Source organism: Eurosta solidaginis, chromosome 3, assembly GCF_040869045.1.
Source record: "Eurosta solidaginis isolate ZX-2024a chromosome 3, ASM4086904v1, whole genome shotgun sequence".
Lineage (NCBI taxonomy): Eukaryota > Metazoa > Arthropoda > Insecta > Diptera > Tephritidae > Eurosta > Eurosta solidaginis.
In genome coordinates, this window is record NC_090321.1 from 1,100,070 (window position 1) to 1,212,744 (window position 112,675).

The following is a 112,675-nucleotide window of genomic DNA, read 5'->3' on the forward strand; positions in this document are numbered from 1 at the left end:
ACGAGTAGGGAAGCAGAATGGCTTCAAGTATCTTGGCTACTGGCGATAGGAGTGATATCGGACGATAAGAATCTCCTATGTTAGTTGGTTTCCCAGGCTTTAGTAGCGGGACCACCTTGGCCATTTTCCATTTCTCGGAGATGACAAAGATGGAAAGGGACAAGTTGACATGTGCTAGATAATTAAATCACTCTTTGCCTAGGTTTTTAAGCATCGGCATGGCTATGCCGTATGGTTTACCATGAACGATGGCATCCTCAAACTTTTTGGCGGTGATGGTTAATGGGGACGCGGTGTATTTATGTTGTTGTGCGCGTCTTTCTGCGCGCCGTCTAACTTTGTCAACCGTAGAATGCATCACATATATCGGCAAAAAACGCTCGCGCATCTGCCAGCACTTTATCGCCAAAGGCGATAGAAATTTTGTCATTGTACTTGGACGGATTCGATAGGGACTTTACAGTGGACCAAAGCTTACCCGCACCGGCAGAGAGGTTACAATTCTTTAAATGTTCCTCCCATTTCGTCCGCTTGTGTTCATCCCCAAGCAATCTGATGCGTTGGTTTATATCCCTTATTTGGGGGTCGCTGGGGTCGTGCTTCTTATAAGGTCACGTTGTCTCGCTAAATTTGCGGCCTCCACCGGAAAATGAAGCCAGAATCCGGAATTTTTCCGGCGAGAAGAATTTTACGAGCTCGTAAACTTTGACATTTCGATACATCACTATGTTGCTAGTAAATAAATGCGCAACAACGTCAAAGTAAGCAGTCACACCTACATACAGGTAAACAGCAAAGCTAAGAGCAAAGAAGAAAGAGAAACAGCCAGACATCGTGTAATCATCAGTTAAGAGCGTATATGACCATGATATGATACATGGCAAACGTCGGATGGGTTGCGGCGGGAGTTAACTCGATCCGCACTCGATTCACTTTCTTGCTAAAATGATATCATTGAATCCGACGGATGCACTGCATTACAATCCGTAAACTGTATTATCAATATAATCAGCTGTGCAATAATTTTAAAACAAATAAATATTTGTTCAATGTGTAATATGGATTCAATAGGGTTTTATTTAGATTTCGATGAAAACACAAGTAAGGATGCAAGACGAAGAGATAAAGCTGTTGAGGTACTCCGGTTACCTGATGATGTGTAAGTTCACGGAGAATATATATTTAGAACAGTTGACGTTATCAATTTATGTGTACTCCTTAGATTTTTTAAACAGTTCCGGCTCAATAAGTTAGCCTTTCAATATGTTCTGGATATATTAAAGCGGGAAATGCCTCCCGCTCGCAACTCATGGTCAATATCACCAGAGCTTAAACTAGAATCCTGTCTAAGATTTTTTGCTGAAGGGGGCTATCAAAATGGTACTGGACAAGATTTTAATATTGGCATGGCGCAATCCACAATTTCCACAGCACTGTCCGACGTTCTTAATATTTTAGAAGCAACACTATGCCCTAGATGGATAAGCCTGACAATGACGGAGACTGAAAAGCTTGAAGCCAAAAGGTATTTTATGGAAAAACAAGAATTCCTGGTATAGTTATGTGTGTAGATGGCACCCATATAAAAATTTTAAAACCTGCTGGGGACAATGCACACCTTTATTATAATAGGAAAGGATATTACAGTATTAATGCCATGATTGTACGTTAATTTCCACAATATAATTTACTACGAAAATAATTTCCTTTCTTAAGATATGTGACCATAAGTTGCGAATAAGATATGTGAATAGCAGATATGCAGGTGCTAGTCACGATTCCTTTATTTGGGAAAATAGCGATGCTTCAACATATTTCCAAGCCTTGTACGAAAATGGAGACAGCACCACCAGATTGTTGGGTATGCTTTAAAAAAAAAAAAAAAATTAACCATACATTTGTAATTTTGTTTTACTTAATCTTGCCCTAGGTGACTCTGGATACCCACTTTTACCCTGTCTGATAACACCCTTTCGAAATGCTGGAGCTAATACACCCCAATGCCGATTCAATAAAAGTCATAGCTCGGGTCGCAATATTGTTGAACGCACTATAGGTGTCTGGAAGAATTGGTGTCGATGCCTGCTTTCCGCTCGCCAACTTCTTTATTCTCCAGAAAAAGTGGCTCAAATTGTAAACGTTGCGGCGGAACTTCATAACATTCGGATCCATTACAATATTTCAGAGGAATATTTAGACGGGGTTTATGAAAACGATGATTATGAAATAGGTGAACCTGTACAACACCAAAGATATACAAATGAAGCAAACCAAATTGGCAATGAAATGTTACAGAACTTTTTGTAAAAGAAAATATATTTATTTTCTCTAAACATATGTATATATTTGTTAAAATTAAATAAAAAAGCCTTCCTGGCAAATGTTGCACTTTAAAAACTAAAGCTAAAAAAAATCACTAATTCAGTCAGATTTAAATACTTATACTTATTTTTTAGGTGTCAGTTGTTTGTTGATCCCTCCTAGCTCAATACTTCAAAGTTCTTTTTTTACCCTCAATTTTTCAACAGCATTCGTCTCCATAGCGATATTGTGCCTTTTTGTCTCTTCAAGAAAAGCTTGGAGAATTTCATTATTTTTTTCTGGTAATCACCCAGCTTTTCTACCGATCTAGTCAGTCGTTTTATATGATCTTTAACATTTCTAAAATGCAGTTCTTGCGCACCAACACCTTCGCTAATTTTTTAATATAAGTTCTCTTCCACACCTATTTGCTTTTCTAATAAATCAAATTGCTCTGGTCTCTTTTTTTTTTTGCGTGCATTGCAAATATTTCGCTGATTTTCTACATTTTTCTTTCCTAAGAACTCATGGTCCATGGCATCTCGTGAAGTAGATAGATTGCTACCCTCACGAGTTCTCTTCGATGTAGATGGAGTAGTGTCATCAACCGTCAGCTCTAAATTTATTGGAGTGGTATTCTCAGTTATTTTCTTCTGAGGAACTCCAAACTGCTTTGCATTTCTAATGCCACCGACACAGTCATTTAGACCTACTAAATCAGCAACATCTTCTTCCAAACTAGTTAGGGGTTGTTGCCTATTTTCTCCTCCATCAGTTGCTTGCATTTCTCTATTGTTGTGTGCCAACTTTTTCTTAACTGCAGTCTTAAAGTCTGACCAAACCTAAAATTAATACGTAATTAAGGATATTTTCAATTAACTATTGAATCATCTACAAACCTTTTTCCATCCTGCAATGGTTTTCGATGGAGGTCCTAGAGAGTTGAGATCATCACGCGCGCCTTGTTCTACCTCGTTTGGAGCATTTCTTGTAAAATTTTTGGCTTTATCGGGATGCGTTTAGATACCAAACATTTAAACTGGTCTCTGCTGGTTGTGCGTTTCCTAAAAAAATGGAATTTTTAATATATTGTCACGGATATTAATATCACTAAGTTATACCATCACTAAGGCGATGCCAAGGCCACGATAAGCAGTATTTACGTCAATAATCAAATCATGTATACACATATATAAGGCAACCGAAAGATGTCACACACAGATGCATTTACTTATACGCCTATGAATGCGCGAGAGACTGTAAGCTACAAACATTCACATCAATAATTCAATCATTATGTATCTACATAAACGAATAAATAATTGCGTCTACACATAAGTACGTATACGAGCAGCGGAGCGGCAATGCACAAACACATGCATATATCTTATCTGAGTTGTCACAAGAGAGAGCAATGAGTTGTGCGCGTAGTTGTGGCTGGCGATTTTGTAGCCGAAACTAACTAGTAACTTCTGGAAATCGAAGAGCCTAGAAGTATGCAGCGTAAACTATAAAAGCGGGGCAGGCGAGTTAGAAGTAGTTCAGTTTGAGTTGAGCAATCAATCAGTTATTGATTAAGCACGCGATCTGGCGGCCAATAGTAGAGTTCAATTTGAATTATCAATCAGTTTGGTTACTAAGCCAGCGAGTAGCAAAGTATAAGTGTCATTGTGAAGTACTTTAATAAAGGCCATTTTTCCATTATTCAATATTAAAAAAAAAAAAACTTAGCAGAGGATTGAAATAAGAGGATTTGCAAGTAAATTCGTTACAATTGGTGTCAGAAGAGGAATTGTTGAATAAATTCCAAAGGACAACAAGGACATGGCAAAGTTCAGTGAATTGAAGTTCCAGCAACTAAAGAAGGAGTTGGAGACCCGTGGATTGAATACAAGCGGCGTTAAACTTGAACTTCAGGCACGGCTACGAGAGGCAATGGAAGCAGAAGGAATTGATGTGGAAGAGTATGTCTTTCATCTTGATGGCGAGGAGACAACAAAAAATGAAGAGAAAAACGAAACATCGCAAACGGTTACCAGCACAGACTTGAACGTGATATTGGCTGCAATATCTGCACAAACGTCGACAGTAACATCGAAAATTGAAGCACAAGAAACACGTATTTCAGAAATGTCGACACTAATTTCTTCACAACTGGAATCGCAGGAAGCACGTATAACATCCAAGATGGAAACTCAACTGGAAGAACAGAAAACATATATGGCATCCAAGATGGAATCACAGGAGACACATATTGCAGAAATGTCGTCAGAAATAACATCGAAGATAGAAGCACAAGAAACACGGATATCCGAAATGTCGGCGCAAATTTCAGCACAGATATCATCGCAGATCTCTGCTCAACTGGAAGAGCAAGAAGGACGAATTTCCTCGAAGTTGGAGGCGCAAGATACAAAAATTTTACAGTTTGAAGAAAAAATCGAGGCCGAGGTGGATGCTTTGAGAGGACGTATCGAGCAGTTGCAACTAAATCGCCCAGCAGTTTCAACGAGTAATCCAAAGGTAAAGACACCATCCTTTGACGGTTCTGTTCCTTTTCAGGTCTCCAAGCTACAGTTTGAGAAGACCGCAGCAGTGAACCAATGGAATGCTGAAAATAAAGTTGCAGCTCTGTTCGTGGCACTGAAAGGGCCTGCCGCGGAAATCTTACAGACTATTCCAGAGTTCGAACGGAACAGTTATGACGCATTGATGGCTGCTGTAGAACGGCGATACGGAAGCGAACACAGGAAACAGATATTTCAAATAGAATTGCAAAACCGCTACCAAAAAGCTAACGAGACTTTGCAGGAGTTTGCTTCGGACATTGAAAGATTGGCTCATCTTGCAAATGCGGATGCACGCGTGGAATACACGGAAAGAGTGAAGATTCAGAGCTTTATAAATGGCATACGGGACGTCGAAACGAAGCGAGCCACATACGAGAACCCAAAGCAAGCATTTTCTGAAACGGTATCCCATGCATTGACTCAGGAAACAGCGTCATTATTGATTAAACCAGCATACAAAGCTCATCGTGTGGAAGTAGAAAGGCCGGAGTGGGTAGATACAATTTTGGAAGCTCTGAAGGGATCACAACAGAAAAATACCGGAGTTATGAAATGTTTCAAGTGCGGTAACCCAGGTCACATTGCACGTCATTGCAGTAGCAATTCCAATAGTTCCAACAATGTGGGTGGCCGTAAACGCAGAGCTGAAGGAGACGAGCAAATCTCCAAATCCACTCAATCGTTAAACTAAAGCGAGTCAGCCGCAAGGGGCGACAGCTGGCTCCCTCAATTGAATGTCCCATAATCTCTATCTCGCAAATTGGAAGAAGGTCAAGCAATCTTACTGTCGGAGGACATGTGGATGGAAAGGAACGTTTACTGACTGTAGATACGGGTGCATCCCATTCCATCATTCGATCAGATTTAGTCAACAAGAAGATAAGGCCATTGCTTGGAGCAAGATTACGTACAGCCACGAGAAAGGACACCCAGGTAATTGGAGAAGTAGAATGTGAAGTAGCAATTGGAACGTCACGGTACTTCACAATTTTATAGTGGCAGGTATTGTTGATGAAATCATAATTGGAGTGGACTTCTTAATCAACCAAGGCATCAAGATCGATATGCAAAGCAAGACGATGCTACGAGGCTACGAGAGAGGCTACAGCAGTAAACGAGTGCTGGTGGAAGAGAGTCAGCAAATACCACCAAAATCAGAAGCAGTCATCTGGGCAAAGGTAGATGGAGATTGTGGGACAAACAAATTGTGGGTTGTCGGAGCAGCAAATAAATCAGCACTGAACATACTTGTAGGAAAAACCCTGGCTATGACAAAACAAGATGGACGTATTCCGGTAAGAGTACTCAATGAGTTCAAGTCACCATTCAATTTGACCAAAGGAGCTATTTTGGGAAGATGCCAAGAGGCCGAAGTAGTTATTAACTGTGAACAGCTCCAGGAATACGTTTCATCTAGTAATACTGATCTTTCAAATGATATCACGGCATGGACGCATGGGCTAGAGGAAGCCTATCAGAGTAAGGCAAAACAACTGCTCATAAAATACGCGAACATATTTGACCAGGATGGTTCCAAACCAGGCCGCACCAATGTTGTGAAACATCAAATTGACACTGGAGATGCGAGGCCGATCCGTCAAGCTCCACGTAGTGTTCCACTGGCGAAGCGGGAAGTTGTGAGTCAAATCATACAAGAAATGAGTGACAGTGGCGTCATCGAACCATCAGCTAGTCCATGGAGCTCACCGGTAGTACTTGTAAAGAAGAAGGATGGAAAAATGAGGTTTTGCGTGGACTACCGAAAGTTGAATGACGTTACGAAAAAGGATAGCTACCCGTTACCAAGAATTGACGACACTCTGGACTCGCTATCTGGTACGAAATGGTTTTCCACACTGGACTTGAAAAGTGGCTACTGGCAAGTTGAGGTGAAGGAGGAAGATAAAGAGAAAACAGCCTTCAGTGTCGGTGATGGTCTTTGGCAATTTACAGTGATGCCTTTTGGACTTTGCAATGCACCAGCTACTTTTGAGAGACTCATGGACCAGGTACTGAAAGGACTACATTGGAAAACATGCTTGGTGTACCTGGACGACATCATCGTATTGGGCAAGAGTTTTGATGAACATCTTAAAAACTTGGAGAAAGTTTTCCGGAGAATAGCTGGCGCTGGTCTGAAGTTAAGTCCCAAAAAGTGTACGCTGTTTAAAAAGGAAGTAAATTATTTGGGCCACAAGGTAACGACAGAAGGTGTCTGTACAGCGAATGAAAAGATAGAGGCAGTAAAGGATTGGCCAAGACCACAGAATCTGCATGAATTGAGAAGTTTCCTGGGGTTGTGCACATATGTGCACGCCGATTTGTACCAAATTTTGCCAGCGTAGCCCATAGTCTCCACGAGCTAACAAGGAAAAATAAAGCTTTTGAATGGAAGAAGGACCAAGAAGTAGCTTTCCAAACATTGAAAGAGCGGTTGTGCACTGCCCCAATGTTGGCATACCCGATTCCAGGAGCAACGTTTATTCTAGATACAGTTGCGAGCGGATATGCTATAGGAGGCGTTTTATCACAACTGGTCGATGGACAAGAGAAGGTAGTTGCATATTATAGCCGTTCAATTGGAAAACCAGAGAGGAACTATTGCGTTACACGGAGAGAGCTGTTGGCATTGGTAGAGTGCATTAAACATTTTCACAAATACCTCTACGGCCAGCGATTCCGTGCCAGGACAGATCACGCAGCGTTGAAATGGCTTCTGCAGTTCCGTAATCCGGAAGGACAATTGGCACGGTGGATCGAGCGACTACAAAGCTATGACTTTTCCATTGAGCATCGAAAAGGTAGTACCCATGGAAATGCTGATGCAATGTCACGAATACCATGTAGTCTGGAATGCAAGCACTGCTCAAAGGCCGAGGCTAAAGAAGACATTATAGATGTCCGGCTAATGACTATAACGTGTACGGATGAATGGGACAAGAAACAACTAAGAAAGTGTCAGCTAGAAGATACAGATCTGTCACATGTTATGCAAGGGGTCGAACGAAACGAAAGACCAAGCAGAGAGGAGATGTCAGCAGAGAGTCCCATTGCGAAGTCATATTGGGCACAGTGGAACAGTTTAGAATTGATATCCGGTTGCTTGCATCGAGTATGTGAGGATGGTCAATGCAAGAAGAAACTGATAGTTGTTCCCAGGAAGAGGATTCCTGACGTGCTCAGCGAGCTGCACAATGGTCCAAGTGGAGGTCATCTTGGAATCACGAAGACACTCGAAAAAATTAAGCAGAGATTCTATTGGGTTGGTTGCCGTCAGTCGGTCACCGAGTGGATTGCCAACTGCGAGGTATGCAACGGAGCGAAAGGGCCCAAAACCCGAAGTCATGGCCAGATGAAGCAGTATATTTCAGGTGCAGCATTTGAAAGGATCGCCATGGATGTCGCAGGTCCATTTCCTACTAGCAACCGCGGAAACAAATACGTACTGGTGGTTATGGATTATTTCAGTAAATGGCCAGAGGTATACCCAATCCCAAACCAAGAAGCAGATACAGTAGCAGAAGTGGTTAAAAACGAATGGGTTGCAAGGTATGGTGTACCAATGGAGTTACATTCTGACCAAGGCAGGAATTTTGAATCAGTTGTGTTCCAAGAAATGGGCAAGAAGTTGGGCATTCGAAAAACACGGACAACTGCATTGCATCCTCAGTCCGATGGTATGGTGGAACGCTTCAATAGAACATTGGAGGAGCATTTAAGGAAAGTTGTAGACAAGTACCATAAGGACTGGGATACACACATATCATTATTCTTGATGGCCTACCGATCGGCAGTACATGACACAACGGGCCAAACTCCCGCAAAGGTAATTTTTGGCAATGACCTTCGACTGCCAGCTGATTTGAAGTATGGGATAGATGCCGATGCGGAGAGGAATGTCAAGAAATCCACTGGTGTCTTGGAAGAAGAGCTGATAGAGATACACGATCTGGTAAGGCAACGAGCAAAGATTATGAGTGACAAGATGAAAGCGAGGTACGATAAAGCAATTAATTCGGAAGGGTTTCAGGAAGGAGATTTGGTGCTGCTATACAACCCACAACGGAAAAAAGGTTTGTCCCCGAAATTGCAGTGTAACTGGGAAGGCCCATACAAAGTTGTAAAACGGATCAACGATGTAGTGTACCGCACACAAACCACGAACCAAAATGAAAGTGGTTCATTTGGAGAGATTAGCAGCGTTTAGATCGAGAGATTTGTCTGACCGGGACGATCAGACTTAGGTGGAGGGCAGTGTCACGGATATTAATATCACTAAGTTATACCATCACTAAGGCGATGCCAAGGCCACGATAAGCAGTATTTACGTCAATAATCAAATCATGTATACACATATATAAGGCAACCGAAAGATGTCACACACAGATGCATTTACTTATACGCCTATGTATGCGCGAGAGACTGTAAACTACAAACATTCACATCAATAATTCAATCACTATGTATCTACATAAACGAATAAATAATTGCGTCTACACATATGTACGTATACGAGTAGCGGAGCGGCAATGCACAAACACATGCATATATCTTATCTGAGTTGTCACAAGAGAGAGCAATGAGTTGTGCACGTAGTTGTGGCTGGCGATTTTGTAGCCGAAACTAACTAGTAACTTCTGGAAATCGAAGAGCCTAGAAGTATGCAGCGTAAACTATAAAAGCGGGGCAGGCGAGTAAGAAGTAATTCAGTTTGAGTTGAGCAATCAATCAGTTATTGATTAAGCACGCGATCTGGCGGCCAATAGTAGAGTTCAATTTGAATTATCAATCAGTTTGGTTATTAAGCCAGCGAGTAGCAAAGTATAAGTGTCATTGTGAAGTACTTTAATAAAGGCCATTTTTCCATTATTCAATATTGGAGTTATTTATTCAACAGTTTAGTGATTCGAACTTAGCAGAGGATTGCAAATAGGAGGATTTGCAAGTAGATTCGTTACAATATGTTACTCAAAAAAGATATATAAAAATATTTTCCCCTACATTTTATTGCTCTCCATCTTTATTTTAATAAGATCCGCAACACAATGAACTACGGATGAAAAACGAGTAAATTTGTTTGAAACGCGGATCGAATGCGTTATCGGTGATGCGATTTACATATTTAATCGATGTTTGAAGAATAAAGATGTTGCATGCGCGAACTTCAGGGGACAGCAGCGGAGATTCACAAAATTCTAGTAGGTCACTTCCACCACACCACAATCTTTAACATAATTCAAGCATGCAAAATACACTGTTTGGAGGTGTAGAGAGAAAAATTAAAATTCTGAACAGATAAATAAAAAAATAAAAAATAAATGTAAGGCGCGATAACCTCCGAAGAGATCTAAGGCCGAGCTTCTCTTCCAATTTGCGTCGTGCTGCTCTTGATTTTCCCTACAAATTGGCCGGACGGGACCTACATGTTTTATGCCGACTCCGAACGGCATCTGCAAGGCAGATGATTTTTCACTGAGAGCTTTTCATGGCAGAAATACACTCGGAGCGCTTGCCAAACTCTGCCGAGGGGCGACCCCACTGTAACAGCAGCCTTATGATCTTACCCTGTTTCCCACTTGGTGCAACCCTGTTGTCTATTGTGAATGGACAACAGGTGTTAAAACAAGTTGAAAACGGGGAGGTCGGCTCGTAATGAAAAGGCGGCCATCATTATTATTAATTTTGGCAGAGACTTGGCGTGTACGACAAATTTACAAAAAGAAAACTAAATCTAAGTCTACGTTAAATTAACTAAGTGCTACTACTTAAATATTAAAAATACTCTTATTCTACAGTAAACAAAACTATATCTAACCTAATTAAACCAAACTAGAACTAAGCATAAAATTCATGTTTGATTGTTTTCTTGGTGTTTGAGTGGAGCGTGCGTGCATTAGCGTGCGCACAAAAACAATTTTTCTGAAGGAGTTCCATAAGGAACCCCACATGGCGACCGTGAGGCAGCTTGCCAAATTTAATGTAGGATGGAGCACTAGGCCACCTTCGTAAGGCAGCGCAATTGGTGAAAATATATAAAACATAAAATGTAAAAATCTACAAAAAAATATAAAATACAAAAATCTACAAAAAAAATATAAAATACAAAAACCTACAATAAAAAATTTAAAATACAAAAATCTTTACAAAAAAAATACAAAATCCAAAAACCTACAAAAAAATATAACACATACAGAGGCTTCGGCATACAAATTGAAGGGAAGCTGTACCCAACATAACGGGACAAGGCAATGTACGGCACCCCGAACCAAGCGAAGCCACTATAAATAACATCAAAATAGCAGCTGCACAAGGAAGCTGAACGAAAATTGTAAGCAGCGAAGTGATGACGGCAGCAGCAGAACAGCAGCAGCGGTGAAAGCGTATGGTGAGGCGTAGCTTGCAGTATGAATGTATGTTTGAGATGTAATATGTAGTTGCTTTTGAAATACATACGTATACATAATTTTTCGTATAAATATTTTTCGATATAATTTTTAAAATTCCTTTAAATTCGGTCAATCTCAAACCAATATTTTTCGCAAAAATACTTAAAATTCCTTTAAATTCGGTCAATTTCAAATCAATATTTTTCGCAAAAATACTTAAAATTTCTTTCAAATTCGATCAACCTCAAATCTATATTTTCCGGAAAAATTCTTAAAACCTAACCGCAATATCGGTTGTTTCTTCAACTTTGCCAATTTTTATAATATTTTCATACATTATAACTCTAAATTTTCATAAGTAAAGCAATTTAGATTTGCAACAATAATGTGTATAGCTTGAAATATAATCAGTCTAAATCAAACGTGAATACATACAATAAAAATACATACTTTTAACATCGTTCAAAATTAAAGTGAAATGGATATTCTCAAATTTATTAGTCAATTAAAGTAGTTTCCGATAATCCCATATATGTAATAGATATAATTCGAAACAAAATTGATACACATACATTTTGCATTTTTTTTTTTGCATCACTTTAAAGTATCTACGACTTTCAAAAAAATTTTTTTTTTGACACAAATCGAAAAAACGAAATTGGCCTTACACATATATACTTTCAATAAATTTTTATAGGGTGAGTATGTATATGCATATATTACATAAATTGTGTCTAAGAGCGAGGCATTTAAGAAAAAAAAAAAGGAAAGACATATGCATATACATAGTACATTGTGCGAAGATTTAAGTAATTTTGAACATATCAAATACTTTGAAATACTTTACCAAACCGTAAAAATTTAATACATCGAAAACTTTATTAACTCACAATACAAAAAAAAAAAAAAAAAAAAACAAACAAACAAAACATTTTGGTGAAACGGTGCGGCCGACACGTAAAATAATGATGAAAATTTAATAAATTTTTACAATTCATACTCCACATTTTGCTGTGTAGCGGTGCGGCCGACACGTTAAATATTAAAATTTAATACTTTTTGTGCAACGGTGCGGCCGTCACGTTAAACAATATTGTAATAAATACTAAATTGCAATAAACATATCACGTCTAAAATTAATACTGTCTTGGAAAATTGGAAAAATAGATCAGGATTCTCTCTTATATACCGTATATGGTAGCACACCCGGTATAAACAATTTTTTTTTTATTCATTGTTCACAGGGAATACAACCCAGCTGTCTCTCAAGTGACTCCAACTTCAAATAATGTCAAATTTATTCAATTCACTAATTCTACTTCAACATTCAATACAAAATTCAAATTAGATTATAAAATCATTCTAAATTTCTTTTCAATTAAAATTGACATTCATAACACAAACTTGCCACTTTTATTAATTCAACTTAGGTGATAAAACCATTTCATATTCACTTTCAACTCAAATTTGTTCACATTCATGTCTCAATCCGCAGCAACAATTCAATTTAGGTTAATACAATACAGGTTACAAAACCATTTCAAATATCTTCTCAATTCAAATGGAAAGAAGGCTTAAGCAGGAAAAAACACATATTAGCTGTGTTTTTGGATTTAAAGCGTGCATTCGAGACGATCGACCAAAACTTAATGCTGAAAAAGCTTTCTTGCATTGGCGTTTCTGGTATAGAACTAAAATGGTTTCAAGACTTCATAATTAACAGATACCAAAGAACAGTGATTGGAACGTCCGTATCGGATAAAAGGGAGGTACCTGTTGGTCTACCTCAAGGGTCTGTGCTGGCACCCATACTGTTCAATATATATATTAATGATATAACTAGCTCCATTAAGCACTGTGAAATAAAATTGTTTGCTGATGATACATTGCTGATGATAAGTGGGAACAATATTACTGAAATATATGCTAAGCTGCAAGAAGATCTAACCAGCGTATATGGTTGGTTATGCGTAAACAGACTAAAAGTGAATGTCAATAAAACGAAATTTATGGTTATATCTAGACGCAATTTTCAAAACAGTGAGCTACAAAACTTAAATATAAATAACGAACTAATTGAAAAAGTCAGCACCTTAAAATACTTGGGAATAAAAATAGATGATAAGCTGAATTTCAACGAGCACGTGGATTATACGGTAGGAAAAATAGCGAAAAAGTTATATTTTACACAACGAACCTGCAAATATTTAAATAGAAGGTATAAAATCATCGTCTACAGATCTATAATCGAACCTCATTTTATTTATTGCCCAACTATATTTTTCATCTTGCGAGATAGTCAGATATACAAGCTACAAAAGCAACAGAACCGCGCTATGAGATTCATTCTCAAAAAACGGTATGACACACCTATCAGAGACATGCTATGCTCTCTTAATTGGCTTAGCATTAGACAGCAACTTTTTTATTATACCATAAAATTTATTAAAAACATAATAGAAGGAACTTTGCCTGCGTATTTGAGGACGAATATAAAATATGTAAAAGATATACACTCTGTAAATACTCGTAATAAAAATGATTTTAATCTGCCGGCTTATAAAACTGAAGCAGACAAATGTAATCTGTATTATAAAGGTCTTAAATCCTATAATGAACTACCGAATGATATTAAATCATGTCATTCCAATAAATTTAAACAAAAATTGTACAATTATTGCAGAACACTACCAATTTAGTGCTGGACAGGCGGACTTCCATAGCATCGATAGAAGTGCAGCGAAACTATACTCTATATTGCTATGTAGCGCCAAGACTTCCAAGCTCTTGTACGCATACAAAAAAGGTTGCCGAAGCACATACTGGGGCGCATCACTCGATTAACTCAGTGCATCGCCGTGCAGATGTTGCCTTCGCGCTTTACTAACATGCGTAAAATGCCTACATACTACACAAGCACAACGCTTTGTTCGCATGATCTGGAAGTCTCCCATCCATAGTACTCCAAGGTAGGACATAGATGTAACTATTCTAGATTGCATAGTCCAGAAGACAATTATAACATGTAAAATAGATTTAAGTTAGGCTTAGGAAAGCCGTAATAAATAAATACATTACATTACATTATTTGTCCTTATTCAGAACTCAAACAATTTAAAATTCTAAAACCATTCCAAATTTCTTTTTCATTCAAATTCGTTCATATTCATACCTCAAACTTGCAACTTTTTCACAACTCGAATTAGATTATAAAATCATTTCAAACTTCTTTTCATTAAAATTTCTTAATGCTTGGATAGCATACAAAGCTGCAAGTGTAAGAGCCTTCCTTTTGCTAATGTCAAATTTCGAAACAAAATTCAAAGAATTGAGAGAAAATTTCTTTAAAATTAGAAAACGCGTTTTACATACAGGTCGTTCTTTACCGACAAGGCAAGAGAAGTTAGATGAATATAAAAATTCTTTAATTAAGGCATATAATAACATTTTAATAGAGGCAAACGGGCATTTTGAAAACCGACCTACGCCAATTGCTGTGAATAAAAGTTTATCACGTTGTAGGGAAGAATTAATTAAATGTTTTACAAAACTCAACTTCACAATTAAAGTACCAACCAACTACATCGACTTAGTCCAAGATAACACTTTTATATCAGATACGGATCGGGAAGAAAAAGAATCCTTCGACGCATACAAAATCGAATTTGAGGAAGAAGAGGAATTCTCTGACTCATCAAAGCCGGAAACACTCGACACTCGCATCGGTGAACAAAGTTGTTTTTTACCTCATACCGAAAATATTTCATTACAAGAAAACTTCTGTGGTTTCGATAACCCAGTCGTTACATCAAACAACTCTTTAGGGCTTTTAACAACTTTCTCAAATTCCAACTAATCTCGTACTAGTTTTCTAGAACCAACAATAATGGCTACACCAGAGCAAAAGAGACAGTTTATTGGGTCGTGGGCGCCTTTATTTAGGGAAAACTATAACGGTGACCCCTTAGCGCTAGACTCCTTCATAGATAAAATTGAACTAGTAGAAGGATGTATAGATCCAGATCTTGTGCCAACTTTCATTTTATTGGTTAAATCGAAGCTCGAAGGGAAAGCAAGAGAAGTAATTCCGACAAATATAACATCTATCCAAGAACTTAAAGATGCTCTTAAAAGTCGAATAAAGCCAGACAATTCAAAAGTCGTTGCAGGGAAAATAACTTCACTAAAAGTTACGAACAATAATTTAACCGAGTTTGCTAAACGAGTAGAGGAATTATCTGATGCTTTAGAGAGGTCTCTAATTATCGAGGGAATATCAAAAGACAAAGCGCACGAGATGGCAGTCGAACAGTCAGTAAACGTCTGTAGGCTAAATACGCGCTCAGACTTAGTCAAATCAATTCTCGCATCAACCTCCTTTAGTGACGCAAAAGACGTCGTAGCAAAAATGATAGTCGAACAAAACAATCAGGCTACAGAAAGGCAGGTATTAGCTTTTCGATCAAGGTTTAACAATCAACCCAACTTTCGCAATAACAATAGAGGCAATAACTACTACAATAACAATAATAGATACAACAACAATAGCAATTTCAACAGGTTCAAAAACAATAATAATTTCAATAGGTACAACAACAATAATAACGCTAGATACAATAATAACAATCAAAATAGGCAAAACAACAACTATAGGCAAAACAACGACAATCGAAAAAATAGTAACTCGCGTAATACTAGCAACAGTCAAAATAGGCTAGAAAACAGAACCAATACTAACGCCGGAAGTTCAAATACGCGAAATAATGCAAACGTTCGCTCTTTAAACTTGGACGCCCCTCAGCAGCGAACACTGAGGGACGAGGAGATAAACGAATAAATATTAAAAATATTTTTTGTCTAAACCTAAACTACTCAGATTTTATCGAAACTCATATAACCGGATCTAACAAATTATGTACATTTTTACTAGATACACAAGCTGATATTTCGCTAATTAAAATTTCTAGCTTAAATAAGCACATTCCCATTAACTATGACGAAATAGTGAATATCACTGGCGTTACATCAGATTCTGTTGCTACTTTGGGTAAAATAAACATAAACCTAAATTTTTCGAATAATCTAGTCGAACACAGCTTACATGTGGTAAAAGATGACTTCAATATCCCATCAGACGGTATACTGGGTAAAGATTTTCTTCATTATAATAAATGTGTAATAAATTATTCAAATAGTAGCATCTCATTCTGGGCAAATAAAGAAAAAGTCATTATGCCAATCCTACACGGAACAGAAAGAGATATGTGTGTCATACCACCAAGATGCGAAGTTTTTCGAATTTTCGACTTAGGTCACTCAACAACTCCACTTTTCGTTGAATCTCAAGAAATACAAAAAGGCGTATTTACCGCAAGATGCATTACAAACTCCAATAACCCAGTCATAAAATTAATCAATACCACAAGTGATGTACAATTCATAAACAAAAACTCTATTAAAACAGAAAACTTATCTAATTATCACGTCTATGTAATTGACAAAACTAAGTCAGATGAGAAGCGAATTAACGAAATAACTTCGATTTTAAAAGATCAAATTCCAAAAGATGCACCATCTGAACTTTTAGATCTATGCATACAATATGCTGACATATTCGCGCTTGACAACGATAAAATGACGTTAAATAATTTTTATGAGCAGAAATTGCGGTTAACCGACAACGAACCAGTGTATATAAAGAACTATCGTCTACCCTATTCGCAGCGGGAAGAAATTAACAGACAGGTTACAAAATTATTAGAAAATGATTTAATAGAAGAAAGCTATTCTAACTACAACAGTCCTCTTATCTTAGTTCCTAAAAAGAAAATAAATGGCAAAAAAGCATACCGAATGTGTGTTGACTTTCGCGCAGTTAACAAGAAGCTAATAGCAGACAAATTTCCATTAGCACGAATCGATGATATTTTAGACAATCTTGGCAGAGCCAAATTTTTCTCAACCTTAGACCTTTTTTCTGGATTCCACCAAATATCATTACACGTAGATTCACGCGATATAACCTCATTTTCTACTGATCGCGGAGCGTATCGATGGAAGGTATTGCCATTTGGTCTGAACATTGCACCAAATTCGTTTTCTAGGATGATGACCATCGCATTTTCAGGAATACCCCCTAATGTAGCTTTTCTTTATGTAGATGACATTATAGTCATCGGCTGTAGCGAATCCCATCACATTAAAAATTTGTCTAAAGTATTCAATACTTGTAGATCATTCAACCTTAAACTCAATCCAAGTAAATGCAATTTTCTAAGACCAGAAGTAACATTCCTAGGACACAAATGCTCAGCTGAAGGTCTGTCACCAGACGAATCTAAAATAGACGCAATTCGTAACTATACTAAGCCAACAGACAAGGACGCTGTAAGAAGGTTTGTAGCTTTTGCCAACTACTACAGACGCTTTATTCCAAACTTTGCATCTCTGGCAGCACCTCTGAACAGACTGAATAGGAAAAGAGTAGAATTTAACTGGGACGAATCATGCGATAAAGCCTTTGATGCACTAAGAGCATCCCTAATGTCACCAAAGATATTACAATACCCAGATTTTTCTAAAGAGTTCGCCATTACAGTAGACGCTTCTAAGACGGGATGTGGAGCGATACTCAGCCAAGAACATCAAGGCAGCGATTTACCCATATGTTATGCGTCAAAATCTTTTAATGAGGCAGAACAAAAGAAAGCCATCATTGAGTTAGAACTATTAGCCATTTATTTTGCCATTAAACAATTCAGACCATACGTTTATGGAAATCACTTTATTGTAAAATCAGATCATAGGCCTTTAGTCTATTTATTCACTATGAAAGACCCATCTTCAAAACTTTCTAGAATTAGACTTGAGTTGGCAGAATACAATTTCACAATAGAGTACATAAAGGGAAAATCAAATGTAGGAGCGGATGCACTTTCTCGCATAACCATTGGCGAAATAAAAGAATCAACCAAAAATATATTTGCAGTTCAGACTAGGGCTATGAGTAAGAAAAAGGATAAATGTAGTTCTACCGGAAATATAGACTTATGTGAAAACATACAAACATTAAACGTGTTTGATAAATTCACTCATAACTTTTCAAAAAAAATTCCTCGTATTAGATCAGAAATATTTCATGATAAAAACAATAAACAATTTTTAAGAATATGCGCGCATATAAAGCATAAAAAAACAATTTTACTTGATTTTGAATTTTCTAACGAAATAAAGAATTTCGATAATTTACTTTCGAGGCTAGAAAAAGAAGCCGGAAAACGCAATATTAAGGAAATAGAATGGCCAAAAAACGATTTAATTTTCAAATATATTACAATTACAAATTTTAAAGAAAGAGGAAATAGGCTTTTACAATTTTTAAAAATTATTTTAATGCATCCAATTGAAACAATCACTGATCAGGAACAAAAATCAAAATTATTAGCAATTTATCACAATGATCCTATCACTGGAGGTCACTGTGGAACGAAAAAATTATACGCCAAATTACGAAACAAATTTTACTGGAAAAACATGACAAAAGACATAGCTAGTTATGTTAGGAAATGCGAAAAATGTCTTCTGAATAAAGTGAAAATAGGAAATAAAGAAGAACTCGTTCTAACTCCTACTCCTAATAAACCTTTTGACATTGTCGTAATTGATACCATAGGCCCATTACCAGAATCGAGATATGGTAATAAGTTCGCGCTTACCATAATCTGCGATCTGACAAAATACTTAGTTACAATATCAATACCTGATAAAAGTGCAAAAACCATCGCGTCAGCACTATTCGAAGGCTTCATTTTAATATACGGTGTTATGAAATCCATTAAATCAGATTTAGGTACTGAATTCAAAAATGAAATTTTGCAAATTTAACCAGTTTATTAAATATTGATCACAACTTTTCTACACCATATCACCACGAAACCGTAGGAACTGTCGAAAGAAACCATAGAGTTTTCAACGAGTACCTACGTGCGTACTTAAATGATTCCTTTGATGATTGGGATACATATTTAAGATATTTTACGTTTTGGCATAACACAACGCCAAATACGGTATTCGATAATAAACTTACTCCCTTTGAATTAATTTTTGGTAAAAAGGCCATTGTGCCATCTGAACTGAAGAACGAAAGAATTGAACCAATTTATAATATCGAAAATTATTCAAAAGAAGTAAAATACCGAATGCAAAAATGCCACGCCTTGGCTAAAGAGTTAGTAGAGAAACACAAAATAAGGAATAAAGATGCATATGACAAAAATGCACAACCAATGGTAGTAAACATAAACGATATGGTTTTAGTTCAAAAAGAACCACGGGAAAAACATAAAAACATATATCAGGGCCCATACCTAGTAACAAGTATAGACGGTGTAAACGTAACCATTTTTGATAATGAAAATAAAAAATACAAAACGGTACATAAAAACCGCATAAGAGGAGTACCTAGGTAAATACAATCGGATGTACCCAATTTCATTTTGAGATAGTCAAAAAAAAAATCTTTTACTATTTCAATACGCTAATAAAGCAAATTTAAATCAAAATTTCTCATACTCTAAAACCATACTTAATTTAAGTAAAAGCACATTTAAATAAAAATATGTCAAAAGATAGGAAACAATACGTATTGTAAGTAAAATAAACAAATAGAGAATGTACGTATAAGTTAATACACAAAACCTATTAAATGAATTTGAATTACAAACAATTTTTTTACAAATTATTAATATTCATATATTTACATATATTGTAGGCTTAAAGCACAGATAAATGTAATTAATTAAATAAAATAAGCTACTTACAGAAAAAAAGAGAATAATAAATAAACTATTAATATTCATATATGTAAATATGTAGGCTTAAAGCACAGATAAATGTAATTAATTAAATAAAATAAGCTACTTACAGAAAAAAAGAGAATAATAAATAAACTATTAATATTCATATATGTAAATATGTAGGCTTAAAATACAAATAAATGTAATTAGTTAAACTAGCCAAGTTAGCCTAGGTAGATCTGCCGCAAAGCTCAAATTATCCTAATTTTTTTTCCCAATCGGGATGAATAATAACCACCCAAAAAGGTTGAAGCCGACAAACCTGATCAACTTGTCGACTTCAAACTTTTTTCGAAAAGGGGGATGGTGTAACAGCAGCCTTATGATCTTACCCTGTTTCCCACTTGGTGCAACCCTGTTGTCTATTGTGAATGGACAACAGGTGTTGAAACAAGTTGAAAACGGGGAGGTCGGCTCGTAATGAAAAGGCGGCCATCATTATTATTAATTTTGGCAGAGACTTGGCGTGTACGACAAATTTACAAAAAGAAAACTAAATCTAAGTCTACGTTAAATTAACTAAGTGCTACTACTTAAATATTAAAAATACTCTTATTCTACAGTAAACAAAACTATATCTAACCTAATTAAACCAAACTAGAACTAAGCATAAAATTCGTGTTTGATTGTTTTCTTGGTGTTTGAGTGGAGCGTGCGTGCATTAGCGTGCGCACAAAAACAATTTTTCTGAAGGAGTTCCATAAGGAACGCCACACCACTTACAAAAATTGTCTTCTAATTGAAAAACCTTGTTTCTAAAGTTTTGATGTTGCTTTGCACGGGGTGTGAACCCAGGGCATACGGTGTGGTGGCCAGAGCACGCTACCATCACACCACGGTGGCCGCCATCTGAACAGATAGCTGAATAAAAAATGAACAAATAATTGTTAAATAATATATACAGACAGTGATAATTTAACACAATTCTGCTGTGGTGAGTGGTGAATGTGACCTACTAGAATTTTGTAAAGGTTGTTTCACACTATTTTTCGCGCATGCCACATCTTATTCTTCAAAAATCTTTGCATATATGTACTACATAAATGTATAGCTAAATAACCAACTGTGAGACACAACTGGTCGATAAGGCAGTTCTTGAAATAATAAAAATAGACAAGGCAACCTAGAGTATAAAAGCAGCACAAGCTGAGGAATAATAAAGGGCCCATTAATGATGCTTAGCATAGACTTGACTTGGCTTGAGAACTGTCACTTACAGTTCTGTTAAATGAACATTGAATGTTACTGATTACTCAAAACTTATACCTATATGACACTACTTTATTTTCGTGTATTTTTTCTTGTATTTTATCTTCAATTTTTTGTTGCACTCCCTCACGGTTTCAGTACTGGTGTAAGTGTGTAAACTATTGTTACGAATATTAGCAAAACTGAGGAGTGCTGCCATCTCCAGGCCGATGCTAAGCAGTGACGTGAATTCACATCAATAATTCAATCATTATGTATCTACATAAACGAATCAATAATTGCGTCTACACATATGTACACATTCCGACGAGCAACATTTACATACAAGGCAGCGAGAGATGAGATGTCACAAACCGATGAATTTACTTATACGCTTATGTGTGTGCGGGAGACTGTAAACTACAAACACATGCATATATCTTATCTGAGTTGTCACAAGAGAGAGCAATAATTTGTGCACGTAGTTGTGGCTGGCGATTTTGTAGCCGAAACAACTAGTAACTTCTGGAAATCGAAGAGCCTAGAAGTATGCAGCGTAAACTATAAAAGCGGTGCAGGCAAGTAAGAAGTAATTCAGTTTGATTTGAATTGTCAAGCAGTTACTATCAGTTTGGTTATTAAGCTATTCGTTGCACAGTTTGAGTGTTATTGTGAAGTATTTTAATAAAGGCCATTTTTCCATTATTCAATATTGGAGTTATTTATTTAACAGTTTAGCGATACGATCCTAGCAAAAGGGCAAATAAGAGGATTTGCAGGAAATTCGTTACAATTGGTGTCAGAAGAGGAATTGTTGAATAAATTCCAGAGGACAGCAGGGACATGGCGAAGTTTAGTGAATTGAAGATCCAGCAACTAAAGAAGGAGTTGGAGAGCCGTGGATTGAATACAAGCGGCGTTAAACTTGAACTTCAGGCACGGCTACGAGAGGCAATGGAAGCAGAAGGAATTGATGTGGGAGAGTATGTCTTTCATCTTGATAGCGAGGAGACAACAAAAATTGAAGAGAAAAACGAAACATCGCAGACGGTTACCAGCACAGACTTGAACATGATTTTAGCTGCAATATCTGCTCAAACATCGACAGTGTCATCTCAACTGGAAGAGCAGAAGACATATATGGCATCACAACTAGAATCGCAAAAGACAGATATAACATCCAAGTTTGAAGCACAAGAAACGCGTATGGCAGAAATGTCGACACAGATTACATCAAAGATGGAGACACAACTGAAAGAACAAGAGGCACGCATAACAGTACAACTCGAAGCGCAAGAGGCGCGTATATCATCAAAACTCGAAGCACGTATGGACGAGAAAATAACGCAGTTTGAGGAAAAAATCGAAGCCGAGGTGGATGCTTTGAGAGGTCGTATACAAGAGTTGCAATTAAACCGCCCAGCTGTTTCAGCAAGCAATACAAAGGTAAAAACACCATCCTTTGACGGTTCTGTTCCTTTCCAGGTCTTTAAGCTACAGTTTGAGAAGACCGCAGCAGTGAACAACTGGAATGCGGAAGATAAAGTTGCTGCACTGTTCGTGGCATTGAAGGGGCCAGCAGCGGAAATTCTACAGACGATTCCCGAAGGAGAGCGGAACAATTTTGAAGCATTGATGGCTGCTGTAGAACGACGTTATGGAAGCGAACATAGAAAACAGATATTCCAAATTGAGTTGCAAAACCGCTACCAAAAAGCAAATGAGACATTGCAAGAGTTTGCTTCAGATGTTGAAAGGTTGGCTCATCTCGCAAATGCGGACGCACCCGTGGAATACACCGAGAGGGTAAAAATCCAGAGTTTTATAAATGGCATACGAGACGTGGAAACGAAGCGAGCTACATACGCAAACCCAAAACTGACATTTGCTGAAACGGTATCACATGCATTGACTCAGGAAACGGCCTCACTATTAAGTAAACCAGCATATAAGGCTCATCGTGTGGAAGTAGAAAGGCCAGAGTGGGTAGACGGAATATTGGAGGCGCTGAAAGGATCGCAAAAGCGGAGTGAAAAAGTTATCAAATGCTTAAAATGCGGGAAGTCCGGTCACATTGCACGTCATTGCGATCTTGGCCTTAATAGTTCCAACAATGTGGGTGAGCGTAAACGCAAAGCTGGAGGAGATGAGCAAGAGCGAGTAAGAGGTAGAGAGCTAGATCCAGCTATTGAATGCCCTGTGATATCTGTGTCGCAAATTGGTAGAAAATCGAGCAGTCTTACCGTCAGAGGGAATGTGGATGGCAACGAACGAATACTGACTGTAGATACGGGCGCATCTCATTCCTTGATCCGATCTGACTTGGTCAACAGGAGAGTAAAACCGTTACCTGGAGCAAAGTTGCGTACGGTCACTGGCGAGTATAACGAAGTTCAGGGAGAAGTGATATGTGAAGTATTGATTGGGAAGGTCATGGTTCTACACAAATTTGTTGTGGCGGAGATTGTTGATGAAGTTATATTGGGAGTGGATTTCTTGGTTGACCATGACATCAAGATCGATATGCAGAGAAGGGTGATGCGTTATGAGAACCAAGATGTGCCACTTAACTTTAGTTTGGAACAAGGGTTCAGCAGTAATCGGGTACTGGTGGAGAATACTCAACGAAGGCCACGAAATTCAAAGGTAAAGGTTGATAGATCGAATGGGCCAAATAAATCAAAATCAAAAGTACCTGCGAGAGAAACACTGGCATTAACAAAACCTAAAAGACGCAGGAAAACGAAGCAACGAATTTCCGAGAAAGAATGCGAGGGTAGTTTCAAGCCGGAGCGCACTACTGTTGTAAAATGTGGGAACGATACTGATTATGCAAAGGAAATCCGTCCAGCGCCAGCTCTGCGAAGTAATTCTTCATTGGCCAAGAAACAGATTGCGAGGAAACGATCCAGAATAATGAGTAGTAAGATGGAACACAGGTACGACAGGGAAAATAATTCGGAAGGTTTCCGGAATGGAGATTTGGTACTGTTAAACAACCCTCACCGGCGGAAAGGTGTTCCAGCCCAATTTCGGTGCAGTTGGGAAGGCCCGCACAAAGTTGTGAAGAAGATCAGTGATACCATCTACCGCATACAAACTACTGGGAAACCACGGATTAGAAGGGTGGTACATTTGGAGATGCTAGCGGCGTTTAGATTGGGAGATTTGTCTGATCGGGACGATCAGACTTAGGTGGAGGGCAGTGTTACGAATATTAGCAAAACTGAGGAGTGCTGCCATCTCCAGGCCGATGCTAAGCAGTGACGTGAATTCACATCAATATTTCAATCATTATGTATCTACATAAACGAATCAATAATTGCGTCTACACATATGTACACATTCCGACGAGCAACATTTACATACAAGGCAGCGAGAGATGAGATGTCACACACCGATGAATTTACTTATACGCTTATGTGTGTGCGGGAGACTGTAAACTACAAACACATGCATATATCTTATCTGAGTTGTCACAAGAGAGAGCAATAATTTGTGCACGTAGTTGTGGCTGGCGATTTTGTAGCCGAAACAACTAGTAACTTCTGGAAATCGAAGAGCCTAGAAGTATGCAGCGTAAACTATAAAAGCGGTGCAGGCAAGTAAGAAGTAATTCAGTTTGATTTGAATTGTCAAGCAGTTACTATCAGTTTGGTTATTAAGCTATTCGTTGCACAGTTTGAGTGTTATTGTGAAGTATTTTAATAAAGGCCATTTTTCCATTATTCAATATTGGAGTTATTTATTCAACAGTTTAGCGATACGATCCTAGCAAAAGGGCAAATAAGAGGATTTGCAGGAAATTCGTTACACTATATTTCAAAAAACTAACGAAATACAAGGAAATTACAATCTAGTTCATTAAAAACAAACGAGCCAGTTTGTATTTTGATAAGTTTTTTTGACATTCGGCCGGTTTTTCTTTATTTTTTTCTGACACATGAAAATTTGGTTTTTAGTTTGAAAATTTGGTGCATAAAAACACAACTAAAATAAACTTTCTTGTGAAAAAGTGAACCACTAGAGACCGAAACAATTTTCGCGTGTTATTTGCATTGTTTTTATTGTTAAAAGTGTTAATGTAAAAATAAAATGTAAAACATAAACAAAAACATGTCAAACTCACTAATTTTGGGGGAATAGTGGTCTCAATTTTTTATGATAGAAATCGTTTTTGTGTTTTGAAGTTCCGATAAAGTTTAATCAGTTTTTTTAGCTTGGAATCCAAGCAAAAATAAAGTAGTGTCATATATGCTTTAGCAACACTTAACTTGACTTCGAAGTCTGTTGAATTTTGATTTTCTGTGTAAGTTCTAAGTGACGTTTACATTTTGAGATGCCATTTGTTTCTTTCCATTTCATTTTGACATTTTGTCATACAAATTGACATTTATTTCAAAATAAATTTCAACGCTGATTATGATACCAGATTGTATGCGCCAAGTGGAGTGTAATCGTGGCTAAGTTGCCAAGTTTACGCCAAGTCAAGTCAAGTCTATGCTAAGTATCAGTAATGGGTGCTTAAGTCAGTTTGACGTGAGTACCCTACAAAAATCGTTGGACCATGTGGTCCACTGGAGTACTTACCCTTCTACTCCACTGTAATGCAGTGATGGACCAACTCATGTTTCTACACGAACATGTTGTAAGCCGATCATTGCTCATTTTTAACCATTGTAATCACCACACGATGTTTATTGGACTGTGGGTACTCCATGGATTACTCTGATGTAATGCGGAGCTGGAGTATATGGTCCGGTCCTAGGACACCGCAATGTTAATTGGACCATATTTTTTGTATGAATTGTGGTTAATTTTGGAGCACTCGCTTGGTCCATAGCGAGTACTCCATACATGCATGCATGGAGTACTCGCGATTTTTGCAGGGTACCCTTCAAAAAACGCGAGTAATCTATAAATAGTGTAAGGAATACTCCTTTTGGAGTATAGGACTGCTCCAAATCTAATCTGTATTCATACAAAAAATGTACTCCAATTAACATTGCGATGTCCTAGGAGAGGAGTAGGTGATCCCTCCCACTCTCGCTTTATTTGTGAGTATTCCATAGAGTACATACGTGAGAGTACTTTCCAAAGTACTTTCACTGTAGTACCCCATGGAGCACCCACAGAGGATCATATGCCAAAGTACTAAAGAGGAATTGTGTCGGCAAGAATTATCGAAGTGAATTTAATTTAAAATGAAAGTAAATGAAGAGGGGCAATACAACTTTTATATTTTATACTACGAATATTCTTATGTTATTTAGCATTTGCCTGAATAAAGAAACTAATATTTCTCTATACATACTATAGTATGTATACATAAAACCAGTGCGCAGTTGCATATTATCAGAGTTGCCATAGTAAAATTTTATTATCAGTTATTTGTATGTAATATTTTACTTTTGGCAACTCTGTTCGATCGTCATCGTGTCGTGATCACGGTCGTTAAAAAACGAGCAATGATCGGCTGATGGTGGTCCGCAAACGCATTGCAAAGGAGTATTGTTAGAGTACATGAAGAAAATGGAACACGTAATCCAACAATTTTTGCAGGGTAGTTTACTACTACAGTAGTGTTGTAAATAAAAAACAGTTTGCTGTACTGTATGTTTGAGTTATTTGTTCGACAGTTTGCCGATTCGAACGATAACAAAAGGGCAGAATTATCGCGAGTTTCCTAAAATTAATTACAATATAAGTACTAGGAGGACTTATTAAACTTTATAAATGTCTTATAATAAATTGTGTAAACGGTTTAAATTGAAAAATCATTTACACCAGACTTTGGCAAATAGTGTTCGCACTCAATCCACACGTATTCTTATTCACCCTTATCGCGAGTTTTATTTTCACCCGAAAATATTGACAGTTTTTGTTCACCTATCGCAGAGGGTGGCGAAACAATTTTTCGTGTTCGAAAAAGATTTCACCTTATCGGTAACTCTTTGTTAGGGCGAAATGAATAGCGGGGAAGCCCAAATTTATTCACTTATATTTTACAGGCGAACGAGAGGAAAACAAAATGTAAGTAATTTTTGGTTTTGAAATTTGATATTCTTATAATTATATGTACTTTTATTATTAGGAGTACGTCAATAAATAATGCACAATCGGAAATGCTGCTTGACAAGATGATCGGGAGGAAGTGCCGGACTTTTGGAAGCAGCTTACTTTATGTTTAAATACTGTTTAACGCATTGACGCAAATGGATTTGAATTCAATTCTAATTCATTTATTGAATTTAATACTTAAAATTAACAATTGGAATTTCAAGGTTGATATTTCAGATAGCAAATATGATACTTTAAAGATAAATAATTCCACAATGGAAAGAGAATTTGATGAAATTTGAATAGTTACGTAAAGGAAGATAATTCGGGATTTAATCCGTCTTGCGACCGCGCAAGGGCTAGGTGGGATTAGAGAACCAATCACGATAGTATGATGGTGACCGCGCAATGGTTAGATGGGGTTAGGGGGTTAATGCAGCGCAAGTGCTACCTCGGATGATTTTATATTTAAAGATATAACTTACGGTTGTGGGTGAATACTTCCTTTTCTTTTTTCCTGGAGTTGGCTGTGGCGTAGGTGATGATGTTCGTACTCGCTCCGTAATTGATGATCCGATGAAAATTTGATAAAAGTAGATGATATTAGTTGATATGTGTTTAGTGTTCCCCGTAAACGAGAGAGCGAGTTAATGCATTGCACTTGTATTTATAGAATAGATTAGTGATGGAAAGCAATTCCAACACTGTTGACTGGAAGCACTGGATGGCAACTCCAGGCTTCTCTATCGACAGGGTTGTATGAACGCAAGTCATAACTAGTGAAGTGAACGCAAGTCACTTGGAGAAGTGATCGCAAGTCACAGGTGGGATTAGGTGACAAAAGGTCAATTAAGGACAGGAATATCATTTGCTATTTAAGTGAGCACAACTCTCTTAAACATGGCGGCCGCCTTGCACTTGTGCAAGACTAAACCGTTGAATAATATCTACAGGTTGAAAGTTAAAGATAATCTGATAGGTACGTATAATTCGGAAGTGTGATTGTTGTAGTTTGTACAACTTTGAAGAAATCGATGTTTGAATGATGAATTTCTGATGGCTGAATTTCCATCCCAGCCGATATGATTTTGTGGATGATGATAATTGATTCCCGAAAATAGTTTCTGTAATTAAAGTCACTTTTAGTAATCTTCAAAGACATATTGTTAGGATGATTAATGATGCAGAAATAGAAATGACAGCAGAACCGAGAAAGAACTGGTATGCTGGCATCCTGATACGATGCCGCTTCTGATAGATAGATTTTAGTACGATGTTGTTGAACTCAACAATGAGTTTCGTTAGCTGCGTTATATCCCGATTATTTACTTCCGGGTCTGCGCCACAGCTCGATGATGGATAGTTTTCGAAAGTGGACTGTATATGATAAGATTTTATTTAGAGATCAAACGGGATTTTTATCGTACTTCTCGCAAGAGGCTTGACAAAACCAAAATGAAAAAAATGTTGAAAAGATATTTCTCGTCCAAGTTGAGACACGCTGGACTCCGAAGGAACTGGAGTGTTGATTCATGTGAGGCCCGTGGTCTGTAGTTGGGAGATTTGGGGATTCCAATATTTTGTATGTTTGTAGAAATAACGTTAGATAAATGTATTCTCCATATGTTTGGAGGATTTTTCACTCGGGAGAGTAAAATTGTTTTTGAGATGGGAAGATTATATAAATGTTTGATACTGTGAGCCATTAGAAAAACTCCACACAGTTCCAATATATATATGCACAGTTCCAGCATGTATGTGTCGACTATATGCGATATTTCAAAATTAGTTTTTGAGAAGCCATGATGTGAAATGGATGAAAAACCATTGTGGGAAAGGGAAATGAAATATATTAGCAATATAATAGAAGTGGTGCCCTTGGCTATAGATTGCAACTTTTCGCTAATAAATGTTGTTTTTTCTCTAGGGGTAGAGAGTATAAATTTCTTGCTTTTTGTTGGAACATTTGCCTAAATTTCAGACTTTTTGGAAGACGATGGGTCTGATAGAGGTTAGATAGAGGATGGGATGTCTGGTATGCAGAGAGGATTCGGTTCGCAATAGGTTGGTGGTATTTGTAGAAAGTGTGATTGGTAGCCTTTGATCCGGGCTTTCTCGTTGTTGTTGTAGCGATAAGGTTGCTCCCCGAAGGCTTTGGGGAGTGTTATCGATGTAATGGTCCTTTGCCGGATACAGATCCGGTACGCTTCGGTACCACAGCACCATTAAGGTGCTAGCCCGACCATCTCGGGAACAATTTATGTGGCCACATTAAACCTTCAGGCCTCCTCCCCCACCCCAGGTTCCATGAGGAGCTTGGGGTCGCCAGAGCCTCGTTTATTAGTGAAACAGGATTTGTCGCGGATAGGTGAGGTTGACAATTGGGTTTGGAGAAGCTATATATTACGCTAGCAACCTGAAGGGTTGCGCTACACAGCCCTTTGAATCTGGTATTTTAGTCGCCTCTTACGACAGGCATACCTACCGCGGGAATATTCTGACCCCCTAACCCGCTGGCGCTTCCCAAGGCAGTCGGTTCTATGTACCGGAGCGACTCGGGATTTTTCCCGACCAAGGACTGTCATTTCAGTGTAACCCCATTTAATTTGTTGCGTCCCTCCCACAAATTGTCATCCTCCCAGCAGCTCCTTGCAGCGGGACTGCTCCATATTTTCTTGCTCCGGGAAGGTATCGAATCCAATCCGGGTCCGTCTCCTGACCCCGGTCCTGAGAAATGGTTTTGCTGCATCTGCCGGAAAAGAATCTTTTTAGGACGGTCAAACTCTGTTCAGTGTGTCTCGTGTAAGGGATGGTTGCATCGGACAGGTTGTTCTGGGCTTGATCCCTAAACCCGACGTCCACGTAACTTTTATAAATCTTTTGTGGCTCCTTGCTGCTCACGCCCAAGGGCGTCCCGTAGTCTACGCCTAAGCGTATCCCCACTGCCTTCCAGCAGCTTCGCTGCTCAGCAAGCCACAACAAGTACCCGCTGCTGCTCGCGCCCCACGGCGCCAACAACTCAAACAGCTGATACCACTCATAACTACTACCTTCGTAGTAGAGCTGGTAGCAATGCTGAGCATCAGCCCCTGCCCCCGTCTTCTTCTCCCCCCCTCTTTTCTGGCAGCAATCGTGCAGGTCAGGGAAACAGACTCTTAGTCCCTGCCTCCGTTTGCACCGTCTGCCAGCACAGAATATATAGGTTTGCGACATCCGCTCAATGCAGCTCCTGCCTTGGGTGGTGCCACTTTCCTAGATGTTCTGGTCTCCGCGACGGCAACCCCTCGACGGGTTTCATCGCGCCATGTTGCCAGGTCGCAAACCCAAATCATCCGGGTACCCCAATGCTTGCCCAAGGGCGCCCAGTCCCAAGGCCACAACAGCAATTGCGTCCTGGCCTTCCACAACCTGGGCGTAGTCACCCGTCACTTACCCCTAGAGTGGCGGCGTCACCCCTCATGCACTTCAGAATTCTGCAGTTCAACTGTAATGGACTAACTGGGAAGATTACGGAGATAGTCGATTTCATGAAGCGGCACAACATCCGCATTGCTTCGATTCAAGAGACTAAACTCACAGCAAGATATGCATTGCAGACCTGCTCTGGTTATAATGTCCACAGGAAAGACCGCGAGAGCGGAAATGGAGGCGGCCTCGCGTTTATTATACACCACTCTGTGCAATATTATATATTTGATCCTGGCATCGACCGCAGGGACAATGTCTTAGAACGTCAAGGCCTATCTGTCCGGTCAGGCGATGCAAATCTAGAAATCATCAACATCTACATCCCTCCTGTCACCTGTTGCCCCAGTGGATACCGCCCTAATATCGAGGCCTTACTCACTGGCAACAATCGCATTATCTTAGGCGATTTCAATGCCCATCACGACCTATGGCATTCAAACTTGTGGGCGGACAGTAGGGGTGAGATGTTGGCGGATCAAATAGACGAAACGACGTTCTGCACAATAAACGGAGACGCCCCCACACGTATGGTAGGAAGCTGTCATAGCTCGCCAGATATCTCAATCGTGAGCGCAGAACTCGTAAACTGCGTCAACTGGCAGCCGATGGTAACATTGGCATCCGACCACCTGCCCATACTTATTTCGTTCGAGCGTACCGCCGACTTCATCGTCACCGAAAAACGCACTTTCATAAACTTCAAAAAAGGAAAGTGGGAAGAATATAAATCTGCAACAGACAGCAGCTTTGCTGCCCTCCCTATCCCGACTGATGCCCGCCAAGGGGAGCGTGCCTTCCGTAAGGTCATTGAATCCGTCTCGGCACATTTCATTCCCGCCGGGAGAATTCCCGAAATCCGGCCCCACTTCCCGGCGGAGGCCGCGAGCTTAGCGAGGGAACGCGACCTTATAAGACAGCTTGATCCAGGCGACCCCCAAATAAGGGATATAAACCAACGCATCAGATTGCTTGTGGACGAACACAAGCGGGCGAAATGGGAAGAGCACCTAAGAGGTTGTAACCTCTACCGGTGTAGGTAAACTTTGGTCCACCGTAAAGTCCCTATCGAATCCGACTAAGCACAAAGACAAAGTTTCCATCGCCTTTGGCGATAAGGTGCTGTCGGATGCGAAAAAATGCGCGAGCGCTTTCTGCCGACAATATATAATGCATCCTACGGTCGACAAAGATAGACGGAGAGCCAATAGACACGCACATAAACACAAACTCAGCGCGCCACCAATTACCATCACCGCTAGAGAGGTTGAGGACGCCATTGGTCGCGCTAAACCATCCAAAGCATTGGGCCCAGACGGCATAGCCATGCCGATGCTTAAAAACCTAGGGAAAGAGGGTTTCAAATATTTAGCGCATGTCTTCAACCTGTCTCTTTCCACCTTTGTCATACCCGAGAAATGGAAAATGGCCAAGGTGGTCTCGCTACTAAAGCCTGGGAAACCAGCTAACGTAGGTGAGTCATATCGTCCGATATCTCTCCTATCGCCAGTGGCAAAGACGCTTGAAGCCATTTTGCTCCCTTATTTCCAAGCACATTTGCAGCTAGCCCCTCATCAGCATGGCTTCAGAAAACTCCATAGAACTACCTCCGCGCTAAATGTCATTAGCACCCAGATAAATTGCGGTTTGAATCAATATCCCCACCATAGAACAGTACTCGTAGCGTTAGACCTATCAAAAGCTTTTGATACGGTCAACCATGGCTCGTTACTGCAAGACCTGGAAGGGTCTACCCTTCCCCCATGTCTTAAAAGGTGGACCGCAAATTATCTGGGTGGTCGGCAGGCATCGGTGCAATTCAGAAACGAAACATTAAAACAAAGGAGAATTAAACAAGGGGTACCACAGGGTGGTGTCCTATCCCCGCTTTTGTTTAATTTCTACATATCTAAGCTACCTTCACCACCGGAAGGAGTCACAAGCGTTTCCTACGCCGATGACTGCACAATAATGGCCACAGGCCCAGGCCCAGAGATCGATGAGCTATGCAATAAAATAAACGGCTATCTCCCTGATCTCTCCAGTTTTTTCGCCTCGCGAAACCTGGCATTGTCACCGACTAAATCTTCCGCGACCTTATTTACAACATGGACGCCCCAAATGTCGACCATATTGAACATCCACGTCGATGGCACTACGCTACCGACTGTCCTACACCCCAAAATCTTGGGTGTGACGTTTGATCAGGATCTACATTTTGGTGCGCACGCAACCGCAATTGTTCCAAGAATTCAGAGCCGTAATAAAATCCTCAAATCCCTTGCTGGCAGTACCTGGGGAAAAGATAAAGAAACGCTCTTGACCACATACAAAGCAATTAGCCAGCCGATTACGTGCTACGCGTCACCCATATGGTCGCCAAGCCTAAAAACCAATTGTTCCAAGAATTCAGAGCCGTAATAAAATCCTCAAATCCCTTGCTGGCAGTACCTGGGGAAAAGATAAAGAAACGCTCTTGACCACATACAAAGCAATTAGCCAGCCGATTACGTGCTACGCGTCACCCATATGGTCGCCAAGCCTAAAAACCACCCACTGGAAGAAACTACAGGCCTGCCAAAATACTGCTCTCAGAATCGCCACGGGCTGTCTTCTTATGTCCCCAGAACACCATCTGCATAATGAGGCGAGAATACTCCCCATCAGGGAGAGAAATGAGATGCTGACCAAACAGTTTCTGTTGAATACCCAGAAACCTGGGCATCCCAACAGACATCTGATTGACGAACCAGCACCGCCTAGGGGCCTAAGGAGTCATCTCCGTAAGCATTTTGAGGAAATACGGCACCTGAAAACCCAGCCGTATGAAGCGAAAAAACACAAGCAGGTCCTTGGTGAACTCCATAGACATGCGTCGGACCTTTATGTCGGGAATTGCCCGGTGAATCCAGTACTTGAAGAAAAATATCCAGAACTCGCAGAAGAGGAACGCATACTCCCCAGGGAAACGCGTGTCACTCTTGCTCAACTTCGTTCTGGATACTGTAACAGGTTAAACTCTTACCTATCCAGAATCAACCCCGACATACAAAATGTATGCCCCGCTTGCAATGTGTCCCCACATGACACCAACCATCTCTTTAATTGTAATGTGGAACCAACGCCTCTAACACCCCTTTCCTTATGGTCCACCCCTGTTGAAACGGCAAGTTTCCTTGGACTCCCGTTAGAGGATATTGATGACAATTTGTGATCGGTCGCGGCTATAAGGTGGGGCGAGCATTGCTACAACAACAACAACAACAACACTGAGAAGTTTTCTTTATAGGTAGGTAGTTTTAAACGGTGTTGTATTTTTAGCGTGTGTTCGATGCTCACTAGGGCTGTGGGAAGGAGTGTTTTCTCGTTGTTGGTGGAGAAATTAGCCTGAACTTCGGAGTCAGGTTTTTGGGAGAAGGAGACTCTTCCCAACTGCACTCGGTTAGATTGAAGATTGGATGCCTGGACTCTTGGGAAGATTCGGTGTGTAATAGATTGGTTGCCTTTTTTGCGGCGTAGCCTTTGATTCGGGCTGGTTGGTTAAGGGAAGGTGTAACATGGTGTGATGGTTTTTCTTACAGTGCAGACATCGGAAGGCACTGGAACAGTTGGTAGATGAATGGTTGTAAGCGAAGAAATTCGTGCAAAACCGGATATCCTTCACAAATTTGGTACGCTCTGGTATGCTTAGTTTTCGGAATTCGGGGCAAGATTTCAAGGGATGACTGTCGTTGCATAATCTACAAGTGAACGCAAGTTTTTCTTGAGAGTGATAGGATTAAATTTTAGGCGAGGGTTTCGATGGGAACGAAGTGCGTGATTTAGTGCCTTTATATTCCTGTAGGCGTTCAACCACTTCGTAACGCTTGGCCAGAAACTGGTTCATCTGGGACCAGTTAGGAAGCTCCTTCCTAGATTCGAGGGACTGCTCCCACAGAGACAGCGTTTCCTCTGGTAGCTTTGAGGAACATAAAAAATTAAAATGGGGTCCCACTAGGAAACGGAAATTTCTTGCGTCTTTAGGATCACAAGACAATCATTGACGGTGTTCTGTATCTTTTGAATTCCTTCACTACTCTCCGAGGTAGCTTGAGGAATGTTGAAAAGCAATTTCAATTGTTTATCTATTAAGATTCGTTTGTTTTCTAATCGGGCTTTTAGCGCTTCCCATGCTAATGAAAAATTGTCATCGGACAAAGGGTACTGCTTTACGATCGCGCCTGCCTTTCCTCGAGCCTTATTTTGCAAGTGATAGAGTTTCTGTACGGGAGTCAGTTTGGGATGATTGAGGTAAACGGCCGTGAAAATATCACGAAAGGATGGACACTCCTCATAACTACCGTAAAAGATTTCTGTATCACACGGTGCCACCTTGAGACACGACACCGAGCTTGGATCGAAAGGCAGAGACTGACGGGAGGTATTGCCTGGCCCTGTTGGATTTCCATGGGAGGTATTGCCGGACTCTAATGAATTCCCACGGAGGATTTTTAATTGATCCAATATATGTGATTTACAGATGTAGAAAGAGTCAGCACAAAGCTGAAATTTGTTGTGGGGAAGGCATGGTTGGAGACAGTATCAAGGGTTTGATTTGATAAAAATGACCAGGAAGACAAGCTGGGTGGAGATTATTTTAGTTCACAAGTGGTATCGTGCACGAAGATTCGGGTTTAGAATTAGAAACTTCAACACTTCAGACGCAAGCCGAGAAACACTTATTTGGAGAGAGGAATTTCCGTCTGTCGCTCAGAGGGATAACGATTTTTCGAAAACGAATGGGCACTTAATCGGTTTTGCACTGCTCACGAAGAGCTTCACCGAAAGAAACTAAGCAATGTTAATTATGGAATGCCCCACTGATATCGAAGGGATTTCATAAAAAGAAACTTAGCACGGTTTACTAGGGAATTTCCCCCGAATTCACTGAAATATACGTATGATGTTGAATGTTTTGTGATACAAAATGTTTGTGTGATGTATAAATAAACGTGGTATGTGTAGAATTGATGGATAATGATGGAGATATGTAGATAAGAGTGGTAGCAAACACGTTATATGCAAAATAACGTGTGATCTTCAATATTTGAGAAACCCAAGATAAGCGGTTTTCTCTAAAGATGTATGGGTTGACCGCAAGCAACGTAATAACGCATTTATTTACATACGTGCTGGAGTGCGCAGCTTTTAAGATTGTTGGTGCTTGGAATGTGTAAAACACATGCATACAAACCGACGTTTCTATGTATATGCACCTCAGCAACTAGTGGCGTTGTATGTATATACGTAACTGGGAAAACTCAAATATGGAATTTATTAAATTTGAGAAAATTTTCGTACAAAATTTGGATTTTCGTTAACTTTTTGAAACGCAAGTTAATTTAAAGGGAAAGGAGATTGTTTGGTCTGCTAGCGCAAATAGCGTGAGTTACATGCAATTTGTAACTAAATAAATATACATATGTACATATGCATATGTAAAAGCCAAAATAGAGGTTGCTAGCGTAAGCTACGAGCGAAAAAACTATGTATGCCGTGTAACTGTGGAAAAGGCATCCCGCTATTCGCAAGATACCGTACTGGAAGAACATATATATATACGTGTGTATATGCGCATATACCAGTTCCCGTTAACTACACCGGGTTTATATGCCAATATATGTATGTTCTTGAAAAAATGTCAATTGATGGACTTACGTTCGAATCCTGACGGTTCTCATGCCGCAATAGGTATTTTCCGGAATTTCTTCACAAATGAATTTGCCACAATAGTGATTTGCCGCAATAATTTCGCCAGATGCTTGTGACCGGCTTTTTTCTTTTTGTCCACTGGACTACTTCTCAAAATAATGCTGTTGTGTGCAAATTGTTGGAGACCACAGATTTGTGTTTGCTAAATTCAGTTTTTAGCACTTCACTTTGAACTTACTTTTAGTTTAATTTAAACTTTACTTTAAATTGTTGAAAATTTGAGAGCACACGCGCAAGTTGAAAAAGTTCGAGTGAAAAAGTTAGCGATGGGGCGATAGCGATATATGCAGTGTTGTACTTTTTGCGTTGCCACTTATTCAAATTTGGCTCGCAAGGACCAAATGTTTAACGCATTGACGCAAATGGATTTGAATTCAATTCTAATTCATTTATTGAATTTAATACTTAAAATTAACAATAGGAATTTCAAGGTTGATATTTCAGATAGCAAATATGATACTTTAAAGATAAATAATTCCACAATGGAAAGAAAATTTGATGAAATTTGAATAGTTACGTAGAGGAAGGTAATTCGGGATTTAATCCGTCTTTCAACCGCGCAAGGGCTAGGTGGGATTAGAGAACCAATCACGCGAGTATGATGGTGACCGCGCAAGTGCTACCTCGGATGATTTTATATTTAAAGATATAACTTACGGTTGTGGGTGAATACTTCCTTTTTTTTTTCCTCACTTAAACAAATACAATTTATTTAAAGGGGACAGGAGGCGGGCCCAATACCCTACAACTCCTAGTATTCCAAACTTTGTATAAAAATCGTGTGCAGTTTGAAGTTGCTCTTTTAAAGTCGGCCAAGTTATCCATTGCGGACAAAGCAACGGTTCCAAAATGTTCACCACCTCTGAAAGTATATCAGTGAAACAAGAGTGGCTACGACCCACCTCATGGTCCTTTCCAACGCCTTTTTGATTTCCTATTGTTGGAACTCGAAATTTTTGCTTCAATGGTGGCAAAGGGCTGTTAGCAATATCTAGCAAATATTTGAATGCCGGCTTATTTAGTCTCTATTATTGCTGAAAACTAATTGAAAAAACTAAACTTTTTGTTCAAAAGTGCTGAAAATAGAAGTTTTTAACTTACAGTGGATCAGTTAGCGACAAAGGGTTAGAACAGTCTCTTAATTGCCTCCCAATCGCTCGCTTTCACATTTATATTCTCCGCGCGCTCAATCAATACCAACCTAAGTGCAATACTATACATTTTTATCTCTATTTTTGTTGCCTTTTATGGAAATATGTGCTTGTTTACAAAATTTACACAATTGCAAGTAAATTATTTGTTCATTGCTAATTCACAATATAGCAGCAGCTGTTTCGTAGTGAACTTTCGCTCGCCCGAAATTGCCGATAGGCGGTAAAAGTTTACCCGAACTGAAGGCGAACACTTTTCCGTGTCAGCTTCGCGATAAGGGTGATTCTCTAAAGCTGGAGACATTGGTGCTTTATCGGTAACCGTATCGGTAACCTTATAACAGCTGATTCCACCAATCTTATGAGAATCAATGCAATCGATTATTGGTGCCGCTAAGGTCGTAACCGTATCGTAGGCAACCAATTGGGTTTTGGTTTACCGTCGTAGCGATACGACATACGGCACCAATGACTCCGGCTTAAAGTTTAGTAGTCGCTGACATAGTGTACCTATACACTATGGTCGCTGAGCATATGGCGCAGTAAGGCAAGGTGAACACGAGGCTACGCGCCATAGACGCTGCAGGCGAAATTTGTACGCTTTGACCCGAACACATGTATTTGAATGGAGAGCTGCATACGAGGCGTCAGCTGCATGAAAGCGACAAAGCATGAAATTTTCGTGTAGCTAAGCGTACAGCAATGTTGGTCGCTGAGCGTACGTACGCTTGAAAAAAAGGAAGAACAAGATGTTTGTTTAAAAGTGCATGAAAGGTATATTACCAAAGCGAAAAAGAGTTATTAAACACCATAACAGCTTGGTTAGACATTGTTGAAGCGTTTAAAAGGCTAAAAAGTGTTGGAAACCAGAAATTAGCCCTTTCTCTAGTCCGCGCTGGTTTAAAATTGCCTTCCAAAATTTACAAAGGCACGGGGATGCAAACAACGTTTAATACCTATTTTCCTTTGGTTTCGGGAACGGATATAGCTGAAGAAATTAAATTTTTTATTTTTTTCAATAATTGTTTGCTTTTTGTAGCGACGCTCGAAAGTAGCTTCGTGTGCAGATCTTGAGGCGTAGAGAAATGTAGCTATATGAAATATCTTGTACGCGTCTATGACACGTAGCCTCGTGTGCACCTTGCCTAACATCGATTGTATGCGTCGCTCGGAATGCAACCTTGAAGACAAAACAGTAGTCATTTTCATTACAAATCTCCAACATCAGCAAGTCAATTACAAGAATATCTTCGTCATTGTGAATGATGACAAAGTGTGATCTCTTATCTGTCAACTGCCTGACAGGCTGGTCAATATGGCTACTTTTCAGCGTTTTGACAGGCTGTTCAATATGGCGGCGCCTATCTTCAGCGGGTGATAGAAAGAGATACAGAATGAGACAGCAATAGTCAAATACGAATCAGGTGATCCAATCACTTTGGAATTTTGACGTTTATGCAGAAGAGATCACACTTTGTCATCATTCACAATGATCTTCGTAAAGACATTTCAGTTTTGAGTTTTTACTTAATTTTTGCATTTTTTAGTTTGTTATGCCATCCCTCTCCTTCATCTTCGGTTTTGACATAAAAATGATGCCAATCTTTTGTTAAGGCCACTGTATTACTTTTCAATTATTCCGAATCTTCTTTGTCGATTTCGACTTCCAAAAATTTCATATCAAATTTGTTAATTTTCGCTATAAAAATATAATATCTTCTTCGGCACTTTTCGTCTCATCGCTTTAGTAACTTCCATTCCGGAGCTACGCTTTGGAGAAACAGTTCGTGTCGAAAGCTGATAAGAATTCTCCTAAATAGGGTACAACAGGCCCGACGAGAGGGGAGGAGGAATGGGCGGATTCCCCCCGGGCCCGGGGTTTCTGAGGGGGCCCGAGATTTAGAGGTACTAAGACATTTTTTTAATTCAGGAGTCTTTAGTTGTACCATGTGCAATCTTTAAGCCGAATTTCAAAAGCAACGAATATCTGCATTTCGTTTTAATATTATAGTGAAGTGTGAAAAATAATTAGAAGTTATTTTCCTTAAAATTTAAGAATAAATATTTAATTTGGCAGCTGGCTTAAAACCATTCAGGTTCCGCATCCGATTCGACTATTGATAATTTAATATAATAATATTAAATATATATTATAATAATTTTTTGCATGGGCCTTCGAACAGTGAGGAGACAATAAAAACATCAAACAAAAATATATGTTTACATGAACCCGAAATCGTAAAGTTTCGTGGTGACACTGATGAAGGTTCATCTTCAAAAAGTCTTCCAACAATACCACCAACTCTGTATCAAAGTCCAAATTATTTAAACGACTTCGACATCGGTACCGTGAATAATGAGTTTTTGAAATTTGAAGAAGTCAACGAAATAATTCGACGAGGTCATCAAAAGTGTCCTGTTATTTTTCCACGTGATCGTCATGACAAGGCATTTCGTACCTCGTTGTTAAACAGAATCTTGCCAAATGGAGAGAAAGTGGAGCGTGACTGGTTGGTGTGGAATGCCAATAGCAATGCTTTTTATTGCCCACCATGTCGTCTGTTAAGCACCAATACTTTAAATCGACCTAAAATCCTGGCGGATATTCGAATTGTACTGAAGATCACATTAAATGTTATATTCAATGGCGATCTTTACAAAATCTAATTCAAAAGGAGGCTACAATTGATACACTTATCAATGAACAGCTAATCACTGAAACTCAAAAGTGGAAAGAAATTTTATATAGAATTTTGGACACTATTTTATTTTTGGGTGAAAGAGGCCAAGCTTTCAGAGGCGAAAGTATTGTAACGAATTTGCTTGCAAATCCTCTTATTTGCAATCCTCTGCTAAGTTCGTATCGCTAAACTGTTGAATAAATAACTCCAATATTGAATAATGGAAAAATGGCCTTTATTAAAGTACTTCACAATTACACTTATACTTTGCTACTCGCTGGCTTAATAACCAAACTGATTGATAACTCAAATTAAACTCTACTATTGGCCGCCAGATCGCGTGCTTAATCAATAACTGATTGATTGCTCAACTCAAACTGAATTACTTCTTACTCGCCTGCCCCGCTTTTATAGTTTACACTGCATACTTCTAGGCTCTTCCATTTCCAGAACTTACCAACTATATTCGTGTGTGTATAGTTCTCATATAGTTCCTACTTGTTTACAATTGTCTACTTTTTAGCGCTTCTCAGATATACATATGTGAGTTTGTAGTTTACAGTCTCCCGCACACACATAAGCGTATAAGTAAATTCATCTGTGTGTGACATCTCATCTCTCGCTGCCTTGTATGTAAATGGTGCTCGTCGGAATGTGTACATATGTGCAGACGCAATTATTGATTCGTTTATGTAGATACATAATGATTGAATTATTGATGTGAATTCACGTCACTGCTTAGCATCGGCCTGGAGATGGCAGCACTCCTAAGCAGTGACGTGAATGCACATCAATAATTCAATCATTATGTATCTACATAAACGAATCAATAATTGCGTCTACACATATGTACACATTCCGACGAGCAACATTTACATACAAGGCAGCGAGAGATGAGATGTCACACACCGATGAATTTACTTATACGCTTATGTGTGTGCGGGAGACTGTAAACTACAAACACATGCATATACCTTATCTGAGTTGTCACAAGAGAGAGCAATAATTTGTGCACGTAGTTGTGGCTGGCGATTTTGTAGCCGAAACAACTAGTAACTTCTGGAAATCGAAGAGCCTAGAAGTATGCAGCGTAAACTATAAAAGCGATGCAGGCGAGTAAGAAGTAATTCAGTTTGATTTGAGTTGTCAAGCAGTTGCGATTAAGACGATATCTAGCGAGCAATAGCAGTACTATTTTGAATAGTAGAGTTTCATTGAGCTATCAGTCAGTGTGGTTATTAAGCAAGCTATTCGTTGCACAGTTTGAGTGTATTGTGAAGTACTTTAATAAAGGCCATTTTGCATTATTACAAATTGGAGTTATTTATTCAACAGTTTAGTGATTCGAACTTAGCAGAGGATTGCAAATAAGAGGATTTGCAAATAAAAAATTCGTAACAATTGGTGTCAGAAGAGAAATTGTTGAATAAATTCCAGAGGACAACAACGACATGGCAAAGTTCAGTGAATTGAAGATCCAGCAACTAAAGAAGGAGTTGGAGAGCCGTGGATTGAATACAAGCGGCGTTAAACTTGAACTTCAGGCACGGCTACGAGAGGCAATGGAAGCGGAAGGAATTGATGTGGAAAAGTATGACTTTCATCTTGATGGCGAGGAAGTAACAAAAGTTGAAGAGAAAAACGAAACATCGCAGACAGTTACGAGCACAGACTTGAACATGATTTTGGCTGCAATATCTGCTCAAACATCGACAATGTCATCACAACTAGAATCGCAGGAGACACGCATAACATCCAAGATTGAAGCACAAGAAACGCGTATGTCAGAAATGTCGACACAGATTACATCGAAGATTGAAGCACAAGAAACGCGTATGGCAGAAATGTCGACACAGATTACATCAAAGATGGAGACACAATTGGAAGAACAGAAGACATATTTGGCATCTCAACTGGAAGCGCAAGAGGCACGTATATCTGAAATGTCGGCACAAATTTCGGAACAGGTATCAGCGCAGCTCTTTGTGAAACTGGAAGAGCAGGATGCAAAAATTTTACAACTCGAGGACAAAATTGATGCCGAAATAGAAGCGTTAAAAGGTCGTATGGAGCAGTTACAACTAAACCGCCCAGCTGTTTCAGCGAGTAATCCAAAGGTAAAGACACCATCCTTTGACGGTTCTGTTCCTTTTCAGGTCTTTAAGCTACAGTTTGAGAAGACCGCAGCAGTGAACCAATGGAATGCTGAAGATAAAGTTGCAGCTCTGTTCGTGGCACTGAAAGGGCCTGCCGCGGAAATCTTACAGACCATCCCAGAGTACGAGCGGAACCACTACGAAACATTGATGAGCGCTTTAGAGAGACGTTACGGAAGCGAGCATAGGAAACAGATATTCCAAATTGAGTTGCAAAACCGCTACCAAAAAGCAAATGAAACATTGCAGGAGTTTGCTTCAGATATTGAAAGATTGGCTCATCTTGCAAATGCGGACGCACCCGTGGAATACACTGAAAGGGTAAAAATCCAGAGTTTCATAAATGGCATACGGGACGTGGAAACGAAGCGAGCTACATACGCAAACCCAAAGCTGACATTTTCTGAAACGGTATCACATGCATTGACTCAGGAAACGGCCTCACTATTGAGTAAACCAGCATACAAAGCTCATCGTGTAGAAGTGGAAAGACCAGATTGGGTAGACACTATTTTGGAAGCACTGAAGGGATCACAACAGAAAAATGCCGGAGTTATTAAATGTTTCAAGTGCGGCAACCCAGGTCATGTTGCACGACATTGCAGCAGCGGTCCCAATAGCTCCAACAATGTGGGTGGTCGTAAACGCAGAGCAGAAGGTGATGAGCAAATATCCAAGACCACTCAATCGTTAAACTAAATCGAGTCAGCCGCAAGGGGCGACAGCTGGCTCCCGCAATTGAATGCCCCATAATCTCTATCTCGCAGATTGGAAGAAGATCGAGCAACCTTACTGTTGGAGGACATGTGGACGGAAAGGAACGGTTATTGACTGTAGATACGGGTGCATCTCATTCCATCATTCGAGCGGATTTAGTCAACAAAAAGATAAGACCATTGCTTGGAGCAAGATTACGTACAGCCACGGGAGAGGACACCCAGGTAATTGGAGAAGTAGAATGTGAAGTCGCAATTGGGAACGTCATGGTAGTACACAATTTTATAGTGGCAGAAATTGTTGATGAAATCATAATTGGAGTGGACTTCTTAATCGACCAGGGCATCAAGATCGACATGCAAAGCAAGACGATGCGATATAAAAACATGGATGTACCACTTAATTTCGGCTACGAGAGAGGCTACAGCAGTAAACGAGTGCTGGTGGAAGAGAGTCAGCAAATACCACCAAAATCCGAAGCAGTCATCTGGGCAAAGGTTGATGGAGATTGTGGGACAAACAAATTGTGGGTTGTCGAAGCAGCAAACAAATCAGCACTAAACATACTTGTAGGAAAAACCCTGGCTATGACAAAACAAAATGGACGTATTCCGGTAAGAGTACTCAATGAGTTCAAGTCACCACTCAAACTGACTAAAGGAGCTATTTTGGGAAGATGCCAAGAGGCTGAAGTGGTTATTAACTGTGAACAGCTCCAGGAACACGTTTCAGCTAGTAATACTGATCTTTCAAATGACATCACGGCATGGATGCAGGGACTAGAGGAAGCATATCAGAGTAAGGCAAAACAACTGCTCCTAAAGTACGCGAACATATTTGACCAGGATGATTCTAAACCAGGCCGCACCAACGTTGTGAAACATCAAATTGACACTGGAGATGCGAGACCGATCCGTCAAGCTCCACGTAGTGTTCCACTGGCGAAGCGGGAAGTTGTGAGTCAAATCATTCAAGAAATGAACGACAGCGGCGTCATCGAACCATCACCTAGTCCATGGAGCTCACCGGTAGTACTTGTAAAAAAAAAGGATGGAAAAATGAGGTTTTGCGTGGACTACCGGAAGTTGAATGACGTAACGAAAAAGGATAGCTACCCATTGCCAAGAATTGACGACACTCTGGACTCGCTATCTGGTACGAAATGGTTTTCCACGCTGGACTTGAAAAGCGGCTACTGGCAAGTGGAGGTGAAGGAGGAAGATAGAGAGAAAACAGCCTTCAGTGTCGGTGATGGTCTTTGGCAATTTACAGTGATGCCTTTTGGACTTTGTAATGCACCAGCTACTTTTGAGAGACTCATGGACCAGGTACTGAAAGGACTACATTGGAAAACATGCTTGGTGTACCTGGACGACATCATCGTATTGGGCAAGAACTTTGATGAACATCTTAAGAACTTGGAGGAAGTTTTCCAGAGAATAGCTGGCGCTGGTCTGAAGTTAAGTCCCAAAAAGTGTGCGCTGTTTAAAAAGGAAGTCAATTATTTGGGCCACAAGGTAACGACAGAGGGCATCTGCACTGCGAACGAAAAAATAGAGGCTGTAAAGGATTGGCCAAGACCACAGAATCTACATGAATTGAGAAGTTTTCTTGGGCTGTGCACATATTACCGCCGATTTGTACCAAATTTTTCCAGCGTAGCCCATAGCCTCCATGAGCTTACAAGAAAAAACAAAGCTTTTGAATGGAAGAAGGAGCAAGAAGTGGCTTTCCAAACATTGAAGGAGCGTTTGTGCACTGCCCCAATGTTAGCATATCCGATTCCAGGAGCAACATTTATTCTAGATACAGATGCAAGTGGATATGCTATAGGAGGCGTTTTATCACAACTGGTCGATGGACAGGAGAAGGTAGTTGCATATTACAGCCGTTCGATTGGAAAACCAGAGAGGAACTACTGTGTTACGCGGAGAGCTGTTGGCATTGGTAGAGTGCATTAAACATTTTCACAAATACCTCTACGGCCAGCGATTCCATGTCAGGACAGATCACGCAGCATTGAAATGGCTTCTGCAGTTCCGTAATCCGGAAGGACAATTGGCACGGTGGATCGAGCGACTTCAAAGCTATGACTTTTCCATTGAGCATCGAAAAGGTAGTACCCATGGAAATGCCGATGCAATGTCACGAAGGCCATGTAGTTTGGAATGCAAGCACTGTTCAAAGGCCGAGGCTAAAGAAGACATTATAGATGTCCGGCTAATGACTATAACGTGTACGGATGAATGGGACAAGAAACAACTAAGAAAGTGTCAGCTAGAAGATACAGATCTGTCACATGTTATGCAAGGGGTCGAACGAAACGAAAGACCAAGCAGAGAGGAGATGTCAGCAGAGAGTCCCATTGCGAAGTCATATTGGGCACAGTGGAACAGTTTAGAATTGATATCCGGTTGCTTGCATCGAGTATGGGAGAGTGAGGATGGTCAATGCAAGAAGAAACTGATAGTTGTTCCCAGGAAGAGGATTCCTGACGTGCTCAGCGAGCTGCACAATGGTCCAAGTGGAGGTCATCTTGGAATCACGAAGACACTCGAAAAAATTAAGCAGAGATTCTATTGGGTTGGTTGCCGTCAGTCGGTCACCGCGTGGATTGCCAACTGCGAGGTATGCAACGGAGCGAAAGGGCCCAAAACCCGAAGTCATGGCCAGATGAAGCAGTATATTTCAGGTGCACCATTTGAAAGGATCGCCATGGATGTCGCAGGTCCATTTCCTACTAGCAACCGCGGAAACAAATACGTACTGGTGGTTATGGATTATTTCAGTAAATGGCCAGAGGTATACCCAATCCCAAACCAAGAAGCAGATACAGTAGCAGAAGTGGTTAAAAACGAATGGGTTGCAAGGTATGGTGTACCAATGGAGTTACATTCTGACCAAGGCAGGAATTTTGAATCAGCTGTGTTCCAAGAACTGTGCAAGAAGTTGGGCATTCGAAAAACACGGACAACTGCATTGCATCCTCAGTCCGATGGTATGGTGGAACGTTTCAATAGAACATTGGAGGAGCATTTAAGGAAAGTAGTCGACAAGTACCATAAGGACTGGGATACACACATATCATTATTCTTGATGGCCTACCGATCGGCAGTACATGACACAACGGGCCAAACTCCCGCAAAGGTAATTTTTGGCAATGACCTTCGACTGCCAGCTGATTTGAAGTATGGGATAGATGCCGATGCGGAGAGGAATGTCAAGAAATCCACTGATGTCTTAGAAGAAGAGCTGAGAGAGATACACGATCTGGTAAGGCAACGAGCAAAGATTATGAGTGACAAGATGAAAGCGAGGTACGATAAAGCAATTAATTCGGAAGGGTTTCAGGAAGGAGATTTGGTGCTGCTATACAACCCACAACGAAAAAAAAGGTTTGTCCCCGAAATTGCAGTGTAACTGGGAAGGCCCATACAAAGTTGTAAAACGGATCAACGATGTAGTGTACCGCATACAAACCACTACCAAACCACGAACCAAAATGAAAGTGGTTCATTTGGAGAGATTAGCAGCGTTTAGATCGAGAGATTTGTCTGATCGGGACGATCAGACTTAGGTGGAGGGCAGTGTTACGAATATTAGCAAAACTAAGGAGTGCTGCCAGCTCTAAGCCGATCTAAGCAGTGACGTGAATGCACATCAATAATTCAATCATTATGTATCTACATAAACGAATCAATAATTGCGTCTACACATATGTACACATTCCGACGAGCAACATTTACATACAAGGCAGCGAGAGATGAGATGTCACACACCGATGAATTTACTTATACGCTTATGTGTGTGCGGGAGACTGTAAACTACAAACACATGCATATACCTTATCTGAGTTGTCACAAGAGAGAGCAATAATTTGTGCACGTAGTTGTGGCTGGCGATTTTGTAGCCGAAACAACTAGTAACTTCTGGAAATCGAAGAGCCTAGAAGTATGCAGCGTAAACTATAAAAGCGATGCAGGCGAGTAAGAAGTAATTCAGTTTGATTTGAGTTGTCAAGCAGTTGCGATTAAGACGATATCTAGCGAGCAATAGCAGTACTATTTTGAATAGTAGAGTTTCATTGAGCTATCAGTCAGTGTGGTTATTAAGCAAGCTATTCGTTGCACAGTTTGAGTGTATTGTGAAGTACTTTAATAAAGGCCATTTTGCATTATTACAAATTGGAGTTATTTATTCAACAGTTTAGTGATTCGAACTTAGCAGAGGATTGCAAATAAGAGGATTTGCAAATAAAAATTCGTAACAATACATATCTTGGTGAACGAAACAATGGAAATTTTGTAGGCATCTTAGAACTCATAACCCATTATGATCCGTTACTGAGAGATCATTTGGGGAAAGTTAGGATTTCACAACAGCAGCACAAACTTTTACAAATTCACTATCTTTCCTCGGACATTCAGAACGAGTTTATAGAAATTTGTGCAAAACGCTTGAGGGAAACTATATTAGATCAACGCAAGAAAGCCAAGTATTTTGCTGTTATCGTTGATGCTACGCCTGATGCTAGTCACGTTGAACAGACTAGTTCGTTCTGCGCTACCTCCATTTCAATTCGAAAGCAACAAATTTTACAATTCAAGAACGGTTTTTGGCTTTCGTGGATTATACCAAAGAACTGGTCAGGAAATCGCTGATTTAATTTGCCATACTCTAGGTAAACATGAAATCCCATTAAAAGTTTCATAAATAAAATAAAAAAAATGCAATAACAGAAACAAGACTGCAGAAATTTTCAGCTGAAGGCGAGCCATATCGGAAACGCTAGATAAAATATAAAGGCTTCGTTTTTTTTAATATTGTATATTCATTTGAAAAAGATAAACGCGAAAAGATTTAATTAATTACATGCTTGCTATTCCACACAATTTAAAATTTAAGATTTTACTACTTTTTCTTTATACATAATTCCTTCCAAATAAATGAACGTTTCCGAATTTTGAGAAAAATTTAATGTTTTTTATGTCGTCTGGTTACTTTCTGAATTTTGACTTCTGAATTTTGCCTTCTGCAATTTGACTTCTGAATTTTCATTTCTGAAATTTGACTTCTAAAATTTGACTTCTGAGTTTTGTCTTTTTGAAAAAAGGGTTCTACTATTTTCTGAAAAAACGTTTTTCTGAATTTTTGGTATCTGAATTTATGGGGGGCACCCCGACACTAGATGCCTTATTAGCTGATTTTAATTTGATCAGGAACCAATGGGAAACAATTTTAAATGAATGCAAAACAGTTGCTATCCAACTGAACATCTCGCCAAAGTTTCCGGACATTCGAAAGAGAAAACCCAAAAGACGTTTCGAGATAATGAAAAAGAGATGATTACGGATGATCCGGAGTCTGATTTTAAAAACAATACATTCTTGGTGATCGTCGATTCGGTAATCACTGGCATTACTGAGCGATTTGCAGCTATGAGAAATTTGAACGAGACGTTTTCCTTTTTGTGGCAATTTGAAGACATGGATGAAACTACGGTTCGGGCGAGTGCAGCAAAATTTGTCGCAAAATACAAGTCGGAAATTTCTCAAAGCTAAGAATGCGAAATAATTCACTTGATACACATTTACGAAGCACATTTTGATAAAGGTCTGTCACCATTGGAATTGCTAAATGCCATCTATGTTCAAAATCTTAATACGATTTTCCCCAACATTTGTATTGATTTACGTATTTTTTGCACTATACCTGTCACTGTAGCTAGTGCAGAACGTTCTTTCAGCGTCCTTGCAAGAATCAAAAACTTTCATAGATCGTGTTAATCTCGAGAGCGAGTTTCAGAACTTGCACCCTTTGTGTTGAATCCGTTTCGGCAAGACAGTTAAATTTTGATATTATTATAAAAAAATTTGCAGCGAAAAAAGCCACTCTTTGATATCCGAATCTAATATATTGAATAATTAAAATTTATAATCATCATTATATTTATCAGAAATGTACCAAAATGTTACCAAATAACTAGAAAAGATTATTTGAAATAATATGTGGCTGTTAAAAGAGAATTTAATTTCTACGTTACAATAAAATAGTATAAATAATAAATATTCTGTGTTAATTTTATTTACAGCTCTTAGTTCAAAAATTATTTAGATGATGTGGCAAACATTTAATTCAAATTAATGTTGTTGTTGTTGTAGCAATGCTCGCCCCACCTAATAGCCGCGACCGATCACAAATTGTCATCAATATCCTCTAACGGGAGTCCAAGGAAACTTGCCGTTTCAACAGGGGTGGACCATAAGGAAAGGGGTGTTAGAGGCGTTGGTTCCACATTACAATTAAAGAGATGGTTGGTGTCATGTGGGGACACATTGCAAGCGGGGCATACATTTTGTATGTCGGAGTTGATTCTGGATAGGTAAGAGTTTAACCTGTTACAGTATCCAGAACGAAGTTGAGCAAGAGTGACACGCGTTTCCCTGGGGAGTATGCGTTCCTCTTCTGCGAGTTCTGGATATTTTTCTTCAAGTACTGGATTCACCGGGCAATTCCCGACATAAAGGTCCGACGCCTGTCTATGGAGTTCACCAAGGACCTGCTTGTGTTTTTCCGCTTCATACGGCTGGGCTCTCAGGTGCCGTATTTCCTCAAAATGCTCACGGAGATGACTCCTTAGGCCCCTAGGCGGTGCTGGTTCGTCAATCAGATGTCTGTTGGGATGCCCAGGTTTCTGGGTATTCAACAGAAACTGTTTGGTAGCATCTCATTTCTCTCCCTGATGTGGAGTATTATCGCCTCATTATGCAGATGGTGTTCTGGGGACATAAGAAGACAGCCCGTGGCGATTCTGAGAGCAGTATTTTGGCAGGCCTGTAGTTTCTTCCAGTGGGGGGTTTTTAGGCTTGGCGACCATATGGGTGACGCGTAGCACGTAATCGGCTGGCTAATTGCTTTGTATGTGGTCAAGAGCATTTCTTTGTCTTTTCCCCAGGTACTGCCAGCAAGGGATTTGAGGATTTTATTACGGCTCTGAATTCTTGGAACAATTGCGGTTGCGTGCGCACCAAAATGTAGATCCTGATCAAACGTCACACCCAAGATTTTGGGGTGTAGGACAGTCGGTAGCGTAGTGCCATCGACGTGGATGTTCAATATGGTCGACATTTGGGGCGTCCATGTTGTAAATAAGGTCGCGGAAGATTTAGTCGGTGACAATGCCAGGTTTCGCGAGGCGAAAAAACTGGAGAGATCAGGGAGATAGCCGTTTATTTTATTGCATAGCTCATCGATCTCTGGGCCTGGGCCTGTGGCCATTATTGTGCAGTCATCGGCGTAGGAAACGATTGTGACTCCTTCCGGTGGTGAAGTTAGCTTAGATATGTAGAAATTAAACAAAAGCGGGGATAGGACACCACCCTGTGGCACCCCTTGTTTAATTCTCCTTTGTTTTGATGTTTCGTTTCTGAATTGCACCGATGCCTGCCGACCACCCAGATAATTTGCGGTCCACCTTTTAAGACATGGGGGAAGGGTAGACCCTTCCAGGTCTTGCAGTAACGAGCCATGGTTGACCGTATCAAAAGCTTTTGATAGGTCTAACGCTACGAGTACTGTTCTATGGTGGGGATATTGATTCAAACCGCAATTTATCTGGGTGCTAATGACATTTAGCGCGGAGGTAGTGCTATGGAGTTTTCTGAAGCCATGCTGATGAGGGGCTAGCTGCAAATGTGCTTGGAAATAAGGGAGCAAAATGGCTTCAAGCGTCTTTGCCACTGGCGATAGGAGAGATATCGGACGATATGACTCACCTACGTTAGCTGGTTTCCCAGGCTTTAGTAGCGGGACCACCTTGGCCATTTTCCATTTCTCGGGTATGACAAAGGTGGAAAGAGACAGGTTGAAGACATGCGCTAAATATTTGAAACCCTCTTTCCCTAGGTTTTTAAGCATCGGCATGGCTATGCCGTCTGGGCCCACTGCTTTGGATGGTTTAGAGCAACCAATGGCGTCCTCAACCTCTCTAGCGGTGATGGTAATTGGTGACGCGCTGAGTTTGTGTTTATGTGCGTGTCTATTGGCTCTCCGTCTATCTTTGTCGACCGTAGGATGCATTATATATTGTCGGCAGAAAGCGCTCGTGCATTTTTTCGCATCCGACAGCATCTTATCGCCAAAGGCGATGGAAACTTTGTCTTTGTGCTTAGTCGGATTCGATAGGGACTTTACGGTGGACCAAAGTTTACCTACACCGGTAGAGAGGTTACAACCTCTTAGGTGCTCTTCCCATTTCGCCCGCTTGTGTTCGTCCACAAGCAATCTGATGCGTTGGTTTATATCCCTTATTTGGGGGTCGCCTGGATCAAGCTGTCTTATAAGGTCGCGTTCCCTCGCTAAGCTCGCGGCCTCCGCCGGGAAGTGGGGCTGGATTTCGGGAATTCTCCCGGCGGGAATGAAATGTGCCGAGGCGGATTCAATGACCTTACGGAAGGCACGCTCCTCTTGGCGGGCATCAGTCGGGATAGGGAGGGCAGCAAAGCTGCTGTCTGTTGCAGATTTATATTCTTCCCACTTTCCTTTTTTGAAGTTTATGAAAGTGCGTTTTTCGGTGACGATGAAGTCGGCGGTACGCTCGAACGAAATAAGTATGGGCAGGTGGTCGCATGCCAATGGTACCATCGGCTGCCAGTTGACGCAGTTTACGAGTTCTGCGCTCACGATTGAGATATCTGGCGAGCTATGACAGCTTCCTACCATACGTGTGGGGGCGTCTCCGTTTATTGTGCAGAACGTCGTTTGGTCTATTTGATCCGCCAACATCTCACCCCTACTGTCCGCCCGCAAGTTTGAATGCCATAGGTCGTGATGGGCATTGAAATCGCCTAAGATAATGCGATTGTTGGCAGTGAGTAAGGCCTCGATATTAGGGCGGTATCCACTGGGGCAACAGGTGACAGGAGGGATGTAGATGTTGATGATTTCTAGATTTGCATCGCCTGACCGGACAGATAGGCCTTGACGTTCTAAGACATTGTCCCTGTGGTCGATGCCAGGATCAAATATATAATATTGCACAGAGTGGTGTATAATAAACGCGAGGCCGCCTCCATTTCCGCTCTCGCGGTCTTTCCTGTGGACATTATAACCAGAGCAGGTCTGCAATGCATATCTTGCTGTGAGTTTAGTCTCTTGAATCGCAGCAATGCGGATGTTGTGCCGCTTCATGAAATCGACTATCTCCTTAATCTTCCCAGTTAGTCCATTACAGTTGAACTGCAGAATTCTGAAGTGCATGAGGGGTGACGCCGCCACTCTAGGGGTAAGTGACGGGTGACTACGCCTAGGTTGTGGAAGGCCAGGACGCAATTGCTGTTGTGGCCTTGGGACTGGGCGCCCTTGGGCAAGCATTGGGGTACCCGGATGATTTGGGTTTGCGACCTGGCAACATGGCGCGATGAAACCCGTCGTGGGGTTGCCGTCGCGGAGACCAGAACATCTAGGAAAGTGGCACCACCCAAGGCAGGAGCTGCATTGAGCGGATGTCGCAAACCTATATATTCTGTGCTGGCAGATGGTGCAAACGGAGGCAGGGTCTAAGAGTCTGTTTCCCTGACCTGCACGATTGCTGCCAGAAAAGAGGGGAGGAGAAGAAGACGGGGGCAGGGGCTGATGCTCAGCATTGCTACCAGCTCTACTACGAAGGTAGTAGTTATGAGCGGTATCAGCTGTTTGAGTTGTTGGCGCCGTGGGGCGCGAGCAGCAGCGGGTACTTGTTGTGGCTTGCTGAGCAGCGAAGCTGCTGGAAGGTATTGGGGATACGCTTAGGCGTAGACTACGGGACGCCCTTGGGCGTGAGCAGCAAGGAGCCACAAAAGATTTATAAAAGTTAAGTGGACGTCGGGTTTTGGGATCAAGCCCAGAACAACCTGTCCGATGCAACCATCCCTTGCACGAGACACACTGAACAGAGTATGACCGTCCTAAAAAGATTCTTTTCTGGCAAATGCAGCAAAACCATTTCTCAGGACCGGGGTCAGGAGACGGACCCGGATTGGGTTCGATACCTTCCCGGAATAAGAGAATATGTAGCAGTCCTGCTGCAAGGAGCTGCTGGGAGGATGACAATTTGTGGGAGGGACGAAACAAATTAAATGGGGTCACACTGAAATGACAGTCCTTGGTCGGGAAAAATCCCGAGTCGCTCCGGTACATAGAACCGACTGCCTTGGGAAGCGAATTCAAATTAATCAAATGTATTGGTGTTGTTTTATAGGGGGCCCGTAAGTTGTTTAGTCCCGGGCCCGGATTTTCTCTCTACGGCCCTGGGGTACAATAACGACTGGCTGGGCAATGTTGTTTTTAAGCCTTAAGCTTTACGATTTATGGCTCTTAAGGAACATCTTGCGGCATGCATAACTTTTGGGGAATTATTCTGAACTCCTTGAGTTTATTTTTGTTATGGTAACGCATTTACAGTGGAAGCAGTAAGGAAGGCGGTCGGCATGATGTTGTGGTGCACAGTGGCTAGTCATTGTCGGCTGGGGCGGGTACTTGCCAACCTTACCCTCTGCGCCATAAACAGAAATAAGTTCCTATCATGCCTATCGAACTAGCAGCTGACAGAAGCGCAGAGACGACTCAAAACGCTTATAATTCAAAATAAAACAACATCCGGCCGAACCGGATGTCACGGACAGACCGTTAACATTCCAAAATTTAAAAATTCAAAAAAAAAAAAACTAAGCGCAACAAAATTTAACCGAACCGGAAATGACCGGTTACCACAAGCTCAAAATCAAAATCAAAAAAAAACGGCTGAAAAATAAAAATACAAATAAAAGGGCCGAATATATCTTGGGGGCGCCGCGGGTGTTGTTGCGACGCCCGGTGCTTGTACCCACCCTCAAATCCATGGCCACCGACGCACTTGAATTTCGGTGGCCCCTTACCTGGTAACCCTACGTGCCTTCTAAATGAACAAGAACACCAGCATTCCCATTTTAATTACAAAGTTTATTCAAATTTCATTATTATTAACGTACATATGTATGCTACAAAAAAAAATTTTACGGTAGTACAGGTTTCTTAACCAGGGCTACCGCTTAGGCTCCAAAGCAAAAACAAGGCTGCTTATAGCATCGTCCCAAGACACTTCAGAACAAAAAAATGTTGAACTACGAGCAGCTATTTACGCTATGAAAATGTATGTAAGTGCGTGTAGCATATAAAGAGAGAGACAAAAAAATGTTTCCCACTTTATTGGGCCGAAATTGAAAACGAAATCATATTTAAGTCTGGCTAAGTTTGTCCTGTTGGGGGTTCCTTTCTTTTCTCTTACTTTTGCTCGTAATATTTCAAGCTATACCATATTTATGTCACCCCCTTTTTTTGATAAGGGTTATAAACGCTTGGTGTGAGAAAAAAAATGTAATTAAATGTGCTTATGGATAGTAAATATACTACATACAAAGTAAAAATTTGGTTTAATGCTCTTTTTTTTTGTTATTCACATATTCACAAACATATTTTAGGGCTATAAAGTTTGGATACAAATTCCGATAATTGGGGCCCCCTTACAAAATTATTATGTTGTTGTAGTAGAACTTATTTTGAGTTTAACAAAATATGAAATTGGTATAACGGATAGTATAATGACACTAATATGTAATATGTACTAAGAAAATTTGTTATAAAAGCAATTAAGATTAAATTTGGGGTAAATCATACTCCTCGAAGAAATCGTTTCACATATTGAAGTAAAACGTAAACTTTTAAATTGATAGTAAAATTAACGGAATCGTTTTACATGCTCAGGTAAAACGTGAACTTTTAAATTTATAGTAAAAGTAACGAAATCGTTTTACATGTTCAAGTAAAACGTAAACTGTTTTGCATTTACCAGTCAGTGCTGGTATTGTTTTGTTTTTTTTTTCTTGCTTCTAAGTTAATTAAACCTCTTTAACTTAACATTACGTTACGTCTACTTTTTAACTTTACTACAAGTGGATGCTGCTTTAACTCTCTTTAACTTAGGTATATGCATGTATGTATGTATTACATGTTAAGATTTTATACTAGGGTTGTAGCCTTAAATTTGAATATGTTTGTATATTAATACTATATGTTGTTGCAGAGTTATAAAAAAAATGAAAGAACAAGGTTGAGGCTACAAATACGTATATTTAGTCAGTATCGGAACGAACTCACCGCTTTAACCGCTGATATTCGTTGTCGTAATCGGGATGGCCGCAGGCCTAGGTTCGCTGCCCTGCGGTTGTTGTTGTAGCTGGTATTGTTACACTGGTATCGTTGTATCCTGAATGGTCGTGGCTGATAAGGTTGCGGCTAGTATTGTTGTAGCCGGTATGGTCGTAGCTGATAATGTTGCGGCTAGTATTGTTGTCGGTGGTACCGCCTGCTGTTGGTGTTAACATTAGTGGCCGCAGGCCTATGGTCGCGGCCCCGCTACGTGCGTTGCAACTGGTGGTGGTGGTACGTCTGGTGGCTGTTGCGCCCGTGGTTGGCGCTAATGAAGGGGTTGGGGGAGGTACTACCGATGGTGATGCCCGTGGTAATAGTATGCGCCGTTGGTGGTAGTTGGCGCTTTGGTCCGAGGTAACCGAATGACCCGGGTGGCGATAAAGCTTCGTGCTGGCCTTTACGAGCCGGATGACTTGGCCATTTTGACGTTAGTTGTATTACGCGGCAGCGTACTGCTGGCCCTGGAGGCGGAGGTGGTGTCGGACGCTTTTCCGCAGGTGGTAGTGTTCTTCGTAACGTAGAGGAAGGGGTTTATCTCACTAGGTGTGACTGTGAATGCCGACCTACTTCAACTGGATCTTGGGTCAACACAACACAACCGGTGTAAGGTTTATTACCACCCAAAATTAGACGCGTAGAAACGAGATTTGTCGGAATGAACGGTTTCGGTACTTTGCGCTATCGACTCCTTCCTAGTTTCTGGGCATTTACCTGTTTACGCGCACAGCCGGCGAGGATGTTTTGTGATTAGTTGAGTATCGTTGGGGAGGCGCAGTTGAAGTGAGCAATAAAGTTACTGAAGCAGTATATTAACTGAGCTTGACGCCTTTGCTGTTGAAGTTGTGTCCCTAAGTGTTATATGATCCCTTATATATAATTGCAGGGCCGCCAAAAATTTTGCTCAAGCAATTTACCAACCTTCCTCCTTTTTTTCTTGCCGGAAACTCATGGTTATATCTCTTCTTAGTTTCTAAAATTTTTCACGTCTTCTTGTTTTTTTTTTTTTGGCCGGAAACTCATGCTTTTTTCGCTAGTGATCGCCGAATTTTTCTTTTCTTTCTTTCGATACTTTTGTATCGCAACTTTCGCCCCATCCCCAGTCACTAGGTGTGTTCGCACGAAAACGCTCCCAAGTGGACCGTAACCGTAGACCATAACAGCAGACCGTAACATTTTATTTATTAGACACAATATGAATTCCTCAGCAAACAAATAACCTTACGTAGGTCGTAGGTTCATGACTCGATAATTAACAGCAATGCTTGCTTGCTCTATTTTGCGTTGGTGGTGTATTGGACATTTTGACATCGGAAAAAAATCCGACAACGCGCTTGCTGCTCACTGTATTGAGACGGTTATGGTTATTGTATTTGGACTGTTCAAGTCAGCAAGTAATTCAGTTTTTGACGAGTGTTTGTTTTAATGAAAAGTGAGTTTAATTTAACCAAGATGGTACATAATAATAAATTTCGATATTTAAATGTATATATAATTTCGGTACATTGTAAAATATTTATTTAAAAATATTAAATTTGTGTTAAATGCTATGATGTCCCGAATAAAATAGTAATGGCCACCTGGCACCAATGTATGTACCTACATATGTACATATATGCATGTTGAATGATAAGCCAAATTAGTGCAAAAGGAAAAAAAAAATTACCGAAAAGAATACTTAACACTTACATATGTATGTATACATAAATACATACCATGTATATTGTAAAAGTGATATTCACTTGAAAATGTGTAGAATTTCTTTAGTAAAATATGTATGTATAATTTAAAATGTTACGCAATATTCCAAAAAAGTTAACATTATTCCAAGATTTGCTTTTTTTATCCCTTCCATCATTGCCGGTATATTGTATATACATATGTATTTGTATATTGTATATACATGTGTATGTACATATTGACATAAACAAATCACGATATCTAAAACACTAACAAGAAGGTACATACCGATCTTATTATAGCTGCTTTTTATAATTTCAACTAAACATTTGTAATTGTAAATTTTACCAAGTAGCGCAACTAACAGCTGATCGGTGAAAATTCGCACAATCACACGCACAGTTCTCGACTCAGTTTCAAAACAAAACTTTAGATTATTTAATTCAAATTTTAAAGTGAGATAATCCTTACAAATTTATGTATACAGAATATATATGGGGTTTTTGTTGTTATTAAAACAATAGTTTTATTTATATTAAAGCCTTTATAATTTTTTTTTTTTAACTTTGAAAAATCTCCGAACACCATTCCTTCATATATGACATTCGACTGCCTAGTCCACTGCCTTCCACTCTATTCGCAACATAACCTCTACTTAAGCTGCCAAACTATATAGTAAACAATGTTCGTACTACACCAAAGCAATTTGAGGTGTGTGCCATCGGCTGTTATTCGATACCAGACATTTAATACATATCATGGTTCAACTATATACAGGTTGGCTCATCTGTAAAGCAACAAAATATGTCTGTTCAAATTGTCAAAATCTGTGTATTGGTGCGAATGGTATGGAATGGAAACATAAAACCATGGTTCAACTATATACAGGTTGGCTCATCTGTAAAGCATTTTTGTATGTGTAAGTAAAATGTTGCCAATGTGTTGGTTTCATTTTGTGTTTGCCATCTCCTTTTGACAATCCCTTCGACCATTGTGAATGATGACAAAGTGTGATCTCTTATCTGTCAACTGCCTGACAGGCTGTTCAATATGGCTACTTTTCAGCGTTTTGACAGGTTGTTCAATATGGCGGCGCCTATCTTCAGCGGGTGATAGAAAGAGATACAGAATGAGACAGCGATAGTCAAATACGAATCAGGTGATCCAATCACTTTGGAATTTTGACGTTTATGCAGAAGAGATCACACTTTGTCATCATTCACAATGCCTTCGACCATGCAATGACATAAATAAAATCAGCTGCTGAGATGAGCCAACCTGTACATCCCTTCAAAAAACGCGAGTACTCCATAAATAATGTAAGGAATACTCCTTTGGGAGTATAGGAGTATTCCAAAACTAATCTGTATTCATACAAAACATGTGCTCCCATTAACATTGCGATGTCCTAGGAGTACGTGATCCCACTCTCGCTTTGTTTGTGAGTATTCCATAGAGTACATACGTGAGAGTACTTTCCAAAGTACTTTCACTGTAGTACTCCATGGAGCACCTACAGATATGCCAGAGTACTAAAGAGGAATTGTGTCGGAAAGAATTATCGGAGTGAATTTAATTTAAAATGAAAGTTAATGAAGAGTGGCAGTACAACTTTTATATTTTTTACTACGAATATTCTTATGTTATTTAGCATTTGCATGAATAAAGAAACTAATATTTCTCTATACTATAGTATATATACATAAAACCATTGCGCATTTTATCAGAGTTGCCATAGTAAAATTTTATTATCAGTTATTTGTATGCAATATTTTACTTTTGGCAACTCTGTTCGATCGTCATCGTGTCGTGATCGCGGTCGTTAAAAAACGAGCAATGATCGGCTGATGGTGGTCCGCAAACGCATTGCAAAGGAGTATTGTTAGAGTACTCCAACATGAAGAAAATGGAACACGTAATCCAACAATTTTTGCAGGGATAATTGAACCATGATACATATGTAGGAATGTATGTGTATTAGACCGTTACAGAAAAAAGACGTAATTCGCTTTCCGCTTTTTTAAAAAACTTGGCAGCACATTGTCATACCTTATTATAGCTGTGCTCGTGTAAAAATCCAGCAATAATTGCCCAGCAGCAAATTTGTTATGTACATATAGAAGTAACAGCAAGTTTTACCGCTTACTGATTGCCCCGGTTGTTAAGGATATTACAAAAGGCTAATACAGGCATGTTCTAAATGCAGAATATGCCTGATAAAAAGTTTACATTGTACTCATTACTTTCAATTCTTATTTCTTTATCTTTATTTATGTAACTGATTCATCCCCTTTCAATTTAATAAGCGCTGAGTGAACCTAGACTCCCGTTTCGAAAACAGTATATCCCAGTAACCTTCTGGAAAAAAAAGCTGTTCCAGATTTTGCTTCAAAGTCCCCATTTCGATTCATTTCGATTCATTTTTTGCTGAAATAAAACGTTTATGACAAAAATTCAATCGCTGGAATATAACGAAATTTTTGGACGAAGTTTTAAGGATATTTTAGTATTGCTCTGTGGTAATTGTTTGACCCAATGCTCACAATGGACAGCAATAATTTGAATCGGTAAAAAAAGTGACTTTTTTCGAGTGAGGGGCCTTTTCTTGTGGAGCGTCACATATACTTACTTACTTACCTAATGGCGCTTGGGTCCAAGACCCGTGCAAAGCACCATCAACATTTAGAAAAAAGTTATTTTCAATTAGAAAAAAAACTTCCTGCTTCCGCGGCCACAATGGAGGTGGACGGTTAGCGCAAGGGTGCTCAAATGGCGGACGATGCGATACATATGTACACAGATGGTTCCAAAGTAGTGGAAGGAGTAGGGTCTGCGGTATACTGTGCTGATCCGGAAATAAACAGACCCTACAGGCTGCCGGATTACTGTAGCGTTTTCCAAGCGGAAATAGTAGCCGTAACCAAAGGAGTAGAAACCCTGGAAGAAAATAGCCCAAGCTGCAATCGTTTAACTTTTATATTGACAGTCAAGCGGCAATTAAGGCAATAATCCCGTATAGCACAGCATCTAATTGCGTGTTAGAGTGTAAGCAGTCCCTGGAGAGAATCGGGACACGGAGCAGCATACATCTATATTGGGTCCCAGGGCATAAGGGAATAGATGGGAATGAAAAAGCGGATGAACTAGCTAAAAAGGGCGCATCCCTTGAAGCTTGCTCCGTAGACGTCCCAATTAGACTGGGCTAAATTAAGCGAAGGCGAGAGGTGCGCATGATCGACCAAGCAGGAAAGGCGTGGGTGCAGGTCTTACAACCTTAGACTAACAAAGTTGCTTCTATCATTAAAAAGAGAAGACTGTAGACTTATGATGGGTATTCTGACTGGACACTGCCTTCTGGCGTCACATGCCTTTAAATTAGGCTTGGTCAGTGATAGCAGATGTAGGAAGTGCGGGCTGGAGGAGGAACGATTGAACACGTTCTGTGCTCTTGCCCTGCGCTTGCCAGGCTAAGACTCCAGCTATTAGGAGTGATACAGCTGTCAGATCTAGAAGCAGGAAGTGGCTTAAATCCTAGGAAGCTTCTAGTATTTGCCAAGAGGACGGAGTTATTTTATAACATAGGTCCTGGTTTTTGTTAGGGTTTTTCAGTTTGGTCGTTAAACAAACTTCAGGTAACACTACGGACTTATTCAGTCTATGTGAGGTCCTCATGGACTGGCCAGTTCAAGCTAACCTAACCTAACCTCCCAGAACCGCTTCATCTGATGTTGTCATGGTCCATGCTTCTGTACCATAGAGCACGACGGGTACGATAATTGATTTGTAGAGTATGATTTTCATTTGCCGAGAGAGGACTTTACTTTTCACATATCCATACGTACATATGTATATTTGTAGCAAAACATGTTTAGGTTTGCCTTTATGGCAATTTTACTATTGGCTGCTGAATTAATAAATATGAATATTGTGTTAAAACCGGTCAAATTCCTTAGACTCCAGGTAGAGGACTTTGATGACAATTTTTGTGGCGATCAACTTTTAATACAACGCCATCATGTTTAAAAATTGGCTTCATTGGTATACACATATGTACCTTCATATGTATGTATGTATGATCCACTTGTGTCATACTGGAGTACTCCTCTGATGTAATGCTGAGCTGGAGTGGTCCTGGAGTCCTGTTGTTGTTGTTGTAGCAGTGCTTCGCCCCGTCCAATTTGGAGCACTCGCTTGGTCCATATCGAGTACTCTATACATGCATGCATGAAGTACTCGCGATTTTGCAGGGTATGTAAGTTTATTAGGTACATATACTTCCATATACATATATATGTATATAATAATATAATTCAGTAGTAGTGATATGGAAGTATTACATAAATGGGTACTTCGTAGCTCTCATCTTTATTATTTGTCACGAAAAATGCCTCTTTAAGAATATGAATAAAACCGATTTTATGATTAAAATAAACAAAACAGAAATAGCTTTTGTTTATTGTTAATTGTGACCTATGAATGTATGACTACCTTCGAGATTTGTTTCACAACTTTCAAGAAATACGAGACTAGATAATACACAAAGCTTTAGCATGCTCAAGCTACATACATACATATATATGTATGTATGTAATATTTTTCTCATAGCATTTCCTAGTGCGCACTGAGTGGAAAATTTCTAGATATAATGCAACAATGTAAATAACATTAAATGAAGTTGAGGGGGGCGGGCAACCGAAAAAATAAATTCGGTAGAAAATACGTAAAAGCATATGTTTGTATGTGCATATACATATATGAATGCATGCATGTATGTATATCTATAAATGAGGAATGTATATTATATGATTTTCAAAATGTCAATTTTAATCAACATTTCTAAACTCATTTTACAAACATTTAAAACAAACAACACGGCCGGTATTAAGTGATTTACTTTAGCAATGAATAAAAAAAACTTTAAATAACTATGTAGGTTTGTTGAGCTAGAAGGCCTCGTTGTATGAATAAAAACTTTTGATTTTCTAGTTCTACTTTCATATATGTAGTTCTATCGGTCGATATTTCGACTTCAATATGAAGTCATCATTAAGATTGGGGACAAAAAACAATAACAGTTATAGAGGTTTGTGAAGCTTGCTTCACACTATTTTTCGTTCCTACAATAATAATAATAAAAATCATGTAACCGTATAAATGCCTTATAAAGTGTGTAAACATAAATTTATCTAGTGCGTATACGAGCTGTCAAATTTTGTATGAAAAATCATTTACACAATTTGTATAAATTTACGCGCATATTTCATTACGCGCATAAACGCGGTAAACTCAAAGGAATGCAACTTTGCAGACATTACAGCAGGCATTTTCATCAGAAATCTCCAACATCAGCAAGTAAAGGCGTAACAATGAAGTTTATCAAGAGTATTACTAGGTGCGTTCATATAACCGCGTGTGTAAATGGATATAATTTTACTCCTTATAAGTTTATATGCTTTCATGAGTCCCCCTAATATCTCTATCTTAAAATTGTCTCCGGTATAAACCAGTGTGTATAAAATCTAGCTGCGAAGAAACTCCTACCTTTCCTCACAATTTGTAAAATATATGGAGTGCAATGCGGACCACGTTAATATCAATACTGTGGATCATATTTTCAGAAGTCTATTTTGGCATCTACAAAAATATTTGAGCGCGGATCCAGAAAAAATCAACATTTTTTAAAAGCTTATCATTTCCATATAGTGGCACTCCTTCAAGAATGCCCATAGATTTCGTCTTTTTACTTTTACAATTTTTATTTTGGTCTTCTGAAGAAAATCCACTACGAAACAACGTAAAATAAAATTTTGCAAGAGCTCTGCGCCATGTATCTAATATCTGCGTCCAAACTAGTTTTAGGTGCTTTATCAGCAACAAGTAACACGCTTCCTAGTGCAGTCATACACAAGTTTTTAGTTTTCGGCTATCCACATATTCCAATATTTTGCAACCGAGCCCGGCGATGTGTTTGTGTTAATGAGGAAATTCACCAGTTAAAGCGTAACGACTTATGCGCGTTCCAGCAACTTGCTGTTTTTACTTGCTTTTTAATAGTTTATCACGTTTTTAACGCGAATTTCAGTAAAAAATTGGAGAATCTGGCGAAAGCTGTTTGAGTACATTCCCATGGAATTAGAGTATTGAGAATTGGAACATACTTTAGAACCCGATGACAATTAATTATGAAAGAAAAAGATTTCGCTAGGTGGCACAGGAATCGCGAAAATTAAAAAAAAAATGGTCCGAATTTGAAAGTGAGCAAGTTTTAAATAACTTTTCGGTGTGATAGAAACTTAAACTTTGAACATAACTTGCAGCCATATTAAAATGTGATGTCTAGGATAAAAAATCTACTAGACGGGACAGGGAGCGAGTTATCTAGAAAATCCATACGAGAATGTGGAATATTGCCATCGTTTTTTAAGTAACTTCCCATTAAGCTATAAACTTGAAAACTCACACATAGTTCAGGTCACCGTGACAATTAAACAGACTAAGAGAAAAAGCCGGTAGGTGACACTAGGGTCGAGATAATTTAAAAATTCATACGGTATTTGGAATTTTGAGATCAGTTTTTAGCTGACTTTCTGATAAACTGGGAACATGACATTTTGGACATATTTTGCTTAGGGTTAAAATATCTAGAATAACCCTCTGCGACTCACGTGAATTAAGTTCCCTATTCCCCTGACGTCGTAGTCTACCAGACACCATTACGATAGCTTATATTTTCTCGTCTAATTTTGCAAATGTTTTGAAAGCGTTCCTGTTTTAAGTTCCAAGGTGAACGTTTTTATTTATTGTATTTTTTTATAATTCAAAAAGTCAAATCATTTTAAACGGTATTTATTTACATGGCTCAAATTGACCCTGAAAAATTTATATCTATAAAGAACAACAACAATATATTCCATATCATATTTTTTTCAACAAAAGCTTTTACTTATTTTAGTGTACATTAAAGTTCATCAATCTTTCAAAAAAGAGAAAAATTCAGTGGTTAAATAAAAAGATATTTCATGTCAAACATGCCGATATGCATTTTAGAGTTAGGTTTTCCAAAGCTTATACGCGGCTTTTAAAAGTCCCAGATGAAGTTCTCTTAGAACAGTGAGAGCGATCATTAATGCCTGAGTAATCCATTAGAACAAAATAAACTAGAAATATAAGATATCGAAACAACTCCACTGACGCGGACGCTAAAAATTTATGACTTAAATACTGAGATGGTTGTCTCCCAGACACCTACCTTAAAACTGACGCGGTTGACTCGTAGACACTTTTCCGCTCAAAACAACGCATGTGCTCCCTTCAATCGCTTTCAACACACTAACTTACGCACGAGTATACAATATGAAGGTAAAGAGAGAGCGTGAGGAGAAGTGTGTTAAATAACGGCGCAAAATCTATTTTTCTCTTTATTGGTGTCTGTCAGACTACCACGTCAGTCGCAGAGGGATAACACATTTTTATAGATGAGGCAGAGATCGAGATATTTGCCGTCATCTAGTGAGTTTTACAGCTCCGGCTCACGCTCAATTCTCACGGGAATACTCTGGATCATTGAGAGACTTGAGAAGCAGATGTCGTGAAATTTTCGCACACGTGAAATGTGATAGGCGGATGTCGCCGCTGTTTTTCATTTAATACGTCAATTACACGGCTCAAGTATCCAAGTTACCAATTTGCACAAGGATTTGCCCGGTGTGTGTACTGGTTGCGCTATTTGCGCAGAGAACTGCGCTAAAATCAAAATGATTTTGATATTTACGCATATCTGCAAATATTGCACATGCTTTTTTCTTCGTGTGTGGTGAATGTTACACAGTTTACCTGTGGTTTCTGATAATATAACATCAGTAATTGTTGCTTAAAAATGTTAATATCGAGGGCGTAAGGACCATCTCTACCTTGTAACAGGAATTCACACAAATTCAATAATACGTAATAATTTTTTATACAATTAGAACACATGTTTCATTTGTTGCGTTAGTTGAAAAATGAATATTGCGCAGTGCTGCAATGAGTTGAGCTGGTCTTGCAACTAAAATATATATATTATAAATACAATGGAAAATAAACGCTTTTGGTGCGAGTTTTTCGACTTATACTGTGAATTACCAGCACTGTGGAAAATAAATAGTGTTTTTTTATACAATTACTGCCTTTTTTATACAATTAAAACACATGTTTCATTTGTTCCGCTACATTAAAAATGAATATTCGTTTGAATAATCATTGGCAGTTTAAGATATCCCTGCAAAAATCGTCGGATCATGTTATCCAGTTGTGTCATACTGGATCACTCCATGGATTACTCGATGTAATGCTGAGTTGGAGTATATGGTCCAGTCCTAAGACATCGCAATGTTAATGGGGCCATATTTTTTGTATAAATTGTGGTTAATTTTGGAGCATTCGCTTGGTCCATAGCGAGTACTCCATACATGTATGCATGGAGTACTAGCGATTTTTGCAGGGTATGTCACAAAAAGTTTCACTAGGTGTTGCACGGGTATAAACATCCCTGAAAAATTGTACGGATCGAATGAAATTGAACCTTCCGATCAAGGCCGAATGCCGAGCTTCTCTTCCAATTTGCGTCGTGCTCCTCTTATTTTTACCTACAAATTGGCTGGATGGGACCAACTTGTTTTATGCCGACTCCGAACGGCGTCTGTAAGGCAGATGAGTTTTCACTGAGAGCTCTTCATGGCAGAAATACAATTAGAGTGCTTATCAAACACTGCCGAGGGGCGTACAAATTTTTCCAGAAAAGAAAACGACATTAAAAATTTAGCCTCGCTTCCCGTCTGCACTCTCTATCCCATTTTTTTTTACTTTGCCTCCATTTCTCCTTCTTATTCTTGTGTATCCCTTATTTCATTTATCTCCCGCTCACTCGTTTTTTATACTCAGCGTGCTTTGCACACAGAGTATATTAACTTTGATTAGGTAACGGTTGGTTGTACAGGTATAAAGGAATCGAGATAGATATATATCTCCATATAAATCATCAGTATCGAAAAAAAATTTGATTGAGCCATGTCCGTCCGTCTGTCCATTAACACGATAACTTGAGTAAATATTGAGATATCTTCACCAAGTTTGGTACACGAGCTTATCTGGACCCAGAATATATTGAAAATGAGCGAAATCGGATGATAACCACGCCCACTTTTTATATATATAACATTTTGGAAAACACAAAAAACTTGATTATTTTGTAAATTATACACCTAGAATGTTGAAATTTGACGTGTGGACTGATATTGAGACTCTTGATAAAAATTTACAAACATTTTTTTAAATGGGCGTGGCACCGCCCACTTGTGATAAAGTCAATTTTACAAATATAATTAATCATAAATCAAAAACCGTTAAACCTATCGTAACAAAATTCCGGAGAAAGGTTGTCTTACTATAAGGAAAGCTTTGAAGAAAAATTAACGAAATCGGTTAAGGACCACGCCCACTTTTATATAAAAGATTTTTAAAAGGGTCGTGGACGAATAAAATAAGCTATATCTTTGCAAAAAATAATATCAATGGTATTTCATTTCCCAAGTGGATTTATAACAATAAATAGGAAAAACTTAAAATTTAAAAAAATGGGCGTGGTACCGCCCCTTTTACGACTAAGAAATTTTCTGTGTTTCGGGAGCCATAACTCCAAGAAAAATTAACGCATCGTAATAAAATTTGGTACACAAATTTTGCCTATAATAGAAAATATTTCTGTAAAAATGGACAGGATCGGTTAAAGACCACGGCAACTTAGATATAAAACAAGTTTAAAAGGGTCGTATAAATAGTTTTGAATCAATGATATTTCACTTATCAAGTTTTATTGTAAGAGGAAATGGGGAGACATTTTTTTTAAACGGGCGGTGCCACGACTTATGTAGAAAAGTAATTTATCTGAAATGAAATGTACAATTGACGCTCACGCTGAGTATATTATGTTCGGTTACACCCGAACTTAGGCATCTTTACTTGTTTTTATTTAGTTTTAATTTTAGTATATCAATTTAGTAATTAGGTCAAAGTCATGCACTTACCTGATGTTACATCTGTATAAAAAATTGTTGTTAAAAATAATCTGACTTACAGTTCTTTCACAAATGCATTTTTTATTTTTAGATTTTCAGCAGTAAGTTTAAACTTTTTAGTTTTATTTTAAACACAGATTACTTTGTTTTAAGACCAGAAGTGACTACAAATTTATATTTTTTTATTTTTTAAACTTTTTTGGTTTGGTTTTAAAACAAAGTTAAAATTTTAAATTTTAAACCTAATAAATTTAAGTAAAATAAAAGGTTTCCAATTCAGTCCAAAAGAATACGAAAAATTGATTTAAGTAATGAATAGATTAAAAACTAAGGCTCACTTTTTCAACAGATTTTTCGAACCAGGGAGAAGGGTGTACGCCCATAGACTCACCTGACAGCTTACAAGTTAATTTGAATAAACGTGGGGGTATTTGAGTTCATGTAATGTTGTCTTGAATATATCAATAGGTGGTCTACTATGGGCGTATCTTCAAGGGGGTATGAAATATCCTTTAGGAATATATGAAACAGCAAGTCTGATTGATTGCGGAAAGCTATTAACAAAGGAATTACAACATTTAAAACTAGACACAATAGGGGGGACGTGACGGCGCGGTAAAACCCGAAAATCAAAGTTATCACTTATACCATTCAGGGTGGACATAAAACATGTAGGTCCGTCCCGCCAGTTTCTGTGGTAGGCGGAGAACGCTACCAGCACACCGCTTTGACCAAGTCAAAGAAATTGAAAAAAATCGCCGGATTTTTATTAGTCCCCATACTTATATATACATATTGTAACGAATTTACTGCAATTCCTCTTATTTGCAACCTTCTACTAACGGTCGAATCACTAAACTGTTGAATAAATAACTCCACTATTCAATAATGCAAAATAGCCTTTATTAGACTACTTGAAAGTACACTTATACTTCGCAACTGATAGCTTGCTTAAATCAAACTGATTGTCTTGCCTCAGCTGGTCCTGCTTTTATACTGTTTCGTTTCGTTTCCTCGTTGACATATTTCTAGGCGCTTCTATTTCTAGAATTTACTAGTTAGTTATCAGCTATAAAATTTCTCAGCTATAACTACAGATGTACGATTTTATAGCTTCTGGCATAGCCCATGCGCGTGTATATGTGAGTGATACTTGCACAAATGATTGCATACTTTCGGGAGTATCTCAGATACATGCATGTGTTTGTGCGTTACTCTCCACTGCTTGGACATGTGGGTAGACATAATGATTGATTTGTTGATGTGCATACAAGTCACTGCTTAGTATCGGCTTAGAGATGATAGTATGCCTTAGTGTTGCTAATATTCGTCATAATATAAAAATGCATGTATGTACATGTTGATATTATAAATATATGCAGAAACAACATTTTTCCATAGCAATCTCTCAATTGCTGCTGGTTTATTCATAGCAGTGTTGCCACTTTACCATAATTATAGTTGATCTACCGCATTTTTGGCGGAATTCCTTTTCTACATTCTCTACCTCCTTTTTTAAAAATTTATCACATCATTTTAATACCAGAAATTTTCAAAACTTACTATTTTCTTTAAAACTAATTTCATAATATTATTTTAGTCACACGAGGTTATTTTAAGATTTAGCTTTTTATATTGAAAATCATACAGAGAACACATTTTGCCGACCTTGGTTGGCATTTGCAGTATACAATGAAAATTATTGGTGCCCCCATAAATTCAGAAAACAAAAAAGCAGAAACACATTTTTTCAGAAAACATGAGCCAGGACCCTTTTTTCAGAAAGACAAAATTCGGAGGTCGAAACTCAGAAGTCAAATCTCAGAAGTCTAATTGCAAAAGTCAAATTTCAGAAAGTAATCAGACGACAGAAAAAACAATAAATTTTTCTTAAAATCGAGACACGTTCATTTATTTGGAAGGAATTATGTATAAAGAAAAAGTAAAATCTAAAATTTTAAATTGTGTGCAATACCAAACATGTAATTAATTAAATCTTTTTACGTTTATCTTTTTCAAATGAATTTACAATACTAAAAAACGAAGTCTTTATATTTTATCTTGCGTTTCCGATATGGCTCGCCTCCAACTGAAAATCGCTGCAGTGTTGTGTCTGTTTTATTGATCAAATTAAATATGTTAGGGTGTGTCCCAAACGCACTTCGAATGACGTTGTACCACCTTTCGACAGAATTATTTGTACGGACTTCACCCAATTTGGTGATATTATACATATTCCATAATTCGATTGGATATAACGCCTTCTTTCGACGTGGCTGTGTTCCAGGCTGAAAAAAATTTCAGAAGTCAAAATTCAGAAAGTAATCAGACAGCAAAAAAACATTAAATTTTGCGAAAAATTTTATGTTTTTTGCTGTCTGATTACTTTCTGAATTTTGACTTCTGAATATTGATTTCTGAATTTTGGCTTTCTGAAAAAAGGGTTCTGACTAATGTTTTCTAAAAAAAATGTGTTTCCGAATTTTTGTTTTCTGAATTAATGGGGAACCAAATTATACGACGTGATTAGAACAAAATCTGCTTTTAAAAATTCTATCACGCTTTTTTAAAAATCGACCACGTTTTACTCTTTAAATCTACCATAATAAACGTGATGTCAACAACATAACCTCACTTTTTCGGCAGCTCTACTTGCCAGTATTTACGTGTATTACAAGAGTAATCGATTTTGATTGCTTCGTTTTTCGTACAAATTCTTTAAAAAAAATGAGTTTTCTGCCACGTTTTTCTATATTATACAGATGTTGTCCTGCCCTAAATTTGGCCTATCTGCAACATTTTAATAAGCTTTTTCCGTCTGACTCTGCCATCCCCCTTCACTTTTTCCTAATCCTTTTATTCACTCCTCCCTCCGTCTTTTTCGCTTCATCTATCTCCATCTTCGTCTCATTCTATCTCTTTCTCAATCTCCTTCTCTCTTTTCTCTTCTCTTAATTTCTTCTCATTCTTCAGCATCCCTTATTTCCTGTCCCTCTCGGCGGGCCTGGTGATGTGCTATACTTGATATCATTCGCTATAATATTTTTTATTAATAAGACGGTTGTTTAATTAAACACCAAGCAATTACACGGAAGTATATCCGCACCACTTGAAAATATGAGTGCCACTGCGTATACGTAACATTTTATTACTACGTATAAACAAATAAAAAAATTGCAATATAATAATATTGCGACTATAAACTGAGATATAACCTATCCTATCTCTCAAGTTAGATCAAACTACACACGGGGTGCAAAACAAATTCAAAATCGGTTCAGTAGTATAGGAGTCCATCGCGGCCTAAATGTTGTGACACGTGTTCTTTATATATTAAGATTTTGGAATAAAAAGTAACGTTAATCTTTTTGTCAAAAAAGTTGTGGTAGCGGCTTATAAAGTTTTAATATGTCTAAACACATAGTAATATCTACTCCCATCGTAGCACAGTTCAAAAGTAGTTATGTATGATAGACAACCCTCTTAAATATACATGCCGACCTTGTCAGAATAAGGGAAAACTTTAATGGGAAATCCGCCACCAAATTGGTTTAGAAAGTGGCAACACTGATCCATAGATAAATATCTCAACATTTGTTTTTTTTTAATTTTAGTTCGTTTTATGTAAGCGCTTCGTTCGGTTTAATATTCTATAGCGCATTAATATAAAAAATATATTTAATCATATGTACATATGTGTATAGTATTCCTGTTATATTTCTAACACTTTGAACACGGGTCTATTGAAATTCTACTTACAGTTTCTTAGCACTTTTTCTTACTCCGGGTTTCCATTGTAATTGTACCGGTTTGTTTGTCGAAATTAAATTTTATTACTGCAAACATTTTGTTCACTCAATAGTTTCGTTAATTGAGCTTCTCTAGCTTACGCTGGTGGTGGAATTCACCAACTTTTAACGATTCGATTTGTTAAGATTTTAACTAACGATTTTTGGCTTACGATAACGACTGTTCTAGCATGGCCAACGGGGTGATCATTATTAGGTCAAATGAAAGAATAATGGAATTCCAGCTAATGCTTTGACAATCTTAAATTGTCTTATATAATTAGCGAAAATAGCTTATCAAAGAGGTTACTGAATACCGAAATCGTTAAAGTTATCGATTTGCCAATATATCGATCACAAAAATTCTTAACAAAAATTTAGAGAATCCCACTACAGGTTGAAAATTTTAACGTTATTGACGCATAGTCCTAGTCAAAATAAAATTGCCCGTAATCATAGTTGAAATAAAATAGAGTTTTATTCGTTTAAACATGGTTCTAAATTAAATATCATTTCAAGTATGTTATAGTCCACTTAAGCACTATTTTATTTCTAAAAAAGTATTTTAAATTTAAAATGACATGAGCCCGATTTAAATTTTTTAAAATAGGTTTTAAGTTGGTGGTCTGCTATCAAAAGCTGCGAGAAATTAAACAATTTGCTATTTAAACGTGTGAAGTTAAATGGAAGTGAAAAAAGGCTTCCCCGACAAGCAAATATACGTCAGGAGCTAATTTATTATACCTAGAATGCGCACTAATATGGTTTTGACGAAAATTACACAATCTTAAAATGTGCGATGGTTACTTGGCTCCACATATCGTTAGCTTAATGTGAAAATATGTTAAGTCACTTTTTACGAATTTTACAGGGGACGAAAAAAACTGAATAATTTTTGAAATAACCTTCTTATTTCAAAACTGTGAATGAGGATACCTTAGTTGCAATTCTTTTGAGTGTAGAAGCTTTGAAAAAGACAAATAAAAATCATGTATGCTAACCCAGCAGCTATTTTATGACTTAGCACAATTTCCTCACTCAAAACAAATTTTTTCTCCTGACTTAGCACTTTTTACTCAATATGTTTCCCCATTACTCCTCCCCTTTAATGAATGAAATATAACACTAAAACTATATATTTCCAAAAGATACTATTTATTTGTCAAACTATTTCTAACTATTGGCGGCCACCGTGGTGTGATGGTAGCGTGCTCCGCTTACCACACCACATGCCCTAGGTTCACACACGAGCAAAGCAACATCAAAATTTTAGAAATAAGGTCTTTCAATTAGAAGAAAATTTTTCTAAGCGGGGTCGAAAATCTCTTCGGAGGTTATCACGCCTTACATTTATTTATTTATTTTATTTTTAAGGGTTCTGATCTGGACTCTTTTGCCGGATGGTGCGCAGACAATAACTTATTTTTAAATTCAAACAAATGCTGTGTTGTGTCTTATTCCATAAAGACAACTGCCACATACTTTATCTACAAACTAAATGCTAAATCTCTTAATCGCTGTCAAGAGGGTAAAGACTTGGGTGTAATTTTTGACTCCAAACTCTCTTTTTCTTTGATTTCGTTGTTTCAAAATTTGTTGCAATGATTGGGTTCAGTAGACGTAACACCGGTGACTTTAAAGACCATATGACGTTGAAGGCACTTTATATATCCTTGGTTAGAAGAGGTATTGAATATTGCTCAATAATATGGAATCCTTTCTATGAATCTAACTCCTATAAAATTGAGAAGGTTCCAAAAAATTTTACAAAATTGCTTTACGTATGCTTCACTGGCCAAACAGCCTCCCATCATATACCAGCAGTCACAAATTGCTTGGACTTCAGGCTTTGATTGACAGAAGAACTTTTATCTCACTCATGCTTGCCTATAATGTAATAAACTTTAGCATGAATTGCTCTGATTTATCTACTTTGTTCATTCCATATATTCGACTGCGTGATCTTCGGCATAATAGATTATTTATCTAAATAAATAATAAAGCGAATTATGATATGAATGAACTTATAACTAGGACTATACATCTAGCAAATCGATTCAGTCGTGTTCTTAATTTTAATAACAGCTTATATAAGTTTAAGCTTGAATAGCCTTCTATTTTTAAATAGTCTGTCACAAAGCATCCCTGCAAAAATCGTTGGATCATGTGGTCCACTGGGGTATTTACCATTATACTCCACTGTAATGTAGCAATGGACCAACTCATGTTTCTTCACGAACATATTGTAAGCCGATCATTGCACGTTTTTAACGATTGTAATCACTACACGATGTTTATTGGACTTACCCACAGTCATGGATTAATCTGATGTAATGCGGAGCTGGAGTATATGGTCCGGTCATAGGACATCGTAATGTTAATTGGACCATATTTTTTGTATGAATTGTGGTTAATTTTGGAGCACTCGCTTGGTCCATAGCGAGTACTCCATACATGCATGCATGGAGTACTCGCGATTTTTGCAGGGATGTAATTGTCGACATCTAAGAATTTAAGTAGATTATGGTCAGCGCAAAGCATTTACCAAACACCAAAGGTATGTCTCAATTGGGTGAATCCAATTGCAAGGGGTTGTGTAGGCAACCCTCTCGAGGGGTTCCCACCGCAATATATAGCTTCTCCAACCCAATGGCCAAACCTCACCTACCAGTGGCGAATTATGTTTCATTGACAGCCGAGGCTCTGACGACCCCAAGTTCCTCATAGAACTAGGGGGTGGGGAGGACGGGATGGCCAAGAAGGTTTAATGTGGTCATATAAATCGTTCCCGAGATGTTCGGACTAGTACCTTAATAGTGCTCTTTATCGGAACGTACCGGATCTATATGCGGCAAAGGACCATCAACATCGGCCCAAAGCCTTCGGGGATTGTCTTTATCTTTAATACAACAACAACAAAGCATGTACTCTTAGACTGAATGAATTAAATAAGTAAATAAAATGCGCGCACAAAGAAATGACTAGTAATTCAGATTGATAATATTGACTGGTTGACTTAGCACATTTTTTTGAACAGTTGACGACTTAGCACATTTACACATCATTGCAAACCGCACGTAAAAATTAAAAATTAAAATATTTTTTTCTTGTGATCGATGTATTTTGGATTCAGTTTTAAAACTGCATTAAAATAAAATTTTTCAAAAAAGGTGACTTAGCATATTTTCACATTAAGCTAACGATATGCAAAATCTTTAATTAAGACTATTCCGCATTCAAAGATATTTGTGAGTTTTGATATTTTAATATCTTTTGAGGTATCTTTTGAAATAATTTAATGGAAGGAATTATTTACCACAGGCATCGATTTTTAATACATGTCAAAAAATTTCGGGAGAGGTGTCAAATAACGCGTTTTAATTTCGGAAGCAACAATCCTTGTAATACTTGTACTCTGTTAAGATATTTTTGCAAAAAAAAGAGTTTAAGACTTTCATATGGTTGATGTAATTTTTGTGATAGTTGTACACAGAAAATAATTTACTAAAAAGGCGTTTGGCGCTGATACAATTTTCACCAGTTTTGCAGCCGATTGAGGGTAATTATTCGGTTTTTGTGAATATCTATTAATAAAATAACAATTTCTTATTTCCGACTTCTAATTATAGAATTACATTACAGAATTCTTGAACTCAATTCTGCTGGCATTTCCTTTTGTGTCTTCTATTCCCCTTTACATTTGCCAATTCCTCTTAAAAGAAAGCGTGAAATAAAACAAGGAATACAACAAGAATTAGCAACAAAAATTTTAAGAACTGCTGGCGCTGCTGAACTACTTCCCCCCTTTATCGACCCTCTTAGTCCATGTCATGATCGACTTGAGTTCAATGATTTTCTAATGTAAAGAGGCTTACACTTTGCAGGTCCATGTACAATCGCTCTACATTCTAGGTCACTTCTTTCCTATGGAAAACTATAATAACTCCCTTTATTTATGCCGACTTTGCGAAGAAAAGCCTAAATTTGATTTAACCTGATTATCATTGAATGTCCTGCATACTTATTAGTATCGAGGGTAGAGATATCCCTATTCGGTTTCGGGTTTATTAAATTAAACGGCTTTAACGGTTAGTGCCACCTAACATTTAAGGTTTGCATCATTTTGGCGGTCACATCTGTCTTAATGAAAACAACTTTTCTTTACAACATTCTTACAAACTAGTATATAAACTATTCAACATGAATACGCTTTAAGGAGCTCAAAACCGCTTTAACTACTTATTCGTTTATGTTAGGAGATTTAAATAATTTTTTAAGAACGAAATTAAGTAAATTTTCTTTAAATAAGTATGTTAATGTTCAATTAAAAGATTGTGCACTCAATTTCAAATTGACGGCTGATAAAAAACAGCAATTTTTTACAAAACGTTTGCTAATAACTTTTAAATAGAAATGAATGATAATTATGCGCCACCGGATTATGATCAAAACGCGTTTTCAGGTACTCCTTTGACAATGTTTATGCTATTGTAAGAGTTTTTATCAAGTAAAATATTACCATTTTTTGTACCTAGAGTCAAGTAACCACGGTTGTAAGGAACAGGGTGAACTTTTAAAATTTCCAAAAAATTTCTTCATAGTGCCAATCAATACCTTTTTTTCATGCGGATACCCTGTCCATGCTTTTTTTAGCTGAAAACTGTGTTTAATATGTCTATGACAGACCAAAATTTTAAGTCCCATTTTTAATTTAGGCAAGATTTTAACTAAAGGGTATTTTAGTCAGCGACTATGATTACGGGCCAATATGTTTTAAATTTAGTTGCTATACGTCTACGTTTGCGCGTAAAAAACGCTTATCCTCGCTTAAGAGACCCATCTAACGGCAGTTGTTAAACAACTAGCTACAGCACAGGGTGTACCGAAAAGCGGAGGCACAACCCTCTGATAGCCATTATGGCCGTGACACAGTGAAGTTTTTCAAATAGATGCATTCAACGCAATGTTATGCATGCCAGTAACATCGCCACAATCAAGCAAGATGTTGCGTTTGTAAATATGAAGGAACTTCAGACTTTGCAATTTCAGTTTATTTCGCCTTACCCACTCACATACAAAATTTTTCGAATCACTGTTATAAACATTCTCACTGTACAAGAAATATACTATTAACATATTTTGTGTGCTATTCATCTGTTAAATTGCAGTTTTTAACTGTGAAGATTGTTAGAAAAGTTACCAACGAGTGGGAAAAATTATGTAACTTGCAACGTGTGAAAGCACCCTTAGCCAAAGCAAATGCCAAATTCTTCTTATGCTTTGCTTGCAACAACAGGTGGAAGTTGGCTACTTTTTCATGTCAGATGGCGCCAGTGTCGCTCAATCTGCAGTTCTCCATAAAAATACGTGCAATCTCATAAGATTGAGTTAAACACATCTATATGACAAACTGCTTATGTGACGGGGCTTTTACTAATTAAAAATTGTTTTCAATATTTTCTTTCAGCATACAAACAACGCATCACATTTCAGCGAGTAAATAATAACGACAACAACTATACCACCACCTCTTAGTATTATCCCACATAACTTCTTTCTAATAAGTTTACAATATACCAAAACTCCGAGCGATCTACATATATACATATCTATGTATAAAGGCACGGTATAATAGAATTCAAAAACCAATATATAGAAAACCGTTTAAAAAAGCATAAACTTGCCGACACTGCAAAGCAATTAATTTTTTTCCAAATCAAAAGTACAAATTAAATTTTTTAAGATATGTACATATGTATGTAGGTACTTAAGAGTGAAAAAAAAATCAAAAACATAGATAACAGTACACACAATGACGGAAATTAATGCATCTAACAATGAGGAAAAATCGAAACACAGCAAACGTCATAGCAGGCGGCGGCATAGCAGCAGCAGCAGCGTCAGTAGCGGTCGAAGACGTCGTGCGGCACAAAAACGTTGCTCTTTTGTTGGTTGCATACTTGAAGTATTATTTAGTTTTATCACCAAAATTGTACGTCTGGTTTTCCAATTATTTTACGGTGTGAAAGGCGAAACAATGCCGGCCATAACAGATCCTATATTGCTCGAATCGGCCACATCACTGGCGCGTAAAATACGTAAACAGGAGGTGAGCTAATTACATGTGTATGCACGGGTGGTGGCTCCTACAATGCAAATAACAGATATTTTTCACTCTCATCCCTTCAAACGGTAATCCCAAGGGTAAAAATATCACATATGTATAAATTTTGGTTCCGATTTCAGGGGTGCCGCTATGGGATCAATGTTAAGATTTCTCTTTCTGGAGATTGAAAAATGTCTGTTAAATTTTTGTTTTCTAATGCCAAAGTAATGAAATGATTGGGGTCTACGGTAAACTGTGTTGATCCGAAAATAAACAGATCCTACAGCTGCCAGAGTAGCCGTGACCAAAGTAATATCTCTTATAGCACAACATTTAAAAGTGTGGTAGAGTGTAAGCAATCCCTGGAAAGAATCGAGATAGGAGTAAGTATGCATCTATGTTGTGTTTCTGGGCATATGGATATAGATCGAAACGAAAGAGCAGATGAATTAACTAAACAGGTCACGTTCTTCGGAGCTTTTAAGCAGGAAAGGCGTGGAACCAATCGCAAAGTATCAAATATCATGTGCAGGTCTTACAACCTTGGACTAACAAAGTTACTCCTAACATTGAAGAGAGAGGATTGTCGGCTCATGGTAGGTATTCTGACTAGACAGATGTAAGTGCGGGTTGGAGAAGGAAATTATAGGGCCCGTTTTTTTTTTGCTTGGGGTCTTCGCTCGCCAGGCTAAGACTGCAGCTATTAGCATACTTCTAGTAACACTATGGACTCATTCAGTCTATGTGAGGTCCCCACGGACCGGCAAGTTTAACCTAATCTAAAACCAAAACCCGATAATATTATGGTAGGCGATATCACATATAAATTTGGCCCTGATAAAATCGGTTAAGAGCTGTCGCACAGTTCTCATAACTTAATCTAACCTGTAACGAATATGCAACACGCCTTAACCGTTTCAAATCAGGTTTTTTTTTACCTTGGCATTACCGTTTCAAGAGCTGAGGCTGCAAAAATGGTGCATCATAATGATCTCATATCCGGTTTGAACTGCTTATTTTGCTTTTCCGTCCTGAAAGATCAGTACAAAATTACAACTTTTTTTGCGTTTAGTTTAAAGCTGCAGACATTGGTGCGTTATCAGTAACCGTATCGGTAACCTTATAACAGCTGGTTCGACCAACCTTATGGGAATCAATGTAATCGATTATTGGCGCCATATCGTAACGCTAAGGTCGTAACCGTATCGTAGCCAACCAATTGGTTTTTGGTTTCTCACCAAATCCATAACCTAAAAATATTTGAGTTGGTGAATTTAATAACTTTTTGTAGATTTTATTTATTGTTTTGGATGCGTTTTGAGTAAGAGACTTATTTTTTGTGGAATATGTTTGTAATTTTTGCGTTTTCTTCATTTTTATGAAATGTTCACGATTTTTAGGTTAAGGCACCATTAATCGATCACAATGTATCGTATAGAGTTACGTTAGGGATACGACTACAGCGATACGACAAACGGCACCAATGACTCCGCTTTAAATTAACTTTCTATTACTTTCCTTACATGTTTGTCTGCAAATTTCAGTTCAAATTGGGGGAAAGACGCAGTAGATTTTTGAGCTATTTTCTGCTAGGTAAGGTTCGGGTCGAGATAATAAAAAAATCCATACGAGATTAGGAACCAATTTAAATGCAAAACTAAGGAAATAATTCCAATAGATGGTGTAGATAATCGAGATATTAAGAGATCTTTTGAAAAATCCTTACAGAGCATGTGGAATCTGACAATCGATTTTGAAGTAAACTTATCATTGATCTAGTGCTGCACGGTACTGCGAGAGAGCTCTTTTACTTCCTCTGCTCCGTACCCTTCTCCACTCTTCTACTCCGTTTTCATTTGTGTGCTTCTCCATCACGGAATTCATTGAATCAGCACTACTCTCGCTCCTCTAGTCCGACCCATCGCTTAATGCGTATTTGTCGTTCTTGGCTTGCGACTCAGTCCTCCTCTTATCATCGTCCTTATTAAAATTAGGTAATGAGTCGTTCATCTTGGTCGTAAGACCACCTGCCCGACAAGGTGGGCTCAGCGGTCCAATATTATATACGGGGAAAGAACCGTCCGCCACAGCAGCGCCCCTTACTGTGGTAAGGCCATCAATACTTCCCGAGGTGGCCTGGTATCGGGAAGGCTCCGTTCGAATACAGCCGATTTATCCCCTGGCTGCAAATCGTCCAATAGGCACGGTCCGCATAACACCCTGGATTAGGGGGTTGGCAGTTCTGGTTCACCGACATCCCGCCCCCTCCTATGAGGCGAAACGGCGTAGATGTCAGTCCTAAACAGCTCAGCCTCATAGTCGGGCGCTATGGAGTTCGGCTAAGCCCTCACACCAACGACAAGGTGCCTACCCTAGTGAGGGTCCTGACGGGTATTCTGACCGGACACTGCCTTCTGGCGTCACATGCCATTAAATTAGGCTTGGTCAGTGATAGCATATGTAGGAAGTGCGGGTTGGAGGAGGAAACGATCGAGCACGTTCTGTGCTCGTGCCCTGCACTTGCCAGCCTAAGACTCCAGCTATTAGGAGTGATACAGCTGTCAGATCTAGAAGCAGCAAGTGGCTTAAGCCCTAGGAAGCTTCTAGTATTTGCCAAGAGGACGCAGTTATTTCTGGTTTTTGATAGGGTTTTTCAGTTTGGTCGTTAGAACAAACTTCTGGTAACACTACGGACTGAATCAGTCTATGTGAGGTCCTCATGGACCGGCCAGTTCAACCTAACCTAACCTAACCTATCATTGATCTAGAACAGTGGTTTTAAAACTTAAGGACGTCGCGTCCCGAAAATGGTTTTCAAATATCTGGCGACCCACCATTATCTACCAGCTTTTTTCGGAATTAATGAAATTACGATCGAATATTTTTTTTATTCGATCGAAAGAACTGCCGTTATATTATTCGCAAGGAAAGCAATGTCAGCAACAAAAAATTATTCTTTCGTGGTTTTCCCACTATGAAAAACCCCCCAGCTATTAAGAGGGGCTATCATATACGTCCTAGAAGGCTAGCATTTGCCAAGAGGACAGTCTTATTTTATAAGATATGTTCCGGACCGGTCTGGCTGTCGATTTATGAGTTGACGGATCGGCAATTTACGCATCGTTCTCCCTTTAGGTACCCTTGCCCAAACATTCCATCCCTATTGTAGCTCTAAGAACCGCATCGAAGCACAAGCACGGACTTAGGAAGTCTGTCCTCCAACAAAAAAGTGTACACATATTTTATGCTCACTAAAAAAAATTAAGTGTAAACTACTTTCCACTGCCCCGTTTGTGTTGTTGTAGTGGAAACATGCACAATGACTTGTAATCGAATTCACAGAAAATTTACCCTTTAAAAACACAAGTAGATCGGACTTTTCATGGCGATTACCATGGCATCAAATCGCCAGGCGTGAACATCCCAATACGCCCAATTAATCAGAGAGCTGACTGATTACTGAAACGTCGTTTGCATATGTCGTAAGTTTGGCGGGTAATCGGTGAACCGCCTGAGTAGCTGATTGATGAACGACCTTCACAAGAGATGTGAATGTACCTCTTCTTGCGCAGTGCTACATCTCCAAGATCTCGGGGCATACTTTAAATTCCTATTCAGAACATATAAATACACTAGACTAGATTACATTAGGAATATTCATTTAAATGGAAAATATTTAGTTTTATTTTCATAGCCGCAATTTTTGTACTTATGACAGTTTTGCAAATAAATATCTGGAATTTCGAGGGTATATTGTCGAAAATTTGACTAAAAGCTCGGAATCAGTACATATACATATGTACGTACATACATACATATGTATGTATGTCTAGTCTTATATGCAGATCACTGTTTTTTTTGTGTGCCAGTGTTATTAACATACATAAATGAAAAAAAAATAGTTCAATCCGGGTGTTGCATCATTATGTTTGACGTAGTGCAAAATATACATTTTCCTCTTTTTTATCAAATAGGTTTCTAGCGTACAAGTAATAGAGTCATTTATTCGCCGTATTAAAGATGTTAATCCCAAGCTCAACTTTTGTGTGGACAATCGCTTCGAAGAGGCACTGCAAGAGGCTGCCGAAGCTGATCAATTAATCAAATCGGGTAAACATACTGAGGAAGAACTGGAGAAGTTGAAACCCTATTTAGGTGTGCCGATATCGACGAAGGATTGTATTGCCGTGAAAGGTAAGGGATAATTATTAAGAATGAAAGATGACAAATTCGTCAGCAAGCTTTTGAAACAGGCAACTGATGGTTTTTCCAATCAGCTCTTGCTGTAGAACAGTTGTAGAACCATGGCCGTAACCCGAAATCTTTTTCTGTGAATTTTATTACGGCATATTAATACCATGACATCGCTCAGCCAAGCCAACCAGTCGCTTATCTTCCACCCGGCCGACTATACGATTTTAGAATATATTTTCAAGGTATCACAAAAATTGTCCAGCAAATTTTTGTTTTTGCGGACCATTTGGCGCCCCTATGTGAGTAGCGTCCTTAATATGACAGCCCAAAAACACATCGATATAAAGTCCGTTAAATGATTTGTCCATTCAGAAGAATCAGAAATCAGGCTCCTCAGGGAGAGCCACGTCACTCTGGCCCAACTTCGATTTATGCCCGGTTTTGCAGTGCAAGTTTAAACTCCAGTTAAAGACTACAGTTTAAAGTTGCCACTTTGTTCGATAACATAACATTTTGCTGATCATCTCAGCTTAAGCGGCCAAAGTGGCAGATTTAAACTTCATTCAACTTTAACTGTACTGAAAAACCGGGCCTTAGTCCAGCACTTAAGTTAAACACTTAATCTAGTAGACTTAACCTCGATATACCCGATGAATTTCTTGCATGTGAAGTAGGAACCTACATGACACAAACCATCTCGTCAATCTCAAAGTGAAACCAAAGCTTGTAACATCAACCCTATTGAAATTGAAACTTCCAGTTTGTTATTTGGTGAATTTCAGCGATAATTTTGATTAAAATCCCTGAGTCGTCATAATTACGCACAAATTCCTCGCTCAACTCTATAGATAACACAGTGTTACAAAAAAAACAAAAGTTCAATTCAATTTAATTCAATTTTATTAAAGATTTTGCTTACGCCTATGTACATAGTGAATAATATTCCAAATACAAAAGTAAAAACAATATTACAGCGAATATAAAACTACTATAGGTATAAGAATAGTTAAGGCATTTTATATGTTAAGCTTCACATAGCGCTAAATGCCAATATCTACTAGTTAACAAAATACAGTCGGGTGGCTTTAAAAAGTTAAACAAATTGTAAAATTCCAATTAAAATTCAAAGTAAAAAAAGAAGGAAAAACAAACTTAAAAATAAAAAAATGTACATCAGATACGTGGGCAACATTTTTAAGGTTTTTAGAAACATTAAAAGGATTATAAGCAGAAAGAAACAAATAGTAAATTTCAGAATATTCAAATATATTGTCAATATTGAGCATACAAATATTAGGTATTGGTCCGCAGCAAAACTTCAATTTCGTCGTATGATTGTTCTAACAGGAAGGATTTCACATTCTTTAAAAATTGATTCATATTTCTTATGGCTCGAATGTCGGCAGGTAGCGCGTTAAATAGCTTACGAGACCTACCTGAGAAACCTGCTATAATGTGTGGTTCTCCAAGAAGGCACTATTACGGTGTTTGCAAGTTTATCATCAGACTATAAATTTCCGTGTCCTGCTTTCCAGGTAATCACACCTTATAAAAAAATTTTTAAGACTTGGAAATAATAAAGGTCTCTTACTGGAAGAATCTGTAAACTCCTAAAGAGCTCTCTTGAGGGATGCGTCCGATTTATTTTTCGAATAGCACACTTTTGCAATATTAATAAAGGTTGGATCTTGTTTAGGCTAGCACCTCCCCAGCAAATGATACCATATAGCAATTTAGAGTGAAATAATGAGAAGACTGTTTTTAGGGTGCTTTTTGAGCAGTAACTTATGAGGTGATAGAGGCAGCGTAATGAAAATTTCAGATATTGTTTTAAACGCGTTATGTGGTTGCACCAATTCATGTTTTTGTATAGGGTGAGGCCTAGATACTGGAAATCATCTACTGTGTCAATTACAAAGCAAATGGTACTACAAGGTACATGAGAATTAACAGTATTGGTTTTTAAATCCGGACACAAGTGTTTGTGTAGGAGAAAACGTTCGAAACCTGAAGAATGAAAAGTTATGTTTATCTGGGGATAGCCTCGAGGTCAAACTAAAAAACATTAGCTTGGTTTTACTGCTAATTACGAGCTTGCGTTTCGCAAACCAAGTTCTTAACAGAGAAGCGTCGTAGTTTATATTTGCTATTAAGTCAACAGCATTGCTAGAGCCATACGCAATCGGAAGATCATCAGCAAAAGCAGTGACATTTCCTACGACAGGCAAATGAAAGATTGAATTAACGTAAACTAAGAAGATAATAGGACCCAGGACAGAACCTTGTGGAACCCCAATCGTTATTGAATTACTGCTGCTAAGATATCCGTGTAATTTAACCTTTTGCACCCTATTAGACAAGTATGACTTAAACCACTCGTGTACGAATCCCCGGAAGCCGACGCAGTATAATTTATGCAAAAAAGTTTCATGGTCCACCGTATCAAAAGCCTTTGTAATATCAACAAAGAGACTAGCGCTGTTTAGTTTACTATCGAGCTGTTTGTAAATGAAGGAGCAAAATTCTAAAAGGGCATCTTCAGTTGAACGTCCGGACCTGAACCCAAACTGTTTTGAACTAAAAAACCCATTTCTTTCAAGGAAACTTAAAATATGATTTTTAAATGCTTTTTCAAAAACCTTTGAAATATATGGCAGTAGGGAAATCGGCCTATAATTCTTTTTATCTTTTTTGTTACCTTTTTTGAATAAAGGGACGATTATTGTACATTTCAGCAGGTCCGGAAAAGTTCCTGAGCATATACTGTTGTTAAAAATATATTTCAAATTTGTAAAATAATTTCATGTTTGTAAAATACAGCAATACACTTCAAGTAATTTGCAAAGCACAGAAAATAATAACTCAAATTACAGGGCCAGAAAATTATAAATCCATAATTGCATTTTGTCAGAAGAATTATTACTCTAATAATAGATGAAGCGACTGATATATGTATATCAAAAAATTTGGCAGTTTCGATTCGAATTTTTGATAAAAGTGCATTGATAGATTTTTAGATTTGATACCTTTGACCGATAGTAGCACGGAGGGTATTTTAATTTCCATTATTAAATCTCTGAAAGACCATTCAATACCACTTGAGAAAATTATTGTTTTCACTGCCGACAATTCCTCGGTTATGATAGGAGCAAAAAGCGGAGTGCAAGCAAGACTGAAGCAAGTTGTTCGAAATTTGCATGTTAATGGATGTGTTTGTCACATTTTAAATTTAGCTTCAATGGCCGCTTGTGATGTATTTCCCAACAAAATTGATAAATTTTTAAAATACGTACATTATCATTTTTGTCACAGCCTCCTTAGGAGGGCAGACTTTCAGAGTTTTCAAGAACATTTCGGTACAGAAATGCATGTTATACTAAAGTACGCCCCACCAAGGTGGCTTTCTACACAAGTAGTCATAGATAGAATTCTTGAGCAATGGGATGGCTTCAAGCATTATTTTAATCTTTACGTATTTGAAAATAAAAGAAGTCATCAAAATATTAATCTTATATCTGCAATTTTTCAAAGTCCTATTCATAAAGTATATGTTACATTTCTTTCTTATACCTTAAATGAAATAAATAACACTGGTCAACAACATTTTTGTACATGGGTCGTGCGTATATTTTTTTTATTGCTTCTGCACCCAGAAATGAGAATATGAGCATAAAAAAGTTTTTGATTTGGTTTTGTTCGAAAGAAATGAGAAAAATGAAAAACATGACAATTCATCAAAATTTGACATAGATTTGATTTATTCTAGTATAGTAAAAATCAATTTAAGATTTATTCTTATAAATTTAGTTTTAGAATACAGGTTAAATATTTAAAAATGCTTTTTCCTGCTTTTCCTGCCATATTCGGTAACATTTTCTCTTATTAACGTCCAAATATAGTCCCCCATCATGCTTTCCGTATACTGGCCTTGGTAGCGTTTCTCAAACTCCATTATATCTTGATGGAATCGCTCCCCGTGTTCTTCTGAATAAGCTCCCATATTATCTTTGAATTTATCCAGATGTGAATGTAACATGTGCATCTTTAGCGACATTCTACATCCGATGGCGGAAAAATTCGTAATCATGCCAGTTATCAGCTCATCATAATTTTCATCCCTATGATTTCCAAGAAAGCCATGAACTACTGCCTTAAAACTGTTCCACGCTAGTTTCTCCTCATTGCTAAGTAGGTCCGGGAAAATATCGTAGTTCATAATTTTTTTTATTTGAGGGCCAACAAAGACTCCAGCTTTAATTTTCTCCTCTGACAGCTTTGGAAAAAGTCTGCAAATATTTGAAAGCTTTAGCCTCAATATTAAGAGCTTTCACAAATTGTTTAATAAGGCCCAATTTAATATGCAATGGCGGCATCAATATATTTTTAGGATCGACAATTGCTTCATGTTTAATATTAAATCTTCCCACTCCATACTCAGTACGTTCAGGCCAATGTTTTTGGCGATAGTGGGCGGCATCATTTCTGCCCATATGCAAAGATAACAGGAGTGTTTGGTATATCCACCTTGATTCCAGTAAAAAAACAAACCATCTTGAAGTCTCAATAACTTCCCACTTGTATTCCGTATATTTTATTGCAGTTAATAGCATTTTAATACTGTCATAATTTTCTTTGAGATGTATGGAATGTGCCAGTGGAATAGATGTAAATTTGTTCCCATTGTGTAGTAGAACTGCTTTTAGACTTTTTGTTGAGCTGTCGATAAAGAGGCGCCATTCATTTGTATTACAAGGAATACCAATTGCTTCAAATAAACCTTTCACGTCATAGCAAAAACAGAGTCCATCTTCCTTACTGTAGAAACAAGAAAATTCTTCATGACGCTTTCTTTGCCGAGATATTCGAACATCAGAACTAAGTAAATTTCATTGTTTAAGCCGCGATGCTAATAACTCTGCTTTGTCTTGTGATAGATTTAAGTCTCTTGTTAAGTCATTGAGATCTTCAGAGTTGATGAGATGTGGTATTCCTGGTTCAAATTGAGGAACAAATTCGGAATGTACGGATGCAGATGAACTCGCTGTTTGAAAACTGCCTTGAGGGAATAGTTGCTTTTCCAAAACAGGTGGATCAGGTACAGGATTTTGTTCCGAATGTGGTACTGGAGCGTATGTATATGGTAGTTCCGGATATATTGTTTTCCTTAAACGTTTCACTTTCAGTGGTTTCACTACACAAAAATAGCAATCAGTGTCATGATTACTCGGTTCCCTCCAAATCCTCGGCACTGCGAACTTCATGGCACTTTTCTCACCCTGGTACCAAACTATAATAAAACGTAAAGCATTTCATACCAATTTCAGTTATTATGCAATTATATATATGTAGATATATGTATACAGAGAAAATAAACTTACGCTCCAGAATGTCCTGGTTTTTAACAGGTAGACCAAAGTAGGCTAGGTAGGTCTCGCAAATCCTTGTGTTTTTAGTTAAATCAAACTGTTTTTGTCTTCTTTTAATACATTCGCCACATATATAGCAAAACGAATTAGCCGCTCGTTTGCAACTTCTCGAAGACATCGTTCCTCTGTGATATGCAAAAACATAGGCCCCTATTATGGGACAAATTCGATCTTCGACTGTGGTCGAAAGAGCTGATCGAACGAATTTTCATTCGGTATTATGACGCGCGTTCGTTGAAGGCAAGCGTTATTGTGAATTTCGATAAATTCAAAAGTTCACAATAGCACATTTCCAATACTCTGTCAAATAAAATAAAATAAATAAACAAAAGCAGAACTAGTTATTAAATTCAAATATTAAAAATAAAAGTATGACTACAACGGAATTGTGGTTTGATGATTCGTTAGATGAAGAGGAAAGCTTACTGGAGCTAGCCACAAGTAGAAGACGGGTGAGATGCTTCAAATCCTTTGGAAATGAATTCCACCACGTAAATGTAGTTTTCTAAATAAGTTATTAAATTGTTGAAATTATAAGTTTTGTTTATAGATTTATTCAAAATTTCATGGACTTGTTGTCCAGTACAGATGAACTGCTGCAGCAATGCACAAGAGCCAAGTATATTCCGAATATTTCTTAATTTTGGCAACAGTTCTCCGATTTTGTGCTCAGGGATCCTACCAACTGAGCAAGGGAAACGAAAATGCACTCGGACTTGCCCAGCCGACTGTGTCTGTGGTACTATCAGAGGTGTTGAAGGTCTTGTAAAATTTTATTTGTGAAAGATGGATAAAATTGAATTGCGAGGAGGCTGAGCTGCATCAAGCAAAGTTGCATTTCTATAATGTGCAAGTTCCTTTGCTATATGGGGATTTTGTTCCATAATTGAAACTAGTCTTTCAAGCTGTTGTTTTGTACTCACGACCTAGGGACCTATATAAAATTAAGTCAAAAAGTAAAAAAGTAGAACATGAATACAAAAAAATTACATTGTAAACAATTCTTTTTCTATTCGATACAGCATCGACAACAAATTTCTATTCGCATGAAAATTAGATACACAACGAAAATTTCGACAGGGATGAGTTGTCATAATACCAATTTCAAATTCGATTTTCGATGTTCGATAGCCAGCGAAGATCGAATAATGCTCATAATAGGGGCCATAGTGTCGCCCACAACGAGTGATCCAAGAAACTACAGCTTCTTAAAAAAAATTTTACTTACAAAAACGCTAACAGGTAGCTGGCATGCTCTATTGCTAGGCCTGCCAATCCGTCAGTAAAAGTTTTGATGGGTTTCTTAATATGTACTTAACGAATTGCCAAATCTACCTAAAATCATATGCATCTGGGACCTTTTATCTCCTTTTTACTGTTTCTCAGCCACATTTTATTTTTTTTTTTTTTTTTTTAAGATGAGTATGTTGCGCTTTAAGTGGATCTTTTTTCGATGCATCGCTGCATCAGGTAGCTACCCGCCGCCCTCTATCGACCGAAATAGCGCGAAAGGACCTACATTAGCCTGGTGCAAAAATGCAAAATTTTCAAATCGCTATAACTTCTACAAAATCATGCATTTTTTTATAGAATTAAACATAGAATCCGAATATATAGGGCAAAACCCATGTACAAAAAAAAATTTTTTTGTTGACCTATGTAATGTGAATATAGAAATGCAGTCTGTAGATATTCGCATACATTTACTTATTACCAAATTAAAAACTTTATAAAAAAAATCTTATTTAGACTCCAGTCCTATTTGGATGTTAAATATTGATTCAGACGAAAATCACTTAACCCCAGATGAAGTTTACTGCGGTGTTAATGTGGATATTATTCTATCAAACAACCTTTTCGAAAAAGTTGACGTACACATATTTAATAGCTGTGCTAAAAATTTTATATACAATTTTGTAGTACTTTATTAAAGAAAATAAATTTGAATGATATAACTTTGTTGTGGGCTGCAAAGCTTTCACCAGAAAGTATTTTAAGCTGTGGAAGAAATAGTATTGTGCCTTTAGTTATGGACTTGTTTCCGAAATGTGCATTTGATAAATTAGAGAAAATTAATTCTGAATTTAGAACTTTAGCAGAGCATTAGAGCCTTAAAAATTTCAGGAATTTAAATATATGCAGCTTTTGGGAAGAATTAAGATCAATTAAAAACAAATTAAATGCGCAAATGTTTTCCAATATTTATAGAATAGTTCAAGGCATATGGTCGATTCCATATTCAAAAAACGCATATTATGTCATCCACATATCTAGCATAAAATGACACGCCTAATTTGGACTTCAGCTCCTGTATGTACTTTTCTTCCAGATTTTGCATGAACACTTCCATAAGAATTGCTGATGTGGGGCTTCCCATTCCAAGACCGTTTTTTTGTCTATATATTTTATTGTTGAATTGAAAATAGTTTTGACATAAAGTGGTTCTTAGCGTATTTGTGATTTGCATACTCTTCACTTTGTTTTTTGTATTATGAACTATTGTTGAGCTAACTATGTCCAAAGTCTCCGATAGTGGTATAGATGGGTATAAATATTTTGTGTCAAAAGATACCAATTTGCTGTTCCTTGTTAGCTCTACGGTCTCAAGTCTCTCTATTAGTTCTGTTGTTTTAGCTATAGCATATTCGTTCCTTAGCTCCAGAGTATCTTTCAATATCGTTTTTAAATATTTGGACAGTTTGTAACATGGTGCCGATTTAAAATTAATGATGGGCCTCATTGGCGTGTCCGGTTTTGGTAGCGCAATCAGTGGAGGAGCTGAAGGGTTCATTTGGACGAATCTATGTTCCATGTTGGCCACCGTGGTGTGATGGTAGCGTGCTCCGCCTACCACACCGTATGCCCTGGATTCACGCCCCGGGCAAAGCAACATCAACATTTTAGAAATAAGGTTTTTCAATTAGAAGAAAATTTTTCTAAGCGGGGTCGCTCCTCGGCAGTGTTTGGCAAGCGCTCCGGGTGTATTTCTGCCATGAAAAGCTCTCAGTGAAAACTTGTCTGCCTTGCAGATGCCGTTCGGAGTCGGCATAATATATGTAGTTCCCATCCGGCCAATTTGTAGGTAAAAGCAAGAGGAGCACGACGCAAATTGGAAGAGAAGCTCGGCCTTAGACCTCTTCGGAGGTTATCGCGCTTTACATTTATTTATTTATTTATTTTTTATGTTCCATATTAGAATCTACTATATTTGTTGCATTTTTTATAGCAACTTTGATTTGTTTTTGGTATTCATCTGTGGGATCCTCTCATTCTACGACATATGTTCCTTACTGGTACTCAATAAAATGTTTTTATATATGTACATAATTGTACGCTTCAATCGATAAACTTCTTTTATTATTTTTACTGGAAAAGTATTTCTTCATAAATCATATTTCCCTGTTATACTACCTTTAATTTGTGTTAGAAAGTTTCCGGACTAAAACAGTTTTTGGATAAAAAAGCAGAATATAGCTCCAATTTTGTTCAAATTCACATCCGAATACCTTTGGTAAATTTTTTTTCTCGTTTGGTACAAAATGAAAAAATCCATTTATCATACCTGGTTGAGTGTCTTAAGGCATAAGATCTCTTTGTACAAGAGCTGTAGCGTAATATTATCATCATCTTCGCAACTCACCGACTTGTCGTTTACAGTACCAGCATTGTCATTGCTATTTGATTTCTTTCTGAGATGTTGTAGTTGTTGTTGTTGCCAGGCATGCTTAACGAACGAAACGATATCATTTCGTTACGATAAATGACTTCGTTTCGTTTATTAACGTTAAGAACGCCAAATTAACGTTAATTTGACGATCTTAACGTTAATAAACGAAACGAAGTGACTTCGTTTCGTTTATTAACGTTGATTATCGTAACGAAATGATATCGTTTCGTTCGTTAAGCATGCCTGGTTGTTGCAATTCTTGAGAAGAACCGGTTATGACTGCTGGCTTTGTTTTCGGCTTGCCCTGCTGTTGTAATGTTGATGGCAACTGTTGTTGCAATGGCTGAAGTGGTGAAAAAGTATCTCGATTAAAGCTGGAGTCATTGGTGCCGTATGTCGTATCGCTGTAACCGTATCCCTAACGTAATCAGCTGTTTATCGTTACGACGGTAAACCAAAACCCAATTGGTTGGCTACGATACGGTTACGACCTTAGCGGCACCAATAATCGATTGCATTGATTCTCATAAGGTTGGTCGAATCAGCTGTTAAAAGGTTACCGATACGGTTACAGATAAAGCACCAATGTCTCCAGCTTAAGAGAGCTGCGACGGGCAGATGTACATTTGTCGCAGCAGAATTTTACTTAAGCGCCAAATACACGACACGAACATTTGCGCGAACATTCCCGTTATGTCATGTTTCTGCGACCTTTTCTGTCGTATATGGTGGTGTTTGCCAGTTCGCGCAAATGTTCGCCAAAAATCAAAATATTTTAGTTTCTGGCGAACATTTGCGCGAACTGTTCGTGCGTGTATGGCGAAATAGCTCATAATCGTAGTAATTTCTGAACGGAACAGACGTGCGCGGAAAAGTAAAATGGACAATAAAAAATTTCTGAGTGAATTTATTGAAATGTATAAATCTTTGCCATCATAGAATTAAAAAGAATAATGATTATGCGACTTTAATCGAAAAATTAAAAGAAGTAGATCCTGATGCCACAAAGGATACACTTATAAAAAAAATAAGTAGTTTGCGGGCGCAATACCGGCGTGAATAAAAAAAAAGAGAGATAGTTTGAAGTCTGGTGTTGGTGCTGAGGATGAATATGTTCCTACTCTTTGGTGCTATGCGATCTTCTCTCTTTTTTTAACGCTTAATTGCCACAGCGAGCAATATTGCTGCAGCACAATTGTTGTCCGTATTCATCGCTGTCTGAAAGAGAACTAATGTTCGCCAAAAGTTCGTATGGTGTATGGCCAAAGCTGTGAACAAGATTGCGGAATGTTCGCGGAAATGTTCGTGTCGTGTATTTGGCGCTTTACTTGCTTTCATGTAATCGATATCATCTGTGGTCAATTTCACACAAGAGCCGTGAAAATATAAATTACATGTTAAGCACTCAACTTTTCCTTTACATATAGCACAATTCATATTTATATGTATTTAAATTCGGTAGCTGGAAGGCGAAATAAAGCTTCTAGTTTATTTTATTGTTTATAGTTTTCTGACTATAGTTAAGTTTGTGTCCACAAAGCGTAGTAGTAGACAGATAAGATATCACACTTGTTTTATCCACAATGTCAGAAATGTTAACTTGACAATTGTTGTCTAATATGACTGTAAATTATATAGTTCTAAAAATAGTATCGCTTCGCCAGGTATTTTTTTGGTCTCACACAGTGTAACATGTCTTCAGACACATTTCATTAACTACATATTAACCTAAGATATTCCATTTGTATTGATTTGTTCCAGGTCTTCTACACACTGCCGGTTTATATGCGCGCAAAGATTTACGCGCCACCGAAGATGCTACTGCCATGTCTTTAATGCGTCATGCTGGCGCCATACCCTTCGCCCTCACCAATGTATCCGAGGTGTGCATGTGGTGGGAGAGCAATAATGTGGTACATGGACGTACACGAAATGCCTACGATTCAAATCGTATTGTTGGTGGTTCCAGTGGCGGTGAAGGTTGTATACAATCAGCTGCCGCTTCAGCATTCGGGCTAGGCTCCGATATTGGCGGCTCCATACGTATGCCCGCATTTTTCAACGGTGTTTTTGGACATAAACCAAGCAAATTAGTTGTATCGAATAACGGACAATTTCCAATGCCATTCAGCGATGAGCAAAACTCTTTCTTAGGCATTGGGCCAATGTCACGTTTTGCTGAAGACCTTAAACCTATGCTACGTATTATGGCTGGCGAAAAAGCAAAGGAACTGCGTTTAGATGAACCGGTTGATTTACAAAAAGTACGCTTCTTCTATCAGGAAAGTGATGGTGGTGGACGTTTTGTAACACCAGTGGATGCAGATTTGTTGGCTGGCATGAAACGTACCGTTGAACATTTGCGTGAAAATGTCAAACCTATTGCCGTGGAAAAGATACAATTGGAGAAGTTCAAGCAATCGACTATTATTTGGTTTGCGAATATGAAAGACGATTCAGGTTATACGTTTGCGCATCAATTGGGTGATTTGAAAGTAGAAATTAATCCGTATATAGAATTACTTAAATGGGTAGTTGGCGCTTCGAAGCATACATTTATTGGTATTTTAACTGCTCTTATAGATAAAACACAAGTGAAATACGGTTCCAATAAGTATAAGTATATGGTGAAGAAACGTGATGAGCTGCGTGAAGAAATACAGGAGCTTCTCGGCGATGATGGCGTTCTATTATATCCCACACATCCTACCGTTGCACCATATCACAATGAGCCAATTTTTCGTCCTATCAATTTCTCTTATACTGGCATTGTGAATGTATTGGGGTTTCCTGCTACAGCCATGCCCTTGGGACAAGTTGGGAGTGAAGGTGTGCCTTTGGGTTTGCAAGTAATTGCGAATTTCAATAATGATAGGCTTTGTTTGGCTGTGGCTGAAGAATTGGAACGCGCTTTTGGCGGTTGGGCGCGTCCTGAGATCAAAGTTTAGCTCTAAGATTGTATGCAACATAGATGGGCACATTGCATACTAAGAAGAAAAATGTACGGAAATTATTTTTATGAGAATGTAGGTTGAACTCGGCGGTCCGTGAGGACCTCAAATATACTGATTTATGAGAATATAAAAGCAATTTAATTTCTGGTAGATTTTCATTGGTTATTGCCAATATTGTATTAACTAAATTTTGTGGCAATTTTTTATAAAACTTTTAATTTAATTAACAATTCTTATTTTTTTTTTCACTATCGAAAAAACTTCTAATTTTGTAAGTAAATCCATGATTCAAACATCGTAATGTAAACACTTTCTCTCTGTTTTAGACGGCCTTATTATTCTTTTTACTTTAACTTTTTAACGAAATAAAAATAATAGAGGTATTCTCTCTGTCTACATAGAAGATAGAAAGTTTTCTATTTAACCGTCCAAAGTTTCCTGCACGCAACAACAAAACACATTTGTAAAAAATTGTCTACAGTTTTTAGATTTTCTATACTCAAACTCATGTACATATGTTTGAATAGAAAATTTATAAATGTGACAAAAATGTTGAAACAATATATTTAATTAATCTATATTGCCGCTACGGGCTGGGTACAGTTACAAACATCAGAGTGCCGATATATTGCTGGTTGAATGATTTTATTTTTGTATTCACTAATGGAATGTGCCTGAATTTAAATTTTTTGTCACACTTATGTTGCTACCAAAGTGTATTAAACCATGAACCAATTAAGAGATCACGCATTAAAAAAAAAAGAGAGCAAACAAATCATAGTTAGCTGTGAAACATGGTGGAATAACCAGGTGACGACTTACAATTGTCTTGCTCTAAATTCTTCTTTGCTTCGGATCAGCATCTTCTGGTACAAGGACGACTGCAGCGGGATCCGTCTATCACCTGGCATACTTTAGTAAATAAAAACTTGGTAACATAAGTAATTCATCATGAATTCAACTGTCAAACGTTTTTGGGGTAACTTCTGATGAAGTTTGTATAACATGTTAGAAAGGCATATCGTTTACGACCGAATTCCAACTACAAGTCAACAAAGCATCGGTTTTAATGGATCGAAATATATTGTAGAGTATTACGATCACTTTCAAGTGGGTCTGTAAAACTTTCCATCATTATGGCACCATTAGACGAACCCAAAACCCATTTAAGTGAAGCAAAAGGCAGCAAATTACAATTAAATAACTGACGTACATACATATGAACCATACTCGTATACATATGTATATGGATAAAAAAAAATTAAAAAAACATACAAGGCGCCATAACCTCCGAAGGGATTTTACGCCAAGATCTTCGGTGTGGTAGGTGGAGCACGCTACCACCCCACCACCACGGCGGCTGGATAACACCTTTCCCTATTATGTCCCGTTTGTTTTTCAGTTTAACCCTATTTTGATCGTCGAAAATACACCCGTGCCTTGGCAGATAGCTTATATGTTTTGTCTTTTTCTATCTACTTCACCAGTGATTCCACCATGGCTGTGATATGTGATATAAATTTTCTCGGCGCGACGTCACATGTTTCATTGCTGACGCAATGTTCAGACTTTATTCCAATCGGAGGATTTTGCTCCGCTCCCACCTACTACTACATTTTTTATCACAAAGTTATATTTTGGCTCGAGTTAAAAACTGCCCTGCAAAAATCGCGAGTACTCCATGCATGCATGTATGGAGTACTCGCTGTGAACCAACCGAGCGCTCCAAAATTAACTACAATTCATACAAAAAATATGGTCCAATTAACATTGCTATGTCCTAGGACTGGACCACATACTCCAGCTCCGCATTACATCAGATTTATCCATGGAGTACCCACAGTCCAATAAACATCGTGTAGTGATTACAATCGTTAAAAACGAACAATGATCGCACTTCTGCGGTGTCGAGTAGTTTCCAGCATTGTGAATGATGACAAAGTGTGATCTCTTATCTGTCAACTGCCTGACAGGCTGTTCTATATGGCTACTTTTCAGCGTTTTGACAGGTTGTTCATATGGCGGCGCCTATCTTCAGTGGGTGATAGAAAGAGATACAGAATGAGACAGCGATAGTTAAATACGAATCAGGTGATCCAATCACTTTGGAATTTTGACGTTTATGCAGAAGAGATCACACTTTGTCATCATTCACAATGGTTTCCAGAAAATTGACATAGTTTATTTTTCCATTGATACCATGGCGGAACGATACAAGGTGGCAGCATGGGCAGCTGATTATAAACTTTTATTATTTGATTTGATACATCAACTTCCGTCGCAGTAAGATTTTGACATTTGTCCATCGAATTTACAAAAACAAAGTACATGGAATTTTTATTTATGTTTGTAGGTTTGTGACCATGCTGTCACCTTGTATCGTTCATGATTGATACCAAACGAAAGTTGGTCTTTTTATATGAAGGTTGCCTCAATAAGCATACAACGAAGGAGTTACTTGTATTTTAAATAAATATATCCCTTTAGCCATTATAAGCTATTAAAAATGTAAATATTGCGTTTTGGTGCGATCAGTATGTAAATGTGTCCATACAAACGGGAAAAAATAAAATTGATTTAGCAAACACTCCGAGTGTATTTCTGTAATAATTTCATTCAAGCTCGACCAATTCCGCATCTAATGAGTTCTCGAGGTGTGTTGACTAGGTCGCAAATGTATTGATTCGTAATACCCCTTGCAGGGTATCAGTCGGGATAGGGAGGCCAGCAAAGTGATTGTATGTATGTACATATATATGTTTTGTAATCTTTCCATTTTCCTTTTTTGAAGTTTATGAAAGTGCGTATGTATGCCGACCTATCTATTGAGACCATAAATCAATACCCAGTTGATTTTGTTGAAATCTTGATTACGCCTACCGATAAATACTTGAAATTTTATGTCGGATTTCTGGGCCCACTTTACGGGTGGCGAGATACATACATTTGATTTTTCTATATATATTTTTCGAAAATGTCCCACTGTGCACTTTTGCAAATGCATCTATGTATATGTGTATTATGTATGTAGATATGTGCACTTTTTTGAAAACACATGAAGTTACATACATATTTGCAAACTTTTTTTATGAGTAAATAGCATTTAAAATCGTAAAATAGACTAAAATGTTGTTGGTATTGTAATAAATAAGCTATAGTATAGTATACGTATATAATGAAATAATTAAATATATAAATAAAAACATGTATGTATACTTAATATTCTTTATATAAACTGGTGTGGAATAAAAATTAAATGAAATAAATGTCGATTCTTTTTGCAAGCTGGTGGACATAAAACGCTAGGTAGATAAGCGAATTGCATAGAAAGCAACAAAACATAGTAAGCTAGTTAAATTGGCTAAGCGCTTTGAGATGAAAACGCTTAAACAACAGTTGACCAAAAAAGGGCACTATTGTGAACGAGTGAATGAAATGTACATACGGCCCTGCAAAAATCGCGGGTACTCCATGCATGCACGTATGGATGAAGTGGGTGTTCCAAAATAAACCACAATTCATACAAAAAAATATGGTCCAATTAACATTGCTCCGCATTACATCAGAGTAATCCATGGAGTACCCACAGTCCAATAAACATAGTGTAGTGATTACAATCGTTAAAATCGAGCAATGATCGGTCCATTGCTGCATTACAGTAGAATATAATGGTAAGTACTCCAGTATGACACAAGTGGACCACATGATCCAACGCTTTTGCAGGGGAATGTGCAGATAAACGAAAGTAGTGATGACAGGGTAACATATGTACATACAAACAAACACAATACCATGTATTTTGGTTTCGTAACTCTCTGGTTGAATATCAAAAGCGTACTGCGCTAGAAGTAGAAATGTCAAAGTACCTAGCTAAAAAAAGTACCAATTAGCTGATAAACTTCAAACACCTGCATGGTTTCGCCATGATGAAGCTGTTTAGCTAGTTGAAGCGTTTTTTTCAAGCTCGCTTGAAGTAGTTGATAGTATGTGGAATGTTGAGTATAGGAAAAGGACGCTCCATACAGGGCCACGCTAAGGGTCACGGCGTGAGTATTCGAAGCTTCAGACGCTGCCTGATAGAAGTAGTCTCCATAAATACTCAGGGCTGTCATGGAATCCAATTGTTGTCGGAATCGGATTTAAAAATGACAAAATAATTACTTTGGTGTCATGAAATCCAATGTTATCGGTTTAATGTTCGAATTGGGATTAGTGTCGGTTTTAGGTGTCACAGAATCCGATAATATCGGTTTTGCTATCGGAAACAATCCAATCAGTTAAATGCTGTTGGATTTAATTTTTTCATAGTGGTATTTCTCTTGCAGTTGAGTATTTTCTAAAAAAGTAAGTAAATAAAAGTTTATTTTATAAAAATAAATGTAAATATACATATATTTTCATTCTTAATAGGGTAAAACATAAAAATTCAATGCAAAACAGTATTTTGACTGAATTTATGGAGAAACATCCAAGTATTGCGAAGGGCTTCACGAAGCACATCATCTAAAATAGTTGACACCGTGCTTCTACCTACATTCATGCTAGAATCCTTGCTAACTGATCTTTGATAGGGTCCTTCAGCTAAAAATCGTAACGTAGCTGATAGTTGCAGCACTGGCAGAACTTTCGAGCGAGTTAAGCATCCTTCAATGGTGTCCAATACCATTCGGAAAGCCTCTTTGCTTATACGATAGTATGCAATGTAACTGCAAATATACTATACATATCTAGAAACCCACATTAAGAAATAGTTTTAATTACGCTGTCTCTGGAAACTCAAATGGATTGCTGCAATCTCTCCAAAATTTTCCTTTTGACCTTCTAGCAACTTTCTTTTTCCAATAATATTGTAACGAATTTACTTGCAAATCCTCTTATTTGCAATCCTCTGCTAAGTTCGAATCACTAAACTGTTGAATAAATAACTCCAATATTGAATGGAAAAATGGCCTTTATTAAAGTACTTCACAATGACACTTATACTTTGCTACTCGCTGGCTTAATAACCAAACTGATTAATAACTCAAATGAAACTCTACTATTGGCCGCCAGATCGCGGGCTTAATCAAACTGATTGATAGCTCAACTCAAACTGAATTACTTCTTACTCGCTTGCCCCGCTTTTATAGTTTACGCTGCATACTTCTAGGCTCTTCGATTTCCAGAACTTACTAGTTGTTTCGGCTACAAAATCGCCAGCCACAACTACGTGCACAAATTATTGCTCTCTCTTGTGACAACTCAGATAAGATATATGCATGTGTTTGTGCATTGCCGCTCCGCTGCTCGTATACGTACATATGTGTAGACGCAATTATTTATTCGTTTATGTAGATACATAAAGATTGAATTATTGATGTGAATGTTTGTAGTTTACAGTCTCTCGCGCGCACATAGGCATATAAGTAAATGCATCTGTGTGTGACATCTCTCTGGCTGCCTTATATATGTGTATACTTGATTTATTTATTAACGTAAATACTGCTTGGCATGGCCTTAGCATCGCCTTAGTGATGGGATAATTTAGTGATGCTAATATCCGTGACACTGCCCTCCACCTAAGTCTGATCGTCCCGATCAGACAAATCTCTCGATCTAAACGTTGCTAGCCTTTCCAAATGGACCACCTTCATTTTGGTTCGTAGTTTACCGATGGTTTGTATGCGGTACACTGCATCGTTGACCCGTTTTACAACTTTGTATGGGCCTTCCCAATTACACTGCAATTTCGGGGACAAACCTTTTTTACGTTGTGGGTTGTATAACAGCACCAAATCTCCTTCCTGAAAACCTTCTGAATTAATTGCTTTATCATATCTGGCTTTCATCTTGTCACTCATAATCTTTGTTCGTTGCCTTATCAGATCATGTATTTCTCTTAGCTCTTCTTCCAAATCACTAGTGGATTTGACATTTCTCTCCGCATTGGCATCTATCCCAAACTTCAAATCAGCTGGCAGTCTAAGGTCATTGCCAAAAATTACTTTTGCAGGGGTTTGGCCCGTTGTCTCATGCACTGCTGATCGGTAAGCCATCAAGAATAATGGTATGCGGGTATCCCATTCTTTATGGTACTTGTCCACTACTTTCCTTAAGTGCTCCTCCAATGTTCTATTGAATCGTTCTACCATACCATCGGATTGAGGATGCAATGCAGTTGTCCGTGTTTTTCGAATGCCCAATGACTTACACATTTCCTGGAACACAGCTGATTCGAAATTCCTGCCTTGGTCAGAATGTAACTCCATTGGTACACCATACCTTGCAACCCAATTGTTTATAAACACTTCTGCTACCGTTTCCGCTTCTTGATTTGGGATTGGGTATACCTCTGGCCATTTGCTGAAATAATCCATAACTACCAGTACATATTTGTTTCCGCCGTTGCTAGTAGGAAATGGACCGGCGACATCCATAGCGATCCTTTCAGTTGGCGCACCTGAGTTATATTGCTTCATCTGGCCATGACTTCGTGTCCTGGGCCCTTTCGCTCTGCTGCAAACCTCGCAGTTCGCAATCCACTCAGTGACCGACTGACGGCAACCAACCCAATAGAATCTCTGTTTAATCTTCTCGAGCGTCTTCGTGATTCCAAGATGACCTCCGCTCGGACCATTATGCAGCTCGCTGAGCACATCAGGAATCCTCTTTCTGGGAACAACTATCAGTTTATTCTTGTATTTACCATCCTCACTCTCCCATACTCGATGAAGGCAACCGGATATCAATTCTAAACTGTTCCACTGTGCCCAATATGACTTCGCAATGGGACTCTCTGCTGACATCTCTTCTCTGTTTAGTCTTTCATTTCGTTCGAGCCCTTGCATAACACGTGACAGATCTGCATCTTCTAGCTGGCACTTTCTTAGCTGTTCCTTGTCCCATTCATCTGTACATGTTATAGTCATTAGCCGGACATCTATAATGTCTTCTTTAGCCTCGGCTTTTGAACAGTGCTTGCATTCCAAACTACATGGTCTTCGTGACATTGCATCGGCATTTCCATGGGTACTACCTTTTCGATGCTCAATGGAAAAGTCATAGCTTTGTAGTCGCTCGATCCACCGTGCCAATTGTCCTTCCGGATTACGGAACTGCAGTAGCCATTTTAAAGCTGCGTGATCTGTCCTGACACGGAATCGCTGGCCGTAGAGGTATTTGTGAAAATGTTTAACGCACTCTACCAATGCCAACAGCTCTCTCCGCGTAAAGCAGTAGTTCCTCTCTGGTTTTCCAATCGAACGGCTGTAATATGCAACTACCTTCTCCTGTCCATCGACCAGTTGTGATAAAACGCCTCCTATAGCATATCCACTCGCATCTGTATCTAGAATAAATGTTGCTCCTGGAATCGGATATGCTAACATTGGGGCAGTGCACAAACGCTCCTTCAATGTTTGGAAAGCCACTTCTTGCTCCTTCTTCCATTCAAAAGCTTTATTTTTTCTTGTAAGCTCATGGAGGCTATGGGCTACGCTAGAAAAATTTTGTACAAATCGGCGGTAATATGTGCACAGCCCAAGGAAACTTCTTAATTCATGTAGGTTCTGTGGTCTTGGCCAATCCTTTACAGCCTCTATCTTTTCGTTCGCAGTGCAGATGCCCTCTGTCGTTACCTTGTGACCCAAATAATTTACTTCCTTTTTAAACAGCGCACACTTTTTGGGACTTAACTTCAGACCAGCGCCAGCTATTCTTTGGAAAACTTCCTCCAAGTTCTTAAGATGTTCATCGAAATTCTTGCCCAATACGATGATGTCGTCCAGGTACACCAAGCATGTTTTCCAATGTAGTCCTTTCAATACCTGATCCATGAGTCTCTCGAAAGTAGCTGGTGCATTACATAGTCCAAAGGGCATTACTGTAAATTGCCAAAGACCATCTCCGACGCTGAAGGCTGTTTTCTCTTTGTCTTCCTCCTTTACCTCCACTTGCCAGTAGCCGCTTTTCAAGTCCAGTGTGGAAAACCATTTCGTACCAGAGAGCGAGTCCAGAGTGTCGTCAATTCTTGGCAATGGGTAGCTATCCTTTTTCGTAACGTCATTCAACTTCCGGTAGTCCACGCAAAACCTCATTTTTCCATCCTTCTTCTTTACAAGTACTACCGGTGAGCTCCAGGGACTAGCTGATGGTTCGATGACGCCGCTGTCGCTCATTTCTTGTATACTTTGACTCACAACTTGCCGCTTCGCCAGTGGAACACTACGTGGAGCTTGACGGATCGGCCTCGCATCTCCAGAGTCAATTTGATGTTTCACAACGTTGGTGCGGCCTGGTTTAGAACCATACTGGTCAAATATGTTCGCGTACTTTAGGAGCAGCTGTTTTGCCTTACTCTGATATGCTTCCTCTAGCCCCTGCGTCCATGCCGTGATGTCATTTGAAAGATTAGTATTACTAGCTGAAACGTGTTCCTGGAGCTGTTCACAGTTAATAACTACTTCAGCCTTGTTTTGTCATAGCCATGGTTTTTCCTACAAGTATGTTCAGTGCTGATTTGTTTGCGGCTTCGACAACCCACAATTTGTTTGTCCCACAATCTCCATCAACCTTTGCCCAGATGACTGCTTCGAATTTTGGTGGTATTCGCTGACTCTCTTCCACCAGCACTCGTTTACTGCTGTAGCCTCTCTCGTAGCCGAAATTAAGTGGTACATCCATGTTCTTATATCGCATCGTCTTGCTTTGCATGTCGATCTTGATGCCCTGGTCGATTAAGAAGTCCACTCCAATTATGATTTCATCAACAATCTCTGCCACTATAAAATTGTGTACTACCGTGACGTTCCCAATTGTGACTTCACATGATACTTCTCCTAGAACCGTGCTGTCTTCTCCAGTGGCTGTACGCAATCTTGCTCCATGCAATGGTGTTATCTTCTTGTTGACTAAATCCGCTCGAATGATGGAATGAGATGCACCCGTATCTACAGTCAGTAAACGTTCCTTTCCATCCACATGTCCTCCGACAGTAAGATTGTTTGACCTTCTTCCAATTTGTGAGATAGAGATTATGGGGCATTCAATTGAGGGAGCCAGCTGTCGCCCCTTGCGGCTGACTCGCTTTAATTTAACGATTGAGTGGACTTGGATATTTGCTCATCTCCTTCAGCTCTGCGTTTACGGCCACCCACATTGTTGGAGCTATTGGGACCGGTGCTGCAATGTCGTGCAATATGACCTGGGTTGCCGCACTTGAAACACTTAATAACTCCGGCATTTTTCTGTTGTGATCCCTTCAGTGCTTCCAAAATTGTATCTACCCATTCTGGCCTTTCTACTTCTACACGATGAGCCTTATATGCTGGTTTACTTAATAGGGAGGCAGTTTCCTGAGTCAATGCATGTGATACCGTTTCAGCAAATGTGAGCTTTGGGTTTGCGTATGTAGCTCGCTTCGTTTCCACGTCCCGTATGCCATTTATAAAACTCTGTATTTTTACCCTCTCGGTGTATTCCACGGGTGCGTCCGCATTCGCGAGATGAGCCAACCTTTTAACATCCGAGGCAAACTCCTGCAAAGTCTCATTCGCTCTTTGGTGACGGTTTTGCAACTCAATTTGGAATATTTGTTTCCTATGCTCGCTTCCATAACGTCTTTCGACAGCGGCCATCAATGCTTCATAGTTGTTCCGCGCTCCTTCGGGAATCGTCTGTAGGATTTCGGCTGCTGGCCCTTTCAATGCCACGAACAGAGCTGCAACTTTATCTTCAGCATTCCAGCTGTTCGCTGCCGACGTCTTCTCAAATTGGGGCTTAAATACCTGGAATGGAACAGAACCATCAAACGTTGGGGATTTTACCTTCAGAGTAGACATTGAAGTGATTGGACGGTTCAATTGTAACTCCTGAATCCGATCCTTCAAAGCATCTATTTCGGCCTCCATTTTATCTTGTCGCCCACTGAACCCTTCCTGAAACTGCGTTAGTTTCTCTTCCATACGCGATTCTAGTTGTGCAGAGATCTGCGATGATACCTGTGCTGAAATTTGTGTCGACATTTCTGATATACGTGCCTCTTGTGCTTCAATTTTAGATGTTATTGCTGACGACATTTCTGAGATACGTGTCTCCTGTGATTCAATCTTCGCTGTTATACGTGTCTCTTGGGATTCCATCTGTGATGACATATACGTTTTCTGTTCTTCCAGTTGTGATGACATGTTGGTGAATATTTGTGATGACATTTCTGTTATACGTGCCTCTTGTGCTTCCAGTTGAGATGCCAGTTGAGATGACACTGTCGATGTTTGAGCAGATATTGCAGCTAAAATCATGTTCAAGTCTGTACTGGTAACCGTCTGCGATGTTTCGTTTTTCTCTTCAATTTTTGTTGTCTCCTCGCCATCAAGATGAAAGACATACTCTTCCACATCAATTCCTTCTGCTTCCATTGCCTCTCGTAGCCGTGCCTGAAGTTCGAGTTTAACGCCGCTTGTATTCAATCCACGGCTCTCCAACTCCTTCTTCAGTTGCGGGATCTTCAATTCACTTAACTTTGCCATGTCCAAGTTTATTCGAAGTCTTCGGAATTTATTCAACAATTCCTCTTCTGACACCAATTGTAACGAATTTACTTGCAAATCCTCTTATTTGCAATCCTCTGCTAAGTTCGAATCACTAAACTGTTGAATAAATAACTCCAATATTGAATAATGGAAAAATGGCCTTTATTAAAGTACTTCACAATGACACTTATACTTTGCTACTCGCTGGCTTAATAACCAAACTGATTAATAACTCAAATGAAACTCTACTATTGGCCGCCAGATCGGGGGCTTAATCAAACTGATTGATAGCTCAACTCAAACTGAATTACTTCTTACTCGCTTGCCCCGCTTTTATAGTTTACGATGCATACTTCTAGGCTCTTCGATTTCCAGAACTTACTAGTTGTTTCGGCTACAAAATCGACAGCCACAACTACGTGCACAAATTATTGCTCTCTCTTGTGACAACTCAGATAAGATATATGCATGTGTTTGTGCATTGCCGCTCCGCTGCTCGTATACGTACATATGTGTAGACGCAATTATTTATTCGTTTATGTAGATACATAAAGATTGAATTATTGATGTGAATGTTTGTAGTTTACAGTCTCTCGCGCGCACATAGGCATATAAGTAAATGCATCTGTGTGTGACATCTCTCTGGCTGCCTTATATATGTGTATACTTGATTTAATTATTAACGTAAATACTGCTTGGCACGGCCTTAGCATCGCCTTAGTGATGGGATAATTTAGTGATGCTAATATCCGTGACAATATAAATGCTACAACTGCGGATGCCATTTTGATGTCAATAAATTTATTTATTTCTGTTTAAATGCACAAAACAACTATTTTATAAAATTTTGCCAAAAAAAAACAACATCAAAATTGCCAGTGCACCGCAAAACAGCTGATTCGAACATCGATTTTATTTACATTCGAAAAGAGCAAAACCAATACGGTTTTATGGCATCAATTTAAATCAATATTGGTTTGTAATTGTCGTATCGCTGTAGTCGTATTCCTAACGTAATCAGCTGTTTATCGTTACGACGGTAAACCAAAAACCAATTGCTTGGCTACGATACGGTTCCGACCTTAAGCGCCAAATACACGACACGAACATTTCCGCGAACATTCCGCAATCTTGTTCGCAGCTTTGGCCATACACCATACGAACTTTTGGCCGAACATTAGTTCTCTTTCAGACAGCGATGAATACGGACAACAATTGTGCTGCAGCAATATTGCTCGCAGTGGCAATTAAGCGTAAAAAAAAGAGAGAAGATCGCAAAAAAAGAATTTGGTGCAAAGAATGGTTTAAAAAACGAGCAGTTCTTGGACAAAGTGAGCTTATTAAAGAACTGGAATTCACGTCACAAAATGATTTTAAAAATTACGTTCGTATGAGCAAGGCAACATTTGACCAACTTTTACAAAAAATTTTGCCACTCATAACGAAATTGGATGCAATAATGAGAGAAGCGATTCCCCCTCATCACCGCCTTGTTTCAACTTTGCGCTTTCTAGCTAGTGGCAATAGCTTTGAAGACTTAAAATTTTTGACAGCAATTGCGCCCCAAACTACTTATTTTTTTTTATAACTGTATCCTTTGTGGCATCAGGATCTACTTCTTTTAATTTTTCGATTAAAGTCGCATAATCATTATTCCTTTTAATTCTATTACAATAATCTTTGCTTTTTACTTGCCACAATGATGGCAAAGATTTATACATTTCAATAAATTCACTCAGAAATTTTTTATTGTCCATTTTACTTTTCCGCGCACGTCTGTTCCGTTCAGAAATGACTACGATTATGAGCTATTTCGCCATACACGCACGAACAGTTCGCGCAAATGTTCGCCAAAAATTAAAATATTTTGATTTTTGGCGAACATTTGCGCGAACTGGCAAACACCACCATACACGACAGAAAAGGTCGCAGAAACATGACATAACGGAAATGTTCGCGGAAATGTTCGTGTCGTGTATTTGGCGCTTTAGCGGCACCAATAATTGATTGCATTGATTCCCATATGGTTGGTCGAATCAGCTGTTATAAGGTTACCGATACGGTTACCGATAAAGCACCAATGTCTGCAGCTTAACATGCCAACCTAATATAAACGCACGCAAGTCATTTTCTGTCAAAAATGTCTCATGCACATACAACTTGTATGAGAGCAACCCAAATTGAATTTGCTGCGTGAAAACCTAACTCGATTTCCAAATTTTGTTCTGCGTCATATTTAGATTTGACGTTTGCACACATGCTTTACATTGTCGCAATGCATGCTTATTTGGGTTAGGGCAAAAAACGCCGGTTGTTTGCGTGCGCTAAAAAACGCAGTGCGGTTTTATTAGGTTGGCATGTAATTCCGACAAAACGCAAAACCGACTTGGATTCCATGACAGCCCTGACTAATTGGAATAAAATCATCATTATCTACTACCTGTCAGAGTTATAAAGCGTGATTTTCGCAAAAGTAGCTTTACGCAGTTTTCCGGTAGCGTAATACCGTCGGCGTGGATATCCAATATTGTCGACATTTGCTTTGTCCACGTTGTAAATAAGGTCGCCGATGATTTAGTCGGTGACAATGTCAGGTTTCGCGAGGCGAAGAAATTGGAGAGATCAAGGAGATATCTGTTTATTTTGTTACAAAGATCATCGATCTGGCCTGGGCCTTTCGCCATTATTGTGCTGTCATCGGTGTAGGAAACGATAGTGACTCCTTCTGGTGGTGAAGGTAGCGTTGATATGTAGAAGTTAAACAAAAGTGGGGATGGGACACCACCATGTGGCAACCCTTGTTTAATTGTTCTTGGTTTTGATTTACGATCCCTGGATCGTTACCGACTACACAGATAATTTGCAGTCCACCTTTTGAGAGTAGGTAGAAGGGTATACCCTTCGGGATGACGTGGGCAGGAATACTTCATGGTAGGCCTACTTTGCATTTTTTCAAGTTGAGGAAAGGCTGGCGCTTAGGTGTGATGAATTCGGCTGATCGCTCCAGAGAGAGGAGAATGGATAGGTGGTTCGATGCAAATGTCAGTATTGGCTGCCAATCGACAAGTCCTGCGTTAAAGAAGGCGATGTCTGGTGAGCGATTACAATTTTCTTACCACACGTGTGTCCCTTTACCGTGCAGAACGTCGTGTCATATAATTGACCCGCAAACATCTCACTCTAGTGAGATGTTAATGATTTGCAAGTTTCCATCGCCTGACAGGACAGATATTGCTTGCCACTCTAGGACTCTGTCGCTGCTGGTGTCAGGGTCAAACAGATTATATTGCTCGGAGTGTTGGTGAGAGACAGGTGAATGCGCATTGATTGTATATAAATCACGTGCTCGAGCAATGCTGGGATCTAGCCCAGTACACCCTGTACGATACATCCATCCTTTGCACGTGACACACTGACAGAAGAGTGACCGTCCTAAATAACTTCTTGCCCGGCATACGCAGCAAAACAACTTCTCTGAGCCGGAGTTCGGAGTAGGGAGCAGTCAGGCTGCTACAATCTGCTCTGAGGATGACAATTTGTGGGAACGACGCGAAAAATTAAATAGGGTTACACTGAAGTAAAAAAAAAAACTGGGAAAAATCCCCAGTTGTTGTTGTTGTAGCGATAAGGTTACTCCCCGAAGGCTTTGGGGAGTGTTATCGATGCGATGGTCCTTTGCCGGATACAGATCCGGTACGCTCCGGTAACACAGCACCATTATGGTGCTAGCCCGAACATCTCGGGAGGAAAACTCCCCGTCTTTTCTACTGCTGTGGGAAGCGGAACGTGTCATCGCGGTCGCTATTATTTACTGTAAGATATGATAGTCATATTATAAACAGAAGCTCTTCTATCTCAAACTGAACGATGGATAGTCAACTAACAGCACGTCGCCCCGCTAAATAGGCTCGGGCACTCTAGAAAATATCATCAAAGGGAAGTCCAAAAAACTGGGTTACGGTATCCGGATCGAAGTTGAACCAGTGTGACGCGCGACTCATTGGGAATGCTCGTGTTGGAAAATGAATGGGTGCATTTGCTGGTCAGCATATGTTTATCTTGATCAGACAACTATTCAGAAAAAACTACTTGTCTAGATTTGGCAGAACCCACTTAATTTAGTTATCTGGCTTAACAAGTGTTTGTGCGGCTGTCTTATGGCTCGTGGTTGAAGGTTCAATGGTCATATCAAGGCATTCACGTGATGGTCGGGATAGTACCTTAATGGTTTCCGAAGCGTACCGAGTCAATTTCAGGTAAAGAACTATCAACATCGATAATGATGGTCCCCGCAGGCCTTGGAGAGTGTTAGCGATGTTGATGGTCCCTTGCCGGATGCACATCCGTTACGTTCCGGTAACAAGTACTAGCCCGACCATCTCGGGAACGAGATGCATCAGGAGTTCGGGGTCGCCAGAGCCTCTGTTGTTAATGAAATACTATTCGCCACGGGTAGGTGAGGTTGACAGTTGGGTTGGAGAAGCTATATATTGCGCTGGCAACCCCTTGAGAGGGCTGCGCTACACAACCCCTTGAATAAATTTGGTATTTTAGTCGCCTCTTAGAACAGGCATACCTACCGCGGGTATATTCTAAGCCCCTAGCCCGCTGGGAGGACAGTTTTAGAGATGTTCTACCCCTTTTGTTTATAGTATATCTGATGTTGTTGTTGTGTTAACAGTGCTTCGCCCCATTGAATGGGCGCGACCACTCACAAATTCTCATCAAAGTCCTCTCACGGAAGCCTTAGGAAACTGGCATTTTCAACAGGGCCGCCCAGTAGGAAGATTGGTGTTAGAGGCGTAGGTTCCACATTACAACTGAAAACATTGTTTGTGTCATGTGGGGACAAATCGCATGCAGGACATACTTTGCATATATCGGGTTTGATTCTGGACAAGTAAGAGTTTAACCTGTTACAGTAACCAGAACGAAGTTGGGTCAGGGTGACTCGTGTTTCCTTTTGTAGTATTTCCTTCTTCTGCACGAGTAGGGTATCTTATATTGATAACAGGGTTCAACGGGCGCTTCCTGGTAAAGGCATTTACCGATTCTGTGTGGAATTTTCTAGGGCCTCCTTATGCTTGTCTGTATCAAATGGCTTTGCTGGCAGGTGGCGGATCTCATCTTAGTGCTTATGGAGATGTACCCTTAACCCTCCTGGAGCCGGGGCTAGATCAAGCTGTTTTTTACTATTGTCTTGTTTTGAGACAATTTAGCAAAAACTACCTGTTTAGCATTTTGTTATGCTCTTTATTGTTGACTTATTTGGCCTCACTATATAGGCGATGTTCATGGGTCATAAGGATACATCCCGAAGCAGTTCTGATTGCAGCAGTTTGACAGGCCTGAAGCCTTTTCCAGTATGTATTTTTAGGACGCTTCGTAGAGAGTACAAAGGAAATAAATGCACTTTTTGTATAATTCGAACTCTGCTTGACTGTGACTTAGCTCACTGGGTACACGTGGCTAACGAAGCTCTAATTTAGTTCTTTAGGATGCGGAGGATGTTTAATAAGTAAATGTCTGGCTATCGTTGCGTTTGGCTTCTGTGGTGTAAGCTTTTTAGGTGACCTTTGGTTGCCTTTATATTAAAACACTTTTCTTGTTATTGAGTTCTTCCAACAGCACACTGCACTGGTTCAAGTTTTTCTTTTGTCAATTTACTACACTTTGATATTTTTCACTTGTCTCCGTCGAACTTCTAAAGTCGCGTTGGTATAATGGTTTTTGCTTTATGCCCGCTTTTAATTTACGGCCGGTGCTGCTTTATTGTTGCTGCCACCTTTTGTCTGCTTTTTGTTGTCTGTTTTGCTAATTTTCCGCCGATCAGATTTTGCTATGTTGGTGGTTGTGTGATATTCTTTAACTATATGCTCAATGTAATCTGGCCGTGGTATACCTCCTTCTGGGGTTCGTTTTTTTAGATGTGTATGACTAGAAAACATCGGAAACTGCGATACTTTTTCTTTAACTTGTGTACATTTTTTTTTTTTCACAGACTGGCTGATCGCCAATGTAGTAATTGAAACCACGTTTTTATTTTATAGCAAAACTTTAAATTATATTTTTTAAAACGCCTAAAAGTATGCCTCAATATCTTTTATTTTTCACAACAATGAAAATTTTTGAAAATTGAAAATCAATATGGAAACTTAAAATATTGATAATACATTTAAAAATTACAAAATTCAAAGTAACTAAAATACAAAGTTAAATAAAAATAATAAGAACCCTACACTAGGGGACCAAACTGGCGACGCGTAGCGGCCGGCCAAGTGCTTTTTACGTGGTTAGCAACGTTTTTTTATCCTTTTCTCAAAGGAATGCTGGCAAGATTCCATTATCGTGAAGTCGTCGGCATAGGAAATGATTCCAACTCCTTATGATAGAACTTTTAGAAAAAGTATCGATACCGGTACTCATATAAAATACTCGGATCAAAGTATCGATGCTAGTACTCATACTCATACTCAGTAAAAGGTATCGAGTATGCAAGTGAGTACTTTTTTAAAATGTTATCGCATGTTTTGAATTCAATAGAAAACAAGTAAGGAAGGCTAAGTTCGGGTGTAACCGAATATTATATACTCAGCTGAGAGCTTTGGAGACAAAATAAGGGAAAATCGCCATGTAGGAAAATGAACCTAGGGTGACTCTAGAATGTGTTTGTACGATATGGGCATCAACTGATTATGAACTGAACTATTTTAAAAGGGAGTATGCCTTAGTTCTATAGGTGGACGCCTTTTCGAGATATCGCCATAAAGGTGGACCAGGGGTGACTCTATAATGTGTTTGTACGATATGGGTATCAAATTCGAGGTATTAATGGGGGTTTTAAAAGGGAGTGGCCCCTAGTCGTATATATGAATGCGTTTCCGAGATATCGACCAAAATGTGGATCAGGGTCAGGCCTGCCGAGAGGGGAGGGGGAATGGGGGGATTCCCCCGGGCCCGTGGATTCTGAGAGGTGCCGCAATTTAGAGGTACTAAGAAATTTTTTTTAATTCAGGGCAGTCTTTAGTTGTTACATGTGCAAATTTTAAGCCGAATTTCAAAAGCAACGAATATCTGCATTTCGTTTTAACATTATAGTGAAGTGTGAAAAAAATTTTGAAGTCCTTTTCCTTAAAATTTAAGAATGCTTATTTCATTTGGCAGCTGGCTCAAAACGCTGTTTATAAATTTCTGCAAAAAACGTGAGGGAGACTATATTAGATCAAGGCAAGAAAGCCAAGTATTTTGCTATTATCGTTGATGCTACGCCTGATGCTAGTCACGTTGAACAGACTACGTTCATTTTGCGCTACCTCCATTTCAATTCGAAAGCAACAAATTTTAAAATTCTAGAACGGTTTTTGGCTTTCGTGGATTGTAACTAGAGCTTACGATTTCTTCTCGAACACAAGCGAGATTTTCGAGACCCGAGAAATTGAGAACCCGAGATTCTCATGTCTCGAATTACTCGTAAATCTCGCGAGTTTCTCGACATAAATATAATCGCTGTATGGACAGTATTTACACACTTGGTTTTTTTTTTACTTGTGACTTCTTACTTGATTTTATTGCTTTCCAATGACACTTAACTCATTGTGAATGATAACTAAGTGTGATATCTTCTACATAGACGTCAAAATTCCAAAGTGATTGGATCACCTGATTTGTAATTGACTATCGCTGTCTTATTCTGTATCTCTTTCTATCACCCGCTGAAGATAGGCGCCGCCATATTGAACACCCTATCAAAACGCTAAAAAGTAGCCATATTGAACATCCTGTCAGGCATTTGACAGATAAGATATCACACTTAGTCATCATTCACAATGATATTTATTATACATATAATCATCGTATAAAAAATAAAGTATAGTTCATGGTTCAATTATGTACAGGTTGGCTCATCTCATCAGCTGATTTTATTTATGTCATTGCATGGTCGAAGGGATTGTCAAAAGGAGATGGCAAACTCAAAATGAAACCAACACATTGGCAACATTTTACTTACACATACAAAAACTGCTAAGTTTTATGTTTCCATTCCATACCATTCGCACCAACACCAATACACAGATTTTGACAATTTGAACAGACATATTTTGTTGCTTTACAGATGAGCCAACCTGTATATAGTTGAACCATGGTATAGTTCCACTCAAATTTGGAGATTTTTGAAGTTTCATAATCTTTGTTGTTTTGCTAGAAGCGTTACCATCATTGTTTACTATATAGTTTGGCAGCTTAAGTAGAGGTTATGTTGCGAATAGACTGGAAGGCAGTGGACTAAGCAGTCGAATGTCATATAATGAAGGAATGGTGTTCGGAGTTTTTTCAAAGTTAAAAAAAAAATGATAAAAGCTTTAATATAAATAAAACTATTGTTTTAATAACAACAAAAACGCCATATATATTCTGTAAACATAAATTTATAACTCACTTTAAAATTTGAATTAAATAATCTAAAGTTTTTTTTTTGAAACTGAGTCGAGAACTGTGCGTGTGAATGTGCGAATTTTCACCGATCAGCTGTTAGTTGCGCTACTTGGTAAAATTTACAATGGTTACCATACCGTTACTGTTTAAGCCGAAATTGTTCGTCAGGATGAAAACGCAATTATCAACTGAGACAATAATAATATGCTTTAGAACGATTTATGTGCATAGGTACATATCGATTGAGAATACAGTAAAACATCCAATTTATTTAAAAATAGTGGATAATGACTCATACATTGGTTAATGGCTCATATCTTTATGGCAGCTTGATCCCTAGACAGAAAAAAAATACACGAAAAAT

At 38.7% G+C, this 112,675-nt stretch overlaps 1 protein-coding gene and 2 long non-coding RNA genes across 7 annotated transcripts; 2 read left to right on the forward strand and 1 right to left on the reverse strand.

Moving 5' to 3' along the window:
• Window positions 1-1,329: 1,329 nt before the first annotated feature.
• On the forward strand, window positions 1,330-2,381 carry LOC137243065 (uncharacterized). Its single transcript, XR_010950441.1, has 3 exons — window positions 1,330-1,525; window positions 1,717-1,861; window positions 1,931-2,381. It is a non-coding gene; the product is annotated as an uncharacterized lncRNA (long non-coding RNA).
• Window positions 2,317-36,813, reverse strand: LOC137243064 (uncharacterized). Of its 3 annotated transcripts, none has more exons than XR_010950440.1 (3): window positions 36,523-36,813; window positions 3,201-3,365; window positions 2,317-3,143 (listed from the first exon to the last, which is right to left on the reverse strand). It is a non-coding gene; the product is annotated as an uncharacterized lncRNA (long non-coding RNA). The 3 variants fall into 3 exon arrangements; XR_010950439.1 differs by lacking the exon at window positions 36,523-36,813 and adding an exon at window positions 27,846-28,995; XR_010950438.1 differs by lacking the exon at window positions 36,523-36,813 and adding an exon at window positions 3,423-3,559.
• A 19,907-nt stretch (window positions 36,814-56,720) lies between these two features.
• Window positions 56,721-96,636, forward strand: LOC137243055 (fatty-acid amide hydrolase 2). Of its 3 annotated transcripts, none has more exons than XM_067770225.1 (4): window positions 56,721-56,935; window positions 76,491-77,132; window positions 81,104-81,323; window positions 92,178-96,636. In XM_067770225.1, the coding sequence occupies exons 2-4, from the start codon at window positions 76,836-76,838 to the stop codon at window positions 93,362-93,364; spliced, it is 1,704 nt and encodes a 567-aa protein (XP_067626326.1). In that variant the 5' UTR covers window positions 56,721-56,935; window positions 76,491-76,835; the 3' UTR covers window positions 93,365-96,636. The 3 variants fall into 3 exon arrangements, with proteins under 3 accessions (XP_067626326.1, XP_067626327.1, XP_067626328.1); XM_067770226.1 differs by lacking the exon at window positions 56,721-56,935 and adding an exon at window positions 56,958-57,094; XM_067770227.1 differs by lacking the exon at window positions 56,721-56,935 and adding an exon at window positions 62,273-62,575.
• Window positions 96,637-112,675: the final 16,039 nt, after the last annotated feature.

Bases quoted from the DNA above. Each gene is read 5' to 3' on its own strand.
- LOC137243055 (XM_067770225.1), top strand. From the start codon at position 76,836: ATGACGGAAATTAATGCATCTAACAATGAGGAAAAATCGAAACACAGC. The intron at 77,133-81,103 runs GTGAGCTAATTA...TTTATCAAATAG, and splicing joins GTAAAATACGTAAACAGGAG to GTTTCTAGCGTACAAGTAAT. The intron at 81,324-92,177 runs GTAAGGGATAAT...GATTTGTTCCAG, and splicing joins GGATTGTATTGCCGTGAAAG to GTCTTCTACACACTGCCGGT.